We start from the raw sequence: 144,179 nt of genomic DNA on the forward strand, positions 1-144,179 counted from the left end.
AAATCACACATGACAGGCACTTTCAAAGTGGTTCACAGACATTTTAAATGTTGCCCAGCCACTCTTAACCCTTGGTCTCATCTACTTTCCATCACTTCTACAGGCTTCTTTTCTGTTCTCTCTCTCAAGCTATGTCTTTCCTGCATACACAATGCAAAAATACCTTGGCTATTTCAGTTTTCATCTTAATGATTAACATGCCTGACATTCACAAACACACACCATCCTTCTTGACAGAAGTAAGCTGCTGCAAATTTTACATTTCACTGTTATTGAATGTCCTTGTGCAGCAAGCCAGCAAGAGAACACGAAAGGGAAGAAAGTTTTCATAGTAACACTATTTTTATTGCCGAGTTTCATTTACAAAGAAAGGTCTATTGTTCATTCTTGTCCAGTGTACAACAGCCATGACACACGATTAATGCCAGCAAATACAGACTCAGCTATAGAAATCTCGATTTCAGAAACATACACCAATATTTTCTCATTTCACTCCCTTCCCAGACACTTATTTACATTTTTCTTTAATTTAACATAAGATATTGTCACATATACCCTAAATGTCTAACATAAAACTTACATTAAATAATTAATACTTATTGCCTGCAGAAAGACATTTCGGAATTCAATTGGGGCTGTCTTTGGGCTTTTTTTTCTCCAAATGAAGGACATTTCTCACAACTTTATTCAAACATATTTCATAGGAGGAGATTCATGGTCATTAAACGCTTTATGTAGTGTTTAAATCGCAAGTACATTCAATATTCTAGAAAAATACATTTCCTTCTCTTTGCACTTAAAACAATCAAACTGGCAGAACAGCCTAAATCGGAGTAACAACTTTGCAACAAAAATATCAATACACCTATTCACACGTGGAGGTGCCTGAAATTATCCCTAAAGATTAAAATGCTTCCAGCAGGTCCCCTAGAGTTGTAACACAATGTTCTATTCTGTGCTATGCAGGGCAAAACAAAGCTCCTAAAAATTCTAATTAGTCTGCACATTTGCACGCTTGAATCTATTCTCAATCCTTTTCAAAATTATCTTAATGCTCATTCTAAATATTTATGCCATAGCTAGTCCTTAAATACTCCCGAACACAAAACCTCACACCTTCTGATCTCCTCAGATACTCAAGTGATCAGCTTGCAATTACTATGTCTTAAATTTACTTCAGCGTGAACACCCATAACCAAAAGTAATGGAGACAAAGATGAAAAAAAAATCTCATGTATTTTAAGATCAGAATCTTGAAAGAATCCTGGGAACACTATATATTTTGTCAAGCACAAGTATTCTTAGTCATTACCTGCTTTAAGCCCTTTTAAGCTATTCGTTTAAATAAATGCACTCCACACGTTTATTTATTCTAACAAGACAGTTACAATGACTCACGTTTTTCTTTTCATATGAAGAACCAATGAATTTAAGTTACCAGAAAAACAAACCAAATACCACCACAGTGCACATTTATTAGACAATCAAAATTTAGCTGTACATTTATAATACATTAACAAACAAAATACACATTTTATAACATATTGCAAAAGAAACCAAGTTTGAGCAATGCGCAAATCTAAAAATTTTAGGAGATCAAAATAGGGAAAATTCTGTACAAATGTAATATAAAAATAAGTTTCCATATGAAAGAACCTTCTGTTTGAAGCTCAGTCCAGAACTGCATCTCCCATGTCTTTACTCCTGCTCAAAAAATAACCACAAGCACTTCCCCCATCCCACCCCTTAAAAATATCCCACCCTAGCAAGCCACACTGGGATCACCATCTGCTTTGCAGAAGCCAACAGGAGCAAGTAAGAGTTATATGTTTCTAATTCATGCTGCAAATGTTAGGAAAGGTCAGAGCAACAGAGTAGGCAAGCAAAGGAGAACCACTCCAAAGACTTCAGAAGTCACAGAAGTGCAGTGTCCAGATTAGTGATATCCTAGATCAGTGATGGTTAAACAGTGTTGTACCAAAGTCCTCTTTCAGGAAGAAAGACAGCAACAGGAAGAAATTTTTCAACATATATTTAGATGTCTAACATCAGAGTGTTTGAAAATAAGCAGGAGACTAATCAAGAAGATTAATTATCCTTGAGGCAAAATGCCTAGATCTCACTGATGCCCACACGCGATGTCTCACGGCAAACCTCTGACTCAACTATAGGACTCAAACAGGAATGCCACTCCTAGGTGACAGCCGCTCGTGTGATGCTTTTAAAAACAACTCCCCATTTAACTTGAGCTGGTTAGTGAAGACAAGATCAGAATGTTTAGCAGGGATGGGTTTTTCTTTTGAAGAGTACTATGTGCAGGTTAGTGAAACTATTCATTAGGCTGTTCTTTAGTTATTTACCTATAATATCTACAGTGAAGAGTCACCTTGATCAGTCACAGCACCACATGACTCAAATGTTTACTTCTATGAAATGGTTTCATACTTACACCTGCTTGCCTGATAGCTTACCTATGTCTTCAAGCCTACAGTTTTACACTTACATTAACTGCTACTAACTGCCCTGCAACCGAATGTCCTTTATTGGATTCCTAGATTGCTCAAAGTCATCATCCCAGGACACTTGTTTAATTAAAAAAAAGAAACAAAACCCACAGTAATTTCAGTCCTAAATATTGCTAATTTTGCTATAAGCAAACTGTTTTAGCCATCAGCTAAATTTTTACGCAAAAGAATACTTCAAATCCACAAAGGAACACTACTTCCCCCCTGTATTCTGTCTCTACTGGGCAACGGGTTCATATGAATCACTAGACGTTGACTTAAAGCCTGAATGCTGATCTAGACTGGAGTCTTAAATTCTGAATACGAAAGAAGAGTTTTTAAATGTCACATACCTGTCCTTTATCAACTGTGAAAGAATATCAATTCTAGAAGGTATTTCCAATTTTTCCTCACCAACTGACTACAAGGACAATTCCAACTGTGTTGCAAAGCAAAGAACGTTGAGGAGCTTCTTTAACAGGTGTAATTTTTTTTTAAACTCAGCTTAATTTAAGGAAGAGAAGTCAGAATTTTAGTTTATCAAGAATTTGCAGCGGAGAAAACAAATGAGCTCAATCTTCACATTGCATACAATTCATGACTTCACACACAGAAACCAGCTTTTAGTATTAATATATGTGACCACATTTCTAATGAATTTGGTTTCATCCACACAGCTTGTAAAATGAAGTGAAGGAAGCTTAACCTCTGGTTCATTTCTATATCAAAGAATTTCTCCAAAGCAATTCATTTTTGCACACAAATTTTATACTGTCAGCATTACTTCTATGGTGAAGCAGACCTTAGAAGTGGGCACTAATGTTTCCTCCCTCCTTTTCTTTATAAAATAACCAAGTGTATGTTGCCATTACCCTCTTCATAAATGAAAAACTTGAGTCTTGTTCATTGTCTACACTGGGTGACAGAAAAGCAAAGGGGACCAGCAAGAGGCAGTGAGACCTAATACTGATGGCAACACAGTCTGTTAAACAAGTAATATCTTGGTAAAATTTGATAAAACAAGACATACAGACCATAAAATAGCAAAGTACCATTCACCATGTCTTGGCTTCTTTGGCTTCTCTTCTCAGAAAGATAATAATAGAACTGCTCTATCTTAACAGAATATGGCTCAAGATAGGAACAGCTTTTGCAAGCAAACAGTGAGTATTCAGCACCTCTCCAAAATTTTGGCATTTCGTTCTGTAACATTGCTATATTTATTTTAGGTAGCGATTCTACCTCCCCTCTGCCGTATTACACTGAAATAACCTTTTCGATGACCAACTGTTCAGCTACTGCTCTCACTCACAACTTAGTGCTCGGATTTGGTTAAAAAGGGTAATGATACACTGACTCAAATCAACTTCTGTTTAGAAAAAAATTACAGTTGTGGCTGATGTGCTAATGCTTTCTTGGTTGAGCTTCCTTTTTACAGTGAAAGGGGGATAAGGAAACAGACCTTGAGTTTTTCTGATAAGGGAGAGATAGATATGATACTCTTCAAGGAATTGTAGCTGAGTAACACCATAGTTGCAGAGATAAAAGATTGCCGATGACAGATTATTTCAGCATCTCCAGAGCTTTTATATTCTGAAGTCTCCTAATGCAGCAGAGTCAAACGGTATATGCGTATGCCTTAATATTAGAGGCAAATAAGTAAAAAATCAATAGCTTCTGTGGCATAGCCATTCAGAGACTTAGGTTAATCTGTACCACTTGCAGCATTTATATAACACAACACTAAGTAATGCTGGTGCTGTTTAGAGCTTTCCTAATTTAATTCCATTTTTGCAGAGAACCTTTGATAGAACTGCTAAAAAGATACACACCTTACGACCCCCTGACTAGCCAGGCTCTACCAGCAGCGGCCTGGACAGCAGACCTAGTCTTTTGTTTTCCTAATAACAGTATCTCTCTCAGTCACCTCCTGTGACGCTCTTAAACAGACAACTGGTCATGAGACTTCAAGCCACTCAAAGGCAACGAAAAGCACAAAGTCAGCTTTCTTCCCCTTTGTCCCACTTCTTATGCAGTATGCTGTAAGGGTGAGATGAAGCATATCCATTAAAGAGACTCCTTGTGCATGGTCCTGATCTCGTGAGAATTGAATTTGAAATTAGATAAATACAGATCAAGGTTCTCCTGTCTAAAACTAATTCTATTTAAGGGAATTCAGCCTGCACCATGGCATTTTGTGTAATCTAGGTCAAGACTTCAGGTTAACAACTAACATAAAATGCTTTCAAATTAAGTAAGGCATCATTTTTTATGATGATCTTCAGAATATTGCTCCAGTGCAATGCTGCAATATACCAGAAGAAGTTAAGACTGCCATCAGTTCAGCTAATAAAAATATACGTGGTCCCCGTGCCCCAGTTTCTGCCAATGACTAGGTTGTTCAGGTACACTTAAGTTACCCGCAACAGTGACTTCTGTGTAAACCCACCTTAAGAGTATGACCAGAAAAAAAGGGTAGCACCTTACTCCGTCAGTGCCAAAGTCTCATCCCACACCCATAGCAGTGCTGAGAAGACCTAACTCTCAGAATTAATTTCTGGAATGGTCAGAATATTTGTTAATTTAATCTGAGACTAAGTAGAAGCCACAGAAGACTAGAAATCAACAGAACTGCACATAATAGGAAAAGAAATAAAACTGCTGGTGCCTAATGGCAAACTCCTTATATACATGTTTTACAAAGGTTAAGTTATTACATGAAGAAAAAGAAGGGAACAGCAAGCAAAGCTGTACTTGTGGATTAGTCAATCTTGTATATAACATTTAAAATCACTTTAAGAATTCCATCTGACAGCCAGGAAGAGGTACAATAAAAGGCTGCGATGTAGGTAAAAACTTTTCAGATTCACCTACTTGGTATGACATAAATGTTACAAACAGAATGAGGAAACAGATTGCACTGCTGACTGAAATCACAATACCAAGTAAATAGTAAGTTTCAATCTTTGAGAGCCAGAAAGGACTCAATGCTATATGCAGACCAATAATTACAATCTGCTCATTTGACTATTAATTTAAATCAGCACAAATTAAAAGTGATAAGAAATCTTAAATTCTATTCATGTTAAATTACATATGAAATCAGTAAACAACATTCTAAACTTCAATCAACACTTTTCCGGTACTTTCTGTCAACTTGGCATCAGGTTTGAGGAAGCAAAGTAAGGTAAGCATAAACTCAGAATCACTTATATGTAGCAATGCTGTTTAACTGTGATACTATCCCAGACAGGAAAAAAACTACACGATACCTCTCCTTTTGAGTTTCAGACTTGCAAAGGAATTACCAGTTAGATACGGTGACCTTCTTCCTACATGAAGATGACAAATTTAAAAAGCTCCTTAAGAGTAAAACTGCTTCTGTCTGCTTCTAGAAGTTGTCCTTCAGTAGAAAGGAAATCATCATTCCTGCAGCCATTTAACTATAGGAAGCGAACAAACAAGCTACAGCAACCTCTTAAAAATATTTCACATTCCTTTGTAGCTGGTTAAGCAAAGTCTAAAGTAGTCTCGAAAATCCCTTATGTTAATTTGAATAAGCATTTGTCATTAAATTTCAAGCTTTTATCTTTAATATTTTTTTATATGAATCTTGCTTTGAATCAAACCTTGACATAAATATTACACATGGAAAACAACGCTGAAGTCTGGAATCCTATGAAGACAACACTGAAAGTGGCCAAGCCTGCTGGTATCATGCAGACATCCAAAAGATGAACAAGATCAGGATTTAAAAACAAACAAAAAAATCCCAGCAACAAAAAACCAAACTGAAAAACATACCATGTCTCAAACGGAAATGTTATCTCTGTACCACAAGACTTTTTTTTTCTGGTCAATGGTATGTCTCCAGTTTCAGAGAAGTAATGATACAATATTCTGAAGCCAGGTATCCAAAAACTTCTTCACTTTGCCATAATACTGTAGACTTTATACAATTAACTTTGTTCCTGCAGCTGGAACTCTACAACAGAGAGAAAGGAAGTGCTCTGAAATACTTTCATGTTCTTGTTTAACAGAAATTGCTAAGAAACAACTAGTCCAGATTCAAAAGTAGTTTGGTTTTGTTTTTTTTAATTCTCCAGTTTAAATATTCTGAGCATCTACTCCTAAAGCTGCCTACATTCTCTTTCATCGATGTGTGTCTTCTTGGGGACCCTATGTCCTCTAAGGTTTCAAGAAGTATCCGCACTCCCAAAGAAAAAACAACAAAGTATTTGGTTGCATTTGCTTCACTGTCTGTCACAGTATGCAAGTTGACTTCAGTCAGAACATTGTTCCTCTACCTCTTTTACCTTGCAAACTTCAACTTCAGATTGCAAAGAGGACTGAGGAATGCAGCTGAATGTTCGAATACTGTGTGGATCAACTGGTGGCACCAGTGTAAGCGACTCTACACTCAGTGCATCTGTATTGTCATGTGTTATTAATGATATCGTGGGCTGCTGTGCAGGAATCAGGCTAGGAGACAGGTTTGCTGTTTCTATGTCACTGTTTTTTACAGCATTCTTGCTAGACTTTGAGACAGCTGAAAGGGTTTCATCAGTCAACATCGTCTGACCAGAAAAGATCATCTGACCAGAAATGGTCATCTGAGGCTGCTCTGGAGCTGAAGCATCATCTAATAAAAGAAAACACCAAGAAACAATCAATATTCCACTTAGTACGTACATTAAGGCTAACAGCATACTATTATTTACAAATATTTAAGAATAATTGTGTGGAAAATGTAGTTCCATGAAGCGCTATGCTTACACATTCACTTTTTAGTAATTAGAAGTAAAAAAATATTTTGAAGGTATAACATAACATAAAATACCAGCAGGAATCTGTTCAAATTAGGAAACAGAAAATTTTACACACTCAGTAACAGAACATGCAGCAATATCAGAAATATTTCTAGAGAGAGGAAATTCAGGGGAAGACTAAGAAAGCCTCTCCATTATTTAGTATAGACCGAGTAGCCACTCCATACCAGGAAGCTCTGCAGAAACAAAAGCCAAAAAGAACCCCTGTATAAGGAGTTTTCCCAAGAGGTGGCTTGTATCTTACTAAAATTTGGAAGTCATTCTCTCATTTCATTCTCTTGATTCACCTTTAGGCGACATCTCAACCACAGAAGGCAGAGCTATGGAAGAACAGGAAGCAGAGTAAGGTGCTTACTGTAACTGAAAGGTGCTCCTGGTTTTCACACAGGTTTATGTTACACGATTTTTTTTGTGCTCTCCTAAACACGGAGCATACAAGACAGGTAAACCTGGGAATAAGGATTACGTACCACAGGAAACTAATATGCTACAACACCTTCCCACACAATGAAAAAGAAAACATTAACAGCTATTTCTACTGTCCTTTCCCCCCATGAAATCCTGGCCAACTATGAAATAGGCTGCTCATTTGGCTCAGAAGGATAGTCAACAGACTGGATGAGGCGACACCACCTTATATGAGCAAGTATGCCCAGAAAAGTCAGGGTAATTCTCTTTTCAGAGTAGAATAACAGGTTCCATTAAAGTAACAGGTATCCAGCTTCAAGACAGACCATTTTTAGAGCTCTTATAAGAAACAGCATGTGTTCAAGTGTACAGGAATCTGCAGAGAAGTCTACAAGGCAATGTAGTGAATACAAAAGCTAAACATTAGGTTCTGTTTTCAATATACAGTGACCTTAAAGATATTTAAGTTTCAATATGATTCCAATTAATCCTGTAAAAGAATAGAAAGCATGAACATAAGGCACAAAAAAATGCAAAGAAAAGCTGACAATGGAATGGGAATCAGTAAGATATCAGTGGGATAACAGTAAAACTACCGGGTTTTTGACCTTTTTGGTAAGATAACCCCAAACAAAGGTGTATCCTCACTTCAGAAAACAAATCCATTTTACTTTTTGCTGAATCAGTGGCTAAGATTCTCACTTTACTAGAAAGAAAGTTACAGATTGTAAGTTTCCTTTTAAATAAAAGGACATCAGTAATGATATTTGAAAAATAAGGACAGATTCAAAGTAACTGTAGATTCTTTTTAGCTGTCAAGAAGCTTTAATGAGAATCAGTCATTGATAACAGAGGAAGTGATGCAAGACTTGCATGCAAAATGAACTGCTAAACATGTTGAAATAAAGCCTCATTTCTCTGAATTCCAAGATAAACACTAACATTTAAGTATGCACAAAACAGTGAGTCTCTTTATGGTGACTTTGCTTTCTGAATTTCTAAAACTTAAAGAACAAATGTTCTTTGCCAAGATTATTTTTTATCTTAATTATAGCATGAATATTCACCAAAATTCAGGATTCAGACACCTGAGACATTCTGGTAAGTAAAGTATTACCAATCAATGGCACTCTGCTCAAGAATGCACATTTCTATTGCAGTTCTGCTACTTCACTTGACCTCATTGCTCTCTACAACTACCTAAAAGGTAAAGCAACCTTAGATCTTTTTCAGCACTTCTAGAATGCTAACAAGATTATCGTTACAGCAAAAAAATCCAAATCAAATCACTCTCCTTCTGCTACACCGACTTATGTTAAGGATAATTATTAGTGTAAGATGACAGGAAAAGAACAGGAAAAGGAGAGAATGAAAGTAACCTGCAGAGAAGTGTACTAAATTGTAGAGCAATATGCTATGAAAGAATAACAAAAATATAAGTAACAGGAAATTAAGTGAAAAGATGCAAAGTAAATCTATAAAGATAAAAAAAAGTATTAATATCACATCAGAAGAATAAAATACCTTCATGTCATGATAGTAAAAAACAAAAATAAAATAATTAGATACAACTTAAACCAGCTTATTTAAATAAGGTGATAGTCTGAAGCATATTTCCACCTCTTTTGCGTCTACTTTTCCTCTTCAGGCAATTAAACAGCCCATGAAACCATCTGCCTGAGTGTGATGACCTTAGAAATACTAGGCTTGTGCCACCACAGTCCAAGGACAGTTTTATGCTGAATGCTTGTCCATTTTACCCAAGTTATAAATAGATTTCTTGCTGCCAGCCAAGTGTAATACCTGCATCACTGTCCATTCAGGAGCCTGTGCTTACTAAATTCCACTACTGCCATGGCTGCCCCTGTGCAAATGAAGACATAGCTGCTTTGAAGCTGGAGGCTTGATTTCACAATTTCCATCTTAGGCAAGAGAGCCAAGAAATATGGGAGCAACTACAGATGAGGCTTTCAGAAACAGCTGATTATTGCTTTACAGTTCTCCCCCAAGAAACAGTTGAGACAAACATTTATGATGTTTTCTTCAGTTTCCTACCTCGCTGTCATTGCTGTCAGCATGAAAACCAAATACGTTCTAGTAACTGTTAAGGGCTTTTGAAAGCTTATGGAGGAACCTGCCTGAATTGATATTGCGTGAGTTTCTGTTGCAGCTGCTGCTTGAAGACCTAAACCCAGTGTCCACCGTGACTGTCAGCCTCCGACAGACTAAACACCCGCCGACGTCCTTTCCTGCCAGACCTTACTAGAGGAAAACACAGCGATATATCATACAAAGGCTTTAACAATGAAACAAGCAAGGGAAACTGGAATGAAGACAAAGGATAAATGTTAGAGTAGCAACAAGAATAAGTGACAAGGACACATCCATAACTGCTGGTATCTTGAATACAATTTGACACCACACCAAAAGCCTTGTAAGTTTGGGAAATACTTCTGAAGGCAGAAGTATTAACTCTTTACAAATAAACGAGTTCAACTGAACTTGATTTTTTGACTTACCTATCTGGAAATGTTCATATGACAGTTAGGGCTATGTCTTGCAATACCAACAGCACTTACACTGAGGAGGGGCTCGTAGGCATTTATTTACTCACATGCTTTAAAAATCTTAATAGAAGCTATTTATCATGAATTCCGGTGACACAGAATTATTCTGATTTACACTGGCCATAGATTATAAGAGGTGCGCTACCATGGAGATGGCAATACTTCAGACCATTCAGTCCTACGATTCTATGATATGAACTGGCCAAACAGTGTTTTAAACGATAGCAGCAGTTCAGATGATGATGCTTGGTGCATAGATAGTTTCTAGAAAAGAAACCTTCTAGAAACAAAAGTACTTTCTCACCTAGTTAGAAAAATACTAGCATCATAGAACAGAAGAGATTGACCCACGTTCACATTATTGATTACAGAGGGAAGAGACAGGGACGGTTTCAGTAAGACGGCAGGCACTGCTCTTACAGGTACTCCGTGCCTCATAAATCATCCTCTCCTTGGAATACATACATTTTACCTCACAGACTGGAATCCAATACATTCTCTGCAGCAAGGAACAGCTCTTTGTACTTATTTTAGACCTTTCACCATAAATATCTGGCAGAAGTGTGAAATACAGCAGAAGTGGCGTAGAAGATCAATGTCTTCTGAAGTCCTCAATATCTGCTGCTCCAATGTAAACATTTTCTTAAGTATTGAAGCCAACTGCATTTTAAAGCTTAAGACTACTTAAAAAGTGATAAAATACAGTATAGACGACTTTACACATGCATAATTCTGGAAGACTGCTAACTTACAGTAAGAGTGCTTCTTTATCTTAATCCTTGGCATATATAAAAAATAAGCACTTCAAGTGCACAGTTCCAGCAAGTGTAGCCAAGAAGAGACTGTATTCTAAGCTCAGAGGGTTGATTAAAATCGGCCTAGCAAAAGAACATTTTTATCTTATGCATAGCAACAGTTCAAATGGACATGTTAATTAAAAAAAAATAAAAGTAAATACAGAGAAAAAACCCCAACCAGACAGCAGAATTTGCAGAACCTGATATTGCTTTTCTGTCTTGCTAGGGATTCTGCTTTCTTTAAAGGATGATGACTTCCCCCCACCCCCAATTTTAAGGAACAGAGATCTCAAAAATGGCCAAACTTAATTCCCAGGTACTGCAAATGAGGGAGCTGTAAGGCTTTAAAATATCTGTGCCATTAAGCACTGTGACAATTATTAGACAGGATAGCAAGAAACCAAAAGAGTTTACTCATGACAACACAGTTAACACAACCATTGTTCTCCTAACGATGACTGGAATGTGCACAGCAGTCATGATCTTATGTAAGCTAAGTTAACCTCCCTCCTCATATTAAGATATCGTGTGATTGTTCAATGAAAGTAGGAATGTTAGGTAGTAAAGTATTCTTATGGAACATCAAATGAAAATGATTTATTTTCCTGTGATAAATTTTTGAAAGCTCTTTTACTGTTTGGCCACTAATATCTATTCTATCTTGTAACACTGTTTTCTTTCCAGTAACAATTACACAATTAGTCTATATTTTCTCCTCATCTATCACTGTTTTATGTAAAGGTCAGTGTGTATGTTTCAAATCATATTTCCTGAAACAACCCTGTGAAGATTACAAGTACCATCTCAAATATATAACTGAACAGTTTAAATCTACCAACAGGCAGTAGCCTAGGACACCATAATCACAAGTTTACAGTAGAACAGCTGTTTTGGTTTAAGACGTTGCTCTTAAGGAGGCAGTTGAGCTATTTTCCTTGTAGTCCACAAACATCTCCCCTTTTATCTTGTCTGGCCCTCTTGACTGAAATTCCTGAGCAACCCTGGATGTTCTTCATGGGCAACAACCTGAGTGGTTGCCAGAACAAACAGGGGAGCAGGGAAGGAGGGAGCGACAGAGAACACGCATGTGTGCTCACATGACTGTATTTAAAATGGAATGGAGAACAAGGGGAATTCACATGTGACAGTGGTGGCAGCATTCAAGTGCTACGCCGGGACAAAAAGAAGATTTTAGTAACTGCTTGTTGTTCATCAGCTACTTACTCCTTGAAGAAGCCAATTAACATCATGTAAGCCTACTTTTCTGCTTCATAGCAGAGTAAGGCAGTTTAGTTTCAACTGTCCTTGACAGCTTAAGGGAAAATCACATTGTTTTACATTGAAGTGGTGAATACCCATCAGTTTCCATAACTCAGCTGAGAGGTTAGTAAGACCCGATATAACACGGAGAGCAGTCAAGAGACTATTGCTAATTCCAGCAGTGCACTTCTGTTCATAGAGATGCCTACAGAACAGTGATCTGGATATACCAATCTCTTCCATGGTCATGCACCTGTTTCCAGTATAGATGGCAACTATGTATAGATACTATAAGAGGGAGGACACTCATGAGAATATTCATTACAAACTTGCAGTAAACTGGTAAAATCAGTTAATGCAGAAACATTGTTCCAAGGAATGAACAACAGTAATGATCTGACACTGAAGATTAGCAAAGAGTGTCAACAAATCTCCCTGGGTTGGAAAAAACCTTTACCATGCTCCCATCCCCAAGGTCCCAGCTCAGGGTATTTCAGAATCCTCTCTAGTCTATAGCAAGGACCTTGACACACCATCAGCCACTCAGCCGTAACTACTTAAAACATTACTTATTCATGACTGGCTGCAACTACATTAGTAGTTTGGTTCAGACCAGTAGAGCAACTTTGAAGAATTAGCACACTCACTGCTTTAGTAGCCTGATTTTAGGAACAGTTTCTGTGCATTAATGAGATTCTTTCACAAGGAAGCCAAATTGTAAGATATGGTGCAATTATGTATCAAATACACTTCAAATATTAATAGCAACAGGTGCATGAAGGAATAATTGGTCCTTCAAGCAACCACATGCATGGCAGGGATGCTTCGTCCTAAAGGTCAGAGTAAATATGGTCCCCAGCAAATTCCCTAAGCCGCATGCAGATTAGATGCGCGTGCTCAGTACCCACTGTTCATTGTCCTATTGCACTGAATCACTTGTTCAAACACATACAGTCACCGTCTTCTGCTCTCCAAGCAGAGTTAGTAGAACAAAAATCCAGGAGTTGAGCTCAATCATCCCCTTGCAGCAGGTTAGTGCAAGCTGCTGACTTGGGGTTGAGGTAGCTGCTACAGATGCTCCTGTTCATTTCCACTGACTTTGCTGAAGCGGAAATACGCTTATAGTGGTAGGGCACATGCTTGTATCCTCACCACCAGACTTGCTAAAGCATCTACATCAGTGCTCTTAGATCCTAAGATCAACACTGGAAGTGACATAAAATGCGGGGGCTGTTTGAAAAGGCCTTGAGAATCAAGTTACTTCTATTGTTTTGTAACCAAAATGAGGCAGAGTAGGTCACTTCTAACATGAAAACCCTCCAGTATGTACCCCTCAAGATTTACTTCCTGTTTAGTCTCCAGCTGGAGGCTTTACCTCACACCTAATTCGCGCTTTAAACAAACACCACTTCCAGAATCTCTACCAACACTACACAAAAAAAGGAGGAATGAAAGATTCTAATGCAACAAGAAGTCCCAGCACAAATGTAACCACTAAATATACTGACCAACACAAACACAGGGTAGCTACATTTGCGCAAGTTATACCATCAGCCTATGTATATGGCAGCTTCTTCTGCACCAATTAAACAGTCTCCTCAAACGTGGTGGTGTCCAGCCAGAAGAGCATTATTGCAAAAGTTTTACAATATTAACATCCTAAATAACTATTTTCAAGTATTTCGCACTTGGCCCATTGTTACAAATTAACATGAGTATCAGATAAACATACAAAACAAGTTCAAAAAAGGTCACTTCATATGGAGATCAACTTATCCACTATGGTGAAAGGCAATACTTCAGTTAAAAAAAAAAAAAACCACCCAAACCCAACGTTTTAAATTTTATATACTAGGAGACAAGGTAGATAAGCAGGACATTATTTCATCGCTACTTAAAATCACTGCTGAAAAATGCCAAGTACTTATTAGAGTTCCAGAAAGCACAAGAGATCATTAAAACTTAAACCACAATAAACTTCAACTGGTTTAGTTGAATGATCAAGTGATCTAAAAAACTTAAAAAGCCTTATTTTAATCCAGTAATACAGTAACTTACTTTTACAATAAACTACTCTACATCCCTTAGTACCTAGGCTGAAAATTGTGATTTAATACCTGATGGGCTTTGTGCAGCAGAAGGAGTGGACGTTGAGCTGGCAGTCACTGAATCACAGCGCCCTGTGCTGCCACTGGAAGGCGAGGGCGATGAGAGTGGTGACAGATTGTGCTGATTTATGCACTGGGCTACAGCAAAGCCTGCAAAATGGTATGAAGAAGTTTATGAGTTAATAATTAGCTTGAAAGAGTTAACCTACATGAACAAATTGAGAAAATGTAAGAATAAATATTGGACCGAAGTGGTGCTAATTTCATGTAGTGACCCAAAGGATGCACCTTCTTCCACCTTCATCTTGGAAGCCTGAAAATCTGAACGTATCTTACTAAAAGCATGCTACAAATGCTGATCAACAGTGAAAGTAGAGGTTATGGGATTGAAAACATTTTAAAACAGAGCTTGTAAAAACAGTTAAAACATGTCAAAACTTATTTTTAATATATTCATTAACGGGTCACCAATCTTAATGTGATAAGGAAAATCATTAAGTCAGAAGCGAACAAAACAACTCTCAGATAGAAGGCCTGCACTACAATTTTCTATGGAGGAGATAAAAATTTAAGAAAATTTTAGTCAATCAAATCTAATGCTGGCATTGGATTTCATCCACCTTCTAACAAGTGAAGCTTTTCCCAGTCAGAAAACTAAAAAAGTCCATACAAAGCCTGACAGCACTTCCTAAGTAACTCTTCTTCTGACTTTCAGTCTAATACTACAATGTAAAGAGTTTGAGGAATTATTAGACTGACATTGCTCCCAATGGCTAATATTAACAAGAAGGCTTTTTCCAACATTTCCTCCCCAGAATCTTACCATCATCGTCATACACTAAGGTATTAGGAATGGCGAAAATGGTAAGAGAGATCTATTGATTGATTTTTGCTGCAGAAATAAATTCTCTCAGTAGGAAAGCAACCACATCTGTTAAAATATTTAGATGTTCATTTTGCAGGAAATCGTTAAGATTTCCCTTAAGATACATTGAGCATATAAATCTCAGCATACAGCTGGTATTTGAACCCAAAATTTGAGTTTTCTTGGAGAAGTGATTATTTATTTATTTTCAGTGAGACCTGTGTTCACCGGACACCTACCAGATCTGCTTGTTTCTTTGAAAACGATGCAATCTATATAAGATATAGGATATATAAGATAGAGAACAGTCCAGCCAACTAAACTACCCCTAAAATACTCCAACATTCTGGCAAAGGCTATTAACCTAAAATAGACTTTAAAGTATATTCATGGTCACGACTTCATGATGATAAAATTGATCAAGCAAAGTATTTTGCTTCTGCTCTTTTCTGATGAGACTTGCTCAGTTTATCAGGGCAGTCATCTCACTGCACCCCTATAACCCATACTTATTCTAAAGAGTATTAACAGGTATGTTCTAAAGCCTGGTCTGTTACATTCTTGTCACTTCTCATCCATCTTGCACAAAATCTGGTTTTAAGCTATAACAACCCTCACTCTGTCACCCCCAGACATCAAGAAGTGCATTAAAAACAGACTTTCAGCTTGGGACCAGGAAACAAAGCAAAGTGAAGCACAGTTTGACTACAATAAAGTGTTCTCCAGTGAAATATGTAGAACTTTATGTAAGCACTACAAAGACAAACAGCTTCCTATGAAAATCACCAGGAAACCTCATTCATTCATTAGTGAAGGTACAAGGAGAAGGAAGAGGCATTTGGTATTTACTTTATAATCAGATATAAGTTAATCTGTTTCTGTCATATTACAGGCTATCATAAAATGTATTTCAAAAATGCAGCATTTGAAATATGTCACATTCTGTGCCTGGTTTCCAATACATGGTATAAAAGAAAAGCCTCAAAATACTTTTTGCACATGTTTACAGTGAAGTCACAATTTTCTGGAATTCAAAGTAAGAACGCGATTGTTTGAACAAACTACCACATGACGCCACCCTCAATATCCACCCTCACCCTCCCATCCCAAGCAAATGAAGTCACTTGTTATTAATACAAGCATACATCTTACAGAAGGCTGTTTCTGAAACAGTAACACTGGCATCCTTTCAACCACACCTTTTCCATGGAAGTTGTGCCAAATAAGGAAATACAAGTGTACACAGCATGATGGGAAAGTCTTCTGAAAAACTTGATCCGCAATATAAATGCATTTATGATTTGTGTTCCCCAGACTGAGGCACGCTGAGCTCCAACTGAGTCTTAAGGCAACAGAACATATCCTTTCTAAACAGGACATTTGAATTTTGAATCACTGAATCACAGTTAAAGAGAAATGCTAAGTTTTGTGAAATGATTTGCAGCGATTACATGACTGCATCTTTTTGTATAATATAGCAGAGTTAAGTACTTCCAAGCTGCATGAGATTCAGCTTTAAAATGACTCAATCCAAAAGGAGAAAAGTTCACCATCTGGGAAAAAAACAAACAATTTTGTAGAGAAGTAAATCTGTTAAACAGAAAATAAGGAAACAAAAGACTGAAGAGTTCACTGATTTAGAATCACTCCTTTAATGCCAATTCCAAACTAATGTTCTAGGAGTAGCTGTGGCCCTTTCCTGTCTCGCTAGCTTTAAGGTAAACAAAGCAGTGCACAGTATCCCAGCTATTTTTACAACCTGTTGAGAAAATAATCATAACAGAAAGATTAGGCACTATGCAGGCCTGACAGGAGCGTTGCATAAACACTGATGATGTGAAGCATGACTTCAACTCAATTTGTAAAAGGTGGCAAAGACAAGACACTTCCAGTGTATCCAGGAAAACTGCCATAGATGTACTGCTCACAACACACCTGGAATAAACACCCAAGTATCACTTGTTTCTTTAGAAGTAAATTTTTCCTTAAGCCTCATCCTGGAGTTGTGCGTTCAGAAATAGAGATGGGAAGCTTTCCTTTGCTTACACAAGTTACAGTTCAGATTTTGCAGATACAAACCACAAACCCAGAACCGCCTGGTAATGAATGCTAGTCTTACCTGGAACTTTGTCAACAGATGCAAAAACGGAGCGTTGCACGGTGGGATCACTGCTACCACGGCGTGACTGATCATAAAATCTAAATGGAAGGTGCTGTGCTGCAGCTGCAGAGCTCTGTCCAAAACCCAGAGCAACCTCAGTTGAAGGCTGAACAGGAAGATCCAGGAGAGCTATGTTTAAATCAAAATTCATAATTTTTGTTACTCAAAAATACATAAAAGGAAGAATATGTGAAATTAAAATCGATAGTTCGCTCAGGATCTTAAGATTAAAACAGATTGTTTAACATAACTTTCTTGCATTTACCTCTTAATTAAAGATACAGCTGCACTAGAAAAAAAGAAACAATATTTCTGGCAACTATTTCTACCATTGCTGCCCACACTACAATTCACAGTAAGGAAGCTTCAGAACACAGTGGAGGAGTAAAAAAGGATTACGGTAATCTCCTTGTATTAAACAACCCATAGGCATTATTTAAAAAATTTTAAAATATTTGAAATCTGAATCACTGAATCTCAGCTAAAGAGAAACGCTGAGTTTTGTGAAATGATTTTCACTGGTATCTACACAGGATTCCTTCTTTTTCCATCCTTTCTTTGATGTATCTACCATCAAATGTGAAACCATGTATTTTACTCAAATAAAACCTATTGCTTGGAAGCTAGACAGTAGTTAATTTTCTGTGGCACACTACTTTTTATATTTTTCCTACACATCCTTATGTTATAGAGTGGCTTGCTACGACATATAAGTCTCATTTCTCAGTATAAATTCAAAATAACTGTTCACCTGCTATTCTCTGCATTTTCATACGCCGAGCTTGGATACGGCCTTTTGCAAGACGCTGTTTTGCAATAATGCAGCGAATGTGATCAGAAAAAATAAATGTAGCTTGAAGTATAGGGAAGGGCTTAGAATGAGGACTGGAGGCAGGCTTATGAATTATTATATTCAGAGCTCTACTGTCATCTTCTACTCCTGTCACCTGCATATCCTAAAAAGAAAGAGAAGGAAAGTAGCTAATGAAACAGTATTTTAAAATTATAGATTAAATATCAACATTGAAAGAAAACCCTATGAATATTCCACTAATGTTCAAATGAAGACAGTCTAATATACACTGGGGAAGTCAACTCATTTTCAAGCGTGCCTCTAGTTAGCTATGTAAACTTCAGAAAACCAGAAATAGTTTAAAGGCAGGCACTAGAAAAGAGACTAGTAATGGAAGTAACGTGGAAGAGTAGTACAAAGCTTAAATATATAAGCTAATATTGCCATTACTAGTTATCCAACATACACGTAGATTTTCAACTGAGAGAAAGTAATCACCCAGATTAAAACTGCTCTTACCTGCAAAAGGCCTGCAAACTTAACTACTCCCCATCCAAGTCTGGCAACATCCGGTTCAACCAAACTCATCTGGTAAATATCCACAGCCAGGAATCTCTGAACTTGCCCCCCATCCTTTGTTATGACTGTACAAGCAATTAGATCACTGTTATCTGAAGGAAGGAAAAAAGTTACATAGCTACTGAAGTTAAGGATTCTGGAGTTTGGTTGTTTTATGTAACATAAAAAGTTAATATATAAAATTGTAATAATCTTTACAACACATGTTTAAAGTTATGCATGTTTGCTTTTAAAAAATATATTTTACATTTCCCTATCATATTTACTCATACAATCACATAGAAAGGGCGGGAGATATTTTGACAACAGTGGTTCAGATACCTTACAAGTTATCCATAAGATGTGTATTATACCCACCTTGCTTTCTCCTGCCACCTTCATTACCTTTTATACTAAAAGGTCACTTCATCCCAAGGGTGAAATCGCAAGTGTTCATTCCTATCACTAAGCAGAAGTCTCAAAAAATCTTGTGGGAAGACCATAGATAAGTTCCACACCTCTGCAGACAAATACACCTACCTCAGTGTAAACTTAGGCTCAATTCTGAAACTATCTACATTTACACAGGCCTGAAACGTGACTATTCTGACTGCTGGAAGCCTTTCAACTTCAAGGCTATATGAACTCTCCAAGTAAACTGTATCAAGTTTTTGCCAGTATTTATTAAATCAGGTGACATTTTTTCCTTTATTCATCCATTTTATTAATTTATACCGAATAAACCTTCTCCTAGCCATTACTCTAAGACCCCTCAAACAAGCCCCAAAATGCAGACCTCAAAGTCACTAACCATTCCCTAATCCTCCTGCATCCTCTCACTGCACCTGTTGCGGTTCAAACCCATCATTCTTGAAAAGTGACTAAATTGCCTTCTTCACACCAGCTGAAGTCTACTGAGCACCCCATAAACTGGCACTGACATCTCCCAGCAGACCTTTGCTAATCTCAGTACATATGCTGTAACATCAAACACATCTATGAAGTTCTCTAATACTTGGTTTTGTCCAGTATTTATACAGCTTTTAGTACAACAGCAAGGAGATTAAAATGCTTGGAATTAGTGCTGTACAAATTCAACTGCCCAGTTAAAGAAATGTACTAAAGGATAGAACCCGAAGGGCAGAATTTAAAGGAAAGCATTACTGTAAAAGGTTATGAAAGAACAGAAAGGAAAATTACTCATTAATTAAGCAACAGTTACAGGAACCTTTAGTATTTATACAACTGAATGTACCCCATTTGCATGACTGTTTCTAGTTCACAGCTGCTGAAGGGTCATAAAGTACAGTTACCTTTCATGACAAAACCAGAAGAGAAAGTGTGGTTGAACACATTTCCAGTGAACTGATCTGAGAATACTTTACCGCTATGCTATAAAACAGTTACAGACCCAACCGCATTAGATGAAAGAATTTCAACCCCAGTAAACTTCAGTACTGTTGAAATTTGATCTGGGGATTAAAGTCAACAATAGACTCAATGGCTTATCGATGTGACACTGCTGTAAAGAAGTGTAGTATCATTTCTGAGATTAACAACAATGCTTAATTTTTGCTCATGCAAAATAAAGCTTGTAACCTGCTTGGACATTAAATGTCCAAGATGAGGATTCAAGATTTCTCCAGATCCTCTTCAAGATAAATACAACTCTTAGGAAATACAGCCTAGGAAATAACTTGATTATAATTTTCTAAACAGATACCATCTTATTAAACACAAAGTCAGCACTTGTTCCTACCAGGCAGGTGTATTTTAAAAATTATTCAGAACACTACTTATAAATCTAACAGAGAAAACACTATCACAAGTAAAACATTAAATAACTAACTATTGGCACACAAGCAAAACAGTCCAATTAAGCTCTTTCAAATTACCACAAATAAATCTAAGATGTGAACAACATACACACTACAGGAGCGATGCCATTAAGTCCACAAAATATCCTGCCTCCTAATGATATTCAGGAACAAGTGGATGTTGGCATCTAAAAGGAATATCTGCTGGAATTCCTTATAAAAGATGTAATTGCCTCTCAGATGCTTATCACGTTTCAAGCATACTGAACATATTCAGTTTTCTCACACCATGGGTGCTAGTACTCACCACCCCACACCTGTAGGCTAGGAAAAAATGTAGTTGTCAGAATCTCATGAAACTTTCACATTCACCTCAGTGTTTCACAACCATTTGTAAAATGCTCAAGACTAGTGTTTACTAGCACCTACAGTGATGTAGGAATACAAAATCAAATGTGAAAGCCTTCTACAAAGATTGAACCTAAAATGATTGGCTATTTTTGCTCAAACAGTATTTTTTTAACCTAAGTGTATATGTAATATTTTCCTACATATATGTGTGTGTATGCATGCATATATAAAAAGCATTTAAATAGATGCCTTTAAAAAAAAAATTTAGTCTCTTAAAATGCATTATAAAAATATTACAGAAATATACAGGAAAATAAGCTGACATTTCTATTTAACTAAATCCCACAGGATTCTGCATCAGATGAGAACTAATAAAAGCTTCATTTTCTGCTTGCAATGAGCATCTGGTTTTTAACACTGGCATAAAGTTCAGGCAGATCAGTTTTCAAATCAATCAATCAATCCAATGCACCGGTATTTGCTTTGGTATTATGAAAACCACGTCAAAAAGTTAAACATCTTACAGAAATCCTCTACATATGACATTACAGAGAGAAAAAAAATGAACTGCATTGTTTATTAAGTTATATATATACATATAAATAAACTTTGGTGTCTGAGGGATGACAACACTGACAACTGAAGAAACGCAATGTTATTCCACTGTTAGTATCATAGAATCATAGAAAAACCAGGTTGGAAGAGACCTACCAGATCATTGAGTCCAACCATTCCTATCAATCACTAAACCATGCCCCTCAGCGCCTTGTCCAGCCTTCCCTTAAACACCTCCAGGGAAGGTGAGTCAACCCCCTCCCTGGGCAGCCTCTGCCAGTGCCCAATGACCCTTTCTGTGAAAAATTTTGTCCTAATGTCCAGCCTAAACCTCCCCTGACGGAGCTTGAGGCCATGCTCTGATAGCAGAGGGCTCTCTCTGAAGGAAATCACACATGCCAAATCTCTCAACCGGACAGAATCTGTAATGAACTCCTGAATACGACAATCCAAACAGCAAATCAAAAAAAAATTCTGGGGAGAAAACTTTCTGCACAAGCATGATGAATGACAAAAGACCTTGTTTTAGACGCAGGTCTTCATAACAGGACAGTAGCCTGAGAACAGTTAAATTTTTATCAGGAGAAGTACGCTTGTCTTGCTCTGAAATAATCTCTTCTTAAGGCAATACCTCACTTGTTAAAGTGAGAAGGAAATGCCACTCATTCACCTCTGAAGAAAGCTTAGCAACTATACACTATAAAACCTACAAAGCATGTGTTAAATTTGGAAAATCCTGGTATTCCACTCCAGAAGTGCCATTATTGATGAAATCAGGGGAATGGAGATCAGTCTGTTATACAGCATTACCCTTTGTGGAGCAAGCAACTGAAAAGACTATGCAGAAGATTTGGCATCAAGAATGCAACAGATTGTGAGAACACCTAGGTAGAAGCTCACGGCACATTTGGTTGAAATTACTGGATGTGTCTCTGGTCATGCACCTGTGCTACATTTTGGCTTACTCTCTTCTCCTCAAATATGACAACATGCTTAGGAATGAGATAGACAAATCCCAAACATCAGTGTAAAGAAAACTAAACAAAATCTCTTTTAGCATACTTAACACAGTCTTGAAATTAAGTCTTTTTAAAAAATATTCACAAGAATTAACAATTAAAAATGTGTAATCTACCCACAGTGAAATCTCTTAATAAGCTACAGAATGAAGCTTTCATTTGCCTAAGCAGTTTTTTTCAAGTAAATGCCACTTAGGCAAATGAACTGAGCTAAGTTTCATTTTCCTGAAAACAGCATACTGTTTATGTTCACTGAAGAGAGCTGTGAAGTAACTAGATAAGCACTCAAAAGATATATACCTTCCAGGGAATACAGCCTAATGGAAAAAAAATGTATATGCCCTACAATAAAACCTCTTATCAATGTCTGCAAGCAAATACATGTTTGGGAGGAATAAAGATGAAGTGGCATCCACTAACAAGACGAGAAGCACTGAGCAGAAACTGAAATACAGGAAATTCCACAAAAACATTGTGGGGTAAAAACTAACAAGTATGTTTTATTGTGAAGGTGGTCGAAAACAGGCTGCCCAGTGATGCTGCAAAGCCTCCATCCGTGGCAATGTGCAAAACCTGACTGCTTTTTTCCTCACATCTCAGTAAACAAAGTTCACTATGACAGCCTTTATAAAACCCGTGTACTTGGTAGAGAGAGACAACAAGGAGACTTTTTTTACAGTTTTAGCGAAGAAATAACAACTTTAAAGTTACCATCACTTACTTCTGTGTCATGGCATTTAAAACCCTGTCCCTTAACAGAATCAGCAGCCTAAAACCAAGCACAGAGGCTGTTAATTTGAGCTGCCAGCAAGCTGCTGAATAAGTTTAAAGAAGCCACCTACATGAGACACCCATGAACTCACATGCAGCCTAAGGCAGGCAACTATCACATAAGTGCGTCAAAACTAATTACAGCAAAAAACAATACTGAAAAGTAACAGTACATATCATTGTGGTGGCAGCATACCCAGCAATATGGAATGAATCTTCAGGAATACCTGACTCATTTCTAAACTTGCAGTCATATACAGTGCTCACAACCTTGCAACTACACTTAGAGGTTTACAAAGAACATACATGCATCACGATATTAAACCACTTCTTTACAAGAAACTTCACCCTTTCTCATCAAGCTCCCATAAACACCAGCGCTGCATTTGCAGGCAGGGGAGGGGAAAGACCATTACTCTAAGGTAACTTTTGCAGGGTTTTTCAAAATCAAGACAGTAGCTGCAATAATTACAGGATCTTATTAACCTCTCCCTCTTCTTGACACCAGAGGTATATGAATGATCACAAATGCTGGAGGGATCTCAGCGTGCAAAAAAATTTAAAAAGAAGCATTGTAATAATATAGATTGAGAAAAATATGTTACATGGAGAAAAGTAACCTCCAAAGTGATAATTAAAGAAAGGTAAACAACAATAATTTTTTGGGTCACATTTGCCATCTGCTGAGTCTCGTCCCTGTGGCACCTAAGTAGCAGTGTGTATCCCATATGCTTTATGCCAAAATGTTGATACTTCCTTTTCTCTCTTTCTCAGGTAATGAAGAGACTTGAAATGGAAACTGCCTTCAAGCTCCCACACACAATAAAACTTCACAAGTGTACTACTTCAGATCAGTAATAAGCAATTTGGGAATTGTTACCAACCAAAATACATAAACTGATGCACGTGTAAATGGGGAACTTCACTCAAAGGCCACAATTAATGCAGAGAATTTGCTAGTAGTGTTAAAAATACTAAAAACAAAATAACAACCCTGATGACTTCAAACAAGAAGCAGGTAGTGTTGTGGATGGGAAGAAGTGGTGCAGGAAAAAAGGTACATGTCCCATGAAAAAGGCTGGGAAAAAAACTCAAAATAACAGAACAAAACAGGGGAAAAACATGTAACACCAACACCATAATCATGGATATTTAGCAAGTGACTTGTTAAGACCAAACAGGAGGATCACATCCAAATAACTGTGCTACGCAGTATTATTTTAGCAATTTTCTGATAACAAAAGTTCTTCCCAAGGAAATACATGAAACATGAGCATATTCTGTGGACAACGATACCAGTGCCACTTCTTTGGAACAGATCTAACAGCTGCTAACTTGAAGTCTGCCTTTCCAGCTAACCAGGAAAGAAAAGTCTTTTGAAACCAACATACGGAACTCCATATTGGGCACCGATTGTTCAAGAGAGTCTGACTCAAAGACAGGATATGAGAAAACTCAATAGGAAGAGCTTTTTAGAGTCTTTTTCAGTTTATTTAGTCTTTGGAAATAGACTAGAATTCTGTTCAAAATATGGGATCTCAGACTGAGTGATCTACTCCCTCTTCTGATGCAGGTTATTTCCACCAACAGTGGGGTAAGCAATGTGTTTTAACAGCTTCTGTAACTGTCAACTGTAGAAAAAAATTTTGTTCACTAATAAATGCTAGAGTATATGGAAACAGTCATGCTTTGAAAAATCTGTGCTGTAATTGCATATTGTGGTCACAAAACAAAGCTAAAACCTTCTGTGTTTAAAGATCAGAAAAATGTGAATGCAGTAAGGCATAGAGCTGCCACCACTATGTGGATGCTCTGTATTTAAAGTTAAATATGTAAGGACAGCACACTTAAGGAACAGATACAACTGCAACACTCCAAGTGGGTAAGGCTTCTTACTGCAGTTCATACTGTTATCACAAGGTTCTCCTGGACATAACCGACCGATTCCCCTTGGGAATAGCAGAGCATCCTGCTCAAAAATAGGAGTTAAAGTTTCCAGACTCCACCTTCAAAATGACAGGCAAAATGGAAAAAATAGAACTCCAGGGCCAGGGAAGGATGATGAGGACCAGACCCCAGTATCAGTAAAACAGCACAGGGCAGCTGTTGAGTCATCCCCTCCAGTCTCTTACCATTCCCGAGCAGCTTAAGAGCATTTTGAATAGGTGAAAACAGAACGGCAGAAAATCCTCCTGGGACTAGTCCCTCTAGAAAACTAACATACCAAGACACCAGATGAAGGTCTCCAAATTGTTTATGTGCTAATATTTAAACCCTGGAATGTTTATTAACAATCTCTCTAAAAAAGCCAAACTCACACCACAAGAAGCGTTCCCAATCCAGCAGACGACTAGTTTTCTACCAAGGCTGATTGTATTATTTCACAGACCAGGTAACTGGCGTTTTTGGCGTTGGGTGTTGGTTTTTTTTTTTTTGAGTTAAAAAGTCAGCAATTTTTCCATGTTAAACTATTTGGGAAATTGAGAGACTACTTACTCAAGTCAAGAACATCATCCGTCTTTATCAGATCTTCCTCCCTTGTGAGTGGTAACTGAGTTTCTGGCTCACCTTGCAAGTGCAGTGATAGCGACCGGAGCATAAAGAAAACTCTTATTGCCTTGAGAAATTAAAAAAATAGTATTAAAATATTGCTGCATGCAGTACTACATATTTTAACAGACTCTTACAAAACTATGCTTGCTTTCATAACCCTCACGTCTGTTGTCATACAGTAAATCTACTTTCTAAAGTGAGAAAGTAGAATGTAATTTCAAAGTTTCTTAAAAAAGGATGTGGAAGAAGTTGAAACATGCTATTTATTTTCAATAAAGCAGAAACAGCAGAGCTTTTATTCCCCTAGCACTTACACAGATTGTGACCAATAGGCAAATGATCATAGGAGCTGTTTACGCAAAACCAACAATCTTGGACTTTTTCTTTTAATCATTATTTTAAGACTGACTGTATTTACAATACCTTTACACAACTACACAAACAACCTTCAGAGACTCTCATATTTTGAAGTTAAAATTGTAATAACTTTTTGGGCTGAGTCTAGACAAGATGTCTAGAAGTTTGAAAAAAAACAGGTTTTGGGTTTTAATTTTCTGTGTTCATCAAAACTAACCATGTTCAATACAGCATTTTTTGAGAACTTGGTCTATATTCTCAGAAGGTCTAGATCAGGGCAAAGCATTCTGAAAGCTGCACCAGTCCCAAGGAACTTTCAACAGCTGCTCTGCAAAGTTAATATTCTTGTTTTGATTTAAAAGTTATGCAAAGACCAGATAAAGTGCTGAGGAACAATAATCTTTTATCAGTCACATTTCACAATGCATCACTTAAAATCCTCTTCCATTACAAGAACTGTATTTCAGTATAGCAAATAATTTAATAACTTAGTGTTCTGTTTTTTACAAGTCTCCTACACAGTAATTCTGTGGGATATTGTAAATTAACTGCTGCCTTACAGTAAAAGCGTTGAATTCAGGGAACAGCTGCATTGCTCGGGAACTCTTAGACTGCAGGAAGTACGAGGAAAAACAAATCTAAACTTCTTTAAAGCAAATCCCTTCAGCCCTCTATTTTTAAAATCAACAGAACTCTGGCTCCTGTCAACCAGAAATAAGAGTGCTTGGCCAGCTGTCTTAATGGCAATGCTTTCAGAAACTGCTGGCAGAACAGGGCTGAAGAGAGTGAAGTCATGAAATGAAATACTATTACTACAAAGCAATTCTATGTGCTTCAAGATAAATTCATGGCAGTGGCTTTGTAAGTTTCCAAGTTCTGTCAAGAACAGCAACATCCTTGTGTTCTTGGTAACTCAAAAGTCAAACCCAATAGGTTTGTGTTGTACTGGCATATTGTTACAGCAATTCAGATCAAGAAACATAGCCTCACTGGAAGAAAGTTGCATAGGAATTCTGTGAAATTCTAAAAGTTCTAGAGCAATGTACTGAGGGGAAGGAGGACCGAAAAGAGAACATTCTCGAAGTTCTTGCTGATTAGAAATGCCTATCCATCCCAAAGACTTTACAGGAATATTCGTATTGATTTTTCAATTTCCACCAACAGAAGTTAAGCCGTTCCTTATTTAGCACATGAGAAAATCATGGAGCAGTTAGTTTCCATTAACATGCATTTCTAAGTATCATTCTGTTAAATGCTGCAGAGAGATTCTAGGAAGCTTGCTTTCCAAGAACAATACTTTTCATGATAATTCACTGTACTTTATCTAACTTAACTTGTTCTGATAAGAAAAGTTGTGTGGCTTATAAAAAGTAATGAAAAAAAAAGTTTTTAGAAGATTCCTGGAAATACGTTTCTTCTTCAAGAGTACTTGAATATACTTACAGATACACTTACACAACTGCAAAGCTATGCAAAGAATCACACTTTTCTAATAGTAATATTGTGCATTAATATATGTTAAAGACTCACTGGCACTGTGAGATAAAGGCCAAGAATCGATTATCCCAAAAATGTCAATAATGACATTGCTACTCCGGTCAGTATCACCTGTAAGGATTATGTCAGTTCAGACATAAAAATAGATACCCTGCTATTCTCCTCCTCACTTTCAAGATCTCTATCGTTAATTACTTTGGCAAGATGAATACTCCTGAGTAGAATTCTGGTTTTTGCTGTGTCTAGAAATGCAAGCAATATGAGGCCAACCCACCCTTCCACGAAGATTCTTACTATAGGAATATAATAGAAGATAGACTGAGATACTACATCACAGAAAGAAACAGGCAATATATTAATGAGTGTCATTCAAATGCTTTTTTATGTATATGGCTCCAGAGTTTAAAAAAATTAAAACCCCAGTGCAAGAATATATTGAATTGACTAGACACAAGAAATTATAGAAAAAAGTTTAACCACTGGGACAGGTAAATACGATATATTCTACACACAGGCCTGTCTTCATCATGCTTTCATTAGACTTCCAATCAAGCAGCTTTCAAGGAAAAATGCTTGTATTTCTAGAAATGTTGAAAGTCTCTGACATCATTCTGTCACAAATGAAAGTAAGAAAAATAGTCTTACTCACTCTTCGTGTTCTTTCCACATCTCCACAAGGCAATCTTTTCACAAAATCAATACCAGTCAGTGGCGTCCCCGTTGGAGGCAACAAGATTGAAGCATCCATCATTAAGTATTCTACATTCATGGGTTTCATCTATAAAAAATATTTTAACATTGATGATTATACTGAACAACAAGCATTTGCATCTTTACTTTCAAATACAACTCACGTCTGCATATTTTAAGAGGAAAGAATTGTTATGACTTCTGAAAATTTTTGACACTATCCAACTTATTTTAAGCTCCTTATATGCAATCTCCATTTTATATTTGCTTATCATTCCTTAACACACTGTTCAAGTTCCCATACTGAAAAGAACAGAGGAAAACACTGAGAGATACTAAAAGAAAAACTATTTCATGAGTACTAAAAACCAAAGTCTGTCAAGCTTGATTTTAAGTTTTGATTCAAATTTTTAATTACTTCAATCACAAGAAAGTTTCCCATATCTTTTTCTTTCCAAAAAGAACTCTAAGTCTCTAATAATGCAACACACCAACTGTAGATTGTACTTTTTCAAGAAGACAGCTAGTGGCTGCTCATTAACACCTCTGCCACTGTGGAAAAAACCTGCAAATGACAACCCAAAGTATTTTTATCTGAATTTTAGCCTGAGAATTGAAGGAGATTATTAGTTTTAAAACACATTTACAGGTTAAACACTAACTATCTGAGATTAAATTTAGTAATCTGTTAAAACTTTCAGAGCTGTCTCCTAGATGAGGCAATAGCCCTGATATTTGCTTGCTAGAACCCTGTTCTCTGCTGGTAAGTAAAGTGGCACCAGACAAATCTGAAACCTTGTGGGCTTCAGAAAGGTACCGGACAATTTTTAACAATTTAACTGGAAAAAAAATACAAGGCCTCACTGTATTGAGATATTGATATCTGTCTGGCAAAAATACTATGTCTCTTCTCCCAAGTGATAGGACAAGAGGGAATGGCCTCAAGCTGTGTCAGGTGAAGTTTAGGTTTGACACTGGGAAAAATTTCTTCACAGAAAAGGTTATCAAGCACTGGAACAGGCTGCCCAGGGAGGTGGTTGAGTCATCATCCCTGTAGATGTTTAAATGGTGGTAGATGAGGTGCCTGGGGATATGATTTTGTAGTAGACAGGTACGGTTGGAGTCGATCTCCAAGGTCTTTCCCAACCTAATGATTCTGTGATTTTCCAGGATAAAGCAGTTTTCATATACTGTTTCAGAAATTAATACTTTTATTTAATAAAAAAATGTGAAATTTTACATAAACTATTTATGTAAGCACAGATTCAATGCCTCAGAGACAAAACCCCACCCACATTTTGTTATTTTACTCCCCAAAATAAAGATAACAGCATATTCAGCAGTTATCAGTAAGTACTTGTTCCTGCTCCTGTGTTGCGTCTGGATGTGAGGGTTTGGCCGGGCGGAAGGGGTGACACTCACCGTCATACTCCGGTATTCATCTTCAAACATATCCAGAAAAATTTCTTCTCCCTATCATAAGAAGTGATATGGAGATGTCATTAATTCTTACAGCTATGGAGCCACACTTGTTTTCTTTAATTATGTGCTGGGTGTCCATTCCCAGGCACTGTCAATGGCTGTGGGGGCCTCTGTGAGGAAAGGCCAGGGGTGCCCTGTACTGGACACAAGCCAGTTACAGACACCCCAGCAAAGGGCACAGCTGAGCTCCTCAGGGAAAACGTCTTTAAGAAAGGGAGAGATTCCTCACAGTGGAAGGGCCCATGGTGGAACAGAGATCCACACTGCAGAACTGGAGCAGACGGATATGCCCTGAAGGAACTGCAGCCTGTGAAGGACCCACACTGAAGCATTTGGCATATATACCTTATAGAAGCGACGAAGGAGATGAACACTTTCTTCCCTTGCACCCTAGAAAAGAAAAAATAACTGTTTCAGGGAGTAAATACACCATTTACTCAAAAGTCACATTTAAAAAAAAAAAATCCAAAAACTTATATAGAATAGACTGTCTTAATATGCCCATACTCAGAGCTTTCAGCCCAGAATTTGGTAGAACACAGTTCTTGTACTTACTAAAAGGCAGCTTATGCAAGCTTGTTAGTTTCTTGAGATGATGATGTGCAAATTTCAGAGAGAAAATTAAACATAACTCTGATTGAGAAGTAACAGTTTAAATAGCAAGGAAACATCAAAGCTGCAAACAGAAGATGGGATATTGACCCTTTACAGTCACCACACAGAGCCACCAGTGGAAAGAGAAATGTGAAATTTAAGTCGCTAGAACATGCTTATTGCAATCAGAAACGAAATACATTCACAAAACTATAATACAAAACTCAAAGATATGTAATGCTGTGCAATTCAAAAGAAAATACTTACCTCAAGGCAAGCGAGGTGGACATCTTTTATGATGCTGCCATTTTTAGAGAACACAAGCTGCTTCAGCAACAGGCAGCCAAGTTCTAAAGTTGCCAAACGGATTTTTCCATCTATGAAAAGGGGAAAAAAAAAAGAAAAGAGGCACAGGCTGAATCACACTAAAACTACAAAAGAATCACAGACATATTTAGCATGGAGAAACTTACAAGATGAAAACAAGTTTTGTATGTAGCATGCTAAAAATGCATAGCTTTCCCGTAAAAAAGCCCAAAGGATTCTGATACAGTCCAGGCATGAGAATCTGGAGAAGTCAGAATGAAAGAATCCACTGAGATTTTAAGCCAATAATTTCAGAAAGATGAAAAAAAAGATACTAGTAACACAGTCAGAGCTCAGGGATCAATACGAAGACATTGTACCCAAAAGACAGACGTTGCAGCTTTTGACCCCAACTCTCATCTCAGTTCAGAACTGAAAATACAATCTGCAATCAAAAAAAAGTCATGGGAAAACTTGCTATGACCTCTAGAGACAAAGGACTGCTATAAGCAAAGGGTATCACATAGTTTAAGATTACTTCTCCACTGGAATTACTTTTACAAGTACAGGTGACAGATATTTTTAGGATGAATTCCCGTATTATGTCAAAATCATTACACATCTCAACATTTGTGTTTATTAAAAACACAGAAAGCAGGAATATAGATCTTTGTATAGTTCTGAGTTTAAAATAACTATTCAGTGGAAATAAAGAGTTTCTGCTTCCTCTATCACCAAGGAAAACCTGATAGTTTTCTTTCACACACCATATCTACTTACTGTTCGAACAGCACGCTAAGCAGACACTTTCGCCTCAAAGACAAGAGGCTAGGTAGCATTTTTTTTTTTTATTTTAGCAAGAAAACAAATATTGGAAATGTGCTACCTGGTTGTGCAGCACAATTCATTATTCTGATGAGTCCTTCTGCGAGTACATGATTATATGAATTTCTCTCTTCAGCATGTTGAGCTGGAAGTTGAATTCTCTCTAGCTTGACTGGGTCAATTCCTTTTACAGGGGAAGAAGGAAGAAAGATTTTAGGACCAGGAAACATTTAGTCTCTAAAAAGGTAGGTATTTGACTGTTACATTTCTCTTGCTAACCCTGGAGACTTGGTGAAAAATAAACATCGCAAAGATTGCTGAAACTTAGCAGCAAGAGGCTGCATCTAATGCATTCTTCACTGTTTACAGCAATACTGTAGATGTAAGCAAATCACCTTTGAAACAAGAGAAGATAACAGATTTTTCTTCTGGGAATTATTACGCTGAAAGCAAATACAGTGAGCTGAATTACTACAGTCTTAATTAGAAGAATTCTTAAGAAATACAAGCCTAGAGTGCAGGCTTACTCATCTATATAACCATATTGAAGGACTTCAAGGGACTTTCTGAAGCAGCAACAGTTACAATTAATGATTTTGGCTATTCACGGCTTCAGCTACTGAATTAGAAGGGAACATTAGGGTTTTCTATCACAGTGATGCTCAGAAGTCCCTCAGGGAAAGATATTTCTGGAAATATTTTTCTGGAAAAAGTAGACTGCTTGCGGGGGTGGGGCTGGGAAATCAGAAATGCAAGTCAGAGAGGGCTACAGCATGGCAAGGGTGCGGTGATTATCTTTGGTGATTAGTTGCATTATTGTGTCTCGTCATAAGAGACTCAAAACCCTGACATTGTCTGCAAACTGTAATCTCAGGGAAGTGTTCCTTCACCCCTGGGGAAAAAAGATAAAGCCATCAACAGGATGGAGGTGAACAGGAGGGGCTCAGCTTAGCTAGTTCCCTCAAGACTCATCTCCATGCCACTTGCCTATTAGAGGTACCCTGAAGCTAGAACAGAATCCTTACTTTTAAGCTCGCCATCACATCTGATGCTCTTTCACTCAGTTAACTCTAGCAGCCAATTCATTTAAATTACTCATAGGTTATAGAAACTATCTTCATAAGCAGAAAATAACTTAAATTCAGCTCTCAATTCTGGAAACACGTGATTATTCACACATATGAGATGTTCACATTATTGCTCAGTAAGGACTCTATTTAAAATGCACACATAAACAGCAAAAATGCTAACTGTAATCATCCCTTACAAATGGTTACATACTCTCATACTGTCCCAGTTATAACAAAGACACATTTAACTTAGTTTGCTAGTTTATAAAATAATCCAGGCTCCTTGGGAGACTTGCAAAATGCATTATGGCATAGAACACTAACAACTTAAACAAGATTTCAATTAATTATGGCACAATGGATGAGAAGACTGCTGAGGAATTACAGTATGTAAAGAATTACTGCAGGACTACCAAAGCTGGATAGGAATAGGCAATATATGACCTCCATAGTCAGATCTGGTTCCCAGGCCTTGTGCATTAACTATATGTTTAAAGTAGTCAAAGATTTAATTTTAAGATTTCAAGTTTTGCCACATTTTATGCTTGGTTTACATGTAGCAATCACAGTACATGCAAAGTGGGAAAGAATTGGATTCTATATATAACATGCAGACTGAATATAGTGGGCTTCAACTGAAATAAAGAGATTAAAAATGAAACGCAGTAATCCAATTCAAAGAAACCTATGGAAGAAAACTGATGGCCTCAAAGAACAAATCATTCTTAAAAAGGTGATCCTTGGTGACTGTTTTTACTTACAGCATACTTATTTCTGCTTCCCCCACATAAAGAATTTCTCAGCCTTTCAGGCATGCATAAACATAAGTTAGACACAGATTGTGCCTGTCTAAAACCATGTGTCTCTTCCCTGGAAAAACAAAAACTGCTTACCTTTGTTGTGTGACATTGCATATAAAAGACAGAGCACAAAGAGGGCATAGTAATCGTCTTCAGCACAGTCCAGTGCATTATAGACCATATCAAGAAAAGGCCTGTAGAAAGCAGGAATTTTAAAATGGTTAAGAAAAAGATCATATCAACAGAAAAGTAAGTAGCTATCTTGTTCTACATGCAGCTAAAAAGAGGCAAATTTATAGTGATGTACATTTTCAGACATTAAACAAAACTTAACCTGTTAGGAGTACTCAGACTATAGCAATATATTTATTAATACATTCTGACATTAATCCTGCTGTTTTAACAGGATTCATTACGTAATACTTTCCCATGAATTTGCTGTTGACACATTTACTGGGTTGTTTGTAGCACAGTTAGCGTGTACGCAGAAGCGCTCTATGGCTTCTTTTAAATGTACACATAAGTAAATTCAAGGAGCTGCTATCACTGCCTTGCATCCAGTCTATTCAGAGCACAAGTAGAAATTAAATCCACGTGGCCCAGACAGACAAAAAAACCCCACATCGCAATAAGTTAGAGGAGTGTCAGAGTTGCCAGAAGAGACCAAATAATTCCTACCTTTCTAAGTATTTTTTTAGCAATGAAATAAAAATTATATTACCTAAAGTACATCCAAATGAAATATTAAAATAAAAAAGTCATAAACCCAAATATATTTTCCTCTCTTCAGACCTAGCAGACAAGAAGCATCCACCACAAACTCATCACTGTGATCAGCTATGGGTCAAGAAGGGCTAAGATCAGAACACAGCATTCCTCCATAGCCATTCCAGACCTGTGGCACCCTCATGGTCATACGACATATCCCAGTAAGCCACTCAACCAAAGTCACAACAACCTATTTCACACTTCTTAGCTCCACACACGTCAACAACTCTTTTAGTAAAACAAGACTATGACAAGAATAACAAAACACACTGTTTCTCTGCTCAGTTCATGGTCCTGCAGTCATATGGCTGTGCGTTTCTGAAGCTGGAAACAGTAGCAGTACTTTCTTAATTTGACTCCACTGTGCTGTGCCGATTAAAAAGAACCTTTGCTGTGCAGCATATCATAAAAGGAAGTTAATCTAAAATAAGCCTTTTCGATACTGGAGCATCCTAGTTGCTTTAGTATCCAATGTAGTCATTGCCAATTTCTGTCTAAAAATCATTTGGAACATATTTTAGTCAAAATAGCAATAACCTGGAACAATGTATTTAAAGCCAGTTCAAGTCAAGGTTCAATTTCACTTTTACAATGAAGTTAAGTGTTATCTTTATTAATGAATCTAATCTAAGCTATATCAAAGCTATAATGGAGACAGAATGAACTTCTGGGAATAGCAGGCAGCATTTCCCAAGTTTAAAAATAAATTTGAAATACTATTAAACATGTGCATTTCCCCAAGAGACACATTTGCAATTACTTTTGTGTCACAAGATGGCACATTCCGGTTCTCTTTTCTTCAGCATTCCAATAACAAGAACGGAAAATTCTTTCTGAGAAAGTGTTTCACAGGTTTGTAATATATCTAAGTTGAAATGTTGAAGTCAGGGCAATTTCTGCTTCCAGGAACACTTAAAAACTGCATTTCCAATGGACGTTTTCAATAACCCTAAGATATAGTAATGGACCTTGGAAACTGTACATAAGTTAGTAGGGTTTATTAATTAACTACTAACACTCTGCAAAATTGAGACCTGAACTGAGAAATTCGCATTGTTTGTTCCCCTATTGATGTGCAGGCATATGATATAGGGAAAAGTTAGAAAAACTTAGCAGGCTTAGCTCGCTGAAATACACACTGCCTGCTAGTAAAGGCAAAACACTACAGTGTACTCAAACTTGACAGATGTGACCATAAATGTAACTGAGAAAATTTCTGTTTTAATTTGGAGGTTTAGAGAATTCTGGAAAGAAAACATTCCCATTCTAATTTTATTGTATTAATATTCTGTAATTTAACTGTACCAACTTAACAAATCACAATTGCCATAAAGGGAAGCACAAACTTAACAAAGGCTCAGGACCATTTTTTGAAACTGATGAGCAGAGAGGCCATACACCATTTTCCTGTTGCCTCACTTATTCATGATCCACAAGAACTCCTGCAATTTTAATTTGAGGTAGATTTGAAGCACTCCTTAAGAGAAATAAGAGAGTTAATGGGAGGGCAAGGAAGCAATCCAGCAATATACGCTACATTTCCTTTCTACCTGTTCCAGTTTGTTATCTCACTCCCAGAGGCAGCTGCACTCTTTTCTTCATCTGTTGTATTCTGTTCTGTCACGGTAGAGATGGACAATTCTGATAGTTTGCATCTCTCCATGATTACCATCTCTATTTCTAAAAGAAAAAATTAAAAAAATCATAGTTTTAACGAATAGTTATTGCAAGCTCTTTTGTATTTTCTGTTTTGCATTAAAAGTGATTGACGACTACATATATACCTATTGGATTTAAGTAGAAGTATTGGGACCAAATTTAGGTTTTGCTTAAGAATTTGGATGAAAAGATGACTACTAATGTAGTACAGTTTAGACAGTAGATCATGTCATATTCTCTTCAAATCATGGCAGACCGTACACGATCAGTTATTTGACACCATTTAAGGAAAGCTTTTTCAACTGAATGTTTACCCAAATCAAAATGAAACTATGTTTGGAGAAGTCTGTCAAAGCATAAAGGCCTTGTTTTCAGTTGCTTGCATACAATTCTGCCACATTTTTATCAATTTATGTCTAAAGTAAAGACCAGTTTCTGATGTTCATCCTTCTAATAGTTACTAACTAGTAAAATAAGCAGTTAGACGCTGTAAGACCACTCATACTGTAACCCTTTTCTTCTTAAGGTTAGCATAACATCAGAAATCCTGAAAATGTGCAATTAGCAAAACTAAAAGTTAAAAATGTTTTCTTCATTTTCTATTTAATTTAATATCTACCACGTACTGTCCCTTTTAGCACATTCATTGAATTATTGAAACATGCATAAAACACTACTAATCATCTTGTAGGTAAAGCGGCTACACCACATGCTTTGCCACAGAAGGAAAAGTTAAAGTTGTGAAGTCTGCTTATAAAGTGCCCCATAATCACATACACATAAGGTACCCCTGTGATAAGGGCCAAAGCCTACAGAAAGGTATGAAAACATTTTCATAGTTTTTAATCAAACTAGAAGTACATGTTCTGACAGAATGATTTAACAAGAGAAAAAAAATACAGCCAAAGACTGAAACAAATGTAACAGTCCCACATTTATTTAGTGCAACCAGAGAACGAGTCATGTAAGAGATCACAACTAGGTCTGTACAGTAAATAAAAGTATCCAAATTCTAAGTATCATTTTTATCTGCTGGTATACTCACCTTCATTTTCACTGCCTGTTCTGATGCCCTTTGAACTTGCTTCTGTACCTTTAGTTTTCTCCAGGTCATCTTGATTATCCTCAGATCCTCTCTCCTCTTCATCTTCTTCACCAACATTTTTATAGTTGGGTCTTTTCTGCACCCTCTTCCTCCCCTTCTGTTTGTTAATTTCAAGAGACCTCTCAAGTGTTTCTGTTGGTTTTATGAAACATCTGATACTTGACTTTGCCTGTAAATTTGAAGAGTTTTCACCAAGTTAAAACGAGACATTTTTAACACTAGTTGATAAAGCAGCATCAGTTTATATAAAAGAGGGTTTTTACAATGTGCTTTAGCTTACCACTTAAAATTCTCAAATCCATTTTAAAATACAAGAAAGCAGACCTCAAGCTGTATCAAATCATCAATAGAACAATTATCTCCAAATAACATATCCTAAAGATCTATCATTAAAAAATATGCTATCTTGAGACAAGAAGATACCTATTTCATCAATATAAGTTTATTAATATTTTTCCCCTTCTTCAAACTTAATAGGTGAGACAGCTTGCACACACAAAATTAAGACACTTTTTGCAGAATGGATAAAGGCAGCAAAATCGAAATTGTGCGTTGCGAGCAGTGTATTAGTGTGAAATACACTCTTTAAATGTCTTTGGCAGTAGCAAGGACCCAATGCTCTGTGCTGTGAGCTTCCGTTTTTTTTAATCTTAAGCTTCCCACAAGAGTGTATTAGTCCTTGTATCAATTAGAAACAAGCCATACTGACATCAGCCTTTTAGGGGCCTCCTGATGTTGACCTACCACGTCCAGAAAACCAACACCACTACATGTGTTAAGACTCTATTATACTTGTGTTTTACCCAAAGATATCAGACGTTTATCCTTCAAGTCAAAACACTGATTTTGGACAAGAAGACAAATGGTAATCAATCAATAGCCATTTTTCCCGATTATTACTTTACAGAGCAAAGAAATAAACTTAGATGACAAATTGCTCCCAGACAGAATAAGTATTTCCAAGAGTTTGTGTCATCCTAACAACAGTGAACAATATGTTATTACAGAGAAGACACAAAACTCTACAAGAATTTCTGTGACTTGCAGGAATAATAAGATGTGGGTTCCTACGATTTTGCAGATTGTTTCTAAGCTGTGATGCTTTGAGCTTCCTCCAAATAAAAAGGTAGCATGCAAGTTGCATAATGCATTTTTCCCTTCCTGCATTTGCTTCTTTCAATTGCTTCCTAGAATCCTGTAGCTACTTTCTTTATGAAGAATGCATGTACTTAATATCCTTGCACTTCTAATCTGCTTTTAGCCATGTGAGCAAAACAACAGAAGAGACCAGTAGCCAGTGATGTGCTCATAAGCACCGAATCGTGCCCTGGTCCATCTCAAGGAAGAATGTTGAGAAAAAAAATAATCAATCAAGATATATATTCTGTTCTGCTAAATATAACAAGGCTACATATATAAAACATTCTAAAATCAGATTTAAATTAATTTCTCTCATTTATGGCTTATCTAAGTTGATTTTACAGTTTGAGAAACTGCTATTTTATACTTCTATAAGGTCTTTCAATCATATTTTCAATATGGTTTATCTTGTGCAATGTGTGCTGATAAATTAAGGCAGTACCAGTAACAACTTTTACAGGAAGGAGAAAGTAGGTTAAACAAGAAACTTGAAATATAGGTAGAACTGGCCCACATCCGAATTATGAAGGAAAACAGATCTCACAGGAAGCAAAGTAAACCTTAGCACGACGACTGCTAACAAGTTTAAATACATTCTGCTGGCTATGCATATTCAAATCTTGTCATGAATGAAGAGTATTTCTTCTAATGGCATCAGGGAAAAAATAAGGAACGAAAAGCATATCTTAGTTTGCTATACTTTAAGGTGGAGAACCCGGTCAGTGGCGGCTGGGCAAACATTACTGCCCGGTGATGTTCAGCAGATCTCCACGGGTAGGTTACTGTCAATTCACAGGCTGTCAGCAGTTGGATCTACTGGTGATTTTTTCCACAAATTGATTTCCAGTAAAAAAGTGCCATTTGATCCTGTTGCGACAAATAACACTGTTCTGTCGCTCTAAATAACTGTGGAAATGTTGCATTTTTACACAGTAACTGCAACCCTTCTCAACTTTTATTTTTTGTAAGTGTTCTTTACTCATTTAGTCTCCTGTCATAAGGACACATGACACCACTTCTGGTAATCCTGGACCACTCTCTCTACATGTCATTCCACTTTAATTCATCTTATTAGGAAGATGAATATAAACACGAGGTTCTACTTACTTCAGATTTTAGAAACTTCATGTTAGTTAGAAACTGACAGTTACAATTTAGTTTAAATATACCAAGACATCTCAGTTACAAATGATGCTGGGTGCAGAGTAGGGGTTTAGACATAACTGGGGCTCACAAAAGCATACAGAGGTATCCCCAAAACAAGCAGCTGTGGAGATTATCAGAATAATTCCTATGGGAAATTATAGCAGAAAGAAAGTAAGAAAAAGATAAATTTGGGTCTAACTTAAGAACAAACACAATTCTAAGCTCAGTCAAAAAGTAAATTAAAACACTTGCTCATCACTTTACTAAGCCCAGAACAAGCAATTCTAAAGTAGATTCTGAAACAGCTTCCACTATTCAATAGTACTTTATAATTTTTTTGCAACAGAACACACTACAATCCTATCTTTGCAATGAGCCTGATACACCTTATAGTCCAAAGACCAGCCCCTGAAACACCTAAAAATGCTCAAAAATCAACTTTCTGCTCTAGGAAGTCCTATCACAGAGCAACAAGAGACTGCCTCACCTTAACTTAAGCTATGTGTGCCTCTGTATCTAGAATGAACTTCAGTCTCACTGAAGTTACATTTCAGTAGAAAACACTATGCAATATATGCAGCAGTTGTTCACTCAGCAACTGAGAGTAGTTTGCTTGATAGCTCCCCTCACTGGGAGCAGGGCATGGTGGTTTTCTGCTCAAGATTACTCTCTGCTCTTTCTTCAAACAACCAGCTGCTGCCAGTGGGCTTCAACAGTACAGGCTTTCCCCTCCAAGGTTTCATTGAAGAATTTACTAAAAACTGAAGGTTCTCCCATGGAAGCTTTTTCCTCACCCAACAGGAGTCCCACCTGTCTGTTCTCCCTGCAACAAAGCTCCACCTCTAGCAGGTTTGCTAAATGTCTGTCCTAGAAAACCAATACCTTTCCTATTTACTACCTGCTCAGGTATGACAGAAATCCCAGTTTACATGCCATGAGGACATATCTTTAAGACCAGTAAGAAGACGCAACCTAAACCATACTACAAACATAAGAGAAGAACAGAAGTTTAGAGGAAACCCTCAATATACCCAACATAGGCGCAAGGACACAAAACCCACACTATAGCTATTTTGCAACTCTTTACAGTGACTATGGAAGGAAAAGAAAATCTCACTTCTATAATAAGTGGTGCCCCACCCTCCCACCACAAATTTCTTAGTAAGAAAGCTGCTTCTCCACAAGTAACACACATGACATTCAGTACGCATCTAGCAGAAGGTCAGATATTTGCTAACACAAGCAAGAAATTGCTTTATCTTAAACAATTTGGTTAACTCTGCAGTCTTTTCTAAAAAAGGTTAGGTTCTAAGTATCAAGCTCAACAGTACAAAATATCAGAACCTAAAAGCTACTGGCTAAGATGAGCCCACACAGCTTCCACTACGAAGAAATTTGGAAAGATGACTTGTATCATGAAAAGGATGAAGTATATTCTCCCCACTGAAACTCCTGGAGCTATAGCCACTACTGGGAAGAAACCTGTGCAAGAACCTGTCTACTGCTCTTATATTAAACATGCAACCAATAACTCTGCTGACCAGTCAGACATTATGGGACAGAACTACTATCAGAAGCCTCTTAACCAAAGTAAGGTCACATTACCTTCCCCAAATATGTCTTTAGAAAGTAGCAAGCAAGCTTTTCAAACTGTGAAACACAAAAAAAGGGGGAAAAAATCATATAAATAAGACACTTAGAAAAACACTAACAACAGGATTGAGCAACACCTACACCGGTGTTAAATCTGAAGGTATAAGGGCAACAATGAAGTTATTGCACTCCTACCTATTTGTAGGTGGTCTATATTCTCTTATGCACACTGATGCACGCTGTCAGAGATGATCAGTTTTACTGCTAAACTATTGGGAATATTCAGACAAAAAAAAAATAAAAAAAATCTTTATTTCCTCCTATATCCAAAGGATTTACCATAAGGCTGGGTATTTTTTCTAAGTCTCTCTTCTACTACAAGTTGCATACGGAAATAATTTCACAGGAAACTTGTGATGACTCATTTCTATTTTACTACCTAAGAGCTCATAACAATAACTGAACACAGACGACTAGATTGCAAAAGTGCCCCATCAAAATGACAGAAGTCTTTGTAGCACCTGATCCCTGCAAAAGGAACTAAGGATTCTAATGTCTTCTACCCATTCTCATACTACTACCCGAAATACATATGGATGCACAAAAATATTGCAACTTTGACAAGAACATAATGCTGTGAGTTGCACGTAGCATTTTTCTGCTATCCTATCCAACAACAAAGCTAAAATCTCCTATTGCTGCTCTTCTCTCCTAAACAGCCACCTCAGCTTACCAGTTTCCAGAAGCGTGATTTTGTTTTTCAAATGTTTTCTTTGCCTTTAAAAAAAAATATAAAATTTAGTTGCCCACTTACTGAGTTTTTCTGAACATCTTGTTCAACTTTAGAAGAAAATACTGAGAGGTCCCCATTAAGTATGACCTCAGCCAACGAGTTCACCAATGGGGCATAATGTATAATTAGGAAAACCTATTAAAAGAAAGGTGAAAAGAAATATCAGACATATTACAGAATACATCCCATTTCACAATTTCAGTCATTGAACATACTTCATTGATAAATTGATAAACATATAGACACGCACAGAATAAAGCACAATTGTTAACACCAGTAGTTCATGAAGTCGATTTCAAAACACAGGAGATCTTATCCTCCCTTAAGGGTGTTTGACCTTTCCCTACGTTTTTAAGCTACCTAGTTTTAATAACTCTTCATACTCTTCCCTCCTCCTAAGAAATGTAAATTCTCTCTCCTTATCAGCTTTGAGATGCAAGTTTTGTGACATTCTAGCAAGGAATGCAAATTAAAACTGCTCCAGAAAACTGGGTTGTTTTGAGAAACAAAAGCACTTACCCAGAAGTGCTTCGGTGCTTTAACAGAGTGCTACGTTTACACTAAACAATGTATTTTGAGGCAAAGCTTACAAGGTTGGGCCAAAATACAATCGGCATGAGGACAGAACCAGCTCAGGACCAGTTGTGATAGCCCTAATTCAAGCGTATCTCCATTCTCTTCACAGCTACATATGTCTTATGAATACAAGTTAAAACTATTTTCAGAGAATGTAATTTAAGAAAACTATTCTCATCACAATGCACTAAAGACTGCAGGAAGAAAAGATCATTTTTCTCTACAAGAGAAAAAAAAAACAACCCATTGCAAAACTCTCTTCATTTGGAAGTGAGTTCCAGAAAGAAAAGGAGGTGAGCCCTAACAACAAGGGCTTAATAACAGATTTACGGTATAGGCATAACAAATTTCAAATTGAGAGAGCACTTGAGGTTTTGGTGGTGGTGGTTTTTGGGGTTTGGTTGGTTTAAGAAAAAGAACAGTAAAAACCCCCATAAGCTCACTGCTCCCTATATTTTTCAAAGAGGAAAATTCAAACCTGGAATCTTCCATAGCTTAGGTAGATTCAGAGTGCAATACAGCATCTATCTAAATTTTACTGGAATTTTACTTTATTCTGTCCTAGCACGTTACATGGCTCTACCGTGCACCATTTGTCAGGTGGCATACATAAATACAGGATGATCTGAGGAATGATATTAACTCAAGGAAGAAACTATTTGGTCTGTCCATAAAAACGTTAAATGGGAGCTGATATGTTTAAAACTTCATTTGCCAAACTGTCTTTAATAGCTTTGCCTAAGTAGATGATAGTACAGTAATTTATAAATCATAACATTAATGCAGAACATGTTCTGAAATAGGACGAAATACTTAAAATACTTACTTGAGAAAGAAGATAAAGAGAAACCTGGAGACTTATTTTTGGACGCTCTCCACCCTAAAAAAAAACCACCATGAAAAATGCAGATCTACTTACACAAAATTAAATTATTTGCAATGCTTAATATTTTATTTAAAACAAAACTTTTAGTATTGTATTGTTGCACGTCTGCTGGAGGGTAGGGTGGCTCTGCAATGGGATCTGAACAGGCTGGACCGCTGGGCTGAGTCCAATGGCATGAGGTTTAACAAGGCCAAGTGCCGGGTCCTGCACTTGGGGCACAACAACCCCATGCAGTGCTACAGACTAGGAGAAGTCTGTCTAGAAAGCTGCCTGGAGGAGAGGGACCTGGGGGTGTTGGCTGACAGCTGACAGAACATGAGCCAGCAGTGTGCCCAGGTGGCCAAGAAGGCCAATGGCATCTTGGCTTGTATCAGAAACGGTCTCAGGGAACTTCTCTTACAGTTTATTTAAGGTGCTTCATGTAAAACAGAAACATGGATATGGACAGAATGCCCTGCTACAGCATACAACTGCCAGAGTCATGCACACTGAAAGCAAGTAATGCTTTTAAGACTTAACTGTTTGCAGGAATTAGCTTACCTTATCTTGATTTACTAATGAATACACATAGAGGGGAAGGAAGAGCCGATTCAGTAGGTGGTCTGTCAATACATCATTTAAAAATTCGCAATTAATGATCAGGATATCATTAAGGTAATGTAAATGATCAAGATGTTCTGCTACCAGGTCACTCAGTTTGCCCCTATTTCTGTGCCTGAAAAAGAGCAGAAAGCAAACTTCAGATATAATCAGCTGTCAAAGTCTGTCTGAAAAACTTAAAGAATTAAAGTGCCTCCCTTCCACAGACTGATTGCCTAAAGATGTTTTCAGTAAAGTCACCTAAGGGAGCTAGCAAACAGTATTCAGGCTTATATGTGCCATAGGAGGCACATATCAAGTTTTGAGAACTAATGTTTTTTACAAAGCTTTGCTTTCCACTGCCAGTTCTTTCAGAAATCAACCACAAAAAATAGTTTAGTTTCTAAAAATAAAAGAAGAAATCTATGTTAGATTTAACATCTATCTCTTTACTTTAGGAAAGCAAGAAATACCTGTCCACTCTTTGGGATGGCAAATCCAAAAATAACCCAAATCAACAAAAAATTTCTATTTTGTAGTTGGAGGAATTTCAAGTCTGACATTTCACATATTAAATAAAGTTCACTTTTCCAGTTTATTATTTTGTCTTAGAAACTTTTCAGAAAGCTGATCTACTGAGATGGTACACAGAAAGGGAACACTGAAAAGAGAATGTTAGTAAGACTAAGAAGCACAAAATAACTTTTGTGTCTTGCAGATATCTACTAAATTTAGCAGATTTAAACAAAGATGAAGGAAAAGCATGTTGCCAAACACTAATTTACTTGTAAGGCTATTAGCACAGATAGGGCACATAGCCCTAACCACTATCAATGCAAAGAACACTAAAACACTTGGCAAGAGTGAAAAGCATGAACTGTCTACACAGGAACGTATTCAGAAACGAACTTAATGGGACTCCTAGAGACAAAACAATGTGAGTATCAACATCCAAGAAAAGTATTTCCATTCCACCCAGCATCTGTAAAAGCTTACTCTTCATCAGTCTGCACACAGTTATCCAGTTCTATCACGTGGCTTCCAATAAACCAAACAAGGTTGGAGAAATAAGGGACAGCAGTTTTATCTCTAATGTAATGCAGCATAGGTTGGTTGTCCACTAAAGAGAAATTGTTAAAAAGAAAAATTAGTTTCCAATTTCTTTAATTAATTTTTAAGAAATATGAAGTATCTTCTGAATTTTGATTATATGCTAGCTTTTCATGAGTATATACCTAACATGATCTTATGCATGAAATGGAATCTACAAAAGCGTCACATCAACTCTTAAATGGCTGAATGAGCCCAATATTAATATATTTACATAGAACTGAAGATAAATCTAGCAGAATTCGGAAAAGTTTTTTTAAGCACATTCTTTACTAAAAGAGGAAAAGAAAGCATAAGAATAAGCAGTAATGCTGAAAGTCAAGCTAGTTAAGACTTACATGACACTGCATTAAGGAACACGGGAATCATCAGTGAAGGAAGGGCAAAAGAAACAGACAACAGTTAACAGCATTAGGAACTGGGATAGTGGCATCTTCCAAAAGGGTTTTAAAAGCTAAAGCACAAAGCATCTAAACTAAAAGATACAGGCTAGGTGTTAGATCAGGATATATGCAAACAGACAGTCAGAAAAGTATGAAACCTGAACATCTGAGCTCTGATTTTTCAACTCTAACATTCCATGTTACACTACAATACTGAATGAAAATTCTAGGCAAGTATATTTTTTACCATAAAAATACTTAGTTACATAAATATATTACAAATAGTATATGAAGCCTGCACCTTGCACTTTGTGTGCTCATATTTGGTTTTACAACTCCTTGAAACAGAAAACAAATGCCAAGTACCCATCTCCCAACATGCTAAAGACAGACATCGTACCTTGCAGTCAACAGTATTAAGAACCTATCTGCTATGCAAGCTATACGGTTATTTACAAAGCCGATTTCTCACCATATTAAAAAAGATCTTATCTTATTCTTCTCCGATGAAGACTGTCAAAGCACTACTTCCCTTTACTGTAAGTTGTGTAAATTCAAAATTTATTTTAATTTTAAACAGATTAAAAATTAAGAAGCCTCACATTAACATATTCCATAACACACACTACCTTACAGCACACTGATTTCAGAGGTAGAAGTTCTGAATGCACACCACTTCTTCTGCAGGGATCACTGTGACATTTTCAGTCTATTACAAATCTCAGAGACTCAAGAAAAATTTTGTGGGAAGTGACTTTGGACATTGTCTAGTCTAAACCCATTTTCAAAGTAGTGCTAACTTCAAAAGTTCAACCAGGTTGCTAAAGGGCTGTGTTGAGTTTTTAAGATCTCAAACAATACAGATTCCTCAGTTTCTCTGGGAAACCTGTTACAGCGCTTAACTAGTCTCACAGTGAAGTTTGGGGTTTAACACTTGTGTCCTATTGGAACATCCAGCCCAGCAACTTGTGACCTCAGCCTCCAGGCCTTCACTAGGCACCTCTGGGAATGGTCTAGCCCCGTTTTCTTTATACTGGAGTGACTGCAGCAGCTAGAAGCTCTACGGTCATATTCTAACAGAGTTCAAATACAAAAGGAAATGATGTAGCCAGCAAGGTTACTGCTTCATACATTACAAAGCTCAAGTTCATAAGTAAAAAAAATTTTATATTCTTAAAGCACTTTGGGTTTGGGGTTTGTTTGCTTATTAAATACAGTCACATTCTGATCTCTGCTGGAAGGGAAGCTGAAGTCCCCTGTGTTTTTTAAGAGTTTAATCTGTGAGGGAACAGTACTATTTACAAGACCATATTGGAGGTCTGGGGTTCTGTTTTATAAAAACCAAAATGGGCACCTGAAGCACGTGAACATGCTAAGCTTTTCAAATGTCACAAAACTGAAAGGAAACCCCTTAGACATAAATAACTGAAAAATAAACTATAAAAAAATCAAGCATTTTTTACACATGCCTTTTTTTAATAGGTAAAAAGCATACCTTTATAGACATTTAATGTTATAGTCCTAACAGCAATCCTGACCATGCTTTCTGGGTGGTTAAAAAATTTAATAGCTTCAGTGTACAAAGCGAAGTCATTCGTGTGCTGTAACAAGAGAAAAGGAAGTATTTATGAATTAACCAAAACATGTACAGAATACCTGTAAGGTTTCTGTATGAAAAATGTTTACAATGTATTATTCTGGTATTTTTACTTTCTACTTAAGTAACTGAAAACCTGTTACAAAGCACAGTCAGCTACATTTGTAGCTCTGCATTAAAATAAACCGATTTAAGCATCAGAGCTTTCCACCTTAACTCTGCACATATTCGGTGCTTTAAGGCCCTCTTCTGGCAAAAAGCGGAATGGATAGAGGAAAAATCCATTTCAACTTTGGCCTTTGATTACTCAGGCCTTTCAGACTTTGACTAAGCCTCTTAGAACCAAGTGGTGCAACAGAAAAGAGTCTCCTTATACAAGCACAAGAAAACAAGGCATAAACAACTTAGATTAGCAGGGCAGTAGACTTCATAACTACTGAAACAGTCCAATATAATACTAACTTCCAGATTTGTATTTTATTATTGTTGTTATGAGGGCAAAGACCTACTTTATAGTCTTTTTTTTTGCAGAGCTCCATAAATGAATTCTCAATCACTGACATTACTATTATAAAAATAAATGCAGGACATGATGAGACAAGAGACCATGTGCCAAATAGCTATCAATTTCTAATAAAAGTCCTCTTTTACCATTGTACTGCAACTCTTTCTTCACTTACCTCGTTATAAAAGAAATGTACAGTATGATTGTTCAGTTTCAGGGAAAGAGTTTTCAAAAATGATATGTAATATGCCATGATCTCCTCATCAGAAAAGTCAAATTTGTGGACAATAATGGAATTTACATAGTTATTAGACAACAAGTAGTCTGAAAAACAAGAGACATTACACAGGTTAACAGAAGGAAATAAAAACCATTATGTTAACCAGCTGTATTTGAAATGCCAGGTAATGATAAACTAGCTGATGCTTACATATCTCAATTTTTAGCCAAACAACTTGAGTGATGGCTTCAAGCTGTAATATAAAGAAACTGTTCCCTACAAAGGCCTTTTCTCCCAAGAACAAGATAACCAAGATTACACTCCACCTTCCTCAACTTATGTAGGCTTTGCAGCTAATAAACAACATTTAAAACAACTCTCTCTTCCTCCCAAAGTCATAAACTCCAAGGCTTGTATATGACTTCCTCTTCACAATAGTTGTGGAGTACTTTAAACTATCAATTCTCTGTCCTCTTTACATGTTTCTAAAAACATCGAAGTAAACATAAGTGGCCAAGTGCCAGCCTAGTGATGTCAGAACAGGTCCAGGACAAATGAGACGACAGAGTTCCACCGCATAATCTGCAGCACCAAGGTGAACCTTTCAGACCACAACCGATTGCTGACTTAAAGAACCCCTTGAAACATGCAAAGTAAGTGTTTCAGTAGTACCCAACCACTACTTCTGTACTCCTGAAAATTTACATTGACAGGTATTTTGGAGTCAAATTAAGACAATTCAATCAAATCTTGATGACTTAATCCTGATCAGTTAAAAAGTGTGCCCTTACACAGTGATGTTTCATGACTGATGTTCTCAAAAAGGATGTTCAGAGTCTGCAGAAGCTGTACACACACGTAACGACCAGACTTCTGACGCAAGATGTTTAAGAAGAAAACAAACATATTCTTCTCCAAGAAAAAGCTGAAATAAAATATAGGTGTCATTAAGTCACTTGCTGTATTTAACAAGAACATAATTTTACTAGGATCAGGGACAATTCTAAGCAAGTTTGACAAACAGCACGTTTTACATTTATGAAGCATTATTTTGCCAAGTTTTAGCTGTATAACAGAATATCCTGCAAAAAAAATAAATTTAACAGGGGTGCTTAAACATTAAAATTATGCAGAAAACGGATGTCAAGAAATCAAGACCTTTTTTATTTTATTTATTTAGCATATTCAACTTATCAGGCAGCTTCCCTACCTTACAATCATAATTTTGAAGGGGAGAGCCTCTAAAGCAAGGTTATATTTTGTTCATTTGCCCCTTTTAGGCTACCACAGTCTTCTACACTGTAGGTGTCACTATTTTATGAGAATTAAAATAACATCTGAACAAAAAAGAATCTAAGTATCATAACTAGAATAAGGTATCTATTTGTAGTATCTTATATAAATTAAAGTGAACAAACCAAAGATATTCATAGATGTACTGAGTAAATCTGGGTCCTAAAATAGGTTAGATTTTGTATTTATATATAAATATATATCAAATACTCGAGATATATATATATAATTTAAGATATATAGATATATATCAAATATTCGAGAGTCAAACCAAAGCAGTATATGAAAGAGGTTCTGGAATTGGAACACATTTTCATCAATAGCAGTAAATTCTCTCCTTCTTTATACGACAAGAATATGATCCTGCTTACTCATCTAATACAGGACACAGCTTTCTATCTGTATTCATGAAATATGGTCTTGGAAGAGTTAACCTTTTGAATTAGATCTCTGTGCCACTTTAATCATTCTTCAAAAAAAACCAACCCAGAGTCAAGCTTGCTTACAAGTACTTACTCAAACACTGAGCTGTCATTCTGATCCCCCCATATAAGAATCTCTGTTATAGAACGAATAGTCTCGACCAGCAGGTTGCGGTTGTGATCTGTTACTGTAGTATTTTTAGTCAGAACATGATACATGTACCTACAAGAAAAAATAATTACAAATGATATGCTCTCATGTGCACCATGTTTCACTCTAGTCACTCTAACAATACGGACACACATGTACACATACTACCTCAAACCACTGTACAGTCTGAAAATCCTAAAATTTCCTTTTAATACAGATGCAGAAAGAAAAGCAATTGTTAAACAGAACATGCGACAAAAACAAATCTGTAACTAGCCAGGTAAGTTAGCAATGCTTACGCATGAGTTAACATAGGCCTAGAAATTATATAACACTTGGTGCTTCTTACAGCAACATAGTGAATTTCTTTGGAAGTAAGTTAAAGGCAAAGGAGCAACAAACAAGAAAAAGGAGAAATAGAAGCAGCAGTTAAGCATGCAGTGGCTGATATGGAAAAGGGCAATTCTGAGAAGAGGCACATGCAGATCTAGCTAGACAAGTTAGATCTCTTGACTGCAGAGACACTTCACAGAGTCACATCAATCTGATGGTTAATAATCAGGACTGTCTCAAAGACCATTTATCCTGGTAAAGCTTAACTGTCAAGGCTCTGCCCTTCGAGCACAGAAACACTGGTTTCTTACCCCCTCATAAATCAATCCAGAACAGAAACTGCTCAGACTGAAATCACTCTAAGACAAATTGATTCATAGCTATCTCCTACAGTCGTAACTGCCAGGTCACATGCCACAACATAACAGAAGTCACTAAATAGAAAGTCAAAGAGCACCTGCAAATCCTCTTCAACTAATCTGAGGATCACGGTTCAAGATTCCATCTATGGAGCCTGACAGGGCAGTGGCTTACAGTGAAGATGTTACAGTTTAAGTCTAACCACCTTTGAGAATTCCCAGGGCTTTCTAAATAGACACACGGCACACAAGCTTTGCAACATCTACTCAGTATGGCACTATCCGTATTATCAGGACAGTGAATCAAAAGACAGAGGAAAAACCAAGTCACTGCTCTGAAAATGCATCAACTAATGGAACAGTGATCAGCTGAAGATAGGAGAGTTCATTCCACAGTAATCTGTATAGCAAGTATTTTTCCTAAGAGAGTTAAAGAGAGTAATTTATACTACACCACTTCACATATTTTAGCCTATTGGTTTAAAATCATACATATTATCATACCTATGAACGTGGATTTCTCACTGATAAGTTACATTATAAAAACTTGGGAATAAAGTCTACTCCAATAGCATAACTGTGGGAATGTGAAACTATAGGAAGAATTACGTGCTATTACTTCATCTTGGGAGACTGTGGAACATAGAGCATTACAGATGCAAAACCCAAGAAATATTTAGTAGTCAGGAATACATTAACTCTAATTTACTTAATATCAGCCTTACTGCGGAGTTCTTTGACTTACTAACACACTGATGCACTTGGAGTAAGCCCAAGCTCCACTTTCAAGCTATTCCTTAATCCATTTCCTTGAAAATTAACAAGAAAGCATGCACAAACTTGTTTCTCTTACCAGACATGCAACACAGCATATCACACTAACCCAGCATTTTTATATTAACATGAATTCTTAAAGTCTGGCTTTAAATGCTGATTACAAAGGGGTCAAGTTTGTGCTCCAAAACGCTGAACTCTCAAAGAGGAGATTTCTGTCTCTCTCTGTGTATATACATATATAAAGACACCCTTCAAGCAAACAAACAAAAAGCTAACAAAACTCCACCACACAGGAAGCATCAAAGCACCCAATACCATCAAAATCAGCAGGAGATTTTGCCAGCAAGTTAACAAGACAAAATCCTGAATAATTTTCTGGTAAAATGCATATAGAGGGTGTGCATTAACGACTTTTCTGCTTATTACTTACAGAAACAGACTAAAGCACATAAGAGCTTAGGAAGTCAAGCACTCAAATTTAAAGACCCCAGACTTAACCATAACATGCTTGCGTCTTCGTGCTGCCTGTAGCCATGTAATTACATATTGCTGTCCTAGAGGAAACTCCATGTATAGCATGGACAGTACTTCAGGATATGAGTCAGCTGTGAAACAAGTCTTCAACCATATATGTTTATGGATACTGCATCTGACCAAGTCATAAGAAATGTTTAACATCCAACTCTAATGGTATAAAACCTTTTGCGTAATCAGTATGCAATTAAAACACCAAGCACAGAAGCAACAATGGGAAACACGCCTGAAGGTGACAACAGATCCATGTAAAACACGTCTCAGAGATTACGAGAGTAGGAGAACAAATTGTAGCTAGAAACAAAGATACTAAGATTCTCACTTTTGCAAGAACACGAGAGATACCAGATCTCTTCAGAAATGGTTGAGTTTAATATATTACCACTTAAAATACTGGGATAAATCAAATAAATCGTCTTCTTCCATTCCAATGCGAAGTCAAAGTTTATAGACAGGTGGGGAAAAAGATACAGTTATCCTCTCAAGTCAATCTGACCACGTATCTGCTACGGTTAGACTATCCTCAGATGAACAATAAGACAGACATTTTGGTACTTTAATCATAGGTCACAGCTCCTAAGGCCAGGTGCCACAGAAGCAGACAACAGCCAGCACCTGGAGAGAGCTGTAAGAAACCCTGTCCTACGCAAACATGCCTGGCTTATGTGCAAAGCTAGGCAAAGGCAAGAGAAGAATAATCCAAATATTTAGTATAAGCGCATCCTGCTCATTACTTGTCAGGTCCCATTCAAGACCTCCTTGAAACGTAACAGCTACTTATTTCTCAAAGAGCTACCTATCCACAACATTTCATTTAGAAAATGCTTTCCCTCTTAATAACCTCCTTTTCTTTCTGAACAACCTATGGGGTTGGTCAGCCTGGAGAAGAGAAGGCTCCGAGGAGACCGTATAGTGACCTTCCAGTATCTGAAGGGGCTACAAGAAAGCTGGTGAGGGACTATTTACAAAAGCTTGGACTCACAGGACTAGGGACAATTGCCATAAACTAGAGAGGGGCAGATTCAGACTACACATAGGGAGGAATTTTTTCACTATGAGAATGGTGAGGCCCTGGCCCAGGTTGCCCAGGGAAGCTGTGGCTGCCCCATCCCTGGAGGTGTTCAAGGCCAGGTTGGATGGGCCTTGGGCAGCCTGATCCTAGTGGGAGGTGTCCCTGTCCATCTCAGGCGGGTTGAAACTGGATGATCTCTAAGGGCTCCTCCAACTCAAACTATACTATGATTCTTGTTCAGTGTAGGAAGAGAAGGTACAACAGTGGATCTCACTTTTCTCGCAACAGCAGAACGCTGAAAATGGAACAGAAAATCTAAAAATTGTTTTTACCCTGTATCGTTCTTCCAACTCTCCAGTGGCAGAACTATCTATGCCACCTTCTGCAGTCAGCAGCAATGCAATCGGACTCTGGAGACTAACGTTATAATTCTCAAGCTCAACATCTTTACTGTTGCAGCTTCAGAGGACTCTAAGCAGGGGACATCCCCTGGTTCGGCCAAACCACCCCCGTGGCTGCCGGGAAGCTCTGCTGACAGCTGTGCTCCCCACACACACCCCTCAAAAGGTCTGCATTGCTTACAGGCTGGCACCAGGCTCCTCACTCAGCTGCTAACAGGAAGAATAGTTCTCCCTCGAGAGGAATGTGGTATTTCTTGTATTCATCACCTTGCACATGCTGCTGCACTGAACAAGCCTGTGACATAATTCTCCCCTTTCTTCCTCTCTTGTGAGGCCTCACCTGGAGTATTGTGCCTAATTCTGGAATCCTCAACATAAGAAGGATATGGTACTATTAGAACAGGTCCAGAGGAGGGCTACAAAGATCATCAGAGGGCTGGAGCACCTCCTGTATGAGGACAGGTTGAGAGAGTTGGGGTTGTTCAGCCTGGAAAAGAGAAGGCTCCAAGGAGACCTTATAGCGACCTTCCAGTATCTGAAAGGGCTACAAGAAAGCCATCGAGGGACTGTTCACAAAGGCTTGGAGTGACAGGACTAGAGACAATGGCAGTAAACTGGAGAGGGGCAGATTCAGACTACATATAGGGAGGAATTTCTTCATTATGAGGGTAGGGAGGCCCTGGCCCAGGTTGCCCAGGGAAGCTGTGGCTGCCCCATCCCTGGAGGTGTTCAAGGCCAGGCTGGATGGGCCTCGGGCAGCCCGGTCTGTGGGAGGTGTCCCTGCCCACGGCAGAGGGGTGGAACTAGGTGGACTTTAAGATCCCTTCCAACCCAAACTGCTCTATGATTAAAAACCGAACAGACGCGTACGCCAGCCCGGGCTGTGACCCATCGCGAGCGCGTTCTGGGACGCGGAGGCACCGAGCTCGGTGGGAAACCCCGGCGCAGCGCGACCCGGGGCCGCCTCATCCTCCCGCCCCCGGTCCCTCTCCCCCGCTCCGACTCACTTGAGGTGGTCCAAGGAGTGGATGCTGCGGGCGGCCTTCCCGTGCCCGCCGCCCACCCAGCTGCGGGAGCGGCCGAACATGCTGGCGGCGCCGGGGCCTCAGCGCTCCATGGCCGCGGCCTCAGCTCTCCATGGCCGGCTGCGCGGCGGCGGCCGCGGGGCACGCTGGGAGGCGCGGCTCCCAGCAGCCACCGCGCCGGGCGCGCGCCCCGCCCCGCCCTCGAGCCGCGCCTCAGCCAGAGGGTTAACGCGCTGCGCAGGGGGGTAGGTTGAGTCCCCGTCTCTGAAGGGGTTTGACAGGCGGGGGGATGAGGCGCTCGGGGATGTGGTTTGCTGCCTGGAGGAGAGGGACCTGGGGGTGTTGGTTGACAGCCGACTGAATATGAGCCAGCAGTGGCCCAGGTGGCCAAGAAGGCCAATGGCATCTTGGCTTGGATCAGAAATGGCGTGACCAGCAGGTCCAGGGAGGTTATTCTCCCTCTGGACTCGGCACTGGTGAGGCCGCTCCTTGAATCCTGTGTTCAGTTCTGGGCCCCTCACCACAAGAAGGATGTTGAGGCTCTGGAGCGAGTCCAGAGAAGAGCAACAAAGCTGGTGAGGGGGCTGGAGAGCAGGTCTTACGAGGAACGGCTGAGAGAGCTGGGGGTGTTTAGCCTGGAGAAGAGGAGGCTGAGGGGAGACCTCATTGCTCTCTATAACTACCTGAAAGGAGGTTGTAGAGAGAAGGGTGCTGGGCTCTTCTCCCAAGTGACAGGGGACAGGACGAGAGGGGATGGCCTCAAGCTCCGCCAGGGGAGGTTTAGGCTGGACATTAGGAAAAAATTCTTCACAGAAAGGTTCATTGGGCACTGGAACAGGCTGCCCAGGGAGATGGTTGACTCACCTTCCCTGGAGGTGTTCAAGGGACGGGTGGACGAGGTGCTAAGGGGCATGGTTTAGTGTTTGATAGGAAGGGTTGGACTCGATGATCCGGTGGGTCTCTTCCAACCTGGTTATTCTGTGATTCTATGGGGAGAAACACTTATTCGCTGGTAAAATGTTGGAAAGGACAAAGTCTTCGAAGCAAAGGCAGTAATAGCTTTATTTTACAATTTGGTGCTGAATCACATGCCCTTCTAAAAAAAGGCATCCCACCTTACAAAAGCAGTGGGTATATAGACTAGTTGTAGACACGGAACCGTGTAAATCCCCGAAGAATGTTTATTTTTTTAGGTTATCCAACCATTTCTGGAGACGCTTGTCAGGTTCTCTCCCAACGCAAGACAACTAAAGTGACAGGGGACAGGACAAGAGGGAATGGCCTCAAGCTCCTCCACAGGAGGTTTAGGCCGAACATTAGGAAAAAATTTTTCACAGGAAGGGTCATTGGGCACTGGAACAGGCTGCCAGGGAGAGGGTTGAGTCACCTTCCCTGGAGGGGTTTAAGGGATGGATGGACGAGGTGCTGGGGGACATGGTTTAGTGTTTGATAGGAATGGTTGGACTCGATGATCCGGTGGGTCTCTTCCAACCTGGTGATTCTATGATTCTATGACTACATCTTAGAAGACAACTAAACATACCAATAAATTCTCACAGCCCTAAGAAAGGTTCTCTCTTGACCTAAACCAGCCACATCTTACAAGGCAATTAAGCATATCAATATGATTCTTGCAACTCTAAAAGAGCATTTATCCTTTCAGGTTATTTATCCATATCTGGAGATTGTCTGCATATTATTTCTTGCTACCAGACAGATTTATATGACAAGATAATTAAACATACAAACCAGCTGCAGCCAAACTCATCAATTAATTCTCACAGTAGTGGACAGGTATGGTTGGACTCCATGATCTCAAAGGTCTTTTCCAACCAAGCAATTCTATGACTCTCATGACATGCCAAGCGTGGCCGTCTGGCTCAGCCCTTCCCGGCCACCATGTTCAAGCATGAAGGCCAGACCCGAGGCCTGAGGGTGCCCGGCTGAAACAAGAAGTAATTACTATTACAAAAAATGGAATATTTTTTTGCTTTAAGCTAAGGTAGAGTTAAGCCTCATCTAATTAATTGTACTTTTGTTGCTGTTGTGGTTTTTTTTAAGTTAGACAGAATATCTCTCTGATTTCATGTTTTCTTTCCAGCTGCATCTTCGAGACTCTAGTCACCCTTTGGAGACGAGAACGCCTTGTGCTCAGTGTGAGCTGTGCTGAAAGGTGCCTTTTCTGCCACCACCTCCGTTTGCAGCCTTTCCCCGTCTCAAATGCAAGGCCAGGCAGAGCTGGCTCCAAAGCTAAAAATTAGCAAGAGGCTGTCATGAAGTTCATAATAACATTATAATTAGTCCTTGGGAAGTAATAGAACATGTGTAAGATTTCTGGGAAAATTTATCCATATGCATGTAAGTGGGATATGTATTCTGTCCCCAGCTCTTGTCTCACTACACACAATTGAAAGAGATCGCTCCCTCACATTGCCCAGGCCTGATTAAAGGATGCTTGCTTTCCAAAACTTCAAAACAAGTCTCAGAGAGTTTATTTGCTGGATTTTTTAGTATCACCATGCCTCCCAGAGCCGGAGGGCTTGGCTCCATCTCGTACTTAATGGGTTCCTTCCCTCTCTTTGGCAGTTCTGTTAGATTTTGTCAGATCATGAGAAGACTGTTAAGTTTGAAGAATATTAAAGGCTAAGGTTAGCCTAAACAAAAAATAGACTTTTAACATGTGCATGTACCTCCCAAACACATTGTAATTTGAATCATAGAATCATAAATCATAGAATCTTTTGGTTGGAAAAGACATTTGAGGTCATTAAGTCTAACCGTACCTATTAAGTTTCAGGTGAGGCAAAGCGTGGTGTTTCTTGTTCACCATCTGTAATTCCAAATGGAGCCATTCCGGTGGGGACGGTTCAGAGTGGAGCAGAACAGGATGCTGTGAGATGCAGCGATGGTGATGCCACTGCCAATACTCCTCTTCCTATGTTTTTTTCCAATAAGTATTGCACACGTGGTTTTGAATTGGCTTGATAATGAACTTAATTAAAGCAGAGCAAAGAGCAGGACCATTAATGACTTGACCTGGTTTTAGACTTTTTTTGCTTTAACCAGACATAGAAAATAAATCTAAGTAAAAGCCAAACTTTTTCAGCCAGCGTCAAGTCCCCTTCCCCCCCTAAGCTAAATAGTGTCTTTGATTATGGGTACAAACTGGAGAGGGGCAAATTAAGACTGGACATAAGGAAGAATTTCTTCATTATGAGAGCGGTGAGGCCCTGGCCCAGGTTTCCCAGGGAAGCTGTGGCTGCCCCATCCCTGGAGGTGTTCAAGGCCAGGCTGGATGGGCCTTGGGCAGCCTGATCCAGTGGGAGGTGTCCCTGCCCGTGGCAAGGGGGTTGGAACTGGATGGGCTTTAAGGTCCCTTCTAACCCAAACTGTTCTATGACTCTATATTTTCATAGAATCACTAGATTGGAAAAGACCTTAGAGATCATCAAGCCCAACTGTACCTGTCCACTACTAAATCACATCCCTAAGCACCTCACCTACCCATCTTTTAAACACCTCCAGGGATGGGGGGACTCAGCCACCTCCCTGGGCGCCCTGTGCCAGTGACCGATAACCCTTTCGGAGCAGAATTTTTTCCTGATGTCCAATCTGAACCTCCCCTGGCACAGCTTGGGGCCATTCCCACTCATCCTACCCGCTGTCCCTCGGGAGGAGAGACCCACCCGCTCCTCGCAGGCGCTGGCAGAGGGCGATGAGGTCTGGCTGCAGCCCCCTCTTCCCCAGGCCGCACGTCCCGCGGTGTCCCCGCCGCCCCTCGCGAGGCCGCTCCCCGGCCGCGGGGCGGGCAGGCGCTCCCGCCGCCCTCCGCAACGCGCCCGCGGCTCCTCCTGCGAACTTTGCCGGGGCTGGGGGGGGGGGCAGCGCCGCGGGGCCGCAGCAGCCGGGCCGGAGCCGCCCGCCTGTGGCCGCGGGGCGGGCCGGGAGCGCGGCGCTGCCCGGGAGGCGGCCGGCCGGGGTCCCGCGGCCCCGCCGCAGCCCCGCTCGCCGCATGCAAACCGCGGTGTCGGCGCGCCTGGATTCGCTGGAGTCCCGGGCCTTCCACGCGCTGCTGGTGCTGCCCTATATGTTCTACGTGGGCTTGTTCTTCGTCAACGTGCTGATCCTCTACTATGCCTTCCTGATGGAGTACATCGTCCTCAACGTCGGCATCGTCTTCCTGCCCGAGGACATGGACCAGGCTCTGGTGGAGCTGGGGGTGCTCTCCGACCCCGGCTCCGTGCCCTACGACACGGACGGCGAGCTGGATGTCTTCGAGGGCTACTTGGAGTGACCGCGGGGCCGGGGCCGCAGCTCGGGGACCGCCGCCATGGGGCTCGTCCCCTCCCGCAGCCCCGGGGCCGGGGGGTCGCGGGGCAGGTGAGTCCTGGCCTCGGGGCGCTGCTGCGGGCGCTGGAGGGGCCGGGGTGCCGCTGCCTGCGGGCGCTATAGAGCCGGGGACCGCTATAGGGGCCGGGGTGCCGCTGCCTGCGGGCGCTAGAGGGGCCGGGGTCGCTTTAGGGGTCAGGGTAACGCTGCCTGCGGGCGCTAGAGGGGCGGGAGCCGCTAGAGGGGTGGGTGTAGCGCTGCCTGCGGGCGCTATAGGGGCCGGGGTGCTGCTGCCTGCGGCCGCTGTAGAGGTCAGGGTGGCCCTGCTTGCGGACGCTATAGGGGCTGGGGTACCGCTGCCTGCGGGCGCTGTAGGGGCTGGGGCCGCTATAGGGGTCAGGGTAACGCTGTCTGCGGGTGCTATAGGGGGCTGGGGCCGCTATAGGGGCAGGGGTACCGCTGCCTGCGGGCGCTGTAGGGGGCTGGGGCCGCTATAGGGGTCAGGGTAACGCTGCCTGTGGGTGCTATAGGGGGCCGGGGTGGCTCTAGTGGCCGCGATAACACCGCCTGCGGGCGCTATAGGGGTCAGGGTACCACTGCCGACGGGCGCTATAGGGGCTGGAGCCGCTATAGGGGTCAGGGTACCACTGCCTGCGGGCACTATAGGGGCTGGGGCCGCTATAGGGGTCAGGGTACCACTGCCTGCGGGCGCTATAGGGGCTGGAGCCGCTATAGGGGTCAGGGTACCACTGCCTGCAGGCGCTATGGGGACCGGGGCCGCTATAGGGGTCAGGGTGACGCTGCTTGCGGGCGCTATAGGGGCCGGGGCAGCGCTGCTGCCCTCGTTGCTCCCTCCCAGGCTCGCCCCAAGGAGCGGGTTTCACCGCAGCGATGCTGCTGGGTGTTGTGTTTACAGCTGGTCAACATCTTCGCTAATCCGGCCTTGAAAGCAGCTTTGAACCGAAATGAACACCCACAGTAACATTTATTAACATCCAGAGACCGGAGCCGAGCCAGAAGTACAGCCTAATCAGATGCTCTTTAAAACCTCTGTCTTGAGTAATAACGGACCTACCCAGCTCTGCCCTGTTAATTAGAGCATCGGGGTTTGCTTTGCAATTTATTGTTGTAGTTTTGAGTGTTGTAAGGATTCAGCATTTTAAAATGCTGCAATGCAAGTGGGAAGAAAATCACCATTTCTGGCTAGGACTTTCTGTGCCAAATGTATGTTAATGAAAACATTCACAGTTTAAATTAAAATGTGTCAGAAAATCTGCTAGTAGATTTTTTAGCAAAATATTGTCTGTAGATTCGAAAAGCAGTTCAGGATTCTTTTTTATTTCCTGTCTGAAATTATGGAAATAGGAAATCCTGTTGTAAGGTTATAAACATAACCCTGATGAACATGTTATACAAATACTATTTAACCTCAAGCTATTTTAAGCAGTCTAACTTAAAACAAACCAACCAACCTTCCCTTCATGCAGATTCAAACTGTCTCCTAAATATTTCTCCTCAGATTCTGTATAAAGCAATAGTAGCTAATTTTGGTTTTAATTTAGAAGGAAAACAAGGGAAATTTTTGGTGTTGGAGTAACATTGATCGCACAAACACAGCTGAACAAAGCTTGGTCAAAGGTACTTGGGAGCATAACAGCTGGGGGAACAGGTCTTTGTTGCTGCTGAAGAAAGCCCTCTGCATGTATTTACTGCAAATGAAAGTGTCCATGCCAACGTTTTGTGGCCCATCTAAAGCATCTGGATTAGAATAATTTCTGCTAGAAAAGAAGGTGTGGAGCAGAACTAAACTGCCCATGAAACACTGATGGATACTTCTATGGTGCTTTTCTACTCTCCTCTTTTCAGATGGGCAAATAACACACATGCTCTGTATTCCAGGAAAGAAATTAATAAAAACTAATGGAAATTTAAGCAGTCTTTGTGGCAAAAAGCCCTAGCCATTTCCTCCCTCAAAATACATTTTCCCAAACCCCAAATCTTATTACTCCAACACCACCTAATACAGGAATTAAAAATATTCTTTTAAATCACTTTTTTTGTGGACTAGAATTTGTCATGGTGAGTCGCATGTAGTTTTCAGCAAGACCTAAGGAGAACTACAGATATAGTTTTCCTCAGTGGATTCTTCCTACTACATAAACACATAGTTTGATAAGAGCATGGGGCCTGAGTACAATTATGTTCAGTACAGATAAATGGTCTTAAAATTTTCCTTCATATTAATAGGATAAGCAGCTCTGATATCCTGACTTCTTGATATCCTAGTTATAAAATCATGTAATGGTTCACTTCCGTAAGTAGAAATCAAAATAAAGGTCTTTACAAAGCTCAGAAGTAAGTCTCAGTCTGTACCCACCTTGAGCTCATGGAGTTCTGCACAGGTACCAGCTCCAGCCTTGATCCTTTACTCTGGAACTTTTCATGTTAGATGGTGATTTCCACTGAGAATCAAATCAAAAGTCCCTAAAGTTATTAGAGAGCAAAAAATATATACTTCTACCATGCTTCATCTACTTATTTAATTTTATTTACATGTGTAGCAACCAGGCCACAAATTGTACAATTATTAGCTACCAGGCAAAGACTCAGCATGTCACCATGAAAAGGATTTTGTGTTAATATCCTGGTTTACATGTTAATTCACTGTTCTGTGCTGTTCCTTCTCACTAGTTCCCTAGCAGGACAGGCAGAAGAGGGCCCCAACTTGGAGCTGGGTTTTCTGCTTTAGGAGAAGAAGGAAGGCACTGTAAGGGAAGATATAAATCCCTTGAGTGTCTAGCCTGAATTCTGTACAAGTGTTAATCCATGTTCTCCATGGGCCTCGGGAGGTTTCCCGCCTGCCCTGTTCACTTAGGCCCAGAACTGCTGAGGATTCACAGAACGCTGCAGGAAGAACAGGTCTTAGTTCTACCAGCAGAAGAATACATAGGCGCATACTCTTTGCATTAAATGTCAGAGGAGTGTGCTCCATGTGAGTCACCAGCGCTTACTGAGAACAACCAAAAAGCTATGATTAGCCTTAGCTGAAACCCTGCAGTGTGCTCCTTGCATTTAGGAAGTGATGCTTTGCACATAGGAGGTGAGTGGCATGCATGACAGGGAAATAAAAGGAGGAAATCCCATGAGACCATTCAGCAAAATGGGGTAAGGCTAATTTAGATGTAAAAATAAAAGAGCGTGTGGATCAGAACAGCTCTGTTCTCTCTTGCAGCAAACCCCTCACTTGAATAAACTCAATAGGAGCAAAATTATGTCCAGGTTGCTGAGCATAATTGGTAGCAGAGAATGAAGGTAGACAACTAAGCAGCTCAAAGATGCTTCCCATCTTGTTCAAATGGAGAAATCCACCTGTGTAAACTGAGCAGAATTGATCTATCTTATGTCATCCAGTGGTTTAGTGTGAGTGTGCCAGGTTCCTTCTTATATTTGAAGCCCCCTGGAATAAGGCGATATGAATGTTCTCCTTGTACTTTCTTAAAATTAGATGTGACTCATCACAAAATACTCTAACCAGAAAGAAAATGAGCGAAAGTAATCAATAATGAAAACCGAATAGGAAATACTGGATTTATTTGATCTTCCAGTACAAGCATTACCTTTTTTTTTTTTTCATCAAGGTGAATTGTGGTGAATGTCTTCAGTGAGCAGAATCCAGCACTCAAACTTGTGACTCAGCACTTCTGCTGAATGCCAGAATCTAAATCCTAAATCGATGAAGCAGCTTTACTCGGTAGCTCATCAATGTGGTGCCAACGAGAAATGCAGGCTCACTGTCTGTGAGAGACAGCGTGGACCAGGAGAGAGGGAAATAAGCATGCTGGCCTCCTTCCTGTGTCTGCCACTGGTTCTTCTGTGAGCTTAACTCATGATGAACGACCCATACAGACTCATTAACCACAGCCACAGACAGTCCTAAATGATTTTCATTTGTATATTGAAAAGAGGAGGCAGATCTTAGAAAAAAGTTTTCCAAAAGCTGTTGTTAATAACATGAATTAAAACGAGGCACAGAAAATAAAAAGACATTCAATTTAGAATAGAACTATTCCAGGCCTGAGTATTTAATGTGTTAAAAGCCACAGGCACAAGTGATTTTAAAGAATAATAAAATAGTTCTGTGTTTCTTCCCTACAAAAAACAAGCTTACTGTAGTGAACATGCCTGAATAGATGGCAATAGCCAATTACTGGTTGTAAGCTGTCAAAGGAATTAAGAAACAAATCCAATTTAATTCTTCATGTTTGTTTCCTCTGGAGGAGGGGCAAAGTGACTCTATAGTTCAGGCAGCAATTAGCAATCCTCAAACAGAAGAAGAGAACAACTTGTTTAGCGACATTTAGTTTTATGTTTGGCCAGTCCAACTCTCTGCATTTGTCTCCTTGTAATGACTCTAGTTTATATGGGGTACAACTGTCCCCCAGAATTAAATAGTACACACAAGTGGCTAAGTTTTTCCATTCCTACAGAGAAATTGTCACTGTCTTCCTTCTCCCAGTTGAGTTTTAGCACATTGGTCACAAACTTGGGGAAAAAGCCCCAGCTGAATAGTTTGAATGATGCTCTCTGAGGACGGAAATGTTTCTAATGTATAGAATAAAAAAGGGTAAAGAATAATAACAGCCATCTATGGAAAATAATGGCATAATGGAAAATGATGACATGCACTGAATGATGTGTTGCTGGGTATAGCCATGTACTCTTTGAAGGGCCATGAAGAAAGACACAAGACTTGCTCAGACAGTAGAGCCCAAACAGGCCGTGAGATCTGAAACGCTCCTGCAGAGTCAGGGAACAGACGGTGCCATGAGTGTGTTTCAGTCACCGTGTTTCTTTGGTCCAGCCTGAATTGTAAAGGACAGTGACATCAGAGAGAGAATTAACAAAAGTGTAATAACTGAATTTCTTCTTTTAATGCCAGAGTTACACTCTGAAAGCCTTACTGTTAAGTGCTTACAAGTATCCTTTAGGCTACTGGAAGATTGTGGGTTTGAGATGTTAAGAATATTTGCTGCCTTTTTGTTTTCCATTGCTTTTTGAAATTTTCTGTTAAAAATGAGGTTCACATGAAATTTGAAGGACAGACTTTTAATCAGCTGAATAGAAAGGCAAGATTGCATGTCCTGGTCAATTGTATCATTCACACCCCATTTAATATCTGCCACTACAAATTACAGTCTTGGACTAGCGGCCCTACAGCAATATTTGAAACTTCCATTAGGCATCTTTATCCTTTGCTTTGCTTTGGAGGCCAAACGCATTTTGCTGTGCTGCTTTTAAGTCAGCCTAGACTTAAAAGTCATTCTACAGTGCAGAATATTAACAATTTTCCTGAACTATCTGCTATACATTAAAGTTTTTAGTTCATTTTGGGAAGCCATCAGGTAAGCAACAAAGGAGTAACCCATTACAGCTGCTGTTTCCCCTTTTTCTTAGTTTAAGAGACAGGATTTTGAGCATATGATTACTGCTAGCAGGGTACTGTGGCTGATAGACATTTGACAAAAATACCTCACTGGACACAAGTGTGCTTCTTGTTCCTGTCCTAGCATCCACAGTACGTGGCACATGGGAACGTCTGAAATGTCATGATGAGTCAGACGATGATCACCCAGCTCTGCATTGTGCCTCTGGCAGGGGCAGAGGATGCTCTCTGGGAGAGCATGTGGCCCTCATCAAAATCTGCAGTCCATTCTCTTTGTACTTTCCAGAATCCACAATGGTAGAATAAGGGATGTTAGAGGGCACATTGCCCAGCTCTTCAACAAATGTTTTCCAAACACTCTACCTCTGCCCATGCAATGTTACAAAATCCTTCTGGAGTTCCTTGCTTTCAGTACAGCATCTGGATACCCGAAAGAGCTTTTTTTCCTGCAGTCTTGAAGATTTCTTTGTTCACTCTCTTCTCTGGGTCAGAAACAGCGATGTTGAATAAAAATTGATCCCTGGTGTACCCTTCTACTGACTTGTTTCCTACTCAGCTTTGCTTTCAGTCTTTTAATTTGCTTTCAGTCTTTTAATTTGCTTTCAATCCATAGAGGACTCTTTCCTGCAGTACCACATAAACCTCTTTGCTTTTGGCTTCCTTAATGCCTTTGTTGATAACACAGTATTCCTCAGTCTGTCCGTGCTCAGGCAGAACCCGTGACCATCGCGTTTCATTCTTCAGTCAGACTCTTTGCAGATTTTGTTATGCCTTCTGCACATAAAATGGTGCAGCCCTCCTGCCAGGCAGCCTAACGTACTTTCTAGTGGCCTCTGCTCCAAGCACAGAATGGAAAGAACAAGAGAGAGGCTGTTTTGCCCTGTGGTGGAACGAGAGCCTTTTCATAGAGCTCCTTGCTTAAAGCAGATCTGTTACAGCTCTGTACCACAAACTCCCTTCCCGTTATACAGCCAGCACCTCTACTGTGTAGGGTCCCCTGCCTTCCCACACTGCACGGGAGGCCTGTAACACCTGTAAAGGGGAAGGAGGGAAGAGCTGTTGTTAGAGGTTTGCTCCACGCAGTACAGATCACCTCCTGAGCTGCAGGCGGTCAGGGAACCCATTCTAGGTCTTCTGCACCTCAGCTCTTCTGCAACACAGATCCATCCCCAGAAAATCATCTCCTCTCAGAGCTGCACCGTTCTACGCTATGTTAATTAGTCATCTATAAGATCACAAGACCAAATGGGTACAGTTGCCTAACACTTTCATAATCCACAACTCTGGTTTTACTTAAAGGCAGCTTCTCAGGCCTTGTGTTTATCTCTGATGGTAGTAAAAAATCACCTCTTAATAGCTGTCTGATACTTTGACCCAGTCAAGGCAAATTAGATGAAGTGAGATAAAGCATTATAACCACCATTTATTCCTGTCAGTATGACTAAGAAGTTATGCCAACATGTTATCTACGTCCATAACTACTTACCAGTGGATCCAAAATGCTTTGAACAAAGTGAGTCTGAAAAAGAAAACGAGGAAGTGACCGAAATCAGAGGTTACGACAAACATAGGCAATACATAATTAATACAATTACATAAAAAAATTCAAGTCTAATGAACAGCATCTGGTTAAGAAAATGTAGCAATTTCAAAAATGAGTCTTAACAGGCAGGTTTATTGATATCAAACCTAGCATAAAATGGGCTGCCCCACTGCATGTCGTACCTGTACTTTCTCTTATGAACTGATGTGATGGACTCCTTAGTTGCACCCCCCTCACGCTAATACCTGTTGAAGTTACACTAAGGACTAGTGTGCTCTGACATTGACAGAAACTGTTACATTGATTTCTCCAAAAGGTTTTTCAGGTCTTTACTTCTTGAAGAATTACTATCCGTAATCACAAAAGGTTTTGATTTTTTTTTAAAGTCAATAGCGTGGTGATGTATCTAACATACACCGTGACTGCTCTGTTCATTTTAGTTATAGAGGTTTACCCTGTATTTATGTGTTTTCTTTTAAACAGATTCATTAAACACCTGAAATGGATTATGACCAGGTTAATGGATCAAGTCATGGAAAGAAAATATAGAGATGAAAAGAAGGAGAAGGGGACAACAAGAAGAGTTGTCATCAGACCTTGTCAGTTGTGACTTTTCTGCAGGGTCATTGCCTTCTGAGTGTGCACTAACTGCAGTGATTCACGCACCATACCGGGCTTCCATAGGTAATTCTGGGATGGACTGTATGAAAAATTAATATAAGCTATGTTCTATTATAAAGAAAAAATCAAGATGTTACTCAGATTTGCTAAACTTTTGAATAAATACCATGTCACCCAAGTGGACACGCTCTACATCCTGCTTATACAAGTTTTACAATCACACATTGAAAACTTTACCAGCCAGTAGTTCAAAGACAGGTCTCTCTCAGGGGAAAACATGCAGGAGTGATTGTAAGGAGGTTCTGTTCAGGGCAGTATTATGGCAAGAACTGTGCTAGTAAGATATTTTATTTAAATTGTGAGTTTTGAAATAGATCGGAGAGTGGATTTTATATAAGTCAAATGGATTCATTATCTAACACAGGATACTTTGCACATTGTTTAAGCTTATGTTCCTATGTACAGATGTGAAAGCAATACAATAAAGACTTACCTTTTCCATGAAGAAGTTACAGTCATGTGTTGGAGTTCTTTTTTCAGTCTGAATGGAAAATAATTTAAATAAGCATTCCAGAAAATTCCAGTTTTCCTACAGGCACCTGGAAGTAGTTCCAGACTGTTGAAATGGCCAGCACGTAGGAAATCCTTCTCATGAACAAGTTGAAAAATCAGAGCTGAAATACCAGGAACTGTGGTGGGAGGGAACCCCCTGTTATTGAGGGCAGGTATTGTACTGGGTTTGCCTCATGCTCATTTTTAGGAAAGTCTAATTTTCATAACTGTGCAGTTGTTAAACCAAGCTGATGTATCAAGAACATTTCAGATAAAAGAACTGAAAACATTTGTTGTGAACTCTCTCTTATGTCTGTCCTCTGCAGTCTGTGTCTCTACCATCTGTTCCCAGCTCTGTCTTTTAGATCCACACAGATGGTGTCATGAGTCTCTTGACAGCCAGTACAAGGAAACAAGAGGGTGACAGTTTAGATTCCTCTTGAAACAGCGACTAAAACTTGCACATCAGAATGTTTTTTCCTAATACTCTCAGTGTGTTGCACTCAAATGACATCAACTCCTAGTGCAGCAGAATTAACTCCCAGTCCCCAAAATTCTGTGCCCCAACTGCAATTTTCAGCTGCTCCTGTGAGAGGTGAAGCACTGTCATTGATCTAAGTAGCTGTTCTCCAAGACAGGTTCCATCCGATATAGTTTGGGGCTTTAAACACTGACAAGTACTTTGCTCTGTACAATCCCTGGCCTGCAGTTGAGGGATGAAGTTGCTTAGGGCACAATATTCTAGCATGTAAATGTACATTTATGGGACTAAATCCACATTTAGGCACCTATATAAATAATAACTACGTTTAAAACCTTGTTAGTCTTGTTTTCACCTCCCCATTTGGTACTAACACAAGAAAGACTGAATTTTGCCACTGAAGGCAGCATTTCTGCTGCCTGCATAATTAGAAATTCATACTGGTCACAGAGGTGGCTTACTCCAATTTGGCAGGTCACACGGATGCCATTTTAAGAACATTGTTCAGTTTCATTTCCCTGCAGGAGGTTTCTGCCACACGACACAGATCAAGCAATACAAATTCCACTAAGCAATTCACTTTGGAGATTCTGAATCATACATCAAGATGTCAGATTTCTCAGAACAGCTCAGTTTCGTACATTTAAAGGATAAGAAGAGTACTCAGATTATGGGATCTGACTGCTGTCATAACCATCCTTGGCATTTTAACAAGGCTGCTTTGACAACAAAAAGAACAGGGGCATGAAAAGAGTAACATTTTTCTCATCCTGAAAGATTTTTTAGAACACGGATTTGATCAGAACAGCTTTTTTTAGGGTATCCAGTGAATTCAGTCTTCCATACAGCAGGCACTCATTTGACAAAAGCCTATCAGGGGAGCTTTGTGCCTCAAGAACCATCCAGACTTTGAGCCTTGATTAATTTTAGAACTTTTAACTGCAAAAGGTCTGAAAGGACGAAAAATACTTTTTGTTGTCACTAGCAGGCAGCTTCAGCACTTCTATATCTTTCTGGACTTACATATATATATTATACATCCTGGATTTACAGTCTGTCAGTAGGCATTGCAAGATCCCATCTTGTGAAGAAAAAAACTATTTCTCCATTTCCAGATGACTGAACTGGCAAGTGCCAGCAGGACCAACGTGGTGATCTTTGTTAACCTACAATAAAAAACCCTGTGCCATGTCATTATGTTTGGAAGCCAGCAGTAGTTTTATAATGTTCCCAATAGAAGAATCAAAATAATTTCCAATTTAAAAGCTCTTTAAAGAGGAATACTCAGTTTTATTAACACTTTAAAAAGATATAGAAAGACAACCAAAATGCTGTATCACAATTTACAATCTGTACATTAAAAATATACATCTTCCACTAACTCACAGAACTAGAGCAGCAGTGCACCCTACATGATTTTATCAGTCCTGACAGGGCCCTGCAACCTTCAGCTGCCTGTGTAATATTTAGCAGATTCTCAGATTCAGTCACAGTGAAGTGCAGCTGCAGAAGAGATCCCTAAGGGGGCATTTGTCATCCAAAGCTTATTTAAGGGAAGCCAAGACAAGGGTTTACTGTAGATCTGCATGGCTGGAATGCTGCAGGCTGATGGGAATATCACACACAATTCAGGTCAAACTACCTCCCATTCAAGCAGCTGAAAGAGGAGCATAGATGAGATTTTTTTTTTCCATGATTCTGGCTAGAGAGAAGAACCTTGCAGATGGTGTAGAAAAATACTTCTTTCTAGTTAACAATCATATTCTCCACAGGGTTTTTCCACCTTACTCTCTTCTACTATTTCCTTCACATACTATGCCTGGTTCCCTGCTCTCCTTTGATTAGCAGAAACAAACTAGACCTACCCACCTACCATCCTTCCTACCTTCTTTAACTTGCCTGCCTTCCATCCCTGCTGACAAGATTCTGCAGGTGCTGAAACTTTAGCCAAGAAGTATAATTAGCTGGAAAGAACATAAATATTATGGTTTTGAACTGTTTAAATTGGGGACTATTTTAAAAATGAAGTAACAGAGTATTTGAGAGGTTAGTTGAGGGATTTCAGTTTGCATAGATCCTTGGGTCAGTATTGTCAGTACTTCCTAGCAGGAGACTTCAAGGGGGTTGTTGAACTAACCATGAAGTAGAGACCTCCTTTGGCAACTCACAACATATCAAATACGCCTGGCTTTTCCCATACCTTGTGGTTTTGTGTCTCCAGACTCTATCTGGACAGGGAACCAGAATGCTAACCCTGACAATTGTCTCTGTACGAGTATAAGTTCTCTCCGCATGCACAGAGCTGAAATAAAAGAAAAGAGGAGACAATTGGTTTGCTATTGCAGTCAGCAGGACCAGTATTTGGCCCACATTTTGCTGAGAGCAGCGGCACAGACACGTAATGCTTTGAAAAATGTTATTGTCTGTCATTGCCTAGTTATTCATAGCTCTGTAAAAGAAGGCCATGTAAACCATACAGAGTAGTGATTTCACCGTCAAGTATAAAATCAATGCTTATACATTTATGCAGCCACCTGCAAGTGAGAAACAAAATTCCAGTCCAGGTATAGGAATTTAAAGTTCTTACTTGAGAGAGAAAAAAAAAAACCTTTGACAATTGTAACTTCTAGGATTTTTGTGCAATAAATTGAAGTTATTTGAATGCATTTGGATTTCTGTGATAATGTCAGAAAAATCCTTAATAGATTCCCACCGTTAATTTTCCCTTCTTACTTCTTTTTTTTTTTTTCCCCTCCAGTATTTTTGAAGGATTCTGTAACAACAAAGTGATAGAAAGTATCTTTCTGTCTCTTCAGATAGCACTGGTGATTACCATAAGGACAAGAGTCGCTTCTAGATTCTTGTGGAAAATCTTACAATATCAGACTGTTTTCTAAGAATGATCATTCTTATTCATGCTCCTGACTCTAATGCTTCAAAGTCAGTCCAGACAGACCGGGGAGATTCATAACATTTTGCTTTGCAAGTCCAAAATCATCAGACTGAATTTGGTCACAGTTACCATTGACACCATGAAACAATTAGGTTTGATCTGTCTCTGCTTCAGATGTCGCAGGTCCAGCAGCTTGCAGTCTGCTCTGATGAACTGATGATGGAATTCTACGCCATCCTGGTGATTGCTGGTCACCTTTAATGGTGGTAACAACATCCAGATGCTCTTTTAATCTTTGAAAACTTGATATTGCTTAACTCTTCATCACTTCAGTAGGAACACAACGGGGTCTTTGAAGAGCATTTTAAAATGACCTTTACAAAATTGGAACTCCATCATTCACTCACTTCAAGCATCACTCAGAAGCTTCAAATGTGAATCTTTTTTTCATATTGCAACTATAATGAAAATCAGCCACTGGTTTATAAAGCAGCAAGAAGACAGGAAAACAGAGGGCACCTTCCCCTTGTCTTTATGTTACCTGTGAAACAATGAAAACAGAGTATTAGAAGTATGCCCATCAGTTCAATCACCATTAACATCACCAAAACCATACATTTGATGTGCTCTGAAAACAGAGAACAGTAGCTCCGTAACCTCAGTGCTAATGAAGAAGAATGTTTCCTCACATATTCAGATACTGCCCTAATGTGGTAACCGGTGCCAAAAGCATGTGCTGCAAACATGAGAGAACAGTCACGGAGGGAGATGCAAGCAGTTGCTTATGCAGAGGTGTATTAAACACATCTTTTTCTTCGTGTGAAAGTTGACCAGTGTCCAAGAATCACTGACTTTCATATCTACATTCCTCTATGTCAAGAGGAAAACTGAGGTCATTTGGGAGCTGACCCACATGCTCAGAGATTGCATGCTCCCCGTGAATGACAGACACAGGAGGTCAGAGAAAGCTTTGCTTTTGTAAGGTTTCCAGACAGTGTTCATTCCCGCTACTGTCTTCTTTCCTGAGTAGGTGTGGTTATTCAACAACACAAAGAGTTAGTTGTACCGTAGGTCATTAAGGATCACTACCATTTTTAACTGCTGCTGTATAAAGCTGGTCTGTGCAGCTAGTGTGGCACCTGAGACTTCTGCAGCCTGTAGCACCATATACGCAGCCCAGTCTACATCTTTTATTTTAAGAGCAAGAGGAAACACATGGCAGAAAACTGGAGACAGAAATCCTACACAAAACCCTAACTTCCTGAGACTCCTTCAGTCCAGGAGCATCAAGACAGTCAGATCCTAGGGATCATCAGCAAATTGCTAGTAATGCACTTATTTCAAGGATCCTTGAAACTGCACAGGCAGAATCAATGAAGTAAAAGTGTCTGCCTGTGGCTAAACCACACAAACCAGAACGAGAACAAGGAATGCAGGAATCAGTGGTTTGCTCTGAGTACACAGGGTACAGCTTCATAGTGAGACAGGCAGCTGTTGAGGATTTGCATTTAAAGAAAAAGTGAAAGGACTTCCTAAAAAATCAACACAAAACAAATTCTAAGGAATACAGAACTCATCTAGTAACCATGAGAAGTCCACAAAGCTATTTAGTTTTCTGAATGGAAAAGAGAAGGTAAGAAGGCCAGCTGCCAGCCACGGAACTGGGCTGAATGAGGAGCCCTAGCAGAAGTTCATTCTTATTGGTGCAGCACTTGCAGTCTGCTAGTGCTCCTGCCAGGGAGATGGGGAGTGCAAGGGGAGTGGGGGAAAAGAGGGCCTGATGGGACATTGATCTGTGCCACTCCAGAGCAGCATCTCTCTACTTAGTCATGTATTGATGCTGATCATGATATTGATGTTGTACTGTGCCTGCTGCCAAGGAGAAAAGAACCAACAGCTGCCACAGAAACAAACCTTGTTATCTCAGGGATCCAGGGTTTATATTACCTTTATGAGATCATCTGAATCTACACACTGATCCTAGAGTCCAGCTGCTGAAGGTGCTCAAGAACTCCATAGGGAATGGTGGGATTCCACATCCTGTAAGGGCAAGTTAAGATATAAAAGAGATTAAGAGTTAAGTTGACTTTCTCTTCTGAAAATCATTCTACAGAAGTATTTAAGCTATGGGACAAATGAAAACGCATTTTCATTGTGAAGAAATGAAATTTAGAAGTTCACTCCTCCATCACGTGGCTGATTCAGGTTACAGACACAGTACAGTCCTGTCTCCATAACTGGTTTTAGCTTTGTACTAAACTCACATCCCCTGAACGCGTACTGGCAGCTCCAGTCTGTCTCACCTCCAATGGTGGCTGCTCATTGTTCATCCTACAAATACAAGTCTTGCAGCACAGAGTAGATCAGGTGCTCCAGGAAGACTAACAAAAGGAGGCTCAATGTAAACTATGCTTAAAGCAGGACAAGTTTGTTTGCCTGGGACAGTTGGGAATTACCACAGCTGAAACCAAAGACAACATTTTTGACATTTCTGTGATTGCTTTTGTATTTTGGCCATGTCTTTTTCTGTGCATCTTATAAATCTGACAAACAGAACACAGCTTGAATTCTAACCCAATTTACAGAATTAAGATAGAGCAAACAGCATATCAAGAGGCTTACACCAAGTTCTTTATGTGGGGACATTTTCGTAGGCTGTCAGTCAGCTGCTGGGCTCCAACACCAGTTATTTTGTTATACTGAATACTGAGGAAAAAAAAAGCAACTTTGTTAATCCAGATTACATTGTGTAGCGGTGCAATCAAGCATTTAATTCAAACTCAAGGGGCTTATCTGCAGATGGGGGGAAAGGGTAAAAAAAACCAAACAAAGAACCCCAAACAAAATAAATCCTTGATTTAAAAAACCTGTAATAAAACACTCTAAGGGTCAATTAGAAACTAGATTGAGGGAGTTCATCTGAAGGATTCCTTATTCTATGTGCCTGAGGTCCTTCTCCAACTCCCTATAACCTTACTCTCCCATCTTAAAACCAATTTTTTTGATGGTGAGTGGGTTGGGGTTTTGTTTTGGGTTTGTTTGTTTTTTAATGGTGAACTATACCTTAGTCCTTTCTAACTACTGACTATCTGGACTCTGCGTAAGCCCATTTTCCCTGTGAAATTTCACTGACATTTTCTTCTGTCTCCCCTACCCCTGGCACGGAAGTTTGGAATTTTCAGTATCAGAGCAAGTAAGCTTTCCTGGCCTATCTGAAAAGATTTCATACTCACTCTAGCACTCTTAAAGATGCCATTGCAGGAAGAACTTTCGCAAGATTTTCTGCTCCAATATCACAAATGCTGTTGTTGTATAAGCTGCAGAAAACCAAACCAGTATAGTCACAATTGAATAACAGATAATGTAAAAAGAGTATATATTAAATGAGGGAATTTCATATACAGTTGGTACATCTTAACTTCCACTTTATCCTTCTTTACTTGCAGTTAACATTTAAAATGGAGTGTCATATTTTCTGTAGCAAATAAAGCAAATGGCCACATCCCTTCCCCAGCTAGCACAGCTACAGCAAAAATAGGTCTAGATTCCTAATGAGTAATGAGAATGTTTCTGTCTACATTGGATAAAATAAAAAATGTGCGAGAAAATGAGGCTCAAAGATTTTGGGCACAGCATTCAACAGATTTCCACATGAGAAAATTATTCCAGAATTGCATACCACCATTTCTTGTATTTGCTGATGAGACAATTGAGGCCTATGCCAGACAATTTAATGAAGTGGGATGGACCATCAGCCCCATATCAGCAAACACACACCACCTTGTTGCTGGCTTAGGGCTTAGCACTGTACTTAGCGAGCTCTGCTTAAGCTTGCAGTAGATCACAGCCCTGGGTGCACATTTTTACAGGGTATTATTCATAAGTGGGTATTAGGGATAGGATTTAAAAATCAGTACAGTCCTCGTGATATTCCCAAGATATCCTTCGGTATGTCTACACTAGCTCATATATTTCTCTTCTCTTCTCTCTAAAGGCTTTATGCAAGAGTGAGGTCAGAAGCTTGGCTGCTGCACAGTGTATGCATTTTTTCAATGCTCAGTGATTTCTATCAGAGATGGCAAGGATGCTGTACAAAACAACTGAGCAGGGTACAACTACTTACCTTAGTGTCTTTAATGAAGACAAGAAAGGAAGAGCTGTAGCTAGCTTCTCCGCACCCACATCTGTTATCTTATTCTGTGATAAGCTACAGGAAGCAAGATGGCTTTGTTAGTTAATCCTATTTATTCTAATTTATTACAATGTGTGGAAAATTAATCTTTGACATCTTTTTGATATAATTTAGGTAGTCTATTTAGATTGAATGCAAGGAAGAAGACAAATAATAGCCCTTGAAGGGAAATAAGGAATTGCCATAGGATTAACCTATTTCTCTAATGAATGTACAGATGAAGCATGAATAGCACATGGACTCATTGGTCTTCCATGCCCACGGGTTAGTTGTGCCTATAATTGTTGATACACAGTCCCTAAAGGCTCTAGGTTTAATCTATTTGTTTTCAAAATTTCCCAGAACTGCTAACCTTGCACTTACTTTAATGTTTCCAGTGATGTCAGGGTTGGAAAGACTTCAGATAGACTCTCTACTCCTTCATCGCCTATGCCATTTTCACTCAGAGCATCAAGGCTGGATGACAACAAAGACAGAATTAGCTTCCCTTTTAATCTAATTTTTGCGGTTTATTCACCTTGGAGACCTCTCTGTATATCTTGAGAAGCTCCTTGTCTGCAGTAGCCTCAGTCAGCAAGAGGAATCACACAAGTTACAGCTTCTCTAACAAGCAGCTTTCCACTCCCCAAATTTACAGCATAAGAATTTTTTTACAAGTTGAATGGCTTGACCCATTTCCTTTGATATGCAAATGGTCGCACTTAATGCCTCGCTTCCACATACACTGACGATTATTAAAATGGTTATGAAATTGCTGTGTTCCAGTTAGGCTGAAATGAGATTTCCTGTGCACACAGAAATGCAGAACTGACAAGATCCAGCAGATGCTGTAAATCCCAGCTCCTTCTCCAGATAGAGAGTATTAGAAATGAAGCTTGTCCTCATTCAAGTATCCAGAGGGAAAGAGTTTTAGATAGTCAGTTTTATACACTGGACCCCCTTCTAATCCGGCAGAAAATGCTGGGATACATTGGACTCATTCCAGTTTTAGAGTTTTATTGTTTTCCAAAAATACCATGAAAAGGCCAGATACAATCCAGACAAAGGGCCACAGGCTGAGCCAGTCAGGCCAAAGAGCCTCTCAAAACCAGTAATCTTCCCTCAGAGATGAGGGCAGGGTGTTGTCTATTGTTGCTACAATTGTTTCTATCGGAAAGAAGCTTAAAATTCAGAGACAGCTGGTTTGTCATGGATACAAGAGAACAAAAAGAATCTGAAGTTCTTTATTTCTAGTGCTGCTGCTGATAAAGGAAGGGCCAAAGGCTGTGTGATAACACCTGAGCAGAACACCACCAGCACTAGCCAAGAATGGCTTTTTGGTAGCTTTTATATCAACATTCTCTGAACATTTTAGTTGTTCAGTTTGTTCATCAAAGCAAGTAGTCTTGCTGGCAAATGAAATGTTTCTTGGGTACATAATCTCCCTCATTATCAAGAGCTGCTGAGGAGCAACATTAGGAAAGTTGAATCTTTAGTATTACTCACTCTAAATGCTGAAGTGATGGAAATGCTGCAAGAATTTCCACGAGTTTTAGGAATCCCTGTAGGCCACATGCTGGACCCAGCCTGGAAGAAAATAAAAATACACATGCAGCAGTTTTTTTCACACACTTGGAAACAGCAAAAGTTAAGAATTTTTAAGTTCTTCTGCAGCTCTAAATGCAAGCTTGTTTACATTCCTACAATCGGCAGTAAGGAATTCTGCTTCGAAGCATTCAGATAAGGACCCCAGAAGCCTAAGGTCAGACAGAGCAGAGCTGCTTTTCTGTTACTCTTTGCAAGCTCATCTCACTTGCTTCAGGTTCCTGTACTTCTGTTCTTTTCCTATTTTTTTCAGTCTTTTCATTTTAACTATTATTATCTTGATACTGAACATGAAAAAAAATCTTTTTTTCACCCCAACTATAGGCAATTCAGACTAACTTAAGATCAACGTTTTACTGCAGCTTAAAGAATTTACTGAACTTTAATACTCCAGCTCTGAGCATTTGCCCTTCAGTCACTAATCTCTTATTTGAAGTTTCCTTGGTATCACAAGTTCAGCCAAGTTAAAAAGATCAGAATTTTGAACAAAAATTTAAAATAAAGGGAAAGTAGGAGAGGAAACGAGAAGAGAAAGCAGTATAAACTCAGAAGTGAGACCAAGCCCAGTTCCGGACCGGGTCAGATGAGAAGAGCAGGAAACAGATGGAGACCTGATGAGAGTTCTCCAATGCACCGGTGCAATTTCTGCCCAAATTCATGCTATGTCAGAATATTTTAAGCAATAGAATAGCCTTGGAGGCTGCTTGCAGTTTCGGGGGAGAAAAATATGTTACTACACCTCATTTTTAAACTCAGTGTTTCTGAATCAATCTTCCTCCTTCCAGAAGAACAGTGCTAAATATTCTATTTGCGAGGCATTCTCTGATCTTATTCTCTCATGGCCTCAGCATTGATAGGGCAGAAAATGACATCAAAAGAGTCAGAAAAGTTGAGCATTTCTGAGGAAAAAGTATTTCCCAGGTAGCTGGATCACAATAAAAATACTTTGTACCCTGGGGCACAAGATCTACATCTGGTGATAATGAGCTAAGTTAGAGTAAAATCAAACAAAATTGATAGAACCATGTTGGTCAGTGTCACTGCAGGAGCCAAAATGAAGCTTCTTGAGCATTGGCCATAACTTAATAAACCTAGTTAAGAAAAGCCAAATAGAAATAAATGGAGTTTACTTATAGCTTTACCATAAACTAACTACACGTCAGTTCAATGACTGTAGCCAATAACCATGACTTTTCTTAGTCTTAAATGTAATCATATATCAATCGATAGACATTTGTATCACTTACGCAAATTCTAGCTTTCTGAGGTTTTTGATGGCAGGAATTCCATAGCTGCTGCAACCAGATGCATCCTGCATGCTAAATAAATCACAGTAGAACCCGAGAATGATAAATATTTTAGCAATGAAAGCAGTGCTTTAAATTAATTTCTTAGTAAATTTTTACAGGAAAAAAACAACTGCTGCATAAACTGAGGAACCAGGGAACTTCAGAATAACTTCTGCTCCAACCTTTCTTCATGCAATTAATTTCAATCTGATAATTGCCCTTCATAGTGCAGTTGTTTGCTTTTTCCAATAAAACTTAAAAATGCATTCTTCTAAATCAAGTATTTTCTGCCAAAGATAAATTTATTTTGTATACATTTTAATCAAAAGACTTCACTTGTATTAAAATCAAAGTCACTATTTTTATTTTAAAAAAACCCAACCAAAATACTTTGTTTATGCAAGCTTTTAATTGCAACCAATCCCATAGGCACAACAGAAGCAGGGATGAAACACAGTGTTTCTAGATCACATAACCCAAGTTTTTAATTGCTAAGCTAAGGGACTCAGGTCATTAGTGACCAGTGCAAAAGAAGCCTTCATTCACAGCCCTGGTGCTACAGTGCGGGAAATCAATTAGCCCAAGTTCTGTAACTGAAGGCTGTTGGAAGATAAGCATACTTGGAGATTAAAAAGAAATCTGAAGGAAAAAATAGCCAGCTGTTTAGTTTTTTTTACTGGTAGTTTTGATAAATATTCTGTGTGGTGCTGTCATTGCTCCTCCCGTCTATGACCACCACGAATTGGGGCAGGGATATGCTCTGAGACAATATAAGAGCTTGCACTGCCCTAGTTACTTCTTTGGACAAGCAAAGGACTCCACTCTCCAGCACTGCCAGTGAACCCCCTATTTTCTTGAATCGCTAGTATATTAAGAGGACTTTTGATCAGAAATGAGCCTACCAATTGATCATCTTCTCCTGCATCTCTACAAGGTCTGAAAGGTCACTGACATCCTTCATCGTCTTTGCCTTAAATGGGTCAAGAACAAATTTCTCCATTGATGCTTTCAATAGTTTGTAGTTTTTTGTTTGTTTTAAAGATTCCCAGAGCCTGACTGTATCGCTGAGGGAGGCCCTGTGAAGAGATAAAACAAGTGAAATCCACAGATATGGCTGCTGTGGTTGCATGCAAGTGTCATCTACATAAGTCCTATGAATGACCAACCTGAACGATGCCACATTCTTCAGGCCAACCAAGTCTTTTAGCCCTTGCACATCAATGCTGCTGTTTCGCAAGTCCAAAGAAAACTCTTTTCTTGACCTTTTTAAAGCAGAGTGTAGTACATGGACATCAGGTGGTGTAAGAATAATGCCCAGAAAAGACAGGTCTGGCTTGAGTTTCAAGGTCACATGCCGAAAAAGATCATTGTTTTGTGTTTCATAAATACAATGTAAAACCTCAAGTAACCTCTCTGGACAGAACTCATTTATCTGCAACCTTCTGATATATTTCAATAACGTTTTCTGCTTCTTGGTTGATTGTTTTACATCCACATTTGAAACAGAGCAGAAGTAGGGGTCATCCTGGAGGAACAACAATCCAGCCAAAAATCGAGGCACTAAATCCATCCAGTTAAAAGGTTTTTTCTTCTTGGATGCAAAAGACAGGTACTTCATCAGACTTTTATCCTTCATCTCTTCTGCTAACATAAGGTAAAGAGCACCGAAGAAATTCTGAATGACAAAATCAGAGAATGTGCTCCCAAATTCCTCTTGTTCAGTATCTGAATGTTCAGGGAATGCAAATGGTAGGAAGAATCCATGCTTCAGAGCAAACTCTCTGATTTCCTTAGAAGGAAGAAGATCACTTTTCATGGCACTTTGGTGCTTTTCTCCAAGATGCCAGGCTATACGTGCTAGCGTAGCAAGGCTCTCTCTATTTTGTGTGGCTGTAACATCCTCTTGCATAGGTATCTTTTGCTGTACAAATTTCAGGAAGACTGTAGTAAGAGTTGAAGGAAGGCTTTTGCCTCCCATTTCAAGTACTGTCTCACAGAGGAAACAAATGAATCTACACATAACAGGGTTGTAACAATGGCTGAACAAATATTCATGCTCTTTGACTAATTTCAGTGCATCATCACAGTAGGGTAATCCTTCAAAGTATTTGGTTATGTACAATTCTCTCTGCGGAGGGGAAAATCCTACTATTTCAACAGTTTTATCCACTTTTGACACATACTGGTACACCTTGTCTTTTGGTCTTGCTGTAAGTAATAAAGTACAGCCACTTAGTATCTTTTTTTGGATGAGTCCTGAAAGAAGCTCCTTTATAGTGCACAAGTCTTTTTCAGGCTGGCTGGCTGAGCAACGAGGAGAATTCTCATGATCCTGCAACCCATCAAACCCATCAAAAACTAGAAGGACTTTAGCAGGATTTTGCAATATATACTCAAAGATCTCTTTGCTTCCCTCTTGAGGTTTTACAAAAAATTCAAGAAGCAGATCCTTCAAGCTGTATCGCTTCTCAGGTGAGCTTATTTGTTTGCAGTCAAACCAAAATACAAATTCAAATTGAGAAAACTCTCCATTGGACCAGTCCTGGCAGATCTTCTGCACAAGAATACTTTTGCCCATTCCTGCTTTTCCCAGCACCACGATCACTTTAGTCTCTAATTCTTTACCTCCTGGGATTTGAAATATTTGGCTTCTTTTCAGGGCTGCCTTTTCCCTCCCTTGCAGACTGCAAGTTGCCAGCTCCCTTTCCATTAGTTTTACGCTATTTTTTCCAGTCTTGATTTCAGTTTGGCTTTGAACAAGCGTCCCATCAATAAACAGCTGATCAAGAGCTACTTCACGCTCCAAGGCCACAGATTTGCACACGTCTCGGAAATAATCCATAAGTGATGTGCAGAAAGTTTCTACTGGCTCTAGATAAATAAAAAAACCACACATAAACTGAAGAAACCAGTCCACAAATTACAACGTTGTTTCCAGGTGGTTCAAATGCATAATTGTACTGTGGTTAAAATACATCTGTTCCCATTAAACATGTAGGTCTGGATTTATCCCACACAACTACAAGTACTTAAATTAGGAGTGCAGGCACAATAGATGCCTTTAAACCCATGAATTGAATGATTTTGGAACCAGCTTAGTATATTGACCTCCTAAGTAGGCACTACAGCTAGGTATCTAAAGGTAGACAAATGTAGCATCTTAAAACCAGGAACTGTGCTCTGACACTTGGAACATCTTCTCAAATCGCGGAATGACAATTCATACAACAAGTAGCCTTTTTGTATGGAGCCAGACACAGAAAAAATACCCCCAAAATACTGGAAGTTTTAAGTTCAAAAGATCTAAACTCACTTGGTCTTTTGAAAGGTTCTCCAGAAGGAATTATGGGAAATTGGACTTCTCTGAAGATTTGTAAACCTGAAGAAACAAAACAGTATACTTGAAGACACCTAGATAATCATAAATTCTGCTTTACTAATTTCAACAATAAGACTAATGCAAAGTTTCAAGTTCACAGCAACATAAATTATATATTATCCAGAGAAAAAGCCATTTTGATTCTTTTAAAAGGGAAAGCAAAAAAATCCTCACACAAGTACAATTCAGCTGACATCAACTGTTGCAGGAAGTATGATACCAAACAAGATGGTAGGTGTTGTGACTGTTGTAGGAAGCAGAAGACCTATCATAACAAGGTGACATCCACTGTTCTTTTCAAATGTCAGTATTTATATATAAAGTCACATTCACACTTCTTGAAAGCAATAGTTTCCTTTTGTTATTCTACACCTTGTGACCATGCATTAAGGATGACAGTCACAAAGAATTGACTGTTGGTAACTGAATTTACCCATTGCTCTTCCTGACAAAGAACAGTACCCATCTACTTCTCTTCCTTTTGCTTGTTTGTTTCCAAACTACTGCAGACCTTTGCACATGGTCAGACAAACAGTGTCTGCTGTGCACAAAGATATTGGGAGTTTTTCAAAGAAAACATATTTTCATGTTTAACTTGACAGAGGCTGTAACAAACCCAACCTCATCAATAGGAAAGAGACCAGCTTGGTAGCTTATGTGCTAATTTTTGTGCTGTATTTGAAATTCTGAGGCTTGTGACATACTCCCATATGTTGTACTGCTATAAAATAGTTGGAATTATCATTACTGTGTATTCACACAAACAGTATACACCATGTACAAATATTTCCCAGACCTAGGGGTATTTGCCTATTCCCCAATTTATAATTTTGCAGTTTTGGGTGGTGTTAGCCAGCAGAGGGCAACAGAACACTTGTACTAAGCTGCAGACAGCTGCAAACGCTGTATATTGGGCGTCTATATCGTTTAGTTAAGCAAGTCATCATCATTTTGGTTTTGGGGCTATCATGGGAACTGACTGCAGACTGACCTCCAGCATCAAGCATTTGAGATGCCCAGTGTGCTGAGCAGCACGAGAAGTGGAAGTTGTGCTGGTACTGGCATGGCCTGGGCTTTTGTATGGTTTTAACTAGACAAGAAGACTTCTTCTAGAAACTGGACTTCATACAATATATAGCTGAACCTGCAGACCTACAACCCCTTAGCTGCTCTGTGTTTTGGGCTAGATTAAGCAGCCATCAATCAATACAAAGGAGAAACTGCCATTAGTTTTTATTTTCCTCAATAAGATTGATATAAGGAAAGCCTGGAGGGGAGAATTTGCTTTAGGTACAAGTGAAGTATTGCATACATAAAATCTCATTTTTCTACTTACCACAAAATAACTGGAAAACTTGGGGATACCAATGTTTCCATGGGAGAAGTCAGTACTGGCAAGACACAAATTAGTATTCATTCTATCATGCCTATCAGTAACTGAAATGAGAGAACTTAATACTTTGTTGATAGCATTGATTTTCCAGCACTTTCTGCCTATTTATGTGGATAAAAGGTTATTGCTCTTACCTGGATATATTATAATATCAGATGTGCCATTTCCAATAATGAAGTTAATTATCTGCTGAGGAGGATCTGGTAAGCCCATATTCTCTTGGCTTCCTTTCATACCAACAGGTAAAAGACACTCTGGAATCAAAGGTGCTGAAGATCCTGAAATGAGCACAGAATAGTTACTCTTCTGTTTTTAAAAGCTCCTGGTTTTTCAAAAAAGAAGAACTTTCTAAAAGCTACTTGTCTGTTCTGGCAGCTTCTGGGTAAATATTCCCAGTGGAGAGTTTATGAACTAGAATTAATAGGATCATGAGGTCCATAGAATCCATTAAACAAAAACTCTTTAGAAGTACAACGAATGTGAAACAACACATTACCCAGATTTTAGTGACCACTGGTTTTTGATAGTCTAAAGAGAAATCCTTTTACCATAAGGAAAAGTGCTTAAGGCAAAGGCTGTAAATGTATGGAGCAGAGGACAGAAAATGCATAAATATTATGTATCCAAATTAAGTTTACCATTCTCTGCACTACATCTTTCCCACACAATTGCACATCACGTAGCTCGCACAAGCAGCTAGCAAGCATCCTGCCTCTGAACCTGCATTGGAAAAATTTCTTGATGATGCAGTGCTTGCAATTTAATCAGCCATAGCTCTGAGTTTCTGTAGGTGTGACAGGATTTCTTCTGCTACTTTGTGCTGCTTCAGCTAGCATCAGATGCTTCAAGACCTCTATCTTATCCACTGCCTTTTTGGTTTCTTTCCAGCACAGACTTAAGAGCAAGAGGTGTTGCATTGTGTCTTTGTCATTAGCACTTGCCAGTGCAACATGAGCCCCGTCTGCTACACAAGACAATCACAGAATCACAGAATCACAGAATAACCAGGTTGGAAGAGACCCACCGGATCATCGAGTCCAACCATTCCCATCAAACACTAAACCATATCCCTCAGCACCTCATCCACCCGTGCCTTAAACACCTCCAGGGAAGGGGACTCAACCACCTCCCTGGGCAGCCTGTTCCAGTACCCAATGAACCTTTCTGTAAAGAATTTTTTCCTCACGTCTAGCCTAAACCTCCCCTGGCGGAGCTTGAGGCCATTCCCTCTCGTCCTGTCCCCTGTCACTTGGAACAAGAGGCCAGCACCCTCCTCTCTACAACCTCCTTTCAGGTAGTTGTAGAGAGCAATGAGGTCACCCCTCAGCCTCCTCTTCTCCAGGCTAAACAACCCCAGCTCTCTCAGCCACTCCTCATAAGGCCTGTTCTCCAGCCCCTTCACCAGCTTTGTTGCCCTTCTCTGGACTTGTTCCAGAGCCTCAACATCCTTCTTATGGTGAGGGGCCCAGAACTGAACACAGGATTCGAGGAGCGGTCTCACCAGTGCTGAGTGCAGGGGGAGAATAACCTCCCTGGACCTGCTGGTTGTGCCGTTTCTGATCCAAGCCAAGATGCCATTGGCCTTCTTGCCCCTCTGAGCCACTGCTGGTCCCTCTCCTCCAGGCAGCTTTCTAGACAGACTTCTCCTAGTCTGTAGCACTGCATAGGGTTGTTGTGCCCCAAGCGCAGGACCCGGCATTTGGCCTTGTTAAACCTCATGCCATTGGACTCTGCCCAGCGGTCCAGCCTGTTCAGATCCCTTTGCAGAGCCTTCCTACCCTCCAGCAGATCGACACTTCCACCCAGCTTAGCGTCGTCCGCAAACTTGCTAAGGGTGCACTCGATGCCTTCATCCAGATCATTGATAAAGACATTGAACAGGGCTGGACCCAGCACCGAGCCCTGGGGAACCCCACTTGTCACTGGCCTCCAGCTGGATTTCACACCATTTACCACCACTCTCTGGGCCCGGCCATCCAACCAGTTTTCCACCCAGGAGAGTGTGCGCCTGTCCAGGCCAGAGGCTGACAGTTTCTCAAGCAGAATGCTGTGAGAAACTGTGTCAAAGGCTTTGCTGAAGTCCAGGAATCAAGGCAAGGTGCCCTTGCAGCCAATAACCCTGATCAGTACAGTTTTTGTGGACAAAATTTCAAGTTAGATTTTGCTCTACTATTGTAAATATAATTATTCTACAGTTCTTTACAAACCTCTGGATGAAAAAGAAACTGGAACTAAAACAAAGTTAATTCATGAAAATTTTGTGATTTCCTATTCTTAAGACAAGTAATTATTTAGATTTGCATGTAGTAAATAACTTAATTATTAAACTGCACTTCACCAATCAAATGAAAGACTCATTCTATTTCATTAGAAGAAATGCAGTTTTAATTTCCATTGAGTATTTTTCATCCTTTTAGCGAGCACTACGCTTAAGTGCTTGCTTGCTTGAAACAGTGGCCACACCGGTTTCCCCCACCATTTTTCATGACCGATGACCTGATTTATAAGAGTTTTGCCCTCGTATAAATCACCCTGTATACACGTGCACACCTACTGTACATACCAGGAATTATGAAACTTCTTTCCAGCGCATTGGTAGCAGGAACAGAAAAGGACACGTTCTGGTTGGTTAGTGAGGTGGAGCTAGCTGAATGGCTGTTGAGAGGCATAGCTAAGAAACTGCCATTCCCTGCAGATGCAGCAGGGACTTCCACTTGAAAAAAAAGCAAAACAAAAGGAGAAAGTTATTTTATTGCTAGAAATTAAGGGGGCTAAAGGAGAGGTTTCAAACCACTTGATTCTGATGAACTGTGTTTTGATTTTCCAAAAGCAAGAACAGTTCACAATAGCTTTCTGAATTTTACTGAGGTCTCAAGATGTAAAACGTATTTAGGACATTCTGTAGTAGATCACTTTTTTCCCCCAGTAGTTCACTCTTTTGATTTTCTTTTTCTTCATCTTTCCTGGTTGTATTTCTGGAAACTTTCAGATATGTTTAAATGTAAATGATCTTACACGTAGATGACTGACAGATAAGACATAACAAGGTCTTATATTGGTTGTACAAAGTTTCCCAAGCATAGTCTGTTATCTTAATGTTTGCACAAGATGAAAGAGGCCCAAGTACAATAAACTGGTCAACTTGGCTCTGTACTTAAGACACTACAGTGGTGTAAGGATAACTAGGTTGCCTTGAGAGTTTCCCAAAGAACAGTCACAAACACCTGAGTTTTAAATGATGCAACTTGCCTGCAGCACTTGTTTTCTCAAGAAAAGGACAAAGGGGAAGGGAGATTCATGTGCATTGTATGATTACATCTGCTTATTTTCTTACAAATCATTTAAGATACAGTTGCTTATTTTGAACTAGTCTGCTACTTTCCTTGGTTTTGCCACACCTTTACTCTCGGAGTTGGCTTTGCATTTCTTTCCCTCTTCTGTCTAGCAGCAACAACTAAGTCTCTATTTTATGACTTTCTGCCGCCTAATGTTTAATCAGGGGCTGCAAACCTGTGCGGGTCTTGTGCCACTACAGTGTACATTGTCATCTGGAATGCAAGCTCTTTAGGGTGGGATGTGTTTATGTTGTTTACCAGAAACTAATGTATGATTTTGTTATAGGAATATTTCATTTTTACTGTGGTATAAAAATAGATTTTAAAACATGGGGGTTTTTTTGCTGTTTCTAAATAAGCATGTGAAATTCCCACATAATTTTCTATCCAAGGATTACCATTGCTATGGTCAGATAAGATCAGGCACTGTTACAGCTAGCCACCAAAGGCTGGGCAAATCTAAAGTTTAATTTCATTTAATTCCTTTGAAAGAATCTCATCTTTGGCTTATCACTCTGTACATATTACCCTCTTTACTGCAGATAGTCTTAAAGTTCCGAAGAATTGATGCATTTGTCTTCACAGGATCATACTGTGACACTCATTTCATGACAGGTTAAAATAAATTCCCGATTTTATGATGTAGTTCATCTTCCTGACAATTAGATTTTCGTACCTGGTACTTATTTTGCCTTATCTATATATCCCTTTTGTCAGCACCATCATTGGGTTGGGCAAGGTTGAGAGAGCGTTAATATTCTAAGCACTTTCTGGAAAAGGATGCGTGCAGCTTTATAAAGCACCTGTTAGCTGAAGACTGGAATGCAGGTTCTATAGGGTGAGGTGTATTTACTGGTTTTGTTTTTAAATTGGGATATGATGTGCTGACAAAATTCGTCTCTGACCCACTTCTCTACTATTCAACTTTCTTCTCTCAGATGGATTTAGAAAAGCTTAACTGTGCCTCTGCTGATGCAAAGAAATTTTTTCTATCACCTGGTAGGAATGTGTGTTTTTGAAGCATAAGGATCCAACTGTTTCCACGCTACCGTGTAGTTGGGCCTAAGATGCACCACAAATTAGTCAGATGTATATAATAAGAATGTGACTCTACAGTGATTTCTACTCTGCTGGAAGTAGAAACATGAAAATGCACAACAGTTCTGCATCATCAAATCTATAAGAGCAAACTTCCTCTAGAAGGTGGAGTTACTATACCTAACAGAGGATGAGACTAGAACGTGAGACAATACATGTTCAATAATCTTTTCCTCTTCAGTCAATAACTTACCAATTTTCACGTATTTGGGTTCTGAAGCTTCAGAGCAATTCTCTGTAGAGCCTAACAAAGGGTGAAGGAAAGAAAGGTGATAGTAAGTGATAAAAAAACCAACCAGTTTGGCAATTATAAGTTTCTACCATGGAAACTTATTTTAACTTTTTTAAAGTAGAAGGGAGTGTTAACAGCTTTTGTTCAGCTATTTCAGAACTGTACAGGTCCAGTGTACAAAAAACTGAACACGAAAAGACTCATAGTATTTTACTTTGACTGTGAAGTTTCAACTAGGCTGTAGAATTTTGTGCCTGTAATCAAAGGTTTTTGCTGTTGTTTATGCTATTAAAGAGGGAATCACTCAGCTAATGCTTATTGAGCTATAGATACACTGAAAACAAAGCTAACACTGTCATACAAAAGGGAAGAAATATAACATGCCTAATTTCATGTTACAGGAAAACAAATTCTGTGAATGGTATGAATATTAAAGAATGTGCCTGGGGGAGTTGTTCTCACTTCCAGCCCACACAGGACAAACTAAGTCAGAGGAAGCACATCTGGCTGCATCAGTGAAGAACTACACCAGAGATGCATAGAGGCTGTGTTAAAACCAAAGTACTGTACTGCAAATTTAGAATTCAAACACTACAGCCTTTCAAACTCTCCCTGTTTTTCCACTTACTTCGCTTGTGACATTTCTTTATGTCAGTAAGTTTCTCAGTATTTTCAGCAGTCATTTCATCCAATATAAGGTTCCCTGGTAAAAGCATGAAAAATTGCCAAATGTCAATCTTTTTTAGAAAAATTATAGAAAGAGTTTAAAGCAAGAGAAACACACTAACAGGCAACAGCGATGAAATATGCTCCAAATAAAAGATAAAAAACAAATAATGTGATAAGACACATATCCATATCAATATGACTTAGAAAGCCCACAGAGGTCTGAATGCAGATTTTGTCAGCCTGTGTTACTTCCTGAACTGCAAAATATCAATCCACTGTAACAAATTTAGTGGCTACTAAAACATACATACTTCTCAGTGCTCTAATCATAAGCAAAGGATAAAACATCATAGCTGTATCACAGTGAGATCTCAGTACTAGTAGAGTTACTTACTCATATATGAAATGGATGGATTCCTTTAAGAGAGAGTAAAATGTTCTAAACAGATTTTATGTTTTACGTTGTAAGAACTGTGAAGTTATCCATACCATTCTTCCACTTAGTACTAACACTGTATCTCATTTCCTCTAAACCCAACACAAATTTTGCCATTAGGTGCAAACCCACCTAAATTTTAAACACACCAGGGCAATTTAAAAGCATTTAAAGCATTTTAAAAGTCTTGTAAACTTCTTGCAGCCAGAGTTGTCCCAGGTAAGGGCTGATCTTTGGTTAGTTATTCCAAATTATTTTGCCCAAAACAGGATATACAGATTTTCTATGAATCTTTCTGATTCAATGGGTTTCCCCTCAGCCCCACACTAATGTATGCATTCTGAAATAGCAAGCAGCTCCCAGGTAGGAAGAAGAGGATAGTGGCTGTATATAAACTTGACTAGTGTTCAGATGTGGGGATAAAGTACAGTGCAGATGTCAGCCAGAACACTGTCATGGAGAAAATTAATCTTTGCCACGTGAATCTTACCAAAAGTGTCTTCCATCTGCTTCTCCTGCTGATCTTTGAGCACATACTCTGCTAATCCAGCTAGCAAGAAAGAAAAAAATAAAAAGAACACAGTAACAACTGTAAATTTCACAGTAAAACTCTTGTAGGCTTACCCTCACTAATGGAATTCTGCAGTAAAAGTGAAATTGAAGAGTTAAATTAAGTTTTGCTTGTAAATTGTTGTTCAGGAAATAAAGAGCACGAGAGAAGAGAAGTTGAGACAGGAAGTATTAGGCAGAAGGAGCCATTAATAGAGAGTTTTTACCCCAACAACCACAAGATACAGTTAGTCTGTTTCCTCACTATGCACAGGTTTAGGTAGCCTGGCTTGATCTACCATACATGAGGGACAGATCACTTGAGTACTTGCTACTGCTTTCGGCTGAAAAAAGAATTTGTAAGAATAGCCATAGCAAGTGAAAGGAAAATAGTGATTTTAAAAAAAAAACCCAAAATTGCTTTCATACCTATTTTAGCATAAGCTTCTATGGTGTTGTTGGAGAGATACAGTTCATCCCCATTTTCACCATTTTCCATCATACACAGGAAATCCATATTATTGGGCTGATCATAGTTGCTGGCATCAACTTCAGGATCTAGAATTAAAAAGGAGTACACATTGGCTCAATGAACACCACAACCAAGGAGTAAAAACCCAGATAGCAGGACATGCAAAAAAGGCAGGTTTGTTACTTCAGCATAGGGCTTTGGCTCTTCATTGTATGTGGCTAAGTAGGAACAGAACTGAACTCTCAGTAAATTACAGTCACCCATAAATCATCACTTTCCTTTTGCTAAAATTGGAGATTTCATCTCTGCTAATAACTAAAACAGTTCCAGAATCCGTTTCACGAAACTAAGACCTACATCAATGGCCTGGACTCATCCGTACCATTAAATCTTCTCATTGTTCAGGATCTGGTGCTACCACACACGTTCCCTGTCCAGAACAATGCTGGGTCCACATTACTGAACTGCAACTACAAATTGCCTGTGAAGCTGCCAAAGCCAAACCCATGCTAACATCTTCACAGCAGACATATCCATCTTCCACTAACTGGCATCATGTCTTGACAGCATTCAATTTACCTACACAATCTCAGACACCACTAAGGCTCAAAAGCATTAAAATCAGTGAAACTTCTCTGATATAACAAGAGCCAGTCTTTGATCCTTAATTCAGATCCTGCTTTCAGTCTCTGATCAAGTGATGCCATGAAAGTAAAGAAACACTCCTGCAGGAGTCAGAAGGTGAAAGACCGAAGCTAATAAGTAATCACTTATAGTATGAACATTAATCAAGTATTTATGTGTTTTACTAACCTGCAGAGAAGTTACCTTCTTCATTTCCAGATGACTTCGGATCAAAGAGAGTATACAGATGTAATGTATCAATGTCACTGTGCAGCAAATCAAGAAAGCCACTTCCAGACACAAATGCCAAATCCATAATTTGTCTCCTGCTGCCTGAAATCAGATTGCAAACCAGTCAGCTATGAAAAAACCATAACTTTTTCATCCAAAATTACAAGTCCTGCACTGTGGGTTTCTGTTGACAAGACTCAGATCTTAACACCATGGAACTGGTATTGTTTACCAAGTCTTTTGTTGAGTTATAAACCTGAGTTACTTAAAGTTATACTTCCAGAATCATATTTTGCATTGAAGGATAGCTGCTGTACCATGAAGTCCGCCTGAAACATGAAAAAAACAGAGAAATACAGCAAACACTGCAGCTCTGATGAAAGAAGGCAGAGCAGACCTAGTCAGACACTACCACATGCTACTTTGTTATAAACCAATCTTCATTTCTCTTACCCTTCTATGCATCTGTCCTTCTGAGCAGCTTGGAAACAGACCTTTCTGTGTTCTACTGCAGAGGACACCAGAATCTAGAGCTATAACATGTCTCATGAGTAGGAACAACCTAACCTCAGGTAGTTCTCCTTTTTCGTGTTGTGTGGCCTCATTACAAAATTTTGATATTAGTGCCTGCCATGCTATAAATGGAAAGCAGAAGTTGATAAACTTGCATGAGAACCAAGATTGAGGTTATAAACATACCAGATTAAATTTTCATTTTCTTGCAACATTCTGCTTTGCCCCTCCTTTTCTTGAATTAATGGAAAATCTAAACAGCATTGGGCCTTTCAGAAGTCAGGTTGCCTGGCTTTGTTAATAATAAGGTTGAGTCAATATAATTCTGGGGTTAGAGACAAAGAATTGAGTGAAAGCCGTTAAGAGAATGGAAGACAGACAAATGCATCACTCCAAGTTTAATGATTAGTAAACTGCTTGATCACAGAAAAGGGCAAGTCCTATGAAAGAGGCTAAGTAGGCCCACTTAATCTTCATGGAAATACTAAGCTTTAATAACGTCATAGTCATAAAAGTTTTTGTTATTTTAAACTTTTCTTTCAATGACATTTCCCTGTGGATAAAAATATAAGTAATGCAAAATGCTTTCAGCTACAAGGGTCAAGAAGTCAGGGAACAACCAAGAGGAAGTCTTGCCCGTACCAAGACAGGCTAGAGAGCTGAAAATTAGAATGCAAAAGGTGCTATATAACACAGGAGCACAGGAGTGAGAGAAACATAGCCCTCTACCCTTGGAAGAGTAAAGACAGCCACACTTTCAAGAATGAAAAACTTGATTACTTGTCTTTTTTTTGTTTCACCAGTCTGAGTGGCCCTCAGCTTACCCTCTTTTTTTCTTCATTACTTTGGTTTTGACACAAATCTAGGCATAGCTGGTTTTCTATTGATGACACTGCATTTGGGATGCTGTGATTTCTTTCTGTAGCTGAACCAACATATTCTTAATAGTAGCTGTCCTTTGCTGCATTAAAATCACGGTGTCGCCACGGAAAGCACTTTGTCCAAATGGTGCAGGAAAAAACTGAGTTTTTGAAAGGTGAAATTTCTTCACAGAGAGCCAGAGGCAAGGAGAATTACACCTCAGGGACAGCAAGTGTTTTGCTGCATGTTGTAATAGAAACACACAAAATGAAACCAGACATTACCAAGCTTGTTTACAACAGCAATTCCTTTCACAGGTCTTTCGTTTTCTTTCCTCATAGCATCCCAGTAGTGCCCTGTCTGAGATTAAAGATGAATAAGCTCTAGACTGCTTAGCAGTTCACTGCTGTTCCATACATTATATTAAATTAGTTTACCGATAATACATTCCTTTAAGAAACAGAAGGCTGGAGCAGTTCTATGGAGACAGGCTGAGAGTTGGGATTGTGCAGCCTGGAGAAGGCTCAGGGGAGACTTTAGAGCAGCCTTCCAGTACCTGAAGGAGGTTTACAGGAAAGCTGGAGAGGGACTTTTTACAAGTACCTGTAGTGATAGGACATGGGGTAATGGCTTTAAAATGAAAGAAGATAGATTTAGATTAGATATAAGGAAGAAATACTTCACTATGAGGATGGTGAGACATTGGCGTGGTTTGCACAAAGAAGCTGTGGAAGCTCCATCCCTGAAGGTGTTAAAGACCAGGCTGGATCAGGCTATGAGCTCTGCCCATGGCAGGGGGTTGGAACTGGATGATCTTTAAGATTCCCTCCAACCTAAACCATTCTATGATTCTTTGGGGCCCCATACAGTGCTACCAAAATGGGTATTTGGCACATCGCTAACAATCCTCTGCTCCACAGGTAACAAACAGATTTTCCTTTCAGAGATGGCCTGATTATTCATAAATTGCAATTAACAGTGCTCAATGTATATTTAGTTTTGAAGGTTTTAGTTTCCCTCTCAGATCTATTGAAGGCTTATACACCTGAAAGCAAATTTAACTTTTCCTCTTGCATTATCTGATTTAACAAAAGACACTACTTCTACTAACAGTCTTTATCTTGCTAACAGTGTGATGTGTTAGTTTCCATGAACTTTATAGCCTAAAAGGGATGAACAGAGATGATGCTGGACAAAAAGACACTCTATATCCTGCCACATTCTCCTTTGCCTCCCTCAGAGATCATTTTAAAGAAGTTAGAAAAAATGTAAATATCATGTAAAAGGACCTTCTGCTTTTCAATGAACTTAGCTGTATAGTGACCAACTCGGCAGATAAAAGATATGTTACTAGCCTTACACTGGAGAGATCTAAGTTCAGGCAGACTAGTAACGTACTGTCCTGCAGGTGTCAGAGTTGTGATTTGGAAGAAGAATTTGCCTTTTCATATCCAGTATCGCCTCTGTTCTCACAACCGTGCCCAGCTCTCCCATCCCAACAATAAGATGAAATAAAGCAGCAGAGTAAGCACCTTGCCTGTAAGCATTTCTTAGCAGAAAAAGTTCATTTTTGCTCAAAAACTTTCTTCAAGACAGAATCTCGGCCGTCCCAAATAGGAAAATGAAGTTCTAGGTTGCCTTGGTGAAAAAAATGGAAACAAACCAGTTTCTTTCAGGGATCCTGTTTCACTTTCTGTAGGAACAATACTTATGCAAAAACAAGTATGTTTTTAACAAAGTCTGCAATGAACTACAGCAACCTTTTAAGCAAGCAACAGGGCTAGACACTAAACAGAACTGCTAAAAATTCTCCTGCATTCAGACTTTGTCCTACCAATATTTCAAGCAATACAAGTCTACATACTGACACACTGTAGTTACCAATATCTACAAAAGGTAAGATAAATTTACCATAGCAAAAGCACTGCATTCAAGAGCTGAGGAAAAACTGACCTTAGGAAACTGGACAGTTCCTGTTCTTTTACTCCGGATTCAGTACCAAAAGATGAGGAGAGCTGCTATCGCTGCCCAAGGCTCATTGAAAGTGATACCAGAGAGGAAGAATTGAGCCAGACCAGTCACTGCAGAATAATGGCTCAAGGGGAATTCCAGACAGGAAAAGTAAGAGGAACCTCCCTTCTAGAAATCTGTGTATAATAAGCAATATTACCTTTACTGGTGACTGTCACTGCTAAGAAGAGCTCGTATTTGTCACTAGTTAAGAACAGGTGGATCTATTCAGTTGGAAACTAAAATCAGATCACAGCTGGCAGTAACAAGTTCCAGTGCTCCCCAGAATTCTTCCTCTCTTTTTCATTCCAGTTCAGATCTGTTCATAAGACATGCTGTGAAACTGTCCATCAGTAAGAATAAAGCAAGCAGCATGCAGACACTTGTACCTCACAGGTCTATTGAGTAACAAAAGTGAAAGTATTTCTTCTGCACGTTCACAGACTTTGCCAAAGCAAAATTAACTTGTTATCTTGTGTAAGTGCCTCTTGACATCCGCCCAAAAGGACAAGTAGGGTATTCCACGAAACAGGAGCTTGTAAATCTTGTCTGGCTTACCAATGGTGTTCAGGGTTTGCTTTTACCAGCATCTCACGGAATGTTTATTCTTTGAGTCATTATTTACCCTGCCAGCATCTTCCGGGCATAAGAAAAAACCTTCTGAAAACCCACTTCATTCATGAGCATTCCTATCATGGTGTTATAGCTGCTTCTGTGTGGCTCTGCAAGCAAAAGACTGGTTGTCCAGTATACAATACCCATAGATGCTTAGAAACAGCAGAAAGGAATTGCTGGAGCAAATAAGAGTAGTGGTTCATCTAGTGACTAGTCTATAAAGATGGTCTTAGATATAAAGGGAGAAGCAACCTGTAAAAGAAGAGGTCGTGAGACAGCTGAGAAGTGCCCAAGCTGCTCAGATGACCAAAAGTGAGTTTACTGCCTCAGAATTATAAGCTATCTGCGTTTTTATCTCTCCTCTTGTCCACTAAAAGTCTCAAAACTCTTAAGGCCAGCCTCATAAGTCATCAAGTTCCCTTCCTAAAAACTGCAGCAGTCTCTTGCAGACAGCAATTTTGTTGCTTATAGACATCAGGAATTTAAAGTGGAGGGCATTCCTGCCATATATGATTGAAAATGGTAAGAGATTTCACTACATGAATTGCCAGCACGTGCCATGAAAACATGCTACTCTGACTATTGATGTATTTCAGTTCTCTCTCTTACCTTATCTCTCTTTGATCTGCTCTCTTTAATCTACTTTGCATTTCTGGTTCAGCAAAAGGTGGCAAAGAACAAGTTTTCTTATGATCTTGTTATGAAAATGGCTATCTTGTAGGTTCCCTGAACGGGTGGATCTCTTTATAGCTGCTCTTGCATCACATTCTCCTCCCTTCTCTTCCTCACCTGGTCTCCACTGATGTACTTTGCTCTACACTGCAATGCAATCTCAAAATGCAATAAACAAAAGTAAATCTTTAACAAAACAAAAAAAAAGAATAAAAGGTGATTTACCAGAAATGTACTTGCTTCCTTTTGGCTCATTATCTATCACGTTTTGAGGCTTACCACCACAGAGGTTTAAACAACAGAGGGGAACTACAGTTTTCAAGTACAGGTCCCATTTTTCCACAAGTGTCAGAGATATCTTCCTTGCGAGGTCTTCTCTGTCTTTTTCATGGAGCAAGGCTTGATAGTACTCCTTGGATATTGCATCTTCTTTCAGCATGAGGTCAAGCAATGAGTGGTCATCAGAAGCTGCAGAAGCTGAAAGAATCTTCCTTACTCTAGGCAGGATCTCCTGAAAAAGATTCATACCTGCATCTGAAGATGTTTGAAGGAGATCTGAGCAAAATATGAACTGATTCATTAAAATAAAAAAAAAATCTACTCAGTCAGCATCAAAAAGATGAAGTGAAAAAAAAAGTTGAGACTTTTGACTGCAATAGCAGAGGTATTTCCTCATTTGATTAAGCCTTTAAATAAAATTTCCAACAACAAATTACTGCTTGATAAAATAAAAAACAGCACAATTCCTCCAAGCATTCATAAAATATAATTTTCCAATCATCAGCATGGTCACCTGAAAAAATAAATTAAAAAATATATTTATCTCACTAAAGAAGGATTGCAATAGATGGTTATTTGTCTCCTGGCCAAAGTGGAGTGTGGGCCTATTAGCAAGTCCAGCACGGGTATTGCTGAACCAGAACAGTACCAAAAGCTTCAGCACAAAATCTGTTCCTTTGCAAGATGGATAGATTCCAATGTACTATTAGAGTTTAGGTTGTGAATAAATTCTGCTTTCATGAAAGTCAAATGCATTAGAGCCAGTACAAAAATTCTGGGTCAAGAAATTATCCCGATTCTGGCTCTAGTTTCTGCTGTATCTGAAGCTATTAGGTATAAAATAACTATCAAACAAGTTGGGTGTGACTTCCATGTATTCTTATTCAAAGCTAAAATACATTCCAAGAGGCAGACACTAAGTTAAATTCCTTTAACAGAAGAGTTTTCAAGTCCTCGGGCGGAATAGCACATCTTCCACACTATGAAACACAGTGTTAAAATACAGTTCGAAACCTACTACAACCCGAGTACTCAATTCAACTCAAAAATACTAAGAAGTCTTTTTTTGGTACTGCTTTCTTAAGTCATTTCTTGCTCTTCTGTTGTAGAGGTCAAGACTGGGCAATGTCAAACTAGAGCACTTCAAAGACTTCCAAATGCAATCAGTAGTGTCTTACCTTTGTCATAAGAACATTTTCTAACAGGTAGTAAAATAAAGAATGGGTGCCTTCAGACTGGATAAATTTGCAAAGAAAAAATCCCCAAGTTTTCATAAGAGCACAGTAAAAAGAACACAGCAAATTATCTTGATCAAATGAGTAAAATATAAATCTACAAGTAGAGTATTTTTTTCTTGTGAGTGCAAAGATTATCATTACCAGTCTTGTGTACTATGACTGCCTGCATAATACAGAATAAATCTACAAAGCCAACATCAAAAAGGAGAATAACATTAGTTACTAGAACATTAATGTGTTTAACATAAGCACCTTGGAGCCAAATATGAACATCAGTCATGTTGTAAGCAACGAGCTATGTAATTTATGTGCTGAGTTAACTAGATTCTATTAACATGGTTCTTATTCATAGTAGCTACATCCACTAACAACAACTTGTTAAAGATGCAAAATAAATTATCAGTTTTGCTGAGATGCAAAAATGAATGTAAACAAAACTAATTTTCTCATCTCTTCAACTTTTTAAAGGCAATATATGTTTTATGTTTCCAGTCTTAAGACACGGAAATGTGTTTTATGAGTCTTAAAACCAGATTCCTTCTGGTGCTTTCTCATGGTGATTTATTTTCCTTTTGCCTATTTAAAACTGCTAATTGATCTGTGCAATGTTTGCAGTGGCTCGTGTTAAGGCATTGTTACTGTTTGGGGAAGGCTACTTCAATATTTTAGAATAGAAGCAATGGTGGGATAAAGATGGCAGTAGCTAAACAAACATTTACCAACCACTAACAATTAATTTTACAGCATGTTTTTTCCTACTTTTTCAGCTGTGTGATTGTTACAGTAGAACCTATGGTCTTGGAATAAATGGGGCAAAATTTCTTGGACTGTCTCAGGGCTTACAGCTGGGATCTTTACGATTCAGTCGTCTACACTGCTGCCGAAACATGCCTATAAGTTGAGTATGGGAGAAGTATTGAAATATAACCTAAATATTTTTCTCTTTATTTGCTACTAGGTTTTCTTACCTTGAATATTGTCATGATTCCTTTTCACTGTTGGGCATGTTTGAAAGTGGAGCAAGAATTCCACTTAGTAAGAAAAAATGCATCAAGAGGAACTTGCTAAATATCTATAAAACTTTCAAGTACACTACTGCAAATTCTGGTAAAGAACCAAAATATCTTTGTAGAATAACAAGAATTTGTGGCTTCTTCTAAACATTCATGCTTATGTTCTCTATCAGGAAGTGCATGCAAAACACTGGAAAAAGCCATCTCATTATCCAGTAGAATGATTTTGACTTGCAGTGTAGATAGGTGACAGGTTTTACTCTAACTATATAATGGCAACAGAGAAAAGCAGAGTAATTCCTTTCTATTATGTAAAAGCAAATCCCTTGGATCTTTCATGCATATTATCTCACTCAGGATTTTCCTTTCAATGTATTTTCCTTTGAAGTTGCTGCCCACATGGATTTGAAACAGAAGAGACAACATTAGTTTTGTTGAAGCATGAGTAAGCTCCAACTAATTCAGAGTAGCATTGCTTCTGTGGTATCATGTGAAAAAGATTGTTTCCCATAATTTTATCAACACACAACTGCACTGAGTAAGATGCCTCCACTTGCAGTTTACAGTCTTGTAGGGCAGAACACAGGCAGAAGGCAGCTAGTGCTCAGTGCTCCACAGTCTAAGTATGTTTGACTATGAGGGCATGTAATAATGGGTATCATGTAATAATTCTTTGTGGGCAAAGAGCTCCCCTCATAGGATAGTTTCCCCCAGAAGCAGACAAGCAAGTAAGCAAACACCTTGTGATGTTATCATGGCTTCCATTTAAGCATGCAAAAAGCAAACTTTATGCAAGTGTTTCATACTTTAAGCAATGTCCACCTGCAAACGTGCCTAGGCAAAGTTCACCATGAATAGGAGATTATAGGCTTTGCAATCCCAATGCGATATTGTTTCTTCTGTTATGTCTAGATTTGAAACACATCAAAAAATGGGATTGCCTTTGCCTTAGTGTTAAGATACAAAGATTTCAAGTTTGCTGTTTTACTCTTCTCATGCATTTTAAGAATTCCTAAGGGCTTTTCTGAAAAGATCTTCAAGATCACCATCTGGGAGAAAGCATGGTTTCTATACAGCTCTCCCTGGCTTTTGCGGGGCTATAGGCAAACATACCAAGCAATAACATGCTAGAAGTACTCTGCCTTTGATCTCAAAACTGATTATCTTGTAGCTAAGGTCAAAATGAGGGGAAGGGGACTACAGTGGCTTAAGCTTTGAAAACTTGATGCAAATTCTTGTGCTGCTATGGTCCTAATTTGCAATTTTGAGAAAATGATTAAATATGACTACTATTTCTGCTTTTGTTTTTGCATTTGTATTAATAAAAAAAAACTTTCCTACTGCCTTTACACTATATAAACTCTGCTGAGGTTCACAACATAGCCAGATGTCAGGTACTTAAGGTCACAACCTGGCCTGCCTTGGTACACTGTCAGCTGCTTCGCTGTCCCCAGGAAAAACAGTAAGATGAACTACTAAGACTTTACTAAGATTATCTGGATTTCAAAATTAGCTGAAGACTTTGGGCAGCATCATATTTACTTAGAAGTGATACTTCCCCTCAATGCAGAGAAATCAAAAGCACAAGTTCTCCTTTTTAACTAACTTTCCTCTTTAAAATGTATCATAGCACAAACAAAGTGTGTGAAAAAGAGAACTAAGTCAGGCTGTACATTTTTACTATTTGTTGCTTCTTATGTTGCTATTGTTTGGCACTTTCTATAGCTAAGACACATCTTCTCCTTTAGACTTTGATAGGAAGACTGCTATGATGATCCTTAAAAAGAGATACAGCTGCTATGAAACATCACTCTTATCTACCTAACTTGCATGTCAGTTAAAGAGAACTGTGGTAAGAGGAAAAGAAGTCGTGCAGTTGAATACATACATGCACCTGCAAAGCAAAGCAGTGAAATGCTGATGCCTATATATTACACAGGCTTGAGTCATTACCTCTGGAAAGCAGGGAAATCTTTTGAGTCTGTGGAAAATTGCTCACCCAGCACTATGTCAAAGCTATTCAGCCTGGATGGAAGGAATCTCAAACAAAAATTTCGGTATTAAATCCAAATTTCATAGCCCAAGGTAATGCACTACTATGTGGTTGGTCATCCTGATAGACTTCCCAGAACGTGGCTTTCTCAAGTGAGGCTAGGAACAAAAAAGGTTGGGAATTTCCAACCTATCAGGTTGCAGAGAAAGATAAGGGCCTCAAATATTTGTGGTCATTCAGAATCTCACAGAACTTTGGTCAACTTTTAGCAGGCTGAACAAAAGACCTGTTTAGCTGACTGCTTTAAAAAATCCTGACATACTAGCTTCAAAACGCATTCTTACAGAAATTACCTTGGTTCCTACTTTTATTAGGCTGGGATATCAAAGTTTGCTGCCAGGTACCATAAACATTCAATGGAATTCTTCTGTTTCTCTAAAATATTATAGTTTAAAAACTCATAGCCCCCACATTTGTTCTTAGTAACATAAATAACAGCAAGAACATAACATCAACTTTCCAGCCTAGTCTGTGCATCCCAGATTCATTGCTGTGTCAAGAGGATACAGCTGTCACCAAGCTCTCTGTGGAGAACTAGGCAGATGTATGATGACAAAGACATGAAGCTGCTTTCAGCAGGAAGGTATCAAATATTTTCTAAACTATCTTTGTGGTGATAGGCCCACATTTAAACTATGAATTCCAGCACTTTATTCCTCACCTGGATCCTACTGATTCCTTACTTTCACTGGCACTACAGGCTGGAACTTCCCAGTGAAAAAAATCTGAAATGACTGAAAAATTAACAAAATATTCCTGGTTTAGCAACATTTTGCTAAAGCACTATTGATCTATAAGCACGTTCTTCTCTTATTACGCTGTTTTTACTAGCATAAGGTATTTAGTCAGGAAGCCAATGATGGAGCATGAAGAGTTTTCACTAGCAGATGGCTGCAGCTGCACGTTCTGCAAGCGCACCGTGAGCACCAGGATCTGCAGCCATATCCAGCTGCTACCTTGTCTATGGATGGAGGGAAAGAAACCGAAAAAAGCTCTTACTCCTTCTCTTCATTTTCAAGAAGTCTGTTGACATTACAGACGCACAGATGTCTTAGCAGTAGTTTTGAGACAGACAATACACAATAGTATTCATCTTGTTAACAGAAGGACTTGTCATTTTTCAATAGCTGAGAGCAGTTAAAAAGAAAAAGAAGAAATAAAAGGACAGAAATTCACATCTTTTCTGTCCTCTGACCTCGTATAACTAGTCCTGTATACCAGCGTATTGGAGCATGTGGACAGAAAAGCTGTAATTCCCCTTAAACTGAAATAAAATAGAGCAAGAATGGGAAACAGAATACAAACGCAAACCCAAACCAACAAGGAAAAGGATGTGTGCAAAACCACAGCTCTATGCTAAGTTTCAGAATGATGGAGGCATCTAAACTGGGCAAAAATGCTACACTGACAGTTGAAGAAACCATGTATTTTAGGGGCTTCCCTAGAGTATTTCTGATTTTTGTCAACTAAAACACACACCATGCACAAAAGATATTAAAACCCACATCAGCCACAGCAACTCTATCTTTAGCCACTTGAATAAAAAGGCACTTACTACAACTTTTATTCCAGTAGCTATTCTTGTAACTGCAGTCAGCAACTGTGTTATGGTGGATAGTCACGCCATCTTCTTCAGGAGCTTCAGGTCCATGTTTCCACAGTCCTTCACTGTGGTTTCCAGACTGCTCTGCTCCCAGGAAGCGGAACTTCCAAATCCTTCTGCTGAAACTGGTCCATCCTGCACGAAGGACAGAAACCAGTCAGTGCAGCCTCTGAGAAACAAACAGGTTTAGGATCCAACCTAAAGATTAATCCTGAACACTCCTACCTCTCTGTATGACTCTGGCCTACAGAAACTGAATGGACGTGGTGAACTGTAATTCCTCAGGCATCCCCGCAAGTCCTTTGTGACTTAATACAAGGAATTTTAGGGAGCTGAAACTATTCAGTGAACTAGAAAAAAAAGTATTACTAAATTAAGGAAAGATACTATTAAACAATAATGCTGTGGAAGTGGGTATCACAGTTATCTTCACAAAAATCTTCAGGTCAAAAGAATTAGAATTGTAGATATAGGTTTCTCACTTCATTACATCATGAGACTAGGAACCCTTTCTAACTTCTCCTTTTTGTGTTTTATCAGTATTCTACTTTTTTTTTCCTGAGGAAGTCATTGCCCTTACCACCCTCCTGACACTGATTTAGAGTAAATAATAACAAGAAATAGAGTAAATAACAAGAAAATACAGCAAAAGCTGCTAAGCCACACTCTCCACAACAAAAGATGAAGCAGACTTTACCAGTTAAAGCAGTGGTTGAAGAATTGGCCAGCAAGTGCCTCAGGGATCTTAACAAGACTACGTAGATATTGCTGACAGCAAGGAGGGGAAAAAAAGCAAATGAATAAGCAGCTTACAGCTTTTATAAAAACGTTAGCTTTTATTTTTGCAGAGAAAGCAGCAGCCGCCACAGTTCTTCATATTCATCTCCCATTGTACTAAGTTTCTAAACTTTTTGATAATTCTTCAGGTCTTTAATAGGTTTAGATTACTTTTATATTGTTGGGTTTGGTGTTTTGTCTTTTTTTTTTTTTTTTTAACCTTAGCAAGCCCACAGAGGACCAGCCTAAGTCAGGAAAGGTATTGGATACTTGTGTGAGGGAAGGGACCTCAAGCACTTCTTCTGGTGAAACTGGAAGACTGCCACTATGGGAAATGGATCCTATTCCTCCTTACTGCAATGGATCTATTAAGTTACTTAAACCAAACTTCTGACAGGTGTCCAAACATCACAAGTTCCTTAGACCTGGAGTTCTCGAAATGAGAAATAAGGGATGATCTGCAGAAGTTACAAGTATCAAGATCTGCAGCCAAGAATGGCTGAGGCTTTGAACATACAGAGATATATAAAACTAAACACACAGCATACAAACGTTAGGAAGAAGCACACACCAAGCTGTGAGACAGTTGATGACTTTGCTTTGGTCTGTCTTTGTTTTGGTGTGTTTGTTTGGTTTTTTTTTAAATAAGTCTCCCTTTATATTTAGGGCCCAAACCTCTTCAGCTTTGATGTATCTTTCAGTTACCCATTTCTTACTGATAACAGAACTTGATCTCTACTGAGAGAGTACTGCCACATATCATCCAGCTAAGATACTATCCTGATCTGTCGGGTAAATGCTGCAGCTCCTCCCCTGTTGATACAGAGCTGCTGATTACAACAACTCCGGTATGCACAGCCAAGAAATTCCACAGAAATTGGTTCTGGGCTAAAGCAGGAAATCATCTTTTACAAATTAATTAGACGGTGATGCTATTAGGTAGCTGTCTATTTAATGTGTTCTCTAATTTGGCCTACCTCCTCAAAATCTAAACATTTTATTGAAAACCCAAGAAACCCTGTAAGAGTAGTTAATACGAGCGAGGTGAGAATTATTCTTGGAGTCACCATACTTTCCAATATTCAGAGGAACAGAATACTTAACTGTAAACACCAGGGTGATGCTTAATCCAGAGCAATAACTGTTGAGTAACTCAAAATGCCCCTGTACAAAAAGATGCCAATACCATTCCAGTGCAGCAGACTGGGCAACAATCCAAAGAAAAAGAGAAATCAGCTGACTTCACATTTATGTTGTGAATACAGTGGCATGTTCGTCCTAGGGGAGGTTCTATTTATTGCTGAAACAGAAAATGGAAGAGATTTCTCAGTTATTCATACTCTCTATGACAGAAAGGCCATTACTTGTTCTGGGAGGAGGATTGCCTGTAAGAAATTCTTTTTTTTAGCTCTTAATTTGGTCTAAAAGCAAATCATAACCCCTACAATACTTTGAACAATCACATGGCATAATGAGACATAGGTTTTTAGAGAACAGTACAAATAACATTTGCATGGTGCAGTGATAACCATCTGTGGGATTATCTAATAGAGTTTTTTAGGAAAAAAGAGAATCCTTACAGTGAATCAGTGGAGACAAACACTGCAAGAAGGGGAGAAAAACCCACAACAGTTATTTGTGTAGAGAAGAAATCAGAAGGGCTAAGGCTCAGTTAGAAATCAGATTGGCAAAGTCTGTGAAAGATAACATAAAATCCTTCTATAAATATATAAATAATAAAAGGAGGACTAGGGAGACCATATAGTCCCTATTGGACGCAGAAGGAACAACAGTAACAGGGGATGAGGAAAAGGCTGAGGTACTTAATGCCTTCCTTGCCTCAGTCTTTAATCTTAAAGAAAGTTGTTCCCTCTGTGTACAAACCCAGGAACTAGAGGAGCAAAATGAGGCTCCCATGATCCAAGAGGAGGTGGTCAGAGCCTTGCTAGCCTGACTAGACACCCACAAGTCTATGGGGCCGGACAGGATACACCCAAGGGTATTGAAGGAGCTGGCGGATGTGCTGGCCAAACCCTTTTCCATCATCTTCCAACAGTCCTGGAAGACTGGGGAAGTCCCACTAGACTGGAGGCTGGCTGATGTCGTGCCCATCTACAGGAAGGGTCGCAGGGAGGACCCAGAAAACTACAGGCCTGTCAGTCTGACCTCAGTGCCAGGGAAAGTCATGGAGCAGGTGATCCTGAGTGCTATCACGAAGCACATGCAAGAGAACCAGGTGATCAGGCCCAGTCAACACGGATTCACAAAAGGCAGGTCTTGCCAAAATAACCTGATCGCCTTCTATGACAAAGTGACTCGGCTGCTGGATGAGGGAAAGGCTGTGGATGTGGTCTTCCTGGACTTCAGTAAAGCCTTTGACACAGTTTCTTACAGCATTCTGCTTCAGAAACTGTCAGCCTCTGGCCTGGGTGGAAAACTGGTTGGCTGCCGGGCCCAGAGAGTGGTGGGAAACGGTGTGAAATCCAGCTGGAGGCCAGTGACAACTGGGGTTCCCCAGGGCTCAGTGCTGGGTCCAGCCCTGTGCAATGTCTTTATCAATGACCTGGATGAAGGCATTGAGTGCACCCTTAGCAAGTTTGCGGATGACACTAAGCTGGGTGGAAGTGTCGATCTGCTGGAGGGTAGGGAGGCACCAAAGGGATCTGAACAGGCTGGACCGCTGGGCAGAGTCCAATGGCATGAGGTTTAACAAGGCCAAATGCCGGGTCCTGCACTTGGGGCACAACAACCCTATGCAGTGCTACAGACTGGGAGAAGTCTGGCTGGAAAGCTGCCTGGAGGAGAGGGACCTGGGGGTGTTGGTTGACAGCGACTGAACATGAGCCAGCAGTGGCCCAGGGGGGCAAGAAGGCCAATGGCATCTTGGCTTGATCAGAAATGGCATGACCAGCAGGTCCAGGGAGGTTATTCTCCCCCTGCACTCAGCACTGGTGAGACCGCTCCTCGAATCCTGTGTTCAGTTCTGGGCCCCTCACCACAAGAAGGATGTTGAGGCTCTGGAGCGAGTCCAGAGAAGAGCAACAAAGCTGGTGAAGGGGCTGGAGAACAGGCCTTATGAGGAACGGCTGAGAGAGCTGGGGGTATTTAGCCTGGAGAAGAGGAGGCTGAGGGGAGACCTCATTGCTCTCTACAACTACCTGAAAGGAGGTTGTGGAGAGGATGGAGCTGGGCTCTCCTCCCAAGTGACGGGGGACAGGATGAGAGGGAATGGCCTCAAGCTCCACCAGGGGAAGTTCAGACTGGACACCGGGAAAAAAATTTCACAGAAAGGTTCATTGGGCACTGTCAGAGGCTGCCCAGGGAGGTGGTTGAGTCACCTTCCCTGGAGGTGTTTAAGGCACGGGTGGACGAGGTGCTGAGGGGCATGGTTTAGTGTTTGATAGGAATGGTTGGACTCGATGATCCGGTGGGTCTCTTCCAACCTGGTTATTCTGATTCTATGATCTGTTTTTAAATTTAAAAAACCCCCAAAACACAGGTTCTGTTTCTTTTTTAGTTACATCATTTCATCTCTAAATTAGGTATCTCGTGTCGCGACAGGCTAACTGTCATTTCTCCCATAGAGGCAAGTACTGCTTTATCTGGTAAGTAACAAAGCACACAGTTATCTTCTGGCACCTTAGAACAAATATGCAATTGCTCAGGCAAAACAGTAGCCTTACAGCATTACTAAATTCAAACCAGACTTGCTCATAGAACTGTGCTGAGGTGGAAGAAGAGTGGGTAACAGTAGCTGAAACTAATATTCTGGCACTTGAGAAGACGCAAGACCTCCCTCTACTGCTTAATGCTTCTGTCAACAGTTCCGGGAGCTGCTTCTGAGTCAAAAGCCAGTTCTGTTTGAGTTATTGTAGTACGTTGCTCGGAAGCCAAAGGGCATGTTGATACTGTAAATGGAGGTCAGCTTCAGGTATGCGCATAATTATTTAATAATTGTTTCTCATGATAACTCTCAAAGAATTTATATCTTCTTTGGGAGTGAAAGCCTCCTTAACTCTTCCAATACTGTAGTCTTTTGTGAGCCACCTCATGAAGTCACAGACAGCCTACTCAATTTTCTAGTGCAAGTCTGCTGTACTTACCATCCCACTATGAAGCACTGATTTAACACTGTCAAGGCCAGATGAGGACTACCACAATATTAACATTATTACTGATAAAATACACCTTGCCCCTCCTACAATTACAAATCCTACCAAGAACAGCTCTACCAGTTTTTCTGATGTGTTAGGTATGGTCTTATTCTAATAACAGGTCTTGCAAGAAGCTACTTTCTAATTCACATTTTTGAAACGTTCACCTTAGTAACTTCTGTATTTACTCAACAGATACATTACGGCTTAGATCAGTGTTTTAGAAAAGACTTGGAAGTTCTTCTTATACAGGCTTATTTATCATGAATAGCTAGTCAGATCTACAAATGGCTATAATTCTATAAATCACATAATGGTTTAGGTTGGAAGGGTCACGCAGTTCCAACACTACAGACCTTCCTCGATCCTCCACTTCATACTTAACTGACAGGACCATTTCCTACCATCAGGAAACCCAAATCTATATCCTGCAGCTCAATTGTCTCATTTCACTTTCCTACTTCCTTAATTCTGCTGTATAATCCATCTGGAATTTCAATAAAAACAATAGGAATCTTTTAACTAGCGGGCTGAGCTGCGCTCCCCCAGCAGCAGCACCCTGGCCGTACGGCACTGCTCCCGAAGACATACTGCACAGGGCCCAACGCTGGCCGGACAGTGGGCTGTTGGTGCCAGCTGCGGTCCTCAAAGCAAACATGCCCGTGGCTAGCAGACTTGGAGATGCTCCCTTTTCCCTACATTGCCTTTCCCTCTGTGGGTTATCTTCAGCAAGAGGTCTAAGCATCCCGAGTCAGTGTGCGTGGTGACCCAGTGGTCCTGACCTGGTCAGTGTGTGGTGACTGAGCGACCTTGTCCCAGTTGGGGTCTGGTGACCAAGTGGCCCATCCCAGTCAGCGTGTGGTGACCAAGCAGCCCTATCCCATTCGGTGTACAATGACCAAGTCACCCTACCCTAGTTGGTGTGTGGTGATTGAGCACCCCTGTCCCAGTTTGTCCGTGGTGACCAAGCAGACTGCTCCAGTCAATGTGTGGTGACCAAGTAACCCTGTCCCAGTTGGGGTGTGGTGACCAAGCAGCCCTCTCCTGGTCAGTGCACAGTGACCAAGCAGCCTCATCCTGGTCTCTGCACAGTGGCCCAGCAGCCCTGTCCCAGTCACTGTGTGGTGGCCCACCAGACTTTTAAACACCTCCAGGGTTCGTGACTCAACCACCTCCCTGGGCAGGCTCTGACAGTGCCCAATGACCCTTTCTGTGAAATTTTTTTCCTGGTGTCCAGTCTGAACTTCCCCTGGTGGAGCTTGAGGCCATTCCCTCTTGTCCTGTCCCCTGTCACTTGGGAGAAGAGCCCAGCTCCCTCCTCTCTACAACCTCCTTTCAGGTAGTTGTAGAGAGCAATGAGGTCTCCCCTCAGCCTCCTCTTCTCCAGGCTAAACACCCCCAGCTCTCTCAGCCGCTCCTCATAAGGCCTGTTCTCCAGCCCCTTCACCAGCTTCGTTGCTCTTCTCTGGACTCACTCCAGAGCCTCAACATCCTTCTTGTGGTGAGGGGCCCAGAACTGAACACAGGATTCGAGGAGCGGTCTCACCAGTGCCGAGTCCAGAGGGAGAATAACCTCCCTGGACCTGCTGGTCATGCCATTTCTGATCCAAGCCAAGATGCCATTGGCCTTCTTGCCCCCCTGAGCCACCGCTGGCTCCCGTTCAGCCGCTGTTAACCCCCCAGAGGCCGCTCTCCGCCCGGACCGCAGGGGCCGCAGAGCGCGGGGCGGGGCCGCTCTCGGGCTCCGCGATGAGGCCGGCGGGCAGCGGGGGGAGGCCGCCCCGGCCCCTCCGTGCCGAGCCGCCGCCGCCGCAGGTGCCGGTGGACGACACCGAGGACGTGTCCCTCGACTTCGGCAGCGAGGAGGAGCTGGCGCTGCGGAAAGCGCGGATCAGGTGAGGGCGGAGCGGCGCGGGGCCTCGAACCGCGGCGGGAGGCCGGGGAGAACCGGGGAAACGGCGGGTGTCAGGCCGGGCTGGGGGGAGGGAGGCGCATCGGAAACCCCGCACCCAGCCTGACGGCGGGGGAGGCCGGAGAGCGGCGAGAGGGGCTGAGACCGGCCCCACGGCCAGGGAGACGGGGAGGGGAGGCTGGAGAGGGGCACAGCGCACAGCCCACACTTAACCAAATCGTAGAATCATCAGGTTGGAAAAGACCCACAGGATCGTGGAGTCCAACCATTCCTATCAAACACTAAACCATGTCCCTCAGCACCTCGTCCACCCGTCCCTTAAACCCCTCCAGGGAAGGTGACTCAACCCCCTCCCTGAGCAGCCTGTTCCAGTGCCCAATGATGCTTTCCGTAAAAATTTTTTTTCCTAATGTCCAGCCTAAACCTCCCCTAGCAGAGTTTGAGGTGGCATATGGTGCTTTAGGTTGGAGAAGTGAAGAGAGGGGCACAGCACACACCCCACACCCAAGCCAAACAGCAGCTTGTGCCACGCTCCCCACTTCTCCAGCCTAACATCACACAGCCCGCATCCAGCCAAACTGCAGGTCGTTAGGCTGGAGATGTTGGGAGAGCAGCACATCAACCCCACATCCAGACAACGAGCGGAGAGAGAGGCACCTCATAAACCCCACACCCAGCCAGCCAGTGGTTTGTTAGGCTGGAGGAGTGGAGAGCGCACTCATCTCCAGGAAAACAAGCTGTTTGTAGAGTGCTGCGGCGCTGCACACCTGGCTAAAGGAAAACAGCAAGTTATTTGCAATAAAACTTGGTTTCCTATCATGGGATGTGATGTTGTGTGGGAAAAAGCATATCTTATCCTTGTAGCTGTTACCTAAGAAACCCCAACCTACTGATCCCTGTCATCTGTCAGGTTAAGCATCCTACCAGTACGCTACCAGAGGTGTCACCCTGCAGCTCAGTCGACACAAAGGTCCCAGGTCATGCAGCTGTTGTTCCATCAGTGGCTTTTGAAAAATCTCCAGTCAAAGACTGCCAAGAGAGAAGTTTTATGTCAAAAGGAACTATACATATGCATGCACTCCTCAATAATGTATATAATAAGCTTTGATTTATATTGCTTTCTTCCCTTCCACCCCGGCCCAGTTTACTCTGGTCCGTTATGAAGTTATTATTGCTTGTAGGCATAAACAAAGGAAAAAAGATAAGTAAAGCCTAGCGCAAGCATCATCCAAGATGTGCAAACAAGCCATCACTTCGCTTTACAATACAATTACTGTATTTTACTACTGCCTGGTGAAAACACTTCTGCCCTTCCAGCACATTGGACTTTATAACTGCACGATGAGTCAGCCACAACACAAGGTCAACATTCTCATAGTTGCTTGTCAGTTACCAGCACCACACGTTTCAAATGAAGGTTTAGATTTTGGTGCAGTCTTGGGGAACATAGCCTAAAGGATTAAACTGAACTGTCTACAGATCCAGACTAGAGTGAGCTTAAAGTGGAAACCACCCTGAAACGGTAGGAGGTTCACTGCACCAGGTACTTTACTCTTAGAGATCTGTTCCTACTGGCTCACTCTACCTAATAAAATAGACAGGCAAAAGTATCAATAAACCATAGTATTAATTGATCCACTTTATATATACTTATTTAATTAGAGACTACTCTTCTTCCCTCATTGTGACAATACTACAAGATCTGTCTCAATTCTTTTGTGCCTTGCCATGCTGATTTATTTCATGAAGCGATGAGGATTCTAGGGCACAGTGGTGAACACAACTGAATTCCTTCATGCAGTACCAAAGAAACTGGTGAAAGACACTGCATTTTGTTCTCTCTTTGAGAAAATTTTGACGTGAACACCACATTCCGGCTTTTAGCTTTAGATTGAAGCTTGGCTTGGGGAAACACTACTGCTTTATAATGAAGATACACATCAACATATGAAATAATAGTAGCTATAAATCAAAATACCATTATAGACTAGAAATAGTTTTGTGCTACGTTGTTAACAAATACAGTAACATTCCTATACATCACAGAACCATAGAATAGTCTGGGTTGGAAGGGACCTTAAAGATGATCTAGTTCCAAGCTCATGCCGTGGGCAACAGACACCTTCCACTGGATCAGGCTGATGAATATTCTTGTCCCATAACTTTCCAATTGCTCTGGTTTTGGTTTGTGGTTTTTTTTTTTTCCCTAGGCACCCACTGGCCACCTTTTTCCACCTGTTTTTCCGAGTGAGTGCTATTATTACCTACTTGTTCTGTGACTGGTTCAGCAACAGCTTTGTTGCCTGTTTTGTCACTATTCTCCTCCTTCTCTCCTTTGACTTTTGGTCAGTTAAGGTAAGATGACCCTGAATAGTAATTTCCTTTGAAAGCATTCCATGTGCTGTTAAATAAAACAAAAAAGGAAATACGTATACTGGAAAAAGTGACAAAAACATTGTGACCTGTTGATGTATTTGTCACATTAAGTGGGTACAGCTCTGACAGGTGGCTGAGGGATGCCCTCCTGTTGAGTCACAAGGTTAAAGACAGACCCCTTTGCTTTCTAAGCTTCCCCTCAGAGGGGAGCTTAGGTGTAGCTGAATCTGTTTCCAGTCTCCCACTTGGATTATGACTGAAGGATTATGTGATGTGCGTATGTGTTAGCCACCAGTCAGAATTAGCGTAAACATCAAGTAATTTATTTTAACTGACACATCAAAATAAGTTTGGGATTGCTGTTGATAAATTCACTTGCTGCATTAGTACTAGACTGTTGTCACCAGTTAACAATGATTATATATACATATGAAATAACAATTGAAACTCAAGTTAGTAGCTGTTTTTCCTGGAGAACATCCAACAAAGTCAGCAGCAAGCAATTCTTACTCAAAAGCCATCCCTTATTGGAGGGGAAGAGAGGTCTAGGCCTATCAACTTGTCCATCAGGTAAGGGGGTCATTTTTTCTCCCCCACAGAAGGATTTTCAGGTGTCAATTTTATAGTTTTTGAAAATTCTTTGGCACCGCTTTGTGTGGTGGGACTAAGTCAAATAATATATATTGATTGCTCTTGGCAAGGCCACTCCTGTCCTCAGAAGTGGGTAGCTGGTGATTCGTCAAACCTTCAGGGCATGGAGCTCGCTACATGCTTCTGGCAGTATTTCTGCTCTTGACTGAGGTAACATCAGGCTGTGAGGCCTCCACCTCACCCCAAGAGTCACAAAACTAAATTGAGAAATCACCACCTGATCCACCTGTCTTGCAATATAAGGTTGTTCACTGCTCAAATAGAACTACTCTCTTTTGTTTTGTACAAGTGAAGCATTGATGTGTCTCCAGTATACTGAAAGATTCTGGTATTCTCATCCAGGTGCAGAAATACTTTCTAATTTGTTTGCTTGATTCCATGCAGCTTACCTGCTTAGAATTAACCTTCCAATTTTTCAGTGTGTTTCTGTTTGCAGCTCTATTACTGAAGAAATTTATTTATCAGGGGCTTCTCCAACTAACCAACTTAGAAAACATACAACCTGTAATTTCTTACCCATATCAATTTTATTGTGCTAATTATCATATTAGAACAGACATCTAATTTTGTGGCAACTCATACATCCTTGACTGTCGTGCTCAAGCTGACAGAGCTTTTTGAACTAATTTAAGTGATGGATAAAATATGATTTTCAAACATGCTTGTCTTTAATGTTAGTCTGACAAGTGAATTACGCAACCGATTAATGCAAATAACTGTTTCTGTCACTAGAATGTGACAGGAAGACTCTTGGTTGGTTTGCGTTGGTGGAACCAGATTGACGAAGACGGAAAAAGCCACTGGGTGTTTGAAGCAAAAAGGGTAAGTATGTTAATAAAAGTAGGCATGGGACAAAAAGAAACTGTAGGAAAGCTTGTAAAGCTAATAGTAAGTCAAATAAATACATAAACAGAGCATACGTGTAAGAGTTACCTTATCGTCTGTAGGAGCTGTATAAAAAGTAAGCGTTCTATTGCAAGCACATCAGGTCATTACATCCTGGAAGTATTCAGAACAAAACTAAGTCTCACAACGTTCTCGTCATATTTATCAGCAGAATAAATATTCATAGTATGGTACTGTCAGTATAAAACACTTCTGGCAGTTCTATTTTATTTTTTAATGAGAGCATCTTTTAATAAACACATCTTCCCATAGTTAATCCCACTAAAGAATCCTCTTCAGTAAAAATGCGTTGAAAGCAATGCTGAATAGTTCTAGCAGCCCTGCAGATGCCTGCAGCGACAGCTCCTGGCTGCACAGCGGTAAGAGCAGAACAGATAGGAACATTCCTCCTGTAATCTAATACAGGCAAACCTGCATGAAAGCAAAGAAACCAGAATGCTTTCACAATTTATTAGTTCTGTCAAGTTGAGACAATAGCAAGAGATTTCTGGACACTTAAAAGCAAAGGCATCCATAAAATGACCACCCAACCTCAAAATGAGCGTAAAATGAAGCAGCCTGGTTCACCTATTACAGTTTCTTAAATCCAGCCTAGAAATACAAAGTTGACTCATTATGGGTTAAAGAGCTTCCAAAAATTCAGGCAAATAGTAGCTTAAAGTGAAAATCACAGTACTGCCAGAAAGAATGTATAACTAAGGGCTGATTGTATTTTTGTCACGGCTGATCCGTGAGAAATACTTTGTCATAGCAAGGTCCTGAAACACATTCAATGCTACTTTCTAGAGTCAAGCACTCCATGCCTCTTCTGGTAGTCCTCTGGCAACTCTTTAAGATCTCCTTTATGGGAGAATTTGCTTAGAAAGAAACCAATTCACTCACCAACAATACGCAGCTAATTCCCAGTGTGCTGCTGACACAACAGAGGCTCTCCCTCAAAACTGTATCTCCTGCTGTGGCTGGCTGGAACAAAAACAATTCTTAAACTCCAGCCAACAGAACTGCCCTCCCCTTCCTTTGGGATGGCTGCAGCCTTTTGTAATCTTGCTCATCAAGTTAACGAGGACTTTCAGATGCAGTGTTCTCAGGTGTACTGACTTTTTTTTCTCCTAAATAATTAGTGCTAAGGCAATGTCACTGTTAGATAATTTGTCAGTTATGGGATACAGGTGATTCAAGCCTTCCATTGACTTTGAACATCTGTCTTTTTCTGTAACTACGAAGGCAGAGAACATGCTCTGGAGCTCTGCACCATCACTGGTTTAGAGGATACATGGAAAAATTAAAGGCACCTTGTAATTATTACATTTTTGTACTTCTGTCTTTATTCTGTCTTCCTTCCATGCATGTATAAGTGAAATTTAGGTAAAGAAGTAATTTTGTCCATTCCTTCTCCTCTGCTGATTTGATATTGATTGTGAATTTTGTCTCTGTGACTAGCTGTTTCAATAATCTTCTTCCTAGGTGCCTACAATAGCCGCCTCAACAGAAGCTGAAGCTCGAATCTTTTGGCTTGGTCTCATTATCTGCCCAGTTATTTGGACAGTGTTCCTCTTTAGCACCTTGTTCTCCTTGAAGCTGAAATGGCTGGTAAGTCCAGAGGTATTGAAAGTCCAGATCTGTCAGTTTTACAGTGGGGTCTTTGAAACAAATCTTCCGACAGTACAAACATGCCACTGATCAGCTTCAGTTTCCCAGAGTCAAGCGCTGCACTCTGGAACGGATTGGTCATTTTATGCTCCACTTCTACTAGGTCACTGGATGTCAACTCCTTCATCTAACTTGAGAACCTTAAGTGGTTAGCAAAATTAACAGACTTCTAAACTAGCAGAATACTTAGTTTCTAACTTACTTCAGTCAAAGGAAACTAGTAGGAAAGGGGAAAAAACCAGCACGTGTGTACATCTAAGTTGTATAAGTGCAGGCGTATGTAATGTACTGCACACGCTATCTATATTTAGCAGTGTATTTGCCCCAGCTGAACTTCTGTTTGTCCACAGGCTCTTGTGATAGCTGGGATCTCCCTTCAGACTGCTAATTTATATGGCTACATCCACTGCAAGCTAGGGGGACAAACAAGCATCAGCAGAGTCAATTCAAGGTTTCTTGTCACAGCAGATGCTCCCAAGAGTAAGTACAGAGCTGCTTTGTCAGCCACGAAGCATCACACACTGACCTGCCTCACACTGTTGGTTTTGGCTCTTGCCAGGTCTTAGCTCCTAAAATACACCCTGGCAGAGCTGCCTTGGTCCTCCCATAAGCCTCTTGGGGAACTCCCTCACACAGCCTGTACCCCATTTCACTCCTCTGTGTTCAGAAGCTGGCTGAGGCTTCACAACTGAGCTGCTCCAAGCCGTCAAGTTAAAGCGTGGGAGGGATCCCTCCTGAGGTGCTACAAAGCCTCTGCCTAGGCAGAGCTAGCAGAGTGAGGCTCTTCCTTGCTCCTCGCGATTCCCACACACTAGGTCATGCTAACACCCATCTTTCCTGTGTTCATCCCACAGGGCAGGCAAGGAGAATTTCAGAAGATCACATTGAGGAACATGGGAAGACAGGCGCTAGATAAAAATACTTATTTATGAAAGCTGTTCTTCACATAAAGACATTTAAGTAAAGCTCTTCAACAATTATGCCTGCGTGAAATAATTACTTTGTCACTTGTGCTTGCATCTTTAGATTCTGGAAGGTTTAGGGCCTTCATACGCTGAATTTCACTCTAAATACAGAACTTGGCCGCTGAAAGGAAAGATACTTAAATGATGGAACTCAGTTGCAGTAGGCATCACAGTTCATCCTGGTGCAGGACAAAGGCCACTCCATGTAGACACAGAGTCCCAATGTCCATAAAGTATATTCTATATTCAGCTTTCTAAATAAAATCTCACGCATGTCTTGAAACACCAACTTCCTATTCAGGTTATTAGTACTGTGACATCCGATGCAGATTGTGTGTAAGTAACCACAACAGCAACTCAGTTTTACAGCTTCCTTGCAAGCTTTGAAAGCACCTGTGAGCTGCAAGAATCTTAAACTGCAGAAAAACTCTAAAGCAAGAATATTTATATTAAGAATTTATTTGCAATATACAAAAAGAATACATTCCTTTTATTAAATCAAGGCATAAGTTACTTTTCTATAATTAAACATGAACTACATTTCTGTTCCAATCACAGATTAGATAATCTTTTCTTCTTGAAAATGGTGTTGATCACAGTATTCCTGAATTCCTGCAAAGACAGGGAAAAGTAATGGAAATAATGTTTCATGTGCACATCAGGAGTTTGTTACTGCTGCATCTCTCTGTCCGCTGTTGGTAAAAATACCACAAGTCGGGCCTTTATCATAGGGAAAATGGCTTTAGGAATTTTCCAGCTGTTTCTATTTTTAAACTTTAGGCCATGGGCTCTTTAGGTAGCTTTTGTATGTTTTCTTCGTACAATTACAATGAGCAGTGGAGGTGATAATTGGCCCACGGTATCCAACTCAACTGTGGTGAGCACGGCCCATGGGCCTGCTGGAGAATCTTGGGACTTTCCTGTGAAAGCAAGTATGCACACGCTTCTCTGAAAATTAATGACTGAAGCCAAACATTGAAACCAGTCATTAAATGCAATTCCGTTACTGCTTTAAAGGTCTGTCATAACTGATGCCCAGAAATGAAAAGCACTTGCACCTGCTACTTTCATAATTGCTGTGCACACCTACTATCTTTATTGTTTGTGGCAGAATAACATCCATCTGTTGAGCACCTTTATGTATTGCAGAAGTGCTCAGAACAGAGAATATTTGTTTGCAGTGATTCTCAGGCTTACTTTGAATGATGCTCCTGTAAGATGACGTTGCTGGGGACTCTGGTGCTTCAGACAAGAAAGACTGGCCATTGTCACAACTTTTTGCTGGAAGGACAGGGAAAAACATGGAAAAAATGCAACAGCAAAAGATGGAATTTATTTTATCCTTTATCTCACTACCAGTTACACCTTTCCAAAGAGCCATATGCATCTACTTCTTCTAAGAATTCCTCCTGTCAGTAATGTAACTAGAAGTACAGCTTACAGATTCACAAAGGAATGCGACCAGCAGAAACCCTGAGTTCAGTCTGCACGGCCAGGTGGTTACACCATAGAGAAAGATGAGTTGGACTTTGAACAAGATTACACAGCTGAGAAGATGCATAATCTGATCTTAAACAAGATTAAATTTCAGGCTAAGAAAATTATCCTAGCACTTTCTTCTTTTCACACCATGCTATCCTGCAGTTCCAGTAACTTCTGATTCAGGAAAGCGTTCCATCTAGAAGGAGGCATTTACCTAAGAGATAAAATGCTCAATACTCTAATTTCAGTGTCCAAGTCATGGTTTTAAATACAAAGCAATACAGGAACATTACCTATTTGGGGATCTAGAGGCACTTTACCCAGGAGGGAAACATTTAAGTTCTGGCACATCTTCTCTGCACCTCCGGTAGTCGGGGGAAAGATCTGAGATTCATTCTGTGACAACATGAGAATCCGCATTAATGTATCACAATGCCGAGAACAATGCATTTTTTGAGCAATGTTTTACGACAAACCACATCAAGATGAAAAACACTGTAACCCACAGAGCCTTCTTACCCTACACTTCGGACATATAAAACCGCTCATGTTTTCCACAACGCCTATGATTGGTAGTTTCACTTTATGGCAGAAGTTGATCTCCTTCCGAACGTCCTGAAGTGATACTTCCTACAAGTATTAGGGAACACTGTTATTTTGACTGTAATGTTTTGATGCTGCAGCCATTAAGTTACATCCTTAGAGCTATTTTAAAGAAGGTTCATTATATATTTACTGCTCTCTTTGTTTTCTAAAGAACATAAACCTGTGTTACGTGCTCTAGCAACAATTCCATGAGTAGCAACAGAACAGATACAACAGTTCTAGCCTATGGAATCTGGTACTGTTTTGGAACCTGGCCGGACTCTAGTAAAGATTCAACCATGTTTATGCTTTATCTCCTCTATCAATCTTCAGTTCTGTTACTTTTCCACATTTTCAGTTTACAGACAGGCCCTTGAGATTCTCAATGCAGCAGACAAGGACAAGAAGCACTAGGCTTAAGTTTGTTATCTCTCTCCTAATTAAACTTCCAGTAGCTTATAATCTCCTCTGATTTTTTGTATGTATGCCCAAGCTTGCTCAGTTCTGTTCCCTCCTCCTTCCTTCACTGTGTATCCAATATCGCCCTCAACCTTTCAGCCACTGGGGAAATACCAGGTACCTTTTGCCAGTTTGATCTGCTGTGTCATTCCAAACCAGACTTTAAAACCTACATTTTAATTTCATGTATTTTGAGTTTCAGATCTCTAGGGGTTAATTATTCTCTTTAAAGTGCTCATTATCACAAAGTTGCCCACTGGAGACAACAGGCTACTTCACTTAGTGTCAAACAGCACACACCTTATCCCTTGAAAACTAAACTTCTTACTGACTGCTGAACAGTAAGCTAATGGCAAGTTAGAAATTCGCACTGACATGAACTCTGATATCGAAAAAGGAAGTGAAATACTGCATTTCCCTTTATCAACAGATCACAACAGCTTTTGATTGTGAACTGCTCAGTGTTTTAGTGACTCACTTTGATCCCCTACTCCACTGAAACACCAACCTAACTCTTAAACCAACCAGCTGTAGGCACGAAGCAAGACAGTCAACTCCCTTAGATTCTCTACCTCATTTCTGTGATGTTAAACAGAGACCCTAAGCCAAGAATTGGCTCCAAATGCCATGCTTTCGTCAATACAAATTAAGTTTTCTTACCTGAGGGGTAGTAATTATAACAGCGCCATCTACATGCGCTGCACCCAGATACTGCACAATAGATAAATGTTCATCTGATGTTCCTGGAGGCGTATCTACAATCAGGTAGTCTATTTCACCCCAGTCCACATCACGAAGAAATTGTTTGATCAGCCCTAAAAGAAAGGATGAGAATGTGGAAGAGGGAAAAATATATCTGAAGTACCCTGTACTTCAGATTTAAGCGTATACTTCAGATGTTTTAGTTGGCAACTTAAGTGCAGAAAGGCTTATTTGGCCAAGGCTTAAAAAAAGCTCACAACAATACACCATCTGACCTTCTACATTCATCAAATGAACTCTTTTTGCTCTTTTCCCCCCCTTCAGCTTACTATATTATATTTACATTATTAAACAAGCTCACAACACTGATTGCTGTTGAAAACGCTTGAAACATACCATTTTTTTTTGGTCCTCTCCAGATGACGGCATCATCAGGACTGCTAAGCAAGAACCCCACAGACATGACACCTAAGTTTTCTTCAACATACTAAAAGAGAAGTAAGAGAAATTCAGTAGAAGCCACAGAACAGTAAAGAAAGTGAAGAGAAACCAACTCTAAACTCAGATTCTAGAGAAACAGCAGCTGGGGGGGAGGAAGACATTAAGCAAATTAAGACAGAACTTATGCTTCTATCAAAGAGCACTGAAAACTACAATTTTTGTGCAACACTCACCAGCTACATTCACAGACTGATAAAAGCCTACTTGTAATAAGATTTACAGAGGGTTATGGAGATGCTGGAGACAGTGTAAAGATAAAAGCAGCTTTCCCTCTCAGCATCGAGCAGTGTACATGCTAACGGTGGTCTTTGGACAACAACACTCTTGCAAAATTTTCCCTACATTTTCTAATGAGTAAGGTTTTTCTCAGGTGTAAGATACCTTTTGTCTGTCACTGAAAAGGTGACATACTATACAGCACGTGATAACCAAAAATAATGGAATTAAATAACATATCTATTGCCCGCAGTATAGTAGCAAAATCAATAAACAAGCAATACTTAAAATAATAAAACTATTTTAGAAATGTAGTTATTCTTAACAAAAGAAATTAAACACATTGACATACGTAGCCTATGTCATTGGAAAAAGAATTAGTAACACTAGACCCTGCTTCTCCCTCATTTGTTTCTCACTTTCAGAGACAGTGCCCAACTCAAACAAACCCAACAAATGTTCAGAAACAGTCGCACCAGCTTACCACTGGAGACCATCCAGATCCACTCTGATGAACCTGAAAATAGAAGTAATACATAAAGTTATACTAGAAATAAATACAGACTTTACATAAAACATGAACCTAAGTCACAAGTGGGTAAGTAAATACCCTGTCTAGAAATACAGTGCTGCTATATCTCTAGATGGAGCAGCTCAATTAAAACTGCAGAAGGGCCAGAGCTCCATTAGTAAGTGAATAATAACCGTCTAACCCTTGTGCAAGAAATTTATCCATGACTTTAACTATTTATATAAAACATTACAGGTCTGATAAATCACATTAACATGATGCTCTTTTAAGTTTCAAGTAGTCATGAATATATGGCAAATACAAAGCAAAAACTGGTTTTCAGAACCAGTCATCCTGAAAATGAACAACCCTTTTTCAGATTAAATTATGTTGAACTTTGTCATCTCGCCTTCTTTATTTCTTTACCCATTGCAACACACGTTTCTCAGTCAGTAGACCTTCTGGAAGCTTTAAGTCTACAACTCTCTAAAATGTTAGAATCATAGAATCATAAAACAGTTTGGGCTAGAAGGAACCTTTAAGATCATCTAGTTCCAACACCCCTGCAACAGGCAGGGACATGTCCCACTAGATCAGGCTGTTCAAGGCCCCATCCAACCTAGCCCTGAACACGTCCAGGGATGGGGCATCCACAGTTTCCCTGGACAACCTGTTCCAGTGTCTCACGACCCTCATCATGAAGAAGTTCCTCCCTATGTCTAGTCTAAATCTGCCCCTCTCCAGTTAATGGCCATTATCCCTCGTCCTAACACTACCAGCTTTTGTAAAAAGTCCCTCTCCAGCTTTCTTGTAGCCCCTTCAGGTACTGGAAAGTCAATGTTAATGAAAAATTGAGCAGAAATCCTTTACATGACACATTTCAGCTTTCACTTACCTGTTCTCCTTCTAGACCCATCATTTTCGGGATTGACGGCCCACAGATGTCTATGTCCAGCAGAGCAACCTGGGAAACAAACCAACCAACCTGCCCCACTGGAAACCAGCGGGCACCAGACCGCTCCGAAGCACAGATCCCACAGGGAAGACACGCCAGTGCGGTGAATACAGGGAATGAGTGGGAGCCCTGAGAAGCAAGGGAAGCGCAGCCCCTAAAGGGAAGGGGGGCGCAGCCCCTAAAGGGAAGGGGGGCGTACTCAGTGCAGTCATGCCCGCGGGTCGTGCCCCAGGCAGGGCTGGGGGCCTCCCACTCAAACATCCTACCTGCTTGGTCTCATCCGCCGCCAGCCCGTGGGCCAGGAGGGCACTGAAGGTGCTCTTCCCCACGCCGCCCTTCCCGGAGAGCACCAGGACCGTGTGTTTCACCGACCGCAGCCGCTCCCGCAGCTCCGCCGCCTCCGCTGCGGGAGACGCGGCCGCCTCAGACCCCGGCCCCGGCCCGCCCTTAGGCCCGGCCTCCTCAAGCCCCGCCCCCAGACCACACCCCTTAAGCCACGCCCCCTCGAGCCCCGCCCCGCCCTTAGACCCATCTCTCAGGCCCCGCCCCCTCCGATCGCGCCCCTACCTCAAGCCCCGCCCCCCTCAGGCCGCCCCCCTCAGCCCTCGCCCCTGCCTTAGGCCCCGTCTCCTCAAGCCCCGCCCCGATACGTAACCCTGCCGTTAAGCCCCGCCCCCTCCGTTTAGGCCCCGTCCCGCCTCAGGCCCCGCCCCCCTCACCCGGGTCGGTGGCGGCGGCGCCGGCCGCGCAGAGCTTCTGGTTGGGGCACCCCTGGCAGGCGGCGGCCCTGCCCGCGCGGGCGCTGCTGGTCCCGGGGCACTCTGCAAGGGACACACCGAGAGCTGGAGCGCGCCCGCCGCCGGCAGCCCGGCCCTCCCCGCGGGGCCGCGCCCCTCACCCTCCGGCCGCGCCGCGCCCGCCGCCTCGGCCATGGCCGCGCGCCGCGTCACCTCCGCTGCGCCACACGGGGCGGGGCCGCGCGTGCGCGGGAGGGGCGGGAGGGGGCCGGCAGGGGGCGCGGGACCGGGACACGGGCGGGGGCTCGGCCTTAATCCAGACCGTGACCGGCTGTGTCCCCGCGCTCCGTGTTAATCCACATCAGGCCCATCTCCATCAGCGAGCTCAGCGTTAATCCAGGTCAAACCTGTCTCTGAATCCACATCACACCCGTCTCTGTCCCGGGCTTGGTGTTAAACCAGATCAAACCCATCTCCGTCCCCGTGCCTGACTGAGCCTGGCTCTGTCACAAAGCCCAGCGTTAATCCAGATAAAACTTGGCTCCGTCACGGAGCTCAGGGGTAATCCAGGTTGAGCCCGGACCCATCCTAGAGTTCGGGGTTAATCCAGACCAAACTCTGGCTCCGTCCCAGAGCTCAGTGCTAATCTAGATCAAGCCCACCTCCATCCTGGAGCTTGGGGTTAATCCAGAGTGAGCCCGTCTCCATCCCTGAGATTGGTTCTGAATAACTGTCCATCTAGGAAAAAACCCAGCCACATCTAGTTAAGGCATTTGAGGGAGTTTGGCCTCTGTTTTCGAGTCATTAATGAACGGGCTATTGCCCATTTTCCATTTCAAGTACACTCACTTCAGGTGAATGCTCATCACCACATCCTACTTGTATAACATGTAATTATTCTCTGGAATGAGTCCAGAGAAGAGCAACAAAGCTGGTGAGGGGGCTGGAGAACAGGCCTTATGAGGAGCGGCTGAGAGAGCTGGGGTTGTTTAGCCTGGAGAAGAGGAGGCTGAGGGGAGACCTCATTGCTCTCTCCAACTACCTGAAAGGAGGTTGTGGAGAGGAGGGTGCTGGGCTCTTCTCCCAAGTGACATGGGACAGGAGAAGAGGGAATGGCCTCAAGCTCCACCAGGGGAGGTTTAGGCTGGACATTAGGAAAAAATTCTTCACAGAAAGGGTCATTGGGAACTGGCAGAGGCTGCCCAGGGAGGGGGTTGATTCACCTTCCCTGGAGGTGTTTAAGGCACGGGTGGACGAGGTGCTAAGGGGCATGGTTTAGTGTTTGATAGGAATGGTTGGACTCGATGATCTGGTGGGTCTCTTCCAACCTGGTTATTCTATGATTTTATGATTCTATTTTCTCTGGGAAACCTATGAAAAAAATGTTATCTGGAAGTGGACCCAAATGCTTAAGGAAATTCAAATGTCTGGGGTGGGAGGAACTGGCCTGTAAGATGTGTCTGAGAAATTTATACTGTACCTTCCCTATGAAAAATTTGGCTCCATTTTAGACCACAGCTCAGTACAGCACTTTAGGTCTGTGCTCCCTTTCAAACATATGGATTAGATTCACTGATGTCGGCAGGACTTTCCACATTTTAAACTGAGGTGCATGTTCAAATATTTTTCTTTTGGGGCCAGCAGATCATTTCCTGTTCCCGAGCTTATAGAGAGTGTTCTCCACAAAAAAAGCACCAGAAAGGAAATCTTTTCCTTGGTGCCCCCTCCTCCTCTGAGAGAGCAGGAGCTCTTGTAGGGGGCAAAAATGGGCTTCATATAGTGTCAGGCGGTGGACTCTGCCAGCTCTCTTGCAATCTCTCACACTCAGGAATAACTTTACCCTCCTGGGCAGCTACTGAGAATTAGCTCTGTTGTTTATGGCAAGAGGAAGGTTTTTGCGCGCGTGAGCATTTACTGTATCAATCTTACCCTGTTTATACACCCAGCCTGGTGCCTGTCCACTGCGTGTGGCTCAGCTGCCTGTACCTCACCTCCCTACAGTTAGCACGTACATTTGTATATATTTTAAACACCACGAGAAGCAAAAATTAACTTACAATTACCAGTTATTTAAAATTACCTCTACTAACTCTACATTTTTTAGCTGGGCTGTAATGCCATGCTAGCTTTCTGAGACAATAACCTGTAATATAATGCATATATTTACACACATTTTTTATTTCCCCGAGCTGAAAACAAGATTAACAAGCTTTTTCACAGGTATCTGGAAAAGAAGAAATTTTAATTAAGCTAATTGAATTTGTCCCCCAAATCAGGAGAGGTGGGAAAACCCAACTCTGGTCTGCCCTTTTCTTTCTCACTTCCAGCTTTTCTGGCGTGAAGGTTATCACTGAGAACCTCCTCACATTTGCTCTGAGGCTTTTCTTCATGTCATACAACTACCAGTTCTTCACCCTTGTGGCTGTCTGTCATCGTAAGGACAATGCAGTGAGTTAAATGCAATTCTTTGAGGAATACTTGCTAAAGGCTAAAAGGGATGAATGGTACAGCAGCTCCCTCTAGCTAAATTACAGCACCATGCATTTTCAAGCCACTAAATGCCAACAAGCTACAAAATTAAGCATTGTAGGAAGCTAATGAATGCAACTGGCTATGTAGCATAAAGGCATTTAAGGGGGTTCAGATTAAGTTAAGCCTTTCCTCTTCACAGCACGCCCTGGAACAGGATCTTTCTGACAAAACTTAGCCTGTTTTATAGGTGAAGAACATGTTACTCAAGTAACGTGTTGGACATCATCAACTTTTACCATGGAGTGGAGAAAGTGCGTGGGATGTAAGTATGGGTAGCTACTGTAGCCTCTCTTTCCATGCTCCTGCTGTAAGTAAGAGTCTGATTAGATCACAAGTCCCAGCCTTATCTTTGAGAAGGGATATAGAAAGAAATGTTTTCTTACTCCCTCTGGCCCTTTCTTTCCTTGATGTGAAACCTTCCATCATCCTCCATTATTTCTTGCCTCCTAACAGCTGCCATTGTTGGGGGCCAGGCAGCAGCTGCCCGTCTGCAGCACCTACAACACTGATGTGCAGCACACTGTGTTTTTCAGCAAGGATGATTGTTTACAACCGTGTTGCAGCTGATTCCTTGCCCTCAGACTCCTGTGAGCAGATGTCTTCCTCTGGATTTGGTTTCTACTGTTCTGTGGCCTCCCTGAAAATCAAAATCACAGCCAATCAAATAAATACTCAGCTAAGGTGTGCAGTTAAATACAATGTGGTGAACAGCATGAGAGTGTACACCAAGGACTATGTATCTATTTTCTGGAAAAATAGCTTGGGTTATTTGTAAATTAGGCCATCAAGCTCTACAGAGATATGTATTGAACAGGATGAACATAATGATTTGGCACAGCTTTAGCATTATAGACTGTATTAAAATGTCCCAATTGCATAGAGTTTTTAAAATGTTCATTAGTAGTGGCTTAATCAAAGCCTGCATCCACTCCAAAAGCAATAGCAGAAGAAAAGCAGCTTGCAATAGAGGGCAGCCTTTTTGTGCTAATAACTTATTATTTCCCTTACCACTCTTTAACACCAGTATTTGAGCAGTGAATGTACTCCACAATCTCAAATGATAATGACCCTGTCTTGTTGGAAGAAGGAAAAAAAAAATCAGTATTATTTGTTTACTTATGTTCTGCTTTTTTCATTAAAAGCTTTCCTCACGCACTACTGAAATGAGGGCATATCTGAAGGAAACTTGGCAGGCATGCTGCTGACTCTGGTAACACCACCTACTTCTAGGATTAGCAATGAATAAAATTATTCTTGTCAGCTCTAGTAAAACGCAGATTCATGTGGATAAGTTTTACAGCCCTCTTGCTTTCTCACCAACCATTATCCAAAGAAATGCCATTTTTCATTAACATTTTCCTGCAAACATTTGGCAGACCGAGACATACCTGCAGCACTCAGGAAAAGAGCAGGTGTTTTCTGCCTCAACAGAGCCAGCCAGATAAATTAGAGTCTGAAAAAGCAATGTTAAAGAATAGATTAAATACTAAGTATTTCAGATACGCAAGACGGAAACCTACTTGGAAATGTAATATTCTGATGAGAATATGAACATAATCACCAGATTGTAGATGGAAAAAAAGAAATCCAAACCAATACCCTGCAGAAAGGATACTGAGATTTTCTGGATCAGCGTCTGTAAGCAATTTCAGCTCAGTTTTAGTGCACTGATTTATGCACTTTACTGTGGTATCATGTTGGTTACCTAAAACTGCTTAAATAAATGCACAGCACTAAGAAATTCCGAATTATTTAGGAAGACCAGTACTTCAGTTTGGAAAGAAATGAATACCCTATGAAAAACTGAAAAGAAAGGGCCCCTGAGAAAACAAACACTGATACAATTTTTATTTATACATCTCTTAATAGTTATTCTTAGTGTTCAATTAAAATCTAAAGTAAATGTGAAACTCAATAAATAGTGGCCTTTCCTTGCAGAGTTTAACATACAGGCACAATTCTTAGAAGCAAGTTTTGTACAGAGAATGAAGTCTGAATACAGGCAGACGTTTGGCTCAGTGTTTCATTTTGGTAAGTAAAATACCTGTACCTTGTCATCAAATACACTAAATATTTCTGAGTGAGGGGAGAAGTGCCCTAGCAGGCTAAGCAATGCATTAAAGAAGGTGGAGAACTGCAGAGACAGTAGCTTATGCTGCACTGGTTTTCAAGCCGTGGGCTCAGGCTGCCTGGAGGAGAGGGACCTGGGGGTGTTGGTTGACAGCCGACTGAACATGAGCCAGCAGTGGCCCAGGTGGCCAAGAAGGCCAATGGCATCTTGGCTTGGATCAGAAACGGCGTGACCAGCAGGGCCAGGGAGGTTATTCTCCCTCTGTACTTGGCACTAGTGAGGCTGCTCCTCAAATTCTGTGTTCAGTTCTGCGCCCCTCACCACAAGAAGGATGTTGAGGCTCTGGAGCGAGTCCAGAGAAGAGCAACAAAGCTGGTGAAGGGGCTGGAGAACAAGTCTTACGAGGAGCGGCTGAGAGAGCTGGGGGTGTTTAGCCTGGAGAAGAGGAGGCTGAGGGGAGACCTCATTGCTCTCTACAACTACCTGAAAGGAGGTTGTGGAGAGGAGGGAGCTGGCCTCTTCTCCCAAGTGACGGGGGACAGGACAAGAGGGAATGGCCTCAAGCTCCGCCAGGGGAGATTTAGGCTGGACATTAGGAAAAAATTCTTCACAGAAAGGGTCATTGGGCACTGGCAGAGGCTGCCCAGGAAGGTGGTTGATTCACCTTCCCTGGAGGTGTTCAAGGCATGGGTGGATGAGGTGCTAAGGGGCATGGTTTAGCGTTTGATAGGAATGGTTGGACTCGATGATCCGGTGGGTCTCTTCCAACCTGGTTATTCTATGATTCTATGATTCTATGAAGTTGAGGCTGCCGAGGATGGACTGGAGAGCATGCCTGAGGAGAGGAGGAATCCTTTCATCAGTACCAACTTCGCCATTAATAATTGTACTGCTGAAGAAGCTGATGCAAAGAACAACCTTGAAGCACAATTGGCCAAGGTAAAATTCACTGAAGTTGGCAGCTGCATATTATCTTATTTGTACCTCAAAGGCATATAAATCTTCTGTGTTTACATCCTGCCTGCATAAGCACGTCCTCAAAAGATGTATTACCTGTCCTCGAATGGTGCATTTGAGTTGCACAGCCCACAAAGAGCTCACTCAGAGGCAGGCAGACTGATGAAATGACAAGATTTTACAAGAAACCATGTGATGTCTGTCCATGATCACGCACTGATCATGTTTATTTGCAACTTACATGTTTGAAGTGGGGACAGATATCGTAGATGGTATTTTTTTCTGGTTTATATTCATGACATTCCTTGGCCATTTCCTGATATGTCTGTCACCCAAGTTACAAGTTTTCCTCTCCTTTTTGATAAATACATTTCCACATCTTTGACCTGAATTCTGGCCCGGTTGTTGTCAGTAGCAGCCTGATATTTTGGAGTGGGTCAGACAGTGGACTTTTCAAACATTCGTTCTGCCTTTGTTTTCATATTATACAAAGCAGAAATGGCATAGAAGGGGACAAACCTGTATTAATCTCTATCTGTATTACCTTTTCAGTACATTTTGACTGAAATAAGTGACATATTGGAAGTGTATTAATTGAATTTTGGAAGATATATTCTGAAGTTAACGAGGTGCTGCCTTTGTATTGACTGATTAAATCTTGTTATACTAACAAGAATCACTGTGTTACTTTTATATGACTCCAATCAGAGTTCAGTAAGTTCTTACACTACAACTCTTTCTTTTACAGAGGAGCCTCAAGTTCACTTATTTGTTTCAATGCACATTTGGACACAATTGAGTTCTGCCGTTCTATTTGCCATAAATAGTTCATGATGTTTTCAGTTTATTTTTAGGGACTCTTAGGAAAATGCAAACTAACCAGCTAAATATGTGTTATGTCACAGCACATAAATTCATGTTTTATTCTTCCCCACTCCTCTGCCGCTTATAAGGCGTGAAAGATGTTGAATGTAGTTTTTCAACGTGTTTTAGATTGTATATGATCTAGCCAACTACAACACTTCATCCCTGAATTGACCATCCAGCTGAGTATCTCATTTAATCTGTGAACGTTTGCTTCACATTTTCCATTGACCTTTTCTAAAGCTTTTAAATGTCCCTTTTATAAAAGAACTTATAGCATAAGGTAGCATGGGATGCACATACAGAATCACAAAGTGCATTGTGAGATATCAACATATGAGCAGGAATTGTGTGATGGAGTCCAGCTGGTGTATGACAAATCTGTTGACAACGTGTATATAATGGGGGAAAAAAAGTGTTTCTATGCCTTTACACCAGTAAATAGCAATAGTAAGCTACCTGGAGGACCTTGAACAATCTTATTTGTATAAAGAATAACTAGTTTGAATGGTGTACATGGATATGAAAGTATCAAATAAGATTAGGCAAGATTACACTCCAAGAGCTAATGCTACCCTTACTGCTGATTTACTAGTTCACACCTATGTAGCAGAGATACCTTACTCAACATAACCTCCATAGTAATGTGACATCACAGTTACAACATGCTGGAGGAGAAGAAAACTGCATATGCTGGTGATCCAGGCTGCCAGTGTTCTCAAAAGAAAGGAAAATACAATAAGTTTATTGAGCAAAACCATTACCGGTTAATATGTGGGTGAAGTCAGATGGTAGAAGGTCAGTTAATTCGCTTGCTTATGACCATACCTCAAAAGGACAAGAAGGAGAAGGCAAGTGATGGCAGTAGTGATTAAGGAGTGTGTGCTCATTTAACAGTTAAGTATAGCTAAATGTAACAGCATATACTTTCTTATTTCTCCAGGTTTGCAGCGTAGTCTGCAAAAAAATATTGCTAGGATACACATTAATAAGACAACTAGTTGCTGCCTTTTAAATTCTGCTACACTTTTCTTCTTCCATTGGGATATGATTATAGTAAAATGCAGATACTACAGTTCCTGTTGCCTTAACATCTAACAGCAATTAGGCAATGGGTGCCACAATTTTGGTTTTTGTGTTTAAGGAAGTCAGGCAATCTTTCAAAGGCTGTTTTTGTAATGACTTCTCAAGCAATGAATGCATCTCTCAGACATCCTTCTCTCCGTAAAATTATTTTCCTAGCTAAGCAGGCTAGCTCCATAAAATGAGAGGAAAATGAGCATAGAAAAGATTTGCTATCTTGGAACCAGGAAAAGCCATTAATTTAATGAGGTCTGGAGCCCATTTTGGAATAAAAAATGCTTTCCTGATTTGTGAACAGCAATATCTCCTCCAGACAAAAACGACCCACAGGGAACCTCCTGCAACTATTTGTTTCCAAAATCAGTATCTTGAGAAAGGAAAGAATAAAAAAAAATACGTAAAAGAGTAAAAGGTGCAAAATATGGTGATGATCTAAAACCGATCCTATACTGAAGTGGCAAGTTTCCTTCTGTTTATATCACTTGCACAGAAAAGAACAGCTGGTTAAGATTACAAACCAAACGCCTAATGCCTCAGCTTGTGGTCCACTGCATGCTCTTTGGAAGCACAGCACACCAGGTGGAAGAGTTAGGTTTACATTGTAGGTTTCATCTGTTGGCTTTGGAAAGATTTAGTTTTCCTTTGAAACTGAGCTTTTTGTAAAAACTCATCTAGTTAGACCCAAACTCTGGGATCAGTACACTCTGCTAGTGCCTGTCGTTGATATTGTGGTAGTGATTATGCTGTATGCTATGGTTAGCATTTGTCATATACGTACTTAATGCTTCTCCTGGCCTTAATTTTTTTCATATTTAGTTTATATTGCCTATGTATATAATAGCTTTATGGCCACATGTTTACAGTCCTGACTTTCTCTGCAAGAATATCATTACTTCAAACTGGTTTAGGGCAATCCACTACGAACAGGAATTGCTCTGGTACTGATATACTGGAATGATCTTGCATTGCTGTTCTCAGATGGTAAAGGGTTTTTCTTTTCCAGCCTTTCTTTCCCTTGCTTGAGGACAGTATTATATCACACATGAGATTACGTGAGCAGACTGCTATTCATTTATTGCTTGGAAAACAATAAACAGCAATAAAAATAGAGGAATGAACAAGATTTAGTTCTGAATTTACGCAGGCAAACTCAGGAATTCTATGTGTTGCTATTTGAGTTACTTCTAATGAGCTAGGATTTTTCCCTTTGCAAGCATTTGTACATATTGCATCATATACCACCTTCCCTAAGTGCTGTTGTCTGCAGCAGCCCTTCACAGAACTGCTGCTCAGGAGAAGGTTCCTGGGCTGATGTCCTGGTTCAATTGTAGTTTATAACAGTTATGTTTTGAAGGCTCTGTATGAACATCTTCAGCAGTCCTTCCAGCACTTCTTTCTCCTGTTAAGTACCACCAATTTCATATTTCTCATATAAATAAAATGTAAAGAAAAATAGTGTTCCATTACTATTTTGTTTAGTTTTATTCTAGACTATTGTCTTCCTTGATGTCTAGACAGATCTGTTCTACACATCAAAAGATATACAGAATGTATTTAAGCGATGAAGGTATTCAGTTTTTACTTCTATCAAGCATTATGCCAGGAGTTTTGCCAAGACTGTCTCCATCAATGACATAATGTCTCCATTTCAGGTTCCAAACTGTGCAAGTCTCACAGTAATAACTGCACAGCAGTCTATCTGCTTTTATAAACATTTTGTCTGCTTCCAGTACTGCTGGTGGACTTGTCCCTCAGTTTCTATCATGTTCCTGTAACATTTACCTTGACTTACTGAAATACAGAAGACTTTTTGCTTAAGCATGCAAAACCAAACGAAGAATCAGTGGCCAATACAAATACAAACAAATCTAGATGGAAAACATAAGCAATTGCTTTGCAGAGCAAAGCACCAGAAACTCAAAATCAAAATCACTGTTCTCCCTGGAAGCTCTAATCTCTCTACAGGCACTGGCTTACAAAGAGGAATTTCTACAGGATAGACTAGTGACCTGCAGGCAGTGCAGACTTAGTACATAACTGAGCCTTCTTTCTGATTCTAAGATTAAAAAATGCCCCATTTCCATTTCTGTCCTAACAGCTCAAGTCTATGATTAATTTATCTTACTTGATTCTAGGATTAATCTTGGTCATAACAATGCGAGGTTCATTACGAATTTGGATTAGCAGAACCCTGGAAATATGAGATGCTGGAAACAGAAGTGCAGAAGCTGTAGCCAGGTCCTTGGCAAGGGTTAGATCACAAATCAAAGAAGGTCTGCTGTGTTTCATCATTATGGGGCTCTCAAAGCATGTTATTGGTTGGGGATGCAAATAGGCTCTTGAAGAATAATCACAATGTATGACTCTGGTCAGGCTCAGAGCTCCTTAGGACTAGATTTTTAGGTTGTGAACAGAAAATACAGAGGACAACTCAGTGTAGAAGAGGGTGGCATGTCACCTTCAGCAGGCCTCAAGAAACAGTTTATGCCAGAAGACCTTATGGTAAATATATTTTACATCTGGTATGTAAGTACACACATCTTCAGGAGAAGAAGAAAAACCTTTAATCATAGTGCCACCTTCTTGTTAATATGTTTGCATCTCTTTTCCATAAAGTTAATATTAACATAAATAGTTACCTTGGCTTCAGTCTCCTGGACATAACCAACAGGGCAGAATGTTTATGTACATTACCCCTGGGAATCAGTCAGACCGGACAGCAAGTGACGTGTTTACATAGTTGAGGATTTATACCATATCTAAAGAGCAGATTTTCTCTGCCAGCTCCAGCACCTGTTCTGGGCTCAGAAGGGTTTCTATGGGCAGAGGAAGAGTGCCCAGCACCACCCTTCCTGCAAGCCTTGCTATTCCACTGCCTGGGAGTGCAGGGATCAGAAAGATGCTAGAAAAACAGGAACAGGTTTAGTAAAATCACAAAAAGAAAAATAACCACCCAATCCAATAAATGAGTAGCCATGATTCTGAGTATTTCTACTCAGTTCACTAAAAATGTGTGCTTTTAGAAACAGCTCTTTTTTTTAAATTATTTTTTTACCCCTGGGATGTGAAAAGGCAGTATATAACATCAATATATGATGGCAATTAACTCTCATTTTCCTTTTTGCCAGGTACATTTTACTCTATATGTACCGTTTAGAGTAAAAATGCTGTAGGCTACTACTGTATACTACTGCATAGCCTACAGTATTTTGTTTTAGTAAGTTACTCCATTTATTTATTTATTTATAAATTAAAGAAAAGAAACTTCCCTGTCTTAGCAACTACTGAGTATATTTGTATGGTTGCTAGAAGAACTGAATACATTTTATATTTACACAACTTTCTTCTAATTCAATTGTTGAATCTACTTAATTTACAATTAGCATAAAGTACAGAACAACAGCCAGGACAACCTTAGTTGCAGCAAAAGTGCCCACTAACTCCTGGAATAGTTTTCAAACTTTTAACTGAGAAGTTTTAGAAGGAGACCTCATATGGCTCTTAAAAAGGACACAGCCTGTTCCTCTAAACAGGAACATAAAGAAATAGTAAAATACCATGGGAGGTGCCCATGCACATAGGAGAGGTGCAGCAGTGTTGAGCTGTGAAGCAGTGTGCCTGTACTTCCTCCATGGCACTTGCCCCAGAAAGGCTTTCACCTCAGACCCCAATATATCTTCACATAACCTCTTTTAATATATTTTTGTTGACCCATCCTTTTCTCTTTTTATGTCTTACAATCTCAGTTATTTACAGTTTTTCCACGCCTGTTCATGGTGGCTGGGTCTAGAGTTAATCTTATCGCTTAATATTGAAGCCTGCTTGAGAGTGAAGAACAATGAAGAATGACTCAGAAGCAGTTTAGAAGGTGAGTGCTGGTTGGTGCAGGCAGCTTAAATTTCCCTGGTAAAACCTGTTTGAAGGAGGAAATAATTATTTAAGCTAGGAACAGAGTTACTATAATCAAGTGACAGCCACTGCCCATCTGGATGTATTCAGATTGTCATCAATCCAAGTGTCTTTATTTGCAAAATAATAGAAATCTCACACTGAGGGACACACAGCTGCGAAGTAAAGGCAGCCTGGATTGAATGGATGGGAGACTTTGCTGGCATTCATATAGAGAGGATAACTTCTTTCTGTCACAAGACTTACGTGTGACAAAATGAGGTGGATGCTACCACTGCTGCTGCCTGCTCTGCAATCCATCTGCACTCAGGCAATTCATACAACCTTGTGAAGGAAACAAGGTTTAGCTCAAGGCAGGAGGGCTCATATACATTTATAAAACTGTTCCTTATTCTCAGAAAGGGCTGTCCTGCAGGAAACAGAGGTGGACATACGTAGCAGCTTTTCTAGAAAAGCAGCATTTTCAGGCTTTGAAGGATTATGAGATGAATGCATTGCATTGACTTTAAAGCTAGGGCAAATTTAGCTTACCATGCCTGGGCTGGGCTGAAATTTCATTAGTGATGAGAAAGAATCTCATTTCTGACAGGAATCAGTATTATAAAGCAGCCTCAAGCACCATAGTGGTTTCTCTTTGGCACCGTCTCTTTCTAGAGATGTCTTTGCGCTATTGAAGGTATGTATAGCCTTCTCTTAGATGAGGCAACTTGAGACAAAACAGAGTATGCACAAGGCTCAAACCACCTGTTATACTGTGATTTGGACTAGGTTTATCAAAAATATGTTAATAATTTTTTCCTAAATGATGATGTACTCCAAAATTGCTGGTTCTGCATCATCTGAAAGTATGATACCATGTAAAATGAAGGAGAAATACAACAGAACTCTGACGCTTATCCTTGTTCTTCAATAGTCAAATGTGTGGAAAGGAGGTATGCAAAGAGTTAAGCATTTCCTTGTGTATAGTTATTGCTTCCTCTGTTATTTTGAAAATATTTTAGAAAATCCAGGTCAAGTTAAATGATCCCATGTTTTTCTCCCCCTTTCATTTTAATAAAGCTGCTTTAAAATAAACATCTTGTACATTTTTAGAACCAGTGGAAAAGTTAAATAGAAACTGATTGCAAATAAATATGAAATTGATTAGATAATTTTCAGAGATTAAAGTAAAAAATGCTTACTGGAAGTCAGCAGATTTTTGTAAGATTGTAAGTTGTTATACTGAACAAATGAAAGTCCCAGTGTCCCTGGGTCCCGTGTTTCAAACTGTGCTGAACAACCTAATCTGTGCAAGGACACAGATTAAATGTTCAGATGTTTATTTAAAGTCCTCTTTGTTTTAAAATTATAGTATTTATATTCTGATAATTTCCTATTTTCTGTGAAAATATATGTCTAAGATAGTTCTAAAGAAAATGTTGAAGATTTTATGGGCATCCCTAGGCACATGTAGAACTTTCAGTATGGCTTTCAGATCTGTTGCCTGATTCATGCCAGCTCTATTCTCAACGTTATGAGGCTTTACAAATAAAAGCTTGCAATATTCCCAACTCTGGACCAATCTCTCAATTGTTCAATGCATCAAGCTTAAGATATTTTCTTTGGGCGAAACCTGAACGACAGCTTCTCTTAACTATGAAACTTGGTCCTTCCATATGAGCGTATACAACAAATGCAGAAGTTACTGCTCAGAATGATTCTAACTCTGCATTCAGATAGTTAAACTATCTGAATGCATCACCTGCTGATGTCACATTCTGCTGAGTCTGATTTTTTCTTTTAAATGTGCTTTACTTCTATTCTTAAAAGATTCTTGGTCTAGTTCCCACCCCCTATCTGATTAAAAACAATCCAAAACTTGAATAGTTGTAAGACAGCACCCTGCAGTTAAGCTTCAAAGAAACAAACAAACCCTAAAAACAACAAGAGCAAGGAACATGATAATCTCTATAACAAATTTGTTTATTACATGACAGTAAAACCTCTCAGGTCCAAATTAATTTTAGATTTGAGATCTAGGTTATAATTGTAATACAAAGATTGCAAGATATCATTTGAAATGATGTGGCACATAACCTAAAATTAATTATGTCATCATTCACAATTACACTATTTATTCAATAAAGTATGGTACCTTCAACAAAGATAACTTTTACAGGATCATTTGGGTGAAATATGGAAATGCAGATAAAGAAAAGTTGAAAAGAAATGGTTGAGGGGCAAAATGTTAAAGATATTTACACAATGAGAAGGCACAAGAATGTTCCTCCCACCAGATTACAGGGCTGCTGCTTTTTGCATTTGATTACTAAACACTGAGCAAACCTCAGATAGCTGCCAGACCATAACATTTTAAAAATGCTTATGTTGTCCATAAGACTACCCTGTTTACATGATGAAATATGTGTGACTTCGATGGCTCCTTCCCTTGGACTTAATGTATCCAGCCTATAAAAATCGTAGCCTCACCAAAGTGAGAGAACAATAGGAGTGCAGTTTTCTACTCTCAAGAATGCTGTAGCACAAAACTTGACTCATGTCCTGGAAGAGAAGGTTTCCGGATGGGCAGCTGCCTGAGCCAATCCTTCACCATGCTCTCTTAGGAACAAACTGCTCGGCATTGCTTGTTTTTGCTTCCTGCCCTTGGAGGTCATCCAGAAATGACGTAGCCTGGTGCAACACTATCTGGTGATCCTCCCCACCAATCCGTTTATGGATAGCAGATTATCTAAATCTTTTTAGCCAATGTGTGGCCAGAATGAGTAATCGAAAACTTTTTGTACAAAGCTTCTGCGATGCGTTGGAGGTGGTTCCCCTGAGGACATTTTTCTTTGCATGTCTTAAATGACAGCACTTTAAAAAAAAATAGTAAGAAAAATTTGAGAATACACAACACACCTAAACCACATCCACTTACATTCAGCCAAACAGGTCTTAAAGAGGCATGTATAGTTTCATGTTTGAATTCTGAGTTCACAAGCGGGTTTAAACAGTATTTTTAGAAAATGAATGAGGGGTTTGCTCAGTAGCACTACTCAGTTGTCTTGGTTAAGAGTAATGTACTTGCAGAATTCTCTTACCTTTACGAGCAAGACATCAAAGCACCTAGTTGAAGGTGTGTGGCATAGGTGGGTAGTTACTGCACATTGTGCAGAATCATCAGGTTGGAAAAGACCCAGCGGATCATTGAGTCCAACCATTCCTATCAAACACTAAACCATGCCCCTCAGCGCCTCATCCACCTGTCTTTTAAATCCCTTCAGGGAAGGTGAATCAACCACCTTCCTGGGCAGCCTGTTCCAGTGCCCAATGACCCTTTCTGTGAAGAATTATTTTTCTGATGTCCAGCCTGAACCTCCCCTGGCGGAGCTTGAGGCCATTCCCTCTCATCCTGTCCCCTGTCACTTGGGAGAAGAGCCCAGCTCCCTCCTCTCCACAACCTCCTTTCAGGTAGTTGTAGAGAGCAATGAGGTCTCCCCTCAGCCTCCTCTTCTCCAGGCTAAACACCCCCAGCTCTCTCAGCCTTTACTGTTAAGGCCTGTTCTCCAGCCCCTTCACCAGCTTTGTTGCTCTTCTCTGGACTCGCTCCAGAGCCTCAACATCCTTCTTGTGGTGAGGGGCCCAGAACTGAACACAGGATTCGAGGAGCGGTCTCAGCAGTGCCGAGTACAGAGGGAGAATAACCTCCCTGGACCCGCTGGTCATGCCGTTTCTGATCCAAGCCAAGATGCCATTGGCCTTCTTGCCCCCCTGGGCCACTGCTGGCTCATGTTCAGTCGCTGTCAACCAACACCCCCAGGTCCCTCTCCTCCAGGCAGCTTTCTAGACAGGCTTCTCCTAGTCTGTAGCACTGCTCAGGGATGTTGTGCCCCAAGTGCAGGACCTGGCATTTGGCCTTGTTAAACCTCATGCCATTGGTCTCAGCCCAGCGGTCCAGCCTGTTCAGATCCCTTTGGAGCCTCCCTGCCCTCCAGCAGATCCGTGCTTCCACCCAGCTTAGTGTCGTCCGCAAACTTGCTAAGGGTGCACTCAATGCCTTCATCCAGGTCATTGATAAAGACATTGAACAGGGCTGGACCCAGCACTGAGCCCTGGGGAACCCCACTTGTCACTGGCCTCCAGCTGGATTTCACACCATTTCCCACCACTCTCTGGGCCTCGCCAGCCAACCAGTTTTCCACCCAGGAAAGTGTTTGCCTGTCCAGGCCAGAGGCTGACAGTTTCTGAAGCAGAATGCTGTGAGAAACTGTGTCAAAGGCTTTACTGAAGTCCAAGAAGATACATCCACAGCCTTTCCCGTGTCCAGTAGGCAGGTCACTTTGTCATAGAAGGCGATCAGGTTAGTTTGGCATTATAAAATGTTTATAAGTACGACATAAAACTGAGTTTTCGGTGGCTTTTAGATAAAAGCTCTCTTTTCATGACTAATGAACCACTGGAATTCTGAATAAAGGGAAACCCTTTCTATTCAGAGCTTGCTCTTTTCGAACGTTAACATTGTGTGGATTTGCGAGCTGTGCAAGCTCTAAAAGCTCTGAGTCATTTCTAGATACAAGGCTACTATTGTCCTAAGTCAGTTACATACCATTATTTAGGGAGGAAGTGCACACATGACTTAGATTTCTTAAAAGAGAGGACACCACAGTCTCCTGTTTCTGTGTCACTAAGGGAACACCTTGTTACGAGTTTGTCTTGTGCACAGTGGGCAACGAGGCCCAGCCAGGTGCTGTCTGCCAGCACAGCACTGTAAGTGCTGCAAAGGGATGGAAGCAAACCTCCAGTCTGATGATTACCAATACCCATGCACTTGAAATATTACTACTGAATTTGAAATGCATGTGTTTGTGGTCTGGCTGTAGTTGCACTGCAGCCCCATATGAATGAATCAGAAGAGGCTTTGAGAAATGTGTGGGTTCAGAAAATCACTCTTCTACAGTTCTCTCTGCTAGATGAGCTTAAACAAAATGGCCTTTCCAAGAGAAGAGGATGGTTTATACACGGGAAATCTGCTTAGTGTTGTCTGTACTAGAATCAGCTTATTCCTTCTACATCTTAAAAAAAATCCGATGTGTAATTTATTTTTGATGCAAGCAAAACGGAAGAGTTAAAGGCACCCAACCATCACAGAAGCATTGCCACATAGTACTGGCCATGGTCTGCTATTAGTAATCCTTACATAACAAAGATTTGCAGCAGAGGAGTGGCACTGCTACCTGAAACACTGAAGACTACGGATTTCCTTCCCTGGTCCTCTTAAATTTGTGCAGTGCTTCCAGAGTCTGCTGCAGTACGTTTCTGTGCACATGCTGCATCCCCTCCGATGGCTTCCTACTTTCCTTCCATGTGCAGAATAAACACAAGACACCTCTACTGCAGAAAAAGGGCAGGAAAAAATTTCTCACAGAAAATACTAATTTCATCCTCTTCTCTGTCCTGATTAGAACAATTAGCACTAATTAAGTGCAAAAGAGCTTGTAACGTAACTCTGTTCATTGAATAAATTGAATTGCTTTTATTCATAATATCACAGTACAGAAAGTATAAGCACAGTGACTACATTACATGCTTACCGTAATGTGAACACATTTGTAAACTGCAGCATTGCTCTGGGGAAGTGGTTTCAGTCATGGTTCATTTCTAACCAAGCACTCTGGGCTGCTCTAATTGCACTGTTTCATTGATAGATTTATTTCCCAAAGGTGAATCACCATTTACTGCTGTCCTGGAGAATGTGTTACTACCAGCAAAGCTCAGTGTCTCAGCCACAAAGGTCTTACCCAGAATCTGAACTGAGAGAGCAAGTCCTTTGTTCTACTGTAAGCGAAAACAAATAACCCACTCAATCCTTTCTGAAACTGAGGCATAACTTTGCCTGGTTCTTACTGGACTGAGATACGCGCTGCTTTGTTTCATTGGTTTTATTTTGAATTACGCTTTTTAACAAATAGAAATAAATCTGCTCACGATACCCCACTGCAGGCAACAGAACCGTGTCAGGGTGAATTTGGCTCACTTGCATGCAGTAAGGCGTAGCATGGGAAACACCACTGCAGTGACAGAAGCTATAACATAAACACAGGAAAGGAGGATCCTGCTAAGCAGCGGGTAACCTCTGAAAGCACCGTGTATTCTTTGCCTCGCAGCCTTGGTACATTCCCAAAGGTTGATGTTTTTGGTTAGCAATAAAGGTGAACAGTAGGAGCAAAGGATAGGATTGATGGGCATGTGAAAATGTCCGTGATGCACATTTTTGGGTGCAGATGCTTTCAGGCTAGCGCTGGGTCCAAGGCTGGTTCTCATAAAGAGCTCAGTACAATGCAGAGACCTGGCTTCAAATGAGTATGTTCATAAGCTGCTACATCAGGGTGCAAGATGATTCATTTACTGAAAAATTACATTGCTGTAAGGACTGAACTGGGTTTGACTCTGCTAGCCAGGAGATCTTTCACATTGCTCTACTATACAGTATCAACAAGCCCTTAAAAATTTGGACTGGGGTGCAGGTTCCTGGTATCCTTAACTCAGAGTTTTGTCTATGAATAAGCTTTCAGCAGCAGGAACCAATTCAATTTTCAAACCGCCCACATCATTAGTAAACCTGATATAACTTACTGTGTAGGTCAAATCTAAACAGTAGCATGATTTTAAGTCGTATTATGCCATTTTTAGTGATTGCTGAAATCCAAGTTGCATTGATTTTAGTAGACCAGATAAGAAGCTACATTAGTTCAGTTTGTTCTCTTCTACTTTAAAGCCATCTCCAGGAAATACTTGAACAGGTTCAACACATTGGCTGTAACGAATCCTGATAAATGAAAGTAACATAATAATAAAATGGTTGGGAATTGTTACCTGAATATAAATTTTTTCTTCCTTATTTCTTTAAGACTGAGCAAAAATTTTCTCTTGCAATTTTTCTCATTTTTCGCATAGGTTAAAGCATATAAGAAGGTCTTACAGGATTCTCAGGAATAATATGAACATGTACTGCAACTAAAAACTATGCTACACTAATTCCATAGGCCTCTCCTCTTTGGTGATGCTTCACTCCATATCATCTTTGCTTATAGAAAATAAGCCTTCAAAGGAAGCTAGTCTTCCCTCTACAGCTGCCAGTAGAGTCTTCAAAACATTGAGAACACAGTGTCAGTATGAAAACAGGACTTGTGTTCTTGCAGCAAATGTCCCCAGAATACTGGAGTATGAAATAATTTCACAGGGGAGATACTTCATTGCTTTGGAATTTTTACGGGGCAAAAGGAAATAAGAATTGAATGCAGGTTTAAATGAAAGTGACAGTTACTGGAATTTTACCTTTGCAAATTGTTCATAAACCAAGCAAGCAGTTGATTTTTTTTTATTTTTTATTTAGGAGAACATCTATAATGAAGCAAAATAGAAGTCCCTGTAGAGCTATAAACACTCTCTCTATGGAAATGGCTTTATCACAGACATATAGTAGAAATTTCCCCCATCACAATAATTCAGTGCTTCTCTTCTGCTTGGAATAGATTTATATTCCAATTTGCCTACAAATTTCTTAATTTTAGAATAGGAAAGAGATGGTGTGTTTCTTAGTGGAAGTTGTTGTGTTGCATGTTTTCCAGGAACAACTTCATTAAATGCTTTCATGCGGTGTATAAAGGTACAGCCCTCTCCTTCTGGCTCTCTGAGGAGATTTGATTACCATATATCCTTTTAAAGAAATGGCAAAATCAAGCCAACATATTATACAAATCCGCCCAACTGATGTGAGTTTATAGTAATCTCCTCCCACAAATTAAGAAAAATTACGTGTCAGAATGGAAGCAGTTCCAATAGGAATGTTTAAAATGGGGCTGAGTTCTGATTGTGTATACACAAAGCTTGCAAAAACATTCTGCTTTGTTCAGATACTTCAGGAAATACTCCAGACAGAAGATACAACCATGTGACTGGAGAGATCCATAAAGGCAAAGGACTACACACTAAAAGTGGCTCAGACCTGCCTGGAGGGAAGAACTAGATGACCCGACGTAGAACTTTGCACCTCAGTTTCAGTAAGTAAAGGCCAGATTGCTCAGTCCCTTCCTTCATTAGTCCCTCATGAATAGGAAATTCAGTGAGGCTGTGAATCAGCTTGATGGTATTAGAATTGCATTCCATATACATTGATACAAATTGTGATACAAATTCTGGGATAAGGAAATAATATCCAAATAGCTATGTTGAAATAATGAGCCAAAACCATCTAATGTTCCATGTATATAGTTACTGTTAGAGTTCTTCACATCTCAAATAAAATGTATTTTCTTAGGAACAAAATCCTATCTGAGAAAGCAAAACCATTTGCTAATTTTTAATGATTTGTTGTTTTAAAATAATTTAAGTGTATTTTTCTCAGGTAGTTTAAAGCAAGAAAGAATTCAGCCCGACTGCTCAACTGTAATAGGGCAAGAAAATCTCAAATGAACCACTTCTTTGTAACTTGTAAATGTTATCTGAGTCTGCTGTTTATTTAAAAGGAAGTGCTGATGTTGGCTCTTGTTCTCTGTGTGTGCTGCTAGATTAGTTGAAGGGATTAAACAGAAACAAATTAATAAAGTCTAGTTTTTCTGCACTGAAACAACCGGGACTATCCCAAAACAAGTTAAAGTGGATTCTGGAAAACTCAGTCTTTCTTATAGCCTACAGTGCACTGAGCAATTAATAGAACATTAGACAAACCAGAAAGTTTACAGTATTAAAGAAAGTTTACCAGCTCATTGATGATACAAGATTTGCCACACCTCCATTAAGAAGTCACTGGAAGAAATGTGCCTAATATCAGCTCACAGAAAATCTTGATTTCAGAACTCCACATTCAATGGTTGACCTGGCAAGTGATTCTTCTTCCAATTAATGTGCTTGTGCACCAAATCTAGATGGTTTAGCACATTCTGCTGCACAAGTTTAAGCTATCATGAACTGCACCAATGCTCTCCAGTAACATTCATCCCAAATGTGTTCTACAGAACCACATGCAAGTGCTCAACACAGCCATGCTAGCCCCAGAGAGGCTGCAGAAATGAGAGGCTGCAAGTGAAGAACAGAGCAATTAGAAAGGCAGATCCAAGCAGAGTAGCTTAGTCTGCTGCTGAAGGTCTACATAAGCAGGAAATCATTACTCCTTATTGGTGCTGTGCGAGCTAGTTTGGCAAATAGTTTTCTTATTGATTCAGCCCAAGACAGCTGTTCAAATCCTGCCTGAAAGCACGACCTGTCCAGGGTCAACAAAGGAATGTGGTGAGGGGCTGCTAAACCTGTATGATTAACCTGTCCCCTTCTCTTTTTTTCAGGCTAGCTACTTAAGTTTACACGACAGATGAAGTTTTACAGACCTAAAAGTGACACCTGCAAGCCCATGACACTCTGAACATACTGATCCTCAACAAATCAATGCTGGAATATGAGATTTCCATGAAGGCAAATTGCCTCTTCATTGATAAGAAGAGCATGGAGATATGCAAGGTCTTCTCCAGCACCCCATGGCTCACTGGATACATTTGAATAGTAAAATTTGATATCTTAGTACATGATATAAAAGTTGCAAAGGCTGCAAATATTTCCTGAAGGAAATCATTATTATTCTGTTTTCTCAAATAATGAAGTCCTATAGAAATAAACCAATGAAAATTAATATCGTGCCTCTCTCTCCTTTGAACAACTGCGTATTCTTAGCTGTAGCTGCTCCTAATTCAAATAGCATAGTAGACTTATTCTAACAGAATCAGACCACACCATGCTAAGACAACCACACAAATATTGCAAGACATACGTGAGCTACTGGCTAGAGAAAATGTTAGACTGGAACTCCATACTTCCCAACAGAATTAGTACAATGCAGGATGTAGCTGTTTGGGATAAGATGCCGTCTGTGTTTCAGTCTTTGTCTGGAACAGTTCAGTTTAAATGCTGGATTTGTTGTTTGGTATCAGAGGAGGTTCACAGAACCTGAAAGGCAATTTCAGTGCAACCTCTTCAGGTACACAGGTAGCTTGTATTCACTGAGATGGAATCTTTCCATCTCTACCTTTATTTTTTTTCTTTTTAACTTGATTTTTCATACAATTAAGTAAGAAGAAGATATGTCTATTTATGAGCATTTTTGACAGATGCAATATTTACTTAAATCTGAAAGGTCTTGCCTATTTAGAAATGTGCCAATGCTTCATTGTGACTAATGAGAAAGTTGAGACAAAGTAGGAATGGAACCACCATACAGAAACATGATTTGCTTCAAGTGGACTAAAATTGGTCTTCAGTCTGTAGGTCAAGATGGCTCAGCTTTCTAGTTCTCGATGGAGCACTACTCTGTGTGGTGGAGAGAAGATGGAATGGACTTGAAGATCTAATGTTTCTGGATGACATTTGAAAAACTAACAGTGTAGTAATCCTAGTAAAGCACTTGAGGAAGAACAAGTTTTAACTAATAGTAAAGCAGTCTGACTGTTTTGGACAGCGTGGAGTAATAAAGTTATTTATTATTTACTGCTATTTGTGTTTCTTCCTGGATTTACCCATGCTTGCTTACAAAGTAGCTGGCAAACTACGATTCTAGTAACTGAGCTGTTTCCTGCTACCTCAGGGTCCTCTCTACAGGGCAGCTCTAGGAACACATGAAATGCGTTTTATGCTGGATCAAAGCCAAATACCAAACAATGCTAGATTTGAAAGTCTCCCAAACAAACTGGCTCCATTCCTTCTCCTTTGTTTGTGTGGGTGGTGGCTTAATCTAGCTACCAAGGCAAGCAGCATTGCTGAGGCACACGGGGCTGAGCAGAGCCCGTGCTTCCTTGCAAGTTAACCTCAGTTTTGACTGAGCTTGATTGCGGCTGAGCCATCTTACATTCAGTTTGTCTCCTTCAGTTAAAAACTTAATATCTTCTGTCTACTATGTTATGTACCATATCATCTACCATTTATGTAATGATACATTTCCAAAATTTTAAATCATGGGAATTCATTCTGGAACAGAGAATGGACATCCAGGCCTGCAGCTGATACTCATTCTCCATAGCTGGTGCTGCCTTCCTGGCCAGCTTCTGGGAGGACACCTTGCTCTCCTCCCACATCCTGTGTGTGGTGCTATCTGATACTCATTGAGTGCAATCTTACATTGATTACACTACAGCTTGATGTTTTTAAATGAGAACGCCACAGCCATGTTGCATGAAGAGGGCAGGCTGCTCCATCCAGCAAGCTAATGACCAATGATGGCTTCTGAGGAGGAATATCTCTGAATACAGGGAAAGTTCCAGAAATAATTTGGTTTTGTATTGCAATATATGACTGCAGAGCAGTGGAAGGGGGCCTGGTGATGTGCAGCTGGAGGTAGGAAGGGCTCTGTTAATGAAGACTTTGCTGGTATTATGGTTTGAATTAAGTCATACCTTGCTGTTCCTTACTCAGAAACACTTCACAACAAACTTCTATCACAGAACCCTCCTTGGGACCTGGCTTTAGGTGGGAGGAGTAAGGAATCTCACTGTTTTGTTTCTCGGCAGGGAAGACTGTTACCACTGGTAACATTTTCCTCCCTCTCTGTGCCTTTGTATGGAGGCAAGGGAGATTTTATCACTTGCTTCTGTTACTATCAAACCATAGACTAAAGCACTTGATTTGCATTTCAAATGCTATTTTTACAATGTATGAAGAATAATATTTGGGTTAAGCTGTTAAATATTGACAATAGTCCCACCCTATTTATCAAATACTGACAGCTGACCAAGCAAAAGAGTAAAAATTATTTGGAAATTTGGATCTTCTTGAAGCCTTTAAATATATTTCTAGAAGTTGGAGGCTTTCCCAGTTCACACAGCTACTCTAATAGCTAGAAATAGTTTCTCCCTTCCTTATGCCAAGAACTCAATTAATAAATATATAGCAGAAGGGAGGCACTGCTAAGAGAGCTGAATTCTTTCAAGGTTTCTTGATCGAAGAAGGAAAAAAGAAAAAAATGAATCTTTGTCTGAAAACTATTGACTTCAGTGAAAAATCAGCCTGAATGAAAGCCCTGAATTTGAAAATCTGCGGGCTTTGGGATTGAGATGGTGGAGCTAAACTATAATTCCGAACATCAAATTCCAGCTCCTTCCTGACTGTGCCTTTGTTCAACAAAGTTCTCTCCAAGACCTTGGCTCTGCTTTTGGGTGGAGTACTCGCTTGGTACATTGTCAGTGCAAACAACACTGAACTTGTTTGAACACAGTGTGAACTCCTACTAAGTTAGTACTTTTCTTTGAGAGCATCATTTTGCATGAGAACAGCATTTCCCTGAGATTCAGCTGCCATCAACAATAATAAATTTTTACTGAGTACTGCAAAAATAACATTGGACAAAAATCCTCTTCTTCCTTAACTATAACTAACCAGGAGATACTGCGTATATTATTTTAGTGGAAAAAAATAACCTCAATGAAGGAAGCGCTGTTGTCTTTCTTTAGTGGTATCCATACGTGCAGCACATTTCAGTTTGCTGACAGTATACATGATCTTTTTCAGAAGTAAACCGTTTTCTTTATGCAGTCGAAAAGGAGGTGACTTCCATGGACTTAGACTTTAAACCTATTTAAATCCGAAGAGGCTAGAAATAGGTCACCATTTGCTTTTTTAAAGTCAAGGTAGATGGACAATACAGAAAACCTGGATTGTAGTCTTGTTCTGTCACTGATTTACAGCATAAATGAATTTACACTCAGCTTCCAGAATAGATTTAATCCCAGCTGGGATGGGAATACGTCAAAGGAAACACATTTCTAACAATCATAAAGATGCTAAACCAGATAAACCCAAGAATCTCTTGAAAAAAACCCCAATCCAACAACAGAATATAAACATTATTTCAGTTATTTTTCCCACAGATCTCTCTTCTTATGAACTAGATCATTAATTATTGCACTCACATGCAGCCACAAACATTCAGAAGCCAGGTATTTCCATGTATAAAACCAGAAATTTAACATGCAGTTCCACAATACTTGAAAGATAAGATCTGTTTTATAGCACATAGAGTAATGCAGATAAGACAAAAACCTGTCCCTGCCTGTTTCGAAAAATGAAACTATTTTAGTTCCAGACAAACTATTTCCTAACATTAT

At 40.2% G+C, this 144,179-nt stretch overlaps 5 protein-coding genes and 1 long non-coding RNA gene across 12 annotated transcripts; 2 read left to right on the forward strand and 4 right to left on the reverse strand.

Moving 5' to 3' along the window:
- Positions 1-323: 323 nt before the first annotated feature.
- On the reverse strand, positions 324-54,013 carry CLEC16A (C-type lectin domain containing 16A). Of its 5 annotated transcripts, none has more exons than XM_069870557.1 (24): positions 53,887-54,013; positions 49,407-49,535; positions 48,389-48,522; positions 47,553-47,701; positions 46,771-46,876; positions 44,779-44,902; positions 43,744-43,918; positions 43,144-43,197; positions 41,763-41,876; positions 37,010-37,238; positions 35,856-35,985; positions 33,631-33,731; positions 31,729-31,851; positions 30,804-30,913; positions 30,288-30,332; positions 29,883-29,933; positions 28,420-28,548; positions 25,860-25,980; positions 18,812-18,963; positions 18,251-18,455; positions 17,458-17,628; positions 14,483-14,623; positions 9,880-9,999; positions 324-7,146 (listed from the first exon to the last, which is right to left on the reverse strand). In XM_069870557.1, exons 1-24 carry the CDS (start codon positions 53,964-53,966, stop codon positions 6,788-6,790), a joined length of 3,252 nt encoding a protein of 1,083 aa, XP_069726658.1. In that variant the 5' UTR covers positions 53,967-54,013; the 3' UTR covers positions 324-6,787. The 5 variants fall into 5 exon arrangements, with proteins under 5 accessions (XP_069726658.1, XP_069726659.1, XP_069726662.1 ...); XM_069870561.1 differs by lacking the exon at positions 9,880-9,999 and adding an exon at positions 7,578-7,653 and having other exon boundaries at positions 7,007-7,146; XM_069870559.1 differs by having other exon boundaries at positions 7,008-7,146; positions 9,880-10,003.
- Positions 54,014-54,960: 947 nt separating this feature from the next.
- On the reverse strand, positions 54,961-57,668 carry LOC138727482 (uncharacterized). The gene is made up of 3 exons (XR_011338564.1): positions 57,591-57,668; positions 56,688-56,896; positions 54,961-55,847 (listed from the first exon to the last, which is right to left on the reverse strand). It is a non-coding gene; the product is annotated as an uncharacterized lncRNA (long non-coding RNA).
- A 202-nt stretch (positions 57,669-57,870) lies between these two features.
- Positions 57,871-66,362, forward strand: DEXI (Dexi homolog). Of its 2 annotated transcripts, none has more exons than XM_069869923.1 (2): positions 57,871-58,284; positions 65,703-66,362. In XM_069869923.1, the coding sequence occupies exon 1, from the start codon at positions 57,917-57,919 to the stop codon at positions 58,196-58,198; it is 282 nt and encodes a 93-aa protein (XP_069726024.1). In that variant the 5' UTR covers positions 57,871-57,916; the 3' UTR covers positions 58,199-58,284; positions 65,703-66,362. The 2 variants fall into 2 exon arrangements, with proteins under 2 accessions (XP_069726024.1, XP_069726025.1); XM_069869924.1 differs by lacking the exon at positions 65,703-66,362 and adding an exon at positions 59,150-59,509.
- Positions 66,363-71,633: 5,271 nt separating this feature from the next.
- On the reverse strand, positions 71,634-94,430 carry CIITA (class II major histocompatibility complex transactivator). The gene is made up of 18 exons (XM_069870019.1): positions 94,146-94,430; positions 89,208-89,351; positions 88,352-88,480; positions 87,864-87,923; positions 86,897-86,971; positions 86,230-86,289; positions 84,167-84,316; positions 81,738-81,881; positions 80,145-80,210; positions 77,998-79,702; positions 77,734-77,907; positions 76,790-76,861; positions 75,444-75,524; positions 74,322-74,414; positions 73,890-73,973; positions 73,000-73,083; positions 72,389-72,472; positions 71,634-71,806 (listed from the first exon to the last, which is right to left on the reverse strand). The coding sequence occupies exons 1-18, from the start codon at positions 94,357-94,359 to the stop codon at positions 71,734-71,736; spliced, it is 3,492 nt and encodes a 1,163-aa protein (XP_069726120.1). The 5' UTR covers positions 94,360-94,430; the 3' UTR covers positions 71,634-71,733.
- Positions 94,431-106,773: 12,343 nt separating this feature from the next.
- On the forward strand, positions 106,774-113,512 carry TVP23A (trans-golgi network vesicle protein 23 homolog A). Of its 2 annotated transcripts, none has more exons than XM_069870511.1 (6): positions 106,774-106,932; positions 109,160-109,304; positions 110,709-110,798; positions 112,347-112,472; positions 112,883-113,012; positions 113,387-113,512. In XM_069870511.1, exons 1-6 carry the CDS (start codon positions 106,787-106,789, stop codon positions 113,446-113,448), a joined length of 699 nt encoding a protein of 232 aa, XP_069726612.1. In that variant the 5' UTR covers positions 106,774-106,786; the 3' UTR covers positions 113,449-113,512. The 2 variants fall into 2 exon arrangements, with proteins under 2 accessions (XP_069726612.1, XP_069726613.1); XM_069870512.1 differs by having other exon boundaries at positions 109,160-109,196.
- A 426-nt stretch (positions 113,513-113,938) lies between these two features.
- NUBP1 (NUBP iron-sulfur cluster assembly factor 1, cytosolic) lies at positions 113,939-119,864 on the reverse strand. The gene is made up of 11 exons (XM_069870510.1): positions 119,807-119,864; positions 119,628-119,729; positions 119,175-119,311; positions 118,849-118,917; positions 117,927-117,959; positions 117,122-117,212; positions 116,684-116,838; positions 115,499-115,609; positions 115,273-115,375; positions 114,695-114,778; positions 113,939-114,109 (listed from the first exon to the last, which is right to left on the reverse strand). Exons 1-11 carry the CDS (start codon positions 119,838-119,840, stop codon positions 114,057-114,059), a joined length of 972 nt encoding a protein of 323 aa, XP_069726611.1. The 5' UTR covers positions 119,841-119,864; the 3' UTR covers positions 113,939-114,056.
- Positions 119,865-144,179: the final 24,315 nt, after the last annotated feature.

This window comes from Phaenicophaeus curvirostris, chromosome 16 (assembly GCF_032191515.1).
Source record: "Phaenicophaeus curvirostris isolate KB17595 chromosome 16, BPBGC_Pcur_1.0, whole genome shotgun sequence".
Lineage (NCBI taxonomy): Eukaryota > Metazoa > Chordata > Aves > Cuculiformes > Cuculidae > Phaenicophaeus > Phaenicophaeus curvirostris.

Coding starts and splice junctions, on each gene's coding strand:
- CLEC16A (XM_069870557.1), bottom strand. CDS start 53,966: ATGTTCGGCCGCTCCCGCAGCTGGGTGGGCGGCGGGCACGGGAAGGCC. Junction 37,239..41,762: donor AAGATGTTCAGAAAAACTCA/GTAAGTGGGCAA, acceptor TCAAATTTACAG/GCAAAGTCAAGTATCAGATG. Junction 18,964..25,859: donor GGATGATGTTCTTGACTTGA/GTAAGTAGTCTC, acceptor TCCTTCCTTCAG/ATAACAGTGATCTAATTGCT.
- DEXI (XM_069869923.1), top strand. CDS start 57,917: ATGCAAACCGCGGTGTCGGCGCGCCTGGATTCGCTGGAGTCCCGGGCC.
- CIITA (XM_069870019.1), bottom strand. CDS start 94,359: ATGCTGAAAGAAGATGCAATATCCAAGGAGTACTATCAAGCCTTGCTC. Junction 76,862..77,733: donor CAGGAGAAGATGATCAATTG/GTAGGCTCATTT, acceptor TGATTTATTTAG/CATGCAGGATGCATCTGGTT. Junction 75,525..76,789: donor CTCAGAAAGCTAGAATTTGC/GTAAGTGATACA, acceptor ATTTTCTTCCAG/GCTGGGTCCAGCATGTGGCC.
- TVP23A (XM_069870511.1), top strand. CDS start 106,787: ATGAGGCCGGCGGGCAGCGGGGGGAGGCCGCCCCGGCCCCTCCGTGCC. Junction 112,473..112,882: donor CCTTGAAGCTGAAATGGCTG/GTAAGTCCAGAG, acceptor GTTTGTCCACAG/GCTCTTGTGATAGCTGGGAT. Junction 113,013..113,386: donor CACAGCAGATGCTCCCAAGA/GTAAGTACAGAG, acceptor TTCATCCCACAG/GGCAGGCAAGGAGAATTTCA.
- NUBP1 (XM_069870510.1), bottom strand. CDS start 119,840: ATGGCCGAGGCGGCGGGCGCGGCGCGGCCGGAGG. Junction 119,312..119,627: donor CGCCGCCGCCACCGACCCGG/GTGAGGGGGGCG, acceptor CGTCTCCCGCAG/CGGAGGCGGCGGAGCTGCGG. Junction 116,839..117,121: donor GAGAGGACCAAAAAAAAATG/GTATGTTTCAAG, acceptor CCTTTCTTTTAG/GGCTGATCAAACAATTTCTT.